This window comes from Pistacia vera, unplaced genomic scaffold (assembly GCF_008641045.1).
Source record: "Pistacia vera cultivar Batoury unplaced genomic scaffold, PisVer_v2 Contig290, whole genome shotgun sequence".
NCBI classification, from domain to species: Eukaryota; Viridiplantae; Streptophyta; class Magnoliopsida; order Sapindales; family Anacardiaceae; genus Pistacia; species Pistacia vera.
This window is the reverse complement of record NW_022196102.1, coordinates 528,713-633,709: the sequence shown is the minus strand read 5'-3', so window position 1 is coordinate 633,709 and position 104,997 is coordinate 528,713. Positions and strand designations below refer to the sequence as shown.

At 36.0% G+C, this 104,997-nt stretch overlaps 2 protein-coding genes and 1 non-coding gene across 14 annotated transcripts; 2 read left to right on the top strand and 1 right to left on the bottom strand.

Annotated features, from left to right (window-relative positions):
* Positions 1-44,108: 44,108 nt before the first annotated feature.
* On the bottom strand, positions 44,109-44,215 carry LOC116134710. The gene has a single exon (XR_004128793.1). It is a non-coding gene; the product is annotated as a small nucleolar RNA R71 (small nucleolar RNA).
* Positions 44,216-72,853: 28,638 nt separating this feature from the next.
* LOC116134691 (60 kDa chaperonin-like) lies at positions 72,854-77,069 on the top strand. Its single transcript, XM_031420361.1, has 9 exons — positions 72,854-73,155; positions 73,254-73,428; positions 74,235-74,330; positions 74,813-74,899; positions 75,025-75,114; positions 75,425-75,505; positions 75,589-75,657; positions 75,723-75,800; positions 76,971-77,069. The coding sequence occupies exons 1-9, from the start codon at positions 72,854-72,856 to the stop codon at positions 77,067-77,069; spliced, it is 1,077 nt and encodes a 358-aa protein (XP_031276221.1).
* LOC116134653 (chaperonin CPN60-like 2, mitochondrial) lies at positions 76,540-91,402 on the top strand. 12 transcript variants are annotated; one of them, XM_031420328.1, is made up of 11 exons: positions 76,540-76,867; positions 76,971-77,193; positions 77,486-77,649; positions 78,045-78,222; positions 78,444-78,546; positions 78,757-78,818; positions 78,958-79,057; positions 79,642-79,747; positions 79,932-80,065; positions 90,561-90,857; positions 91,013-91,402. In XM_031420328.1, the coding sequence occupies exons 2-7, from the start codon at positions 77,137-77,139 to the stop codon at positions 78,988-78,990; spliced, it is 597 nt and encodes a 198-aa protein (XP_031276188.1). In that variant the 5' UTR covers positions 76,540-76,867; positions 76,971-77,136; the 3' UTR covers positions 78,991-79,057; positions 79,642-79,747; positions 79,932-80,065; positions 90,561-90,857; positions 91,013-91,402. The 12 variants fall into 12 exon arrangements, with proteins under 12 accessions (XP_031276188.1, XP_031276183.1, XP_031276185.1 ...); XM_031420323.1 differs by having other exon boundaries at positions 78,033-78,222; XM_031420325.1 differs by lacking the exons at positions 90,561-90,857; positions 91,013-91,402 and adding exons at positions 81,182-81,208; positions 82,406-82,437 and having other exon boundaries at positions 78,033-78,222.
* Positions 91,403-104,997: the final 13,595 nt, after the last annotated feature.

Sequence of the window (104,997 nt, the reverse complement as noted above, 5' to 3'; positions counted from 1 at the left end):
AACACTTTTTAATTTGCATGGAGCCTACCATGATATTGACAAAAAATTGATGATCATTCAAAAGATTTAACCATTGAGATGATCATCAAACCTCCATTATCTTTCCCTGTGTCACTAGCTAGCAATATATAATCATTTGCGATCTCTCTTCTCCCTTTCTCTCACTTTATTCTTTCCTGGTTCTCTTCTTCATCTTCTCTCTCTGTCTTTGCCATAGCATAGCATCCCTGGTGGCTTGGGCTGCTGGTTTAGTCTTAGTTTTGTGCAAATAGTGCATCTTTTATAAGAAAAATTGAATGTTAAACCACATGCATGCTTCCACATATTAACAATTTATCGTTTCTCTCTACAGAATAATTTTGATTATGCATTTTTAATCACTCAAACTTTGCTTAATTTGGGTCATTTTTTCTTCTTTCCAGGGCTTGGGAGGAGTTTGCTCAAACACAGGTAAGTTTAAGTCAAACTGATCGCCTAGTTTCATACTATATGTTTTGCTATTTGGGCAAAAAGATCGACTAATTAGACCATCATTTTTTTTTTTATATGTTATTGGATTGCAATTTAAGAGATAATTATAAATAATTAAATGAATTATTCTATATCTATTAATTAAAAAAAAAATGTCTTTTTTCAATAACCTCTTTTTGAATTTATATAAAGTTTTTACTTGTATCCTTTTTATATTAAAATTATTTTTACTAACTTATTATTTTAAAAAAAGCATATATTTATCCAACCAACAATTAATTCATAAAAGTTTTATTTTCTAGATAAATTAAGAAAGTATACATGGAAATTGATTGATGGCATATAGGAAATTTTCTTCTCTTTTACAGTAACATCATCATGATTATCCACTAAAATTTATGATTAATTTTGTCTTTACTTACTACATTTTATATATCTCCTTTCCTTTATCTTCATATAACTCAAAATATATATATATATATTATACAATTATATATATATATATATATATATATATATATATATATATAGTATAATTAACACTATGTGTCCATGTCCTCATAGTTCGGCTTTGATGTTGTATGGGATAAAAATCATATTGGATTTTGTCAGGCCCAATAATGAAACACATACTAAATATGGCCCAATGTCTTGTCTAATTTTGATTGGGCATACTCTTAAATCCATCTTGTGGATTGATAATCCTATGAGATGGCTGAATTCGTAAGAAGGAAAATTCTATAGGTCAACCCATTCTACGAGTTGGACCACAATACGAGTTAGCCCTCTCAACGAGTTGGGCTACTTTATGAGTTGGACCTCTCTATATGCAAGGTCATCCTATGAATTGGGCCAACTTACGCTTTGGGCAACTCCGTGTGATGGACCTTCCTACAAGTTAAGCTAAAACGGGCTCCAACCCATTAGTCCACTTTCGTCCCAAAATAGGAATCATAATTCTATCAACTTCTTAATTCATTCAAGATCTATTATGGAATTAGTACTCTTGAACCAATAAAGGAAAGGAACAAGAGTTTCTTCTTAATTGAGACTATCATACCAATTAGGACTCAAAGTTCTATTAAGACTCTAACCTCTTTGGTTCATTATATAAACAAGAGTCAAACTTCTCATTATGCATTCATAAATAGCCTAAAGCTTTAACTCTACTAAATTCTTGCTCTCAATCACCATATTTTCTAGCCTTAAAGTTGGCCACTGCAAAGCTGTGCTTCAACCAGTTTATGTTAGTCTTGCTTGGCCATTTTGTGTTAGTCTTGCCCTAGAAACCTTACAGTAAATCATTTTCCACTCTCAACCCTTAATAAAATACCTTCCCTTGTGCTGACTTGAGCGTCGGAATGACACCACATCAATGTCACCCGAGCCTTCACATTCGTTCTCTCTTTTCGGGCAGGTTCATCTGATTGTCAATGGCTCGCTTCTCACAAGATATATACTAGATTTTACCATCCACTAATATTTAGGGGAGAGGGTAAGATTTAATGTAATCCAATGGCAATATTAGGCAGAAATATTTCTAGCCCTAATGGCTTCTAGAAAAAGGGTTTGACTCATATTAAGTCAGAATTGAAGTCTTCACACGGCATGACCAATGAGGCAATGACCATATGGTTAACTTTTACTTATATTTCCACGAAGAAATATTCAACGTGTTACACAAATTAATATTACACTTAAATTTCTCTTATTATAAATATATGAAAGAAAATTAACTAGAGGAAGAAAAAGAAGATTGTCACAGCCACCACATCCACTCTGCAACCAAGCCAACGGGTATAGACATGGCTGCTATGCCAATACAAGCACACCAATTTTCTATATTCAATCTCTCTCCATTACTGACAGCCGTGATTACCTCAATGATCCCTACCTGCAGAATAGCAATGGCTCCCACTGTTATTAAAAACCAACGACTCTCATGTAATGTCATACCTTGAAAAATATTTGGTTTCTCAATCTCCTTTGCATTCAGTAGAACAAAGGGCTGGCACAGAACTAANCAATTTTTTTTTTTTTTTTTAAGGTAGGCCTGGGCCTAGGTCCAACCTTGCTTCTCGTGCCTCCAAGAATTTTCTATGATTCAGGTAAAGGAGATTGAGCCTAAGTTTATGATGTTTTGAATAATGGGCGGTGGAGATGGCCTGATTTGATTAAGGAAAGGTTCCTCCATATTACTTACCAACTCCTTTCAATTTCAAGGGATTCTATGATGGACTTCACATACTGGAGAACAATGGAAGGTCGTATGGTCAATTACTCTTCATGTCAAACTTGGCGGGATTTGTCGCTCAAGAATAGCACGGTGAATTGGTGGTCTCTTGCTTGGAATAGTACTTGCATTCCAAGGCACTCTTTCATCTTTTGGCTCGCTATCAAAAGGAAATTATTGACACAAGATAGAATGCAAACTTGGAGGAGACACGAAGACTTATGTCGTGTTTTATGTGGTAATGTAATAGACTCCCATGATCATCTTTTCTTCGACCGCCTTTTTTCCCGTATCATCTAGAGGACTGCTCAAACCCAGGCCCGGCTTAACTCCTAGGCAGGTGAGGGCCTAGGGCCCCAAAAAAGGGGGTAAAAAAGAGGGCCTAAAATTATTTTTTAAAGTATTTTTAATATATTTATAATTTTTTAATTCTCATCAATCCCATCATGTACTTGCCTATGCCTATCTCTACCCAAAATTATTTTTCTAAGAGTTTTTTAATATATTTATAATTTCTCAATTCCCATCAATCCTATCATATGTCCAATCAGCCATGCCTATCTCTAAACTTAAAACACAATTGGCGGCTCATTTTTCCGTTGAAAATTGAAACACCTTCACGCAATTCTCCAACTCTCAAATGTCAAATCACATCTCCTCTCTCCCCCAAATCTCTTAGATAAACCTCATTTCACTTAAAGTTTTCTCATCTTTTACTCTTATTATTGTCAACTCCGTTTACTCTCTTGTCTCTCCTTTCTCGTCTCTTGTCTCTCATTTCTCATTTCTCATCTTTATTACGTAAATTTATCAAGTGAATGTGATTTACATTATTATTATTTTTATGCAAGGTAATATTAAGAACTTTAAATCATTTTACTCTTACTATTCTCAACTGATTTTACTTTATATTTGATCAAGTGAATAACTGATTTACATTATTATTTTTATGCAGGGTAATAATATAAGATATTTGAGTATCAGCACAGCAAAAAGCAAAATCAAGAGCATAAATCAGGTGCAAAAGTTCCTTCTTAATTTTTATAATTATTTTTATTTTAACAAAATAATATTAAGAGCTCTAAATTATTTATTCTTTGAAAATAGATGTCTACTAGGAAGTGTGAATCTGGATTTGAAAAATGTAAGGAAAAAAAAAAAGAATAGAAGAACTAATTCAATCCCCAAAAAGGTGCACTTGATAAATTTGTTATTAATACAAAACACCAAATGCTAGAAAAACCAAATGAAGATTTAAATGAAAAATCAATTGAAAATTGTGAAGAAAATTTTTAAAAATAACAATTCAAATTCATCAAATACTAGTGAAGAGTCTCATGAAAATTTAGAAGAATAAATTCCATTCAACAAAAATGAAAATATTAATGATAAAGATGAAACAACTATTAAAAATATTTATGACCCGGTACATTGGAATAATTTAGATACAAACTTATGTGATTTATTAGTTGAGAAAGGTCCAATTAGACAAGTTTTAGATTTTCCAAGAGATGAAAACTCTAGACGCTTTTCTACAATTCATTACATTTGAAAATTACCAAATGGAGAAAAACATGACAGAAAATGGCTAATATATTCAAAAGAATTAAATAAAGTATTTTGTTTTTGATGTAAATTATTTAGTTTAAAAGCAAATACAATTCAATTAGCAAATGAAGGGTGTGCAGATTGGAAAAATCTTAGTGCCAAGCTTAAAAGTCACAAAACAAGCAATGAACATGCTATAAATATGAACATTTGGATTGATGTTGAGATGAGATTGCTTAAAAACAAAACAATTGATAAATATTTACAAGAGAAAATAAATAAAGAGAAAGAGCATTGGAAGAATGTACTATTAAGAATTATAGCGGTTGTAAAAAATCTTTCAAAAAATAATTTGGCATTTCGTGGTACAAATGAGAAGATTTATCAAGAAAATAATGGAAATTTTTTGAGTTTAATTGAAATGATTGCTGAGTTTGATCCAATAATGCAAAAACACCTTAGACGTATTCAAAATGGAGAAATTCATACTCATTTTCTTGGTCATAATTTACAAAATGAGTTGATAAATATTTTAGCATTAGAAATAAGAAATACCATTATTAAAAAAATCAAAGAATCAAAATATTTTTCAGTTATACTTGATTGTACCCCAGATACAAGTCATCATAAACAAATGTCACTTATATTAAGATGTATAGATATTTCAATAAGTCCAATAAAAATAGAAGAGTTCTTTATAGATTTTATAAAAGTGGATGATATTTCTAGTCAATGCCTTTTTAATGTTCTCACAAGTATATTAAAAAATCTTGAACTTGATGTAAATAATGTGAGAGGACAAGGATATGATAATGGGTCTACTATGAAAGGTAAACATCAAGGTGTGCAAAAAAGATTATTAGATATAAATTCTAGAGCATTTTATACACCATATGGTTGTCACAGTCTTAATTTAGTTTTTGGTGATATGGCTAATTCATGTGCTAATGCTATTACATTTTTTGGAGTGACACAACGTATATACTCATTATTTTCTTCTTCTACAAAACGACGGAAAATTTTGCAAGATCATGTTTCTAATTTGACACTTAAGCCATTATCACAAACACATTGGGAAAGTTGTGTTGAAAGTGTTAAAGCAATAAAATTTCAAGCTCCAAAAATAAGAGATGCTTTATATCAATTAGCAGAAACTAGTGAAAATCCTAAAACAAAAAGTGAAGCTATTTCTTTAGTAACATATGAGATTGAAAATTTTGAATTTCTATTAGGCATGAATATTTGATATGAAATGTTATTTGCTGTTAATACGGTTAGTAAATATTTACAATATAAAAATATGGATATTGTTGTTGCAACAGGTAGTTGAAATGTCTTGTTTCATTTTTTGAAAAATATAGAGAAAATGGGTTTACATCTTCTATGATTTCTACTAAAGAGATTGCAGAGCAAATGAATATAGAACCAAATTTCATGAAAAACGTATAATAAAGAGAAAAAAACAATTTGATGAGAATGAAAACGAAGAGATGAAATTGTCTGCTGAAGAATCTTTTAGAATAAATTATTTCACATATTTAGTTGATCATGCCATTTTCTCACTTCAAAGTAGGTTTGAACAATTTGAAATATATAGTAATAATTTTGGTTTCATTTATAATATAGAAAAGTTAAAATTGCTTAATGATGATAGTTTGCAGAAACATTGTTTAAATCTTGAAAACTTTTTAAAACATGACATGCTCTCTGATATTGATGGTTTGGATTTATATTCAGAATTAAAAGTTTTAAAAGAAATTATAAACGTGGAAATTAAAAGACCACTTGAGATACTAGATTTTATAAAAAAGGTGAATTCTTTTCCAAATGTATGGATAGCTTATAGAATACTGTTAACTATTCATGTTATTGTAGCTTCAGCAGAAAGAAGTTTTTCAAAATTAAAGTTAATAAAATCTTATTTGTGTTCAACTATGTCACAAGAAAGATTAGGTAATTTGGTTATATTATCAATTGAAAAAAATTTAGTTTCTAAATTTGAATATAAAAAATTAATTAATGATTTTGCATCTCAAAAGGCAAGAAAAATAAATTTGAAATAATTTTTTAATATATGATTATATTATTAGAATACCCCTAAAGTAATTTTTTTATAGGATCACAAATGTTCTTGAGACGGCCTGCTGCACCAAGGGTAAATGAATAATACTTTGGGTACTAATGGATGGGTACTAATCTGTGTACTAACTAAAGCATAGTATCCGTACTATGCACATAGTATGGATACTATGCTTTAGTTAGTACACAGATTAGTACCCATCCATTAGTACCCATAGCATCACTCAGGGTAAATTCTTCACAAATGTGGCAGGATGGGATAATATAATAAGCTGATGTGTGAGCGCTTTTAAAGGTAAATCTATAAGGGCTGTGATAGGCCGCCTATTATTTGGCGCTACTGTGTATATTCTGTGGGAGGAGAGAAACTTACGTCTTTTTAAAGGTACTAGCAGAAATCTTGAGTTTGTTAAACGGCAAATTATTGATGTGGTTAGACTTAGGCTAAGTAGCCTTAAGTTTAAGAATTCTGTCAAATCCCGCAAAGTGATTGAAGAGTGGCACCTCCCTATGGAGTGTATTCGTAATGAAGTGACTAACCATTACTGTCCCTAAAATGTTATCTATAAATTGGCAAGATTTGAATGAGCCCATAGTTAGAAATTGTGAGAATTCTTTCTCCTTGGTGGTAATTACCATCTCTCAGTGGATTACTAGTTCAAAGGAACAAATTATGACACTGATGCAAACTACCCAGATTCATCCACTCAATCACACCCCAATATGGTAATCACAAGGAATAAACTCACAACAACTCAAGGAAATATCAGTATTTATATATATGTATTGAGATGAAGAACATTACACTCATTCAAGATAATTCAATCCCAACAATAAGAACAAACAAGGAATTAATCAAACAAGCTAACAATTGAATACGAGCTTGCTAGACTTCGAGGGCCAGCGACCTGCCCTTTGCTATATTCTCTTCTTAGATGCCTTCTCATTCTTCTTCTGCCCTTTTTATTCTATTCCTTTCTCCTAACAGAATTTCCCATCCACCATACTCCTATTGCCACCTGTTCACCCCACTTTCCCTCACACTCACACGTTGGTTGCCCATTTACCACAATTAATCCACTACTGCCCCTTCCTACGCTTCTTATTATAGACCAGCACCTCATGTGTTTCATCAGACACCTTTAATTTCTCGGGCATCTTGCTGCTATTATGAAGCCCCCTGGTTTTCTTTCCTATGTGCTTTTAACTTTTATGATTATTTTTGGGGAAAATTTGTTCATATAAGTGCTGGTTGGGCAGATTTTATCTTGTGTGCAGGTGTGAATGAGACTGTCCATTGTTTTAGCGAAATGTGTGTTAATGCTACCTGTGTTTGGTCTTGCACCAGCGTCCTACAGATGTACCAGATGAATATGCAACAACGTAGAAGTTCTATGGCTACGTTGATAAATGTTGTGACTGAGGCTGGTTGTGGTGGCTATGAAATTTGTGATGTTGTTGGGGTTTGGGATGTGTGGGTGATTTGTAGTGTAGTTTACTGGCCTTGGGTGAGTTTATCCGAGGTCGATGTGTTCTCTTTACTGGTTTTGTGGGTTTACAGATCCTCCTTGAAGCTGCTGAATAAAAACTTTGCAGCAAGACATTGGAAGAAGCTTTGTGGGTAGATTGGAAGAGTCTTATAAATGGTATAGGAGGTTGAAAGGCTAGTTCTTTAGGGCTGTTACATTAGCATTTTCTTCTATAAGGGATAGTTGTTATGTGCAGGATGTTAGGTGCTTGCTTTGGTATAGATTTGTAGATATTACAGCTTTTTGTTTGTTGCTTTTGGCGGGACAAGATGCTAGAGCCTTGTTTCTGAATGGCTTTTGCAGGCTCCTTTTGTTAACTAGACAGCTTAGTGTCCTTGGCTTAGCTTGTTTTTTGTATAGCCTTGTCCCTTGGGAATGCCCAAGGTTGTTTGTCTATAGAGGTGTCCCCTTTAGGCTGAAATTTTTTAATTCTTTCAATTCAATTATCGGGTTTACCGAATTTTCTTTTTTTAATTATTTATCAACTTGTGTAAATTTATTAAAATCAGCTGAAAAGTCGAAGGAGAAACTCGAGTGTTTCAAAATACGGACAGTGATTTTGGGAGGAGCTATAGAGGAGGAGGACAAAAACAAGAAATGATGGACAAGTTCAAGTCAGGCTCATCCTGTTTGTTTGAAGAATTGTACTTCCATTTCATTGATTTTTTACTAAGAGTTACAAGCTTTATATAGAGAGGATACAATCTATGAAATTTTCTAATTATGTTAATTATAATATACTGACATAAGTAGGAGATTATAAGATATCAAGAACATTATGAGTATCCTAAATTAACAAAATAAAGAGATTACGAAATATTCACGAAATATTCAAGAAATCTCAACATTGCCCCTCAAGTTAGTGCGTAGATGTCACACATGCCCAAGTTGTCTAAAACTTGTCAGAAAATACGTTTAAAGACAAGCTTTGTAAGAATATCGGCCAATTGATCCTCAGATCAAATCTTGGGCAATTTAATAATCTTTTCATCCGGTTTTTTTTTTTTTTTTTTTTTTAATGAAAAAGTTATCTATTTCAACATGTTTCGTACGATCATGTTGTAACGCCCACATGGAGGTACGTAATTTAATTTATGTTCTTATGCCTTTAGTTGATTTTTACTAAGGTTATTTCAAGGAAAATGTGAAGAAAATGCCTTAAACTTGCATTAAGGGTAAAATAGTATTTTCACTCAAAATTAGTTGAAATTGTGGGGAGTGAGAAAAGATAGAATTTCATGGAGAATGCAATAAAAATGAGGGCATTATGGTAATTGACTAAGGGACATAGATAGAATTTTAACAAAAGTACAAGGGCAAAATGGGAAACTAATATATAATTTTTATGTTATATCAAATTGAAGAGTGAAACCCTAGCCACTCTTACCCATATGCACGCCACTTTCACCTCCATATTCTCTCAAATTCTTCAATTCTTCTTCAAAGGAAATTCAAAGGTTTTGGGTGTTTTTCAGTGGATTTTCAATCTTAAGCTTCTATAGGTAAGATCCTTGCACTAAGAAGTGAATTTTAGTTTTTAAAGTGTTGATTTTGATGGTTTATGCTTATAGGATTTAAGAAGGAGAGAGTTTGATCAAAGGAGATTCTTAAAGGGTTGAATTTGCTCATATCAAAGGTAAGTAAATCATACCCTAAGTATGATTTAAGTTATGTTGTGTAGAGAACTTTCTTTATACATATATATGTGTTATATGTGGAATTGTTGATGGATTTGGTGTTGAATAATGATTAGAACCTATCCATGAGAAGTTGTGTTGGTGTAGTTGTTATTTGATGAATGTTTGGATGAAATTTGGAAGAATTGAAGTGAAAATTTTGAAGTGTGTATTTTGGGCAGATTTGGTGTTAATTATGGAGGAGTTTATTCCAAATTTCCAGTGGCCTAAAATAGAGATAAAAGTGTAGCCAAATTAGTGTTGATTTGTGCACATGAATTGTTTGATGAAATGCCAAGGAGAAGTACATGTATGAGTATGATTATGTGTTACCTTGGGATGTGTTTGTAGATGGTAGAGAATGATATGTTTGTATTCCATAATGCATAATTGCATTTAAATATGTGAAGTTAGAAAGAATTATAAGCATGAAATCATCTACATGCATACATATTCATAAGAGCATGAAAATGCCATAAAATATGTTAAAGAGAAAATAGAAAGAAATGAGAATATTAAAGATATTCAAATCTGAATTTTTCTTAAAGAAGTGTAAAAAGATAAAAAGAAGAGAAGGTTGTTGTGATGGGGAGCTCGTGAGTGACATAGTCCCACATGCACGCCGCGTTTAGTGAGTGGCCTCAGAATTCAGAAAAAAAGAGAATTGTATAGTCCGTTAGAAGTGCATGTGGATGAGGACTGTACCCAGAATTAGAGAATTTACTCACACGGCCAAGGCTCCAAATCCATGCCTCAACCGAGTCCGAATCAGCAAGAATAGAAAGAAAGAATAGAAAAGAAAGAAAGAATAGAAAAGAAAGACTAGAAAAGAAATAAAGAAACAGAATAAGAAAAACAGAATAAGAAAAATAGAAAAGAAAATGCATAATTTATGCATTTGTGCATTTGCATCATGAATATGCATAATACCATGCTCATTATCATGGGTAGTGAAAAATTTAGAAAACAGAGAAAGAATAGAAAAAGAACAGAGAAAGAACAGAGAGAAGAACAGGGAAAGAATAGAGAATAATCGGGAAATGTGATGTAAGGAAAGAAAATTCAGAATTTTAAGCAACGGAGAGAGAAGGGTAGCATAGCGGGTTTACTTACTGAGCAATTAGTACTCACTTCGTTGTTTTTAATGTTTTTGCAGGTAATAGGTGAGTTGCGATCGCACGGAACATTGGGCAATGGACAGGTTGGGCTACACTGTCACGTTGCTATTTTGTAAATATTTGTATATAAAGAAAAATTAACTATGGGCCCATACTTTGTTACTCGTATAAATGTGTATTTTCTTATATATATATTTAATGAGTTTTTTTAATTATTTTACAAGTATACTAGCTAGAAAGAAAGCATTGCACATGTTGAATTAGATTGTGAGCAATGTCACATGCTACTTCATTGTCACAATATAATTGGATTCATTGATTAGGTTGATAGCCCAAATATTGCAGGAGAAATCTTAGCCACAAACCTTCACAAATCCCAAGTATCATTCCCTTAAATTCTGCTTCAGTGCTTGAGCATGCCACAACATTATGTTTTTTGCTTCTCCACGTGACTAGATTGCCAACTAGAAAAGTGAAATAACCAGAACTAGATCGTTTGTCATCCACTGCTTCAACCCAATCAACATCAATATATGCATTCGTATTTTAATAATTCTTATTTTAAGTAAATAGGATTCCCTTTCCAAGAGCATGTTTTAAATATCTCAATATGCAAGTAACTATGTTCATATGTTTTTCTCCATGATTATGCGTGAACTAATTGACTATACTCAATGCAAAAGCAAGATCTAGCCTAGTGTGTGATAAGTACATCAATCTACCCACAAATCTCTGGTATCTCCCTTTGTCAACTGGTAATTGATCAGTCTTGACTCCTAATTTCAAACCTTCTACTATTAGTGTATCAGCTGGTTGACATGCTGACATACTAGTTTCCTGTAACACATCGAAGGCACACTTTTTTTGTGATATAAGAAGATACCTTTGTTAGATCAAGACAATTTGATTCCAAGAAAATATTTCGAAGAACCTAGGTCTTTCATCTCAAATTCTTCTGATAAGTACTTTTGTAGAGTCTTCCTTTCCTCTTAATCGTTTCCTATAACCATCATATCCTCCACATATACAATAAGTGCAGTGATCTTTCCTTGCTATTCTTTTTTTTAGAAATAGTGTGTGATCTGAATTGCTTTGGTGGTAGCCAAAAAAATTCATAGCTTTTGTGAACCTCCCAAACCATGCCCTCGGAGATTGCTTCAACCATATAGAGACTTTTTTAACTTACACACCTTTTGGTTGTGCTTTCCTGATAAAATACACATTGGTGGAGGATCGATATAGATCTCTTTAGACAATTCTCCATGTAAAAAAGCATTCTTAACATCAAATTGTTGTAATGGCCAACCTAGGTTTACAACTAAAGATAACAAAACAGAAACCGTGTTGATTTTAGCTACGACTATAAATGTCTTTTTATAGTCTATCCCATGAGTTTGGGTGTATTGCTACTAGTCTTGCTTTAAATCTTTCAATTGTACCATCAGCTTTATACTTCACATTGTAAACCCATCGACATCCAATGGTCTTCTTTCCTAGCGAACGATCAACAAGTTCCCAGGTTTCATTCTTCTGTAATGATTTCATCTCTTCATTCATAGCAACTTACCATCTGGGATTAGATAAGGCTTCCTACATATTGTTAGGAATAGATACAGTAGATAATTGATTCACAAATGATAGATTTAATTTAGCAGAAAATGGTTAGACACATAATGACTGGGTTATTTAACCTTACCAGATAGTTCAGGTTTGTATATTGGTTCAAGAATCCATCTAGTACTACGTGGTGGTAACTGTTTCCTAATTGGTTTAGGCTCAATTGGTTCAGACTCTAAATATCAAGAGCATTTTCAACAAGTGATGGTTGTGGCATATTAGGTATTAGAGACTTAGACTAATATGAAGTTTATTCAGACAAGTTTGAAACTACCTCCATATTTTCATCATCATTACATCTTCTTGTCGATCAACAAGCCTAGTTTTGTGACTCCTAGTCTTCCCCATCTTGAATAGCATAGTCAAGAGTCTGAATTTCTTCTTGACAACACTCTCCCTAAAGTTCAGACTCAGGAGAAAAATACATCAATTCTTCATGGAATACAACATCCATTGTCACAAACATTTGTTGTGCTGGAGGATGTAACATCGATACCCCCTTTTGATGAACACCACACCCAATGAAAACACATCTCAATGCCCGAGGAGACAACTTGTTGCGTTTATGTTTATGGAGGTTAACAAATGTGACACATCCAAAAACATGAGGTGGTAAGTTCGTGACCATTGGAGCATTCATTGCTTTACCAAGAGCTTGAAAAAGGTTTGGAACTCAATAGAACTAGAGGGTATCTAATTGATTACGTAGGCTGTAGAAGTGAGTGCTTCTCCCTAAAAAGATAACAGCATGTGAGCTTCTATTAATGAGGCTCGAACAACCTACAATAAGTGTTGATTTTTCTGCTTAGCAACACCATTTTGTTAGGGTGTGTTGGAACAAGTAGTTTAATGAACAATACAATCTGTTGCCAAGTACTGCTTAAGGTCTAAACTTTGATATTCTTTCTCATTGTCGCTTCAGATAACCTAAACCAGTGCACTATACTGCATATGAATCATTTTTTGAAATCTATGGAAAATCAAATTAACCTCCCCTTTGAATTTCATTAGACATACCCAAGTCATTCTTGTACAGTCATCAATAAAAGTAACAAACCAACAGGATCCACCTAAAGTGGTAACTTATGTGCCCCTAGAAATTCAAATGTATAAGCATAAAAAGACTTAGACTTTTGTTTAATGTTATTGGAAATGGGACTCAATGGTTTTTTGATAATTCACAAACGTCACAGCGGAAGTTACTATTATCATTTTTTTCAAACAAACATGGAAAAAGTTTCTTCAAGTAACCAAACGAAGCATGTCCGTGACATTGATACCATAACCAGATATCAGATATCTCTTTGTCCCTTTTTGAGTAATCTATTGTCAAAACCTGTTGTAACACATAAGGGTTTTTTTACTCTCAATCCAAGTAATATAATTGTCCCCGTCTAGTACACAACAAATCATCTGCTTTGTTTGAATGCTCTTAAACTCACAAAATTTAGACAAAAAAATCACCACCCAAGATAAGGCTTTGGTTATTTTGGAGACTGACTACAAGTTATAATTTAGGGATGGAACAACTAAAATAGAATCTAAGTGTAAAGTGTTTTCGACGGTGAATGATCCTTCCCCAATGACCCAAGTGGACTCACCATTGGCAATAGAAACAAATTTTTGTGAGGATGATTTAAGGTTAGAAACAATGCCTAGAAACAAATGTCATATGATTAGTAGCACCAGAATCAATTATCCATGTGCTATTAGAAACAGATGTATACATATGTAAAGACTTACCATCATCTCCAGCAGTGGCTACAAATGATGAGGATTGTTCGACATCTTCTTTCTTTCCCACAACAGCAGCAGTAGAATTTCTCTTCTTTTAGCATTGTGGGGCTTGTCGGGTTTAATCTGTGCATGTTGACTTTTATTATAAGCTACCATTGCTGAAATTTTAGCATTTCCTTATTCTTCTTTCAAGGTAGCATGTCGTACTGATTCCTCCGAGAAACTTTCTTCTAGATTTGGAATCGAGTCTTTCCATAGAATTTCTCCACAAATCATTTTTTTTACTTTTTTACTTTTAACTTTTTTTTTTTTTCCTTTTTTCCCTTTAAAAAAATAAAAAAGAAGAAGTTTGTGATAGGGTTAGAGTTAAACCTAATCACAATACACATAAAAGAACACGGCCACTCAAAACAAAAACAAAAACAAAAACAAAAAAAAAAAAAAGGGTAGCAGCTTTTGATAGCAAATCGGTGTGCTTGCCCTCTTCTCTGGTGATGGCAGCAACAAATCGACAAGTGGCATCAGATTGATGACAAACAGTAGCAAAAAAATCGGCAAGTGGTGTCAAATTTATGGTAGATAGCAGTAGTAGAAGACAGAGAGAACTGATCTCAATGTCGATTTCAAGATTGTCATCCTAATTTTTTGAAACACAAACTCTTTTCTAGATAAACTCGGTCCGCAGTGACAAAAGGAGACAATGGCAGCTGTAGATTGATGGCAAATCGGAGCCGTTGATGGTAGATCGGTGTCATAGACATTAGATCTGCAACATTTTGATTTCAGGCTCCTACCAACAACATTTGGAATTCAGCGACAGTGGTGGCATCGACTTGGATAATCAGCTTTGGATCATCATTGACGTTTGGACTTCGACGTCGGCTTCGACTTTAGGACTTTGGCTAGATTTTGCCAGAAAAACAGGTTTAATATTTTGAGTTTGATTTGTTTGCGTTGATTAGGTGGTTGATTATAGTCATTTTCTAGTGGTTGAAATGGGTTGCTTTGGCGATGGTTGGTTTGCAAGATTTGATTTTTTGATTGGGATAATTTGGTGGTATTGAGATGAAAATGGCAGTAGTGGTTTTGTTTGATTGGTTCTTGGTTGGTGTTTGGGTTGATTGGTTAAGGTCGTTTTCTTTTTCTCGGATTGATGACGACGTGATGAATGCTTACTAGCCGGTGAATTTTTCGACGGTTTCTCTACAATGAGCAATTTTTTGGATCAAAGAATGGCTCTGATATTTGTTTGAAGAATTGTATTTCCAATTCGTTGATTTATCACAAAGAGTTACAGGCTTTATATAGGGAGGATACAGATGATCCATTTACAAGTCCTAAAACACTTGTGAACTTGAGTGGAAATGGAATTGCAAGTCATAACGCACTTGCAAATTCGGTTGAATCAAAAATAGCTAATCTAACTCCTAAAACACTTCGTATATGGCATGTGGATCACAAGAATTGTAATTCAGCCCAAGCCCAAGGAAGGAAGCTAGCCCAAGTTGTCCAAGAATGCAAGTCAGATTCGACCCAAGCTCAAGGAGATGAATTAACCCAAATTATGCAAGGAAACAACTCAGCCCATATGCATAAAGGAGATATTTCGGCCCAAGCCCATTCAAGCAAAAATTCTTCAAGTGAAGTCCAAGTCCAACAAAGAAAAAGCCCCAACATTCAAGAGGTCCAAAACAGCCCATTATCCAAGCCCAAAGAGCATTCCCATGCTATTTCTTTTTGGGGCCCCTTCAATGAATTCCAAGGCCCAAACTCACGCACTCTTATTAGTAGGATTTAATTAAGTATTGTCATGTTTAGTTAATTGTCCTAGGTGGCACATTTATTTTACTTAAGTAGTTAATTACCCTTGTAATGTGACTATAAAAGAAAACACTCTCATTTTGTAAGGTTGAACAATGAAATAGAAATTAAACACTTGAGAGGAATGGTTTTCCTTTTACTTTGAAATCTTTATCCAAGTCTGGACAAGGGATTTGGTGGTGATTCAACTTCGAGTTGGTGGAGAGATCCTTTATGCTTGAAGATTCTTCTTGTCTCTATCCCTTTTTTTTATTCAAGTTAGTGCCCTTGTGTCTCATCCTCCCTTGGCTGAATTTCTAGTGGTAGTTAGAGTTGTTCAAATCTGGTTGTATGTGTTTTGTGTTATGTTTGCATTATTTTGGAGTTGAAATACCCTAGATAGTTGAAACGTGAATGAAGGTTGTGAAGAGTCTTGCTTTGGCCGATTCATGTATGTGATGTTGTGATGTTTTGTTGAGTTGTCATGGTGGTTTTGGATCATTTGGTATCAGAGCTTTAGGTTATGTATGTTTATGGTGGTTGTCTATTGAGTTTTGTGGAGTTTAGAAGTTTTTGGAGTTAGTCGATTTTGGGGTGATAAGTTGATTTGCTTTTGAGGAAGTTTTTAAGTTGTTTTGTGTTATTGTTGGGAAGAAGAAGTTTGGCCGGAATTCCCTTCACCATTTGGCTGGATTCTTCCTTATTCAAACCAGCCAATATTTCTTTGAACCCATTTCAAACTCACCTAACACCTACCACTCTTTGACCCATTGAACAATTCAACCCATCATCACACTAACCTAAACACTTCATACCTCTTTTGTCTATTTAATTCAAACACTCCATGCCATTTTAGCCCTCACAAAAACCTAAACACTCCATCCCATTTTTGTCTATTTAATATAAACACTCCATGCCATTTTTAGTCATCACAAAACCCTAAACATTCCATCCCACTTTTGTCCATTTAATTTAAACACTCCATGCCATTTTTAGCCAGCATAAAACCCTAAACACTCCAACCCATTTTTGTTTATTTCATTTAAACACTCCATGCCATTTTTAGCCATCACAAAACCCTAAACACTCCATCCCATTTTTGGAAATAACCTTTGTCCCAAAGCCATCCTTGTTCCACCAATTTTAGTAGAAGCATTTTTACAAAAAAGAGAAACACATCCACTACACACTTCTTTCTATTTTTAGTAAAATCACTTTTACTAAAAATAGGATTGCTTTAATTAACCCATTCCCATCCCCTTTTAGCAAAAGTATTTTTCCCACAAATAGAATTAGACTACACCACTATTAGCTAAATACCCTTGACCTTTTCACCCTCTCTTATACCACATTCATTGACCAAAACACCCTTGGCCTAAATTACATACAAAATCCATTAAAGACTTAAGCCCAAAAACTTAACCTAACCCGATTGCTTCCACCAACATTATCCATCACCAGAAAAGCTTCCCCACTATCTGATGTGTACTATTCCAACAAGGGCACTATTCATAAAAATTACAGTTTTGCCCTTTTTGCCCTAAAACACTTTTTTTACCTTTATTTCACCATAAACACTAGCCTAACCCATCCTACACCCAAATGGAAAATAGAAGTAGCTCTTCTTCACCTCCCCCACCATGGAAACTTGCCAACATGAGGATACAAGGGGAAGTTGATGACATTAAGCAAAACATGGACATCATGATGAAGATGATGGCTAACATGTCCAATGATATAGCCAAATTAACCCAATCACAACCCATAAACAACCAATCCGCACAGCACATACCCCCATCTCATGAAACCGTCAACCAAACAAAAACCCCCCAAAAACAAGATTATCAATTGAACCAAGGAAGAAGCCCACACTATCACCAAAGAATCGTCATTGGGATACCGCCCTGTGAAGAAGAATTTGAGGGCAGCCTTGATTCCTCTAGTGAGTCTGAAATGCATGGAAGAAGGAAGAGTAATTTTGATGATGATAGGGGTTTAAAAGTGGATTTGCCTGAATTCAATGGGAGTTTAGATCCTAATAATTTCATTGACTGGTTGCGTGAAATTGAGAGAGTATTTGAGTTTAAGGGCTTCAATGAAGAGAAGAAATGTAAGGTAGCCATACTGAAATTCAAAGATTATGCTTCTTTATGATGGAAAAACACAAAAAAGAACAGACCAAGGGAAGGAAAGGCTCCAATTCATTCTTGGGATAAGTTGAAGAGAGTGCTTAAGAAGAGGTTCTTGCCCGATCACCATAAACAAGACCTTTATCTGAAGTTACAAAATTTGAAGCAACGAGATAGGAAGGTTGAAGAGTACAATCGAGAGTTTGAAGGGTTAATGTTGAGGAGTGATATTCCCAAAGAGAAGGAGCACACAATTGCTAGATTTCTTGGCGGCTTGACTAGGGATATAGCACACAAGATTGAGTTGCAAACCTACCATTCCTTTTAAGATGTGTGTAAGCTGGCTATAAAGGTGGAAAAGCAATTGAACAGTATGAAATCGACATCCCCTAAGAAGTTCTTTAAGGAGAGTTCTTACCAAAAGCGATCATCTTCCTATACCAAGCCTTATGTTGCACCAACGGGTTATGGTAAAAATAAGGTGAATGAAGCACCAAAAGAGAAGATGAATTTTGTGAAGAATGAAGCTCCACAAGTTGATTTGAAAAATAAAAAGTGTTTCGAGTGTCAAGGCTATGGGCACTTTCAAGCAAATTGCCCAAATAGAAGAGTTATGACTCTTAGGGAGATTAAAGCTATTGATGAAGCTTTCCAAGGAGAATCCAATAAAGAAAATGAAGAAAGTGAGAGTGAAGATGAGGTCATTGAGGAGGTCGATTAGGGAGATTTATTGATGCTTAAGAGGTTGCTGCATACTCAAGTTAATTCCCAAGATAATCAAAGGGAGAATTTGTTTCACACTAGGTGCACTATGAAAGGAAAAGTATGTTCGGTAATTGAGGATAGTGGGAGTTGTACTAATGTAGCCTCTACCACACTTGTTGACAAGTTAGAACTCCCTACACTTAGTCATGCACATCCTTACAAGTTGCAATGGCTAAGTAATGGTGACACGGTTCAAGTTACTAAACAAATGGTTGTGCCATTTTCCATTGGTAAAAGGTATTCGAATGAGGTGACTTATGATGTTATTCCCATGGACGCATGTAATCTCCTACTTTGGTATACCATGGCAGTTTGATCGAGAGGTGAATCATAATGGTAGGAAGAACACTTACTCATTCAAGTTCAACAAGAAAACCATCACCCTAGCACCATTTTCTCCTACCCAAACGCCTTCCCAAACACCACCCAAAGAACCACCACATAAAAGCCTTCTCCTAAATAGTACACAACTAGAAAAAGCCTTCCAGAAATACAAAACCGTCATTGCACTCCTTATTGCCAAAGAGAACAAGGAAATTAAGGATTTCAACTTTGACCCAAAAATCCAACCCCTCTTGAGTGAGTATGCTGATGTGTTTCCCAATGAGTTACCCAAGGGATTGCCACCACTTCGAGGTATAGAACACCAGATTGATTTAGTGCCCGGTACCCCCATTTCTAATAGGCTAGCCTATAGGTGTAACCCCCAAGAGGCAAGAGAGCTACAAAGGCAAATTGATGAGCTGATTTCTATGGGATTTGTGAAAGAAAGTATAAGTCCTTGCTTAGTTCCAACCCTACTTGTACCCAAGAAAAATGGTATTTTTCGCATGTGTATAGATAGTCGAGTCATCAACTGGATAACCATTAAGTATAGGTACCCTATACCGAGATTGGATGACATGTTAGATGAGCTCCATGGTGCAACCATTTTCTCCTAGATTGACTTAAGGAGTGGGTACCACCAGATTAGAATGAAAGAAGGGGATGAATGGAAGACGGCTTTCAAAACAAAGGGAGGCTTGTATGAGTCGATGGTGATGCCTTTCGGCCTATCAAATGCTCCAAGCACCTTCATGAGATTGATGAATGAGGTATTAAAACCTTTCATAGGCAAATTTTTGGTTGTGTATTTTGATGATATACTTGTTTATAGTAGTTGTGAGCAGAGCCACATTAATCATCTTAGGTAGGTTCTTGAAGTGTTGAGGAGACAAAAGCTTTATGCCAAGCTTGAAAAATGTGAGTTGTTTATGAAGAAAGTTGTGTTTTTGGGATATGTAGTTTCGGGTGAGGGAATACAAGTGGATCAATCTAAGGTTGAAGCTATTAGGAGTTGGCCACAACTTGGTTCCATAATGGAAGTCCGGAGTTTCCATGGGTTGGCTTCTTTCTACCAATGGTTTGTGCCTAATTTTAGTACCATTATGACTCCCATAACCGAGTGTATGAAGAAGACTAAAGCAGCAAGTGAAGCATTTGAATTGATTAAGGGAAAGTTGTGTGAAGCCCCCATCCTTGCATTGTCGGATTTTAATCAAGTGTTCGAAGTTGAGTGTGATACGAGTGGTGTTGGCATTGGAGCAGTCCTTACTCAATCAAAACGGCCTATTGCATACTTTAGTGAGAAGCCTAATGAGTCAAGGAAGAAGTATAGCACTTATGATAAGGAGTTTTATGCTATAGTGAGAGCCTTAGATCATTGGAGCCATTATCTACGCCTAAGGCAGTTTGTACTCCATTCCAATCATCAAGCCTTGAAGTTCATCAATGGCCAACACAAACTCAATCCTAATCATGCCAAGTGGTTTGAATTCCTCCAATCCTTCTCCTTTGTTTCGAACTACAAGCAAGGAGTAAACAACGTGGTAGCCGATGCACTTTCAAGGAGGTATGCCTTGTTATCCTTACTAAATTCACGGGTACTTGGTTTTGAATTGATGAGATTGTGTTATGATGCGGATGATGAGATGAAAATGTGTATGGTTAAGTGTGGAAAACCTAGTTTTGAGGAGTATGTCATGCATGATGGTTATTTGTTTAAGGGGAATAAGTTGTGTGTGCCGAAAGGGAGTTTTAGTTCTTGATCATGAGGGAAGCACATAGTGGCGGTTTGTGTAATACTTTCTTTTTAGCTAGTATACTCGTAAAATAATCAATAAAACTCATTAAAAATATATATGTGAAAATACACATATAAACGAGTACTAAATATGGGCCCATATTAAATTTTTCTTTATATACAAATATTTACAAAATATACTCAAAAAAGCAACTTGACAGTGTAGCCCAACCTTCCTACTGCGTGACGTTCTGAGTGACGCAACTCACCTATTACCTGCAAAAACATTGAAAACAATGGGGTGAGCACTAATTGTTCAGTAAGTAAACCCGCTATGCTACCCTTCTCTCTTTGTTGCTTAAATCCTGAATTTTCTTTCCTTATAACTCATTTCCCGAGTATTCTCTATTCTTTCTCTGTTCTTCTCTCTGTTTTTTCTCTATTCTTTCTCATTCTTTCTCTATTTTGCTCACTGTTTTTCTCTCAATTTTATAATTGTTCACTACTCATGATAATGAGCATGGTATTATGCATATTCATGATGCAAATGCACAAATGCATAAATTATGCATTTTCTTTTCTATTTTTCTTATTCTGTTTTCGGTTTCTTTTTCTTTATTTCTTTCTTTCGTTTGTAGTCTTTCTTTCTATTCTTTCTTTCTTTCTTTTCCTTTCTTGCCGATCAGACTCGGTTGAGGCATGGATTTGGAGCCTTGGCCGTGTGAGTGAATTCTTTAATTATGGGTACAGTCCTCATCCACACGCACTTCTAACGGACCGTACAATTCTTCTTTCTGAATTCTGAGGCCGCTCACTAAAAGCGGTGTGCATGTAGGACTATGTCACTCACGGGCTCCCCATCGCAACAACCTTCTCTTCTTTCTATCTTTTTACACTTCTTTAACTAAAATTTCATATTTGAATATCTTTAATATTCTCATTTCTTTCCATTTTCTCTTTAACATATTTTAGTGCTTTAGCATGCTCTTATGAAGATGTATGTATGTAGATGGTTTCATGCTTATAATTCTTTCTAAATGCAAATGTTCAAATGCAAGGATGCCATGTAGCATAAAAATAAGTTTCTCTCTACCATCTACAAACATATATCAATTCATAAATGAATAAAACTCATGCATGCATTTCTCTTGGGCATTTCATCAAACATATTGCATGCATAATCAAACTCTAATTTGACTACAATTCTATCTTTTTCTCAAGCCACCAATATTTGGAGTAAAACTCCCTTAAACAATTACTAAACCTGTCCAAAACAATACACTCCCAAAAATTCTACTCATCTCTTTCTAACTTCAACCAAACTTCAATTAATCATCATACAACCAAAACCACTTCTCATGGCTAAATTCTATTCATCAAACTCATCAATAATTCATCAATTTCATTAACAATTCTCAAATCATAAGCATATACATGTATATAAAATCTCTACACACTTGATTTCTCAAATCATAACTTGGGTGGGATTTACTTACCTTTGATATGAGCAATCCAACCCCTTTTAGAATCTCCTTTGATCAAACTCTCTTCTTCTTAAATCCTATGAGCACAAACCATCAAAATTCAACACTTTAAAAATGAAAAGTTAGTTCTTAGTGCAAGGATCTTACCTAAAGTTGCTTGGGATTGAAAATCCACTCAAAAATACCCAAAATCTATGAATTTCTTTTGAAAAAAAAGTGAAGAAATTGAGAGGATTTGGAGGAGAAGTGGCGTGAAAATGGGTTGAAGAGTGGCTAGGGCTTCACTCTTCAATCCTTGATATAACATAAAATTATATATTAGTTTCCCATTTTGCCCTTGCACTTTCTTTAAAATTTCATCTATATCTCTTAGTCAATTACCATAATGCCCTCATTTTTATTGCATTCTCCATAAAAATCTATCTCTTTTCACTCCCCACTTTTTCAACTAATTTTGAGTGAAAAGACCATTTTACCCTTAATGCAAGTTTAAGGCATTTTCTTCACATTTTCTCAAAATAACTTTAGCAAAAATCAACTAAAGGTATAAGAGCATAAATTAAATTATGTATCTCCATGTGGGCGTTACAGTTTGGCAAGTCACTTTGGGGTTACTAAGACCCTAGAACTCATTAAGGAGTATTTTTATTGGCCTAAAATGTTGAGTGATGTTCAGGCCCTGATTAAAAGGTGCGGTTCATGTCAAAGATCAAAGAGCCAATTCAAGGCAGGCCCACACATGCCCTTGGCTATAGCTGAACATCCTTGGGAGGATCTTAGCATGGACTTTGTGGTTGCTTTACCAAGGCCACAACGAGGTAAAGATTCTATCATGGTAGTGGTTGATCGTTTTTCCAAAATGGCTCATTTCATACCATGTCATACCACATATGATGCATCTTGCATTTCCAATTTATTTTTCATGGAGATTGTGAGGCTACATGGCATTCCAAAGACAATTATGTCGAATCGGGATACAAAGTTCCTAAGTCAGTTTTAGAGGAGTCTATGGAGTAAATTGGGAACTAAGTTGCTGTTTAGTACATCCCATCACCCTCAAACCGATGGTCAAACCAAGGCAATCAATAAAGTGTTGGGCAATATCTTGAGGAGTTTGGTGAGTAAACATTTGAAGGATTAGAACTTGCAATTAGCACATGACGAATTCACATACAATAGGAGTCCAAGTTCCACCACGGGTCACACACCATTTGAGGTATTATATGGTGTAAACCCTCTTTCTCCACTTGATCTCACTTCATTACCCCTTGATTTCAAGCCAAGTGTGAATGCTAATGAGAAGGTAAAGCAAATGAAGAAGCTCCATGAGGCCGTGAGACTTCAGATTGTGAAAGCCAATGAGAAGATTAAAAGCAATGCAAACAAGAATCGAAAGTCTAAACTCTTTTAGTGGGGTGATTTGGTGTGGATCCATTTAAGAAAGGAGAGATTTTTGGGCAAGAGGAAGAGTAAATTGGCTCCTAGGGTAGATGACCCGTTTAAAATCATTGAAAGGGTGAATAACAATGCTTACAAGGTAGAATTACCTAGTGAGTATGGTGGTGTATCGGCAACTTTTAATGTGGGTGACCTTAGCCCAAACTTGGGGGACGATCTGGATTTGAGGGCAAATCCCCTTCAGCCCGGGGAGGATGATCTATTTACAAGTCCTAAAACACTTGTGAACTTGAGTGGAAATGGAATTGCAAGTCATAACACACTTGCAAATTCGGTTGAATCAAAAATGGCCAATCCAAGTCCTAAAACACTTGGTACATAACATGTGGATCACAAGAATTGTAATTCAGCCCAAGCCCAAGGAAGGAAGCTAGCCCAAGTTGTCCAAGAAGGCAAGTAAGATTTGGCCCAAGCTCAAGGAGATGAATTAGCCCAAATTATGCTAGGAAACAACTTAGCCCATGTGCATAAAGGAGACAATTCGGTCCAAGCCCATTCAAGCAGAAATTCTTCAAGTGAAATCCAAGTCCAACAAAGAAAAGGCCCCAGCATTCAAGAGGTGCAAAACAACCCATTATCCAAGCCCAATGAGCATTCCAATGCTATTTCTTTTTGGGGTCCCTTCAATGAATTCCAAGACCCAAACTCATGCACTCTTATTAGTAGGATTTAATTAAGTATTGTCATGTTTAGTTAATTGTCCTAGGTGGCACATTTATTTTACTTAAGTAGATAATTACCCTTGTAATGCTACTATAAAAGCAAACCCTCTCTGATTTTGTAAGGTTGAACAATGAAATAGAAATTAAACACTTGAGAGGAATGGTTTTCCTTTTACTTTGAAATTTTTATCCAAGTCTTGACAAAGGATTTGGTGGTGATTCAACTTCAAGTTGGTGGAGAGATCCTTTATGCTTGAACATTCTTCTTGTCGCTATCCCTTTTTTTTATTCAAGTAAGTTCCCTTCCGTCTCATCCTACCTTGGCCGAATTTCTAGAGGTAGTTAATGTTGTTCAAATCTGGTTGTATGTGTTTTGTGTTATGTTTGCATGATTTTGGCGTTGAAATACCCTAGATAGTTGAAACGTGAATGAAGGTTGTGAAGAGTCTTGCTTTGGCCGATTCATGTATGTGATGTTGTGATGTTTTGTTGAGTTGTCATGGTGGTTTTGGATCAAATACAATCTATGAATTTTTCTAATTATGTCAATCACAATATACATACATAATTAGGAGATTACAAGATATCAAGAACATTATGAGTATCATAAAACTGACAAAATAAGGAGATTACGAGATATTCAGGAAATATTCAAGAAATCTCAACACATCCGTCATCTATAAAATGAATTGTTAATAAGTGTAAGTTTTCAGTTTAAACATTAATTGCTAATAAGTTTACAATACAATGTATTCAGTTTCATAGCAATGAACTTGCAGAGCAAATATTAATTGCTCCAGTTGAACTGGGTTATCATACTTGAATTCTTTCATATCTTGAAGATCACTGGCAACTTCACAGTCAATGAAAATACATCACCGAACATTCAAAGTTGCCTTTAATTTGAATGAAACCAAACATTCTTGTAGTAGTTATATCATATAAATGCGGTAGATAGTGGGACAACTAGCTAATATTATATTTAATAGCATTTAAGTCATGTTCTATATATGGACAGGTTGATTAAAGAAAAGTGTTATTATTAGGAATTAAACATAGCATGTTTAGTTTGTTAAAATTTATTGTTATTCTATGTAGATTAGTATTAACTAAATAGATGAGTGTTAATGGTTGATTTAATTATTTAATATTAGGATTCTTAGTTTGAATAGAATTAGGGTTTGACTCTTATATAAAGGAGCGTATTTGTTAGTTTATGTGGAAGAATAAAATAATGTGAAGAAGGTTTTCTTCCACCCTCTTGTGTTGTTGTATGTTTGTGTTGTTTAAAAAAATTCTTACAGATACCGTACACAATAAAAAAATGTTTAATTAATTGGAAAGAACTGAAAATGACTACCAATTTGGTTTTGTTACCATTTCGATTTCTCTTTCGCTGATATATAAATTGATTGTTGTGGTTAATATTTTGTACGTTGACCATAATTTAGCCAAATATGAAGACTTCAATCAGTCGGATTCCGGAATATGGCGTAATCAGCATTAGGGCAAAAAAAAAAAAAGAAACAATCTAACATGTAAACTCATGGGATGAGTAGCAGAGTATATATCACATGTGAATAGTCTCCAAGTATTGTTCTGCCGATTGTTTGAATTGGTAGAAATTGAATGGCTGTGGATGATTCTTAATAGTTGGTTATATAGCTAGACTTTTAATTAACTTATTCCACACACTCTAAAGCTAGCCATCGGATGACGGCAGTTGCATTGTAAATAGTCAGGAGATAAGCTTTGTAACCAATGCATTCAGGAATGTTCTTCTCTTTATCTGTTTTTAGGGAAAGAAAAATTGTCCTTGATAATTTCCCAATTTTCAAAATATTAAATACTTACACACGTGTTCTTTCAAATAATTATATACTTAATTAAACTTTTAATTATAGGATTAAAAATTTAATAATTTAACATTTGAATGGAATTAAAAATGTTTATATATTTCATTATTTAAATAGGTTTCATATAAAATATTTTGATTAGCTTAATTATGGAAATTGACACTATTCGTTAAGCTTCAAATTCTTTTCGTAAACTTCAAACCTTCAAATCAAATCCTACTACGTAGTCATAGTTAATCTTTAAATCCTTTGCGTAATCTCCACTAGTTTCTTCCAAGACAAGGCTTTCTCTCCTTGAATTTTTGCAATGCTTTAGAGTGTGGAATAACTTAATCAAAAGTGTCGCTATAAAGCTAATTATAAAGAATCATAATCGATCAAGGCAGCAGAGAGTTTCCTTTTGGTCCTTATTCAATTTCTATGATTTAAACAATCGACAGTACACTATGTGGGAGAGAATATTCAAATGTCATATTCTTGTTAACAGTAGTTGTTTTACCGTTAGTTTGTATATAATGTAAATGTATAACATTAGTTAATGAGTTAGTTTACTGTTTTAGTTAGAGCTTAAGTTAGTTGTAAACTTGAGTTAGTTGTTGAGTTAATTACTGTAATATAAAACAGTGAGAGTTGTACTTAATACGATGATGAAAGTTTTCCCCAAATTTCTCTCTTTGCACCATTGTTCATTCACTTCAACATGGTATCAAAGCATGAAATCTTCCGCATTTTGTTCTAAAATCGAATTGATCAAACCCTTAATTTCATTCTAACCAAGCTCGAAGGAGCTCAGAACTCTTCGTCCTCTTCATTTTTAGCTCGAAGTTCTGAAATTCCAGTTTAGTCGATTATGGCAACTTCAACTAAAGAATCTGTTGTTCCCTCAATTGATTCTAATTCACCTCTCTATGTTCATCCCTCGAATACACCAGGTTATGTTCTAGTATCTGAGCAGCTTGTAGGTAGTAAAAATTATGGAATTTGGAGTAGGACAATGACTGTTTTTTTATATGCAAAGAACAAGTTAGGTTTTGTTAATGGAACTTGTTCAAAATCGTCTGTTCATCCTTTATTAGTTCCGCAGTGGAAAAGGTGCAATTCATTAGTTCTTGCTTGGATCTTTAACTTAATTTCAAAGGAAATCTTCAATGGAATTGTCTACTCAACTAATGCTTCTCCAGTATGGCAAGACTTGAAAAAACAATACCATAAAGTCAATGGGACTAGAGTCTTTGGTATCCACCGAGAAATTGTCAACCTCACGCAAGGAACAAACATAGTGGAGATTTACTATAACAAGCTCAAATCACTTTGGGATGAGCTGGATTCTTTGGTGAGTTTACCTACTCCAAATAGCCTCTCTGCAAAGGCATATCTCGAGCATCTCAATCAACAGAAGTTGTTACAATTTTTTATGGGTTTAAATTACTCATATTCTATGGTTATGAGTCAAATTTTGTTGATGAAACATACGCAGTGGTTAATCAGGATGAAAGTCAAAGAATTCTGACTGGTATGAACATTAATTTAGAGGTCACTACTGCTTTTTATACTCAAAATAATAGTAAGAATCAGAATCAAGGACAGAGGTATAAAGGAAAAATGCTTTATATTGAGTGTGACTACTGTCATTTGCCTGGCCATAAACGAGATAGTTGCTACAAGTTAAATGACTATCCTATGGATTACCAATTCACAAAAGGCAAGACAAATTCAAAAGCAAAAATTTCTACTAATCAAGTGCAAACATAGAACTCAACTTTAGAGGTTTCGGATGCTAATGCTAGTGCCTCAGTTGGTCCTGTTCTGACCTCTGAACAATATAATCAAATTCTCCAGCTGTTGGGAAAGGAAAACATTACTCCTCCAACTGCTAATCTTGCAGGTACTCTTAATGGTCCTTTTAATGCTTTCTTTTCTTGCTTGGATAATAATGCTTCGATCATAGATACAGGAGCCACTGGCCACATGACTTGTAATTACTCTATCTTGCAATCCCCCATTACCATAAAGCCTTCTCCAAAATCCCTTGTAGGGTTACCCAATGGCATTAAAACTCACGTTAAACATGTAGGTTCTGTTGTTTTGGATAATGGTATTCATCTTTCCAAAGTCTTACATATCCCGGATTTCAAACACAATTTATTCTCAATTTCAAGATTCATTGTTTCTAATAATTGTGCTATCACTTTTTATCTTGATTTTTGTCTAATTCAAGATCTTTACAGTGGAAAATTGAAGGGGATTGGTAAGCATAACCAAGGCCTATACTTTCTTTATCCAATATCATAAAACTCATCAATGTTGACAGATGTAGACATATTAAATAAGGTTGTTTGCAATGTTTCATGTTCAGAAAATATTGTACCTCTTGATTTTCAGTTGAATAAAAGTTTTGTTTCTCCTAGTTCTTTTATGTCTACCACTTTACCTACTAATCTTGAATTGTGACATAGATTAGATCACGTTCCTTATATAGTTTTGCAACTTATACATCATAAACTGAGTATGTCTAATCCTCCTCACTGTCCTATTTGTCCATTAGCCAAGCAAACTAGGATTCCTTTTCATCATAGTAGGTCCCAATCTAGCTGCATTTTTGACTTATTACATATGGATGTTTGGAGTCCATATAGAACACCAACTCATGGTAATGCTAGGTATTTTCTTACCATAGTTGATGACTATTCTAGAGTTACTTGGTTATTCCTTATGCAGTATAAATCTAATTCTTTTGTCACCATCAAACATTTTTTTTTTCAAATGGTGCAAACTCAATACTATTTCACTCCAAAATGTATTAGGACTGATAATGGTCTTGAATTTCTTAATAAAGATTGTCATGAAATGTTCATTAGCAAAGGAATTATGCATCAAAGTTCTTGTCCCTATTCTTTTCAACAAAATGGTATTGTTGAGAGGAAGCATAAACACATTCTTGAAGTAGCTAGAGCCTTGAAATTTCAGTCTAACATACCAAATCATCTTTGGGGTGATTGTGTGTAAATAGTTGTATATTCATTAATAGGTTCCCTTCTTTTGTTCTTAAAGGTTTTTCTCCTTCTGAAATTTTTTTTGGTAAACCTCCCTCATTGGATCATATTAAGGTGTTTGGTTCTTTGGCTTGTGCTACTATTCTCACTTCTAAGGACAAGTTGTCCCCAAGGTCCACTCCTTGTGTATTCTTGGGTTATTCTTTGATTTAGAAAGGTTATTTGCTTTATAACCTTTCCTCTTATTGTGTTACAGTAACTAGGGATGTCATTTTTTATGAAAACATATTCCCTTTTACCTAGTCCAAACCTTCACAACCACATTTTCCTCTTGACTTTGACTTTCTTTTTCTCGAGTCTGCTCCTTCTTTTGCAATTCCCCTTTCTGATGATGCAATACCTCTTGTCCACACTACAGAACCTACAACATCACATCCTACTTCATTGATTGACCAACCTATTATAGCCCCATATGTACTTTCACATCACCAGCATGTATCTCCTCTTGATAGGAAGTCCAACATATCTAAAAAACCTCCCATTTGGAAATCAGATTTTGTTTGTCCATCTATCTCCACCTCAACCTTAGCCAATTTTATCCCATATCCTATTTCCAATTTTGTTTCCTATGATCATATTTCCCCTTCTTACTAGGCTTACTTATCACATCTCAACCTAGTGGAACCTCCTTCCTTTTCTCTGGCCTCTCAAGATCCAAATTAGGTAGCTGTAATGTAGAACGAGATACAAGCTTTAGAACAAATTAAAACCTGGTCTTTAAGACTCCAATTGGTTGTAAGTGGGTGTATAAGCTTGAGTATAAAGCTGATGCTTCCTTGGAAAGGTACAATGTTAGATTAGTGGCTAAGGGATACACTCAACAAGCTGGAATAGATTACGCAGAAACATTTTCCCCTGTTGTCAAAATGGTCACTATCAGAACCATTTTGTCCTTAGCATCTATGCATGATTGGCCCTTTTACCAAATGGATGTAGATAATGCTTTTCTACAAGGGGATTTACAAGAGGAGATTTATATGATTTTGCCTTAGCGTTTTGCAAAGTAGGGGGGCCAGAATATTGTTTGTAGGCTTCACAAATCGCTTTATTGTCTAAAACAGGCTTCTAGAGCCTAGAATTACAAGCTTACACAAGCTCTTCTTGCTGGAGGTTTTTGCCAATCAAAATCAGACTATTCCTTGTTTATTAAGTGGGCTAATTCTCACATTGTGATGCTATTAGTGTACGTGGATGACATAGTCATCATAGGGAACAACATTGATATGATTCACCAAACAAAACCGATTCTACATTCTAACTTCAAGCTGGAGGATTTGGGGCTGCTAAGGTATTTTTTGGGTTTTAAAGTTGCTAGATCTTCAAAAGGGATCCATTTATGTCAAAGGAAATATGCACTTGAGCTTATATCAGAATCTGGTTTGTTTGGTTCTAAACCTTCTACAGTTCCTATGGATTCCACTTTAAAGCTCACATCCACTGCTTATGGTGATCTTTTTCCTACCAGCAATGATCCACTTCCTGCTGATCCAAGTGTTTATCAAAGATTAGTGGGAAAACTGCTATATTTATGCATGACTCGACCAGATTGGAGTTTTCCTGTCAATCTATTAAGCCAATTCATTCACAAACCTAGGCATTCACACATGAATGCAGCTGTTAAAGTAGTCAAATACATTAAATCTGCTCCAGGATTAGGCTTGTTCTTTCTAGCTGATAATCATATGGACTTATTGGCTTATTGTGATTGTGATTGGGCATCCTGTCTTATGACAAGGAAATCAATTACTGGATATTGTATTTTCCTTGGTAATTCCTTGATATCTTAGAAGTCTAAGATGCAGGCAACTATTTCTAAATCATCTTCAGAGGCAAAGTACAAGGCAATGGCCCCCACTGTATGCAAAATTATTTGGCTGGTGCAACTCTTCACTGAACTTAGCTTTCTTAAGCTACTTCCTATTCCTCTCCATTGTGACAACCAAGTTGTAAATCACATTGCATCTAATCTTATGTTTAATGAGAGGACAAAGCACATCGACATTAACTGCCACACTGTAAGGGAACAGCTCAAAGACTACCTACATTCCTTCTTTGAAACAACCAATTGATTTGCTGACTAAAGCTCTTGGTAGCAATCTTCACTCCAAGCTCTTGGTAGCAATTTTCGAGAACACTGCCGCTCCTTTCAACTGATCAAACAAATCATCTATACGAGGTAGCGGGTACTTATTCTTCACTATCACCTTATTCAACTCTCTGTAATCTATACACATCCGTAATGATCCATCTTTCTTCTTCACAAAAAGAATTGGAGCTCCCCAGGGAGAATGACTTGGTCGGATAAAACCTTTATCTAAAAGCTCTTGGAGTTGCTTCTTCAATTCCTGAAGCTTGGCTGGGGCCATTCGGTAAGGGGTTTTCAATATCGGTGTTGTCCCTAGTGCCAATTCACTATTAAACTCTAATTCTCTGTTCGGAGGTAAACCCGGTAAATCTTCCAGAAATACATCTAAAAATTCTAGGACTACTGGCACATTTTGAATCACTGTTTGTAAAATATCACTACTTTGCACCACATGAGCAATATACACAGCACACCCATTTCTTAACATCTTTCTAGCTTTCATGCTATTGATCAACATACTCAACTGATGGCCCTCTCCGAAACTAAACTTATATCCACTATCAAGATTAAATCTTGCTTTCTTCTTTCGACAGTCAATTTCTACTCCATACTTCCCTAGGAAGTCCATACCCAAAATCACATCGAAATCAGGCATATCAAACACTATTAAATCAACTAACAACTCTCTTCCATGAATCACAACGAACTCTCCTAGAAGCATCTTACGGGTCAAAACACTAACCCCATCAGGTAACTCTATCTTAATGGGTTGGTCTACCATAACAAATATCAAACCTAATCTTTCTATCATCCCATGAGATATAAAAGAATGTGTGGCTCCAGAATCAAGTAAAGCATAAAGAGGAACTGCATGAAATAATAACTGACCAGTTACAGCTGATGGACTGGCCTCCATTTCACCTTGTGCCACGGTAAACACCCTGGCATTCGTACCTCTAGAAGCATGTGCTGCAGGTGGAGGATGAGCTTTACAATCCTTCATTAAGTGCCCTAGCTGTCGACACCTATAGCAAACATTCAGACCAAACTCTTTCAGACACTCTCCCAAATGATTCTTCCCACACTTAGGGCATGGAGTGACTCCAGTAGTCCTAGGCCGCTTACTCTGCCAATCGCCCTTATTTTTCTTTGGCTGGAATCTCTTTTTGTTTCTCATGTCTCTACTTCTCACAACCTCAACTCTTTCTTTCTGTGGAACAGGGGACGGTTCATTATGTGCTCTCATGGATGGCCCTTCTGAACTCAGCTTATTCACATAAATCTCCGCTCTCAAAGCCCGCTCTAATGCTTCACTATAGGTATGAGGGGGCTCGGCTCCTGCTATAACATCACATGCTATTTATGGCTTCAACCCGTGAACAAACTTATCTCTTTTCAACTCGGGAGTACTCACTATCCTAGGTGCAAACCTCGCATGGGAGTTGAATCTAACTGAATACTCTTTCACTGTACTCGACCCTTGCTTCAGATTAATAAACTCTTGTATCTTCTCATGAATCCGGTCAATCGTTCGATACTCAGCCTTAAACACTCTTCTAAAGTCTCCCCAAGTCATAGTTGTAATATCATGAGTCTCTTCCATTAATTCCCACCAGATTCGGGCATCTTCTTGAAAACAGAAAACTTGCATACCGGATCTTCTCCCGGTCTATCACAGGAAACAAGGTCGTCACACGCTCAACAGACTTAAACCACTCCTCTGCCACTAAAGGGTCCGTTGTACCTTTAAATTCCAACGGCTGGTGTTGGCTCGGAAGTCCATAAATCGGCTCAATCCGATTCTGTACTGGGGGAGGTACATGCCTTTCTCTTTCGGCACTTGTGGTCGGTACTTGCACAGGGGTTTCAACTTTCCCTGACTCTCTACTAAAACTTGCTGTATGATACCCCGAATCCTAGCTTCATCTAAAGGAGGGGGAGTAGGATCTGGCAGATTAGAGGATTCCCCTCTACCCTTTGAACTCTGACCCCTTGATCGGGTTCCACGTCTCATCTACAAAACAATCATTCTCACATCAACTTTAATAACACGCTAGTAAGGAAACAATTTAACTTACAGTGGTCGGCTAAGGAACGTCGTGGCGGCGAGAATGACACACTGTCCATCCCAAAATCATTGCTCTGATACCAAAAATGTAATGAATTCTTTCTACTATCATGTTCATACAATATATTAATAAAAATACAAGTATACTTATCAAAATAGTTGGGCCCAAAAATTTTCTTTACTTAATATATACATTCTTTACATAGTACAATATCATTTGTACAAAAAGACTCTCAAAACAGTGGACAGTGTAGCCAAGTCTCCCCGCTTGCCAACGTCCATCCGACCACGTCCTCACCTATGTCCTGCAAAAACATAGAAAACAACGGGGTGAGCACAAAGATGCTCAGTAAGTAAATCCTCTACTCCACTATCCCCGTGTATCACTCTTCAATTCTTTCCTTACTCTTGTCACTTCCTCTTATTCAATCTCTCTTGTTCTTTCTCAGTTTCTAGTTCTCACTATTCTTTTCTTTCTTTCTATTCTTTCTTTCTCTCTATTCTCATCACCCATGAGGGATATCATGATAACATGCATGGATGAGATGCATATGCACTAATGCAAAGCAATGCATTTTCTCCATTTTCTTTTCTTTCTATTCTTTTCTCATGTTTTCTCATTCTTTCTCATTCTTATTCTTTCTTATTCTTATTCTTTATCTTAGTCATTGCCGATCGGTCTTGGTTGATGCATGGATTCAAAACCCTTGGCTATGTGAGTGTACTCTCTCTCGTGTATAGCCCTCATCCACATGTATTCTCACGGGCTATCTGAATTCTTTTTCTCATTCTCATTTCTCTCTCTCATTGCGGAGACTGCTCTCTCACGGCGGTTTACATGCGGGTAATTCTACACTCACGGGTTCCCCATCGCACAACCTATTTTCTTTTCTCTTCTTTAGCACTTTTTATTCATTTTATTCTCTAGTGCTAATTCTTTCTTTCTCTTTATTCTAAAAGAATTAGTTCTTTTCTTTATCTTTATTCTTAGAGTGTTTCTTTCTCATTACTCATATTTCTTTCTTTGATGATTACACATATAAACATATGCATATGGATGGCTCGTGCCTAGAATCTTTCTTATATGCACTCATGAAATGCAAATATGCTATGTTGCATAAAGTAAGGTTCTCTACTTCTACTCATGCTTCTCTTAGGCATTTCATCAAACAATATGTGTACATACATAAACTCTACTCTAACTATAATTCTACTTCTTTCTTTACCATCCAAAATTGGAGTTCAACTCCTTTAAATCATCACACATCCTGCAAAGAAAACACACTTCAAATATTCCTCTCAAATTCTTCTAAATCTATCCATACTTCTATCAAATTTTATCAATATAATCCACCCTTCTCATGGTGGAAATCTCTTCATAAATCAACATTGAACTCATTCATAAATCCATCAACTCATTTCAAACATAAAAATTCAAGCATTAATCATATACAACTCTCTATACATCATTCAATCATGTAAATCACAACTTAGGTGGATTTAATTGGAAAATGATAGAGTTACCGAAAAGTTTACACCGAATTTGTGCATCGAATGACGTGGTAAAATCCTGACCGTTGATTAATATTAACTGATAATAAATCAACGGTCAGGATTTTGCCACGTCATTTTGTGCACAAATTCGGTGCACACCCGTCGGTAACTGTAGCATTACTCGGATTTAATTACTTATACTCAAGTAGAATCCACTTAAGCTCTCTACTCTTGCTGGCTTGATGCTTTCTCTTAAACCTTTAAGTGCTTAGGATCAACTTGCATCAACTTCTAGTCAAAAGCCCTCCAAAAATCCTTGGAAAATTGAATGAAAGCTTGAGAGAATTGAAGGATGGAAGAGGCGGTGGAAAAGAAATAATGAAAGGATTTCTAAAGCTAAACCCTTAATATCTCATATTTTCTCCACTCTTTCCCATTTTACCCTTACTCTTTCTTAGGAATTCCAACTTTGCCCTTTAATTCTTTGCAAATGCACCCTCATTTAAACTATTCTCCATGTAATTTCCTTGTATTTCACTCCCCACTTTTCCTGCTAATAAGGGGTAAAATGGTCATTGTGCCCCAAAGAAAGAGTTCTCTAGAAACTCATAAGAATTTTCAGCCGAATCTTCACCGCGGCGAAAAATTCCAGGGCCTACGTCACCGCGGCAATGAGTCTTCTTCGCCGCGGCAAAGTCTGCCTTTCACAAATTGCAACAAGACTTCACCAATTTCAGGGAATTCAAGCAATTTTAACACATACACACTTAACTAAGGGCACAAAAACAACTTTAAGGGAAAAATGAGCAAATATGAGTTACGTACCTCAAGCGAGCGTTACAACATTATGCCAAATAACTAGGCTACAATATGTCAATTAACTAAACTGCAAATCTACAATGTGCTAAGTATCCGAGCTGCAACATGCCAATTTACACCAATTAAATGAGCTGCAAAAATGTCAAGTAACAGAGTTGCAATATGCCAATTAAAGAGCTGCAATGTGCCAATTAAAGAGCTGCAAAATGCCAATTAACTGAGTTGCAATATGCCAATCATCATAACTGCAAAATTTGAGCTGTAAAAAGATAATTAACTAAGTTGCAAGAAGCCAATCATCAGAACTACAAAATTTGAGCTACAAAATGGCAACTAACTAAGCTGCAAGATGCCAAACAACAGAGCTGCATTTGGTAACAAAGTTGCATTTGGTCAACATTACTTTTTAAAGAGCTAGAAGGACAAACAATCAAACAGCAACTTATCATAAAACAAATCAGATAGCAGATCCAAACTGAAGTTCTATATGCTTGTGATGATTGATGCGTGTTTTCTACAACATACAATATGTAGCAAGTATACTAATCGCACAAGTAATAGAGTGATGAGTAGAGTATCGTTCCCACGAGGATTGTTAGCTAAGCACTAGGTTTCCTAAAGTTATCAAGTTGGAGCAAACGATTGATTTTGGATTGATGGGAGCTAATACTAATTAAAACTGAACAAAACAAATTAAACTAAATTTAATCTATGAATGCGAAATGAAAACACGGATAAAAAATCAATTCAATTAAAACGGTTAGGGGTTTTGATTTCATTTGGACTTTATGGGTTGAACCTATACTTTTACTAAATTCATATTCATACGCAATGGTTGTAAATCGAACTCACTAAGGTGTTAAACATACCCTCTCGGGCTATGTTTTCCTATTCTTCCTTGTTAACCTCTCGCACTGTTAGACCAATCGTCACAGTCTAAACATTAAACCTAAATACTGTAGTAGCGGTAAGCAGGATCGAATCCACAGGGAGCAAGACTAACAACCTAATGTATTTTAAGTAGCGGAAATGAAATTGGCAAAATGATTGATGAAACTAAATAGACCAAATGCAAATAATGAAATAGTGAAATTAAAACAAATAAAGACTTTATAATAAAAATGTTGCCGTTACGGTTTTGGTTCGACACGAGACCGACTCACACAATTCTCCTCCACCCTCTACGATCCCCTAAACCTACAAGGAAAGGTAAAATATGAGTAGAGAACTTTGTGGATGCAACTACTCTAAGGGTAGAGAGAATGAGAAGTGCTAGAGTAGAGTGAATGAGAAGAGTATTAGAAATGGGCTGATGCTTTGTGATCATCACCCGACAGTTATGAGAATTGGGTCGATGCTTCGTGATCATCACCTGAATAGTTATTAGAAATGGGTTGATGCTTTGTGATCATCACCCGATAGTTATTAGAAACGGGTGGATGCTTTGTGATCATCACCCGGTTAGTTATTAGAAAGGGGTTGATGCTTTGTGATCATCACCCGGTTAGTTATTAGAAAGGGGTTGATGCTTTGTGATCATCACCCGATATTTATTAGAAATGGGTTGATGCTTTGTGATCATCACCCGACAGTGATTAGGAATTGGTTAATGCTTTGTGATCGTCACCCGAAAGTCATGAGGAACGGGTAAGTGCTTTGTGGTCTCCACCTGATAATTACGAAAATCGGGTAGGTGCTTCGTGATCCCTACTCGGTAGTCACTAAGAACGGGTTGGTGCTGTGTGAACTCCACCTGACAGTCATGAAGAGTGAGATGGTGCTATATGAACGCCATCCGGTCGTACCTCCGGTAAGATGAGGCCATGACGTTTAGTAGGAAACAACAGAAAGTGTGAGAAAAGAATTAAGAGAAATACATACGGGGATAAACAGATAGGAGGTTTACTTACTAAGCATTATTTTGTGCTCACCTCATTATTTTCCTTTGTGGATGCAGGATCTAGGTGATGATGCAGTCGAAGGGGCGTCGGCAAGCGAGGAGCAATAGCTACACTGTTTCCCCTGTTTTTGTCTTCTAAAATGGCTTTTTGTAAATGATGCTCTTTGTGTATAAAAGACTTATTATTTATAATAAAAAAGAACAGTTTTGGGCCCATTTTCTATTGTTATTATGCATGCATTGTACTAGTTTACAGCAATTGTTACAAAATGCAAATATGCTATGTTGCATAAAGTAAGGTTCTCCACTTCTACTCATGCTTCTTTTAGGCATTTCATCAAACAATATGTGTGCATACATAAACACTACTCTAACTATAATTCTACTTCTTTCTTAACCATCCAAAATTGGAGTTCAACTCCTTCAAATCATCACACATCCTGCAAAGAAAACACACTTCAAATATTCCTCTCAAATTCTTCTAATTCTATCCATACTTCTACCAAATTTTATCAACACAATCCACCCTTCTCATGGTGGAAATCTCTCCATAAATCAACATTGAACTCATTCATAAATCCATCAACTCATTTCAAACATAAAAATTTCAAGCATTAATCATATACAAATCTCTATACATCATTCAATCATGCAAATCACAATTTAGGTGGATTTACTTACCTTAGACTCAAGTAGAATCCACTTAAGCTCTCCACTCTTGATGGCTTGATGCTTTCTCTTAAACCTTAAACACAAACTTAGTAAGGATCCTACTCTTACACCAATAAAATTCACATCTAGAGTAAGGATTCTTACCTTTAAGTGCTTAGGATCAACTTGTATCAACTTATAGTCAAAAGCCCTCCAAAAATCCTTGGAAAATTGAATGAAAGCTTGAGAGAATTGAAGGATGGAAGAGGCAGTGGAAAAGAAAGAATGAAAGGGTTTCTAAAGCTAAACCCTTAATATCTCATATTTTCTCCACTCTTTCCCATTTTACCCTTACTCTTCCTTAGGAATTCCACCTTTGCCCTTTAATTCTTTGCAAATGCACCCCCATTTAAACTATTCTCCATGCAATTTCCTTGCATTTCACTCCACACTTTTCCTGCTAATTAGGGGTAGAATGGTCATTGTGCCCCAAAGGAAGAATTCTCTAGAAACTCATAAGGTTTTCAATCGAGTCTTCACCGCGGTGAAGATGAATTCTTCGCCTCGGCGAAGAATCCCAAGGCCAACGTCGCCGTGGCGACGAGTCTTCTTCGCCGCGGCGAAGTCTGCCTTTCACAAATTTGAACAAGACTCACCAATTTTAGGGCATTCAAGCAATTTCAACACATACACACTTAACTAAGGGCACAAAAACAATGAGTTACGTACCTCAAGCGGGTGTTACCATACCCATTGACAAATCTCCGATAATACCCTGTCAAGCCTAGGAACCCCCGGAGAGCTCTTAAATTTTTTGGAACTGGCCATTGCAGAATGCTATCAATTTTGGAAGAGTCAACTACTACTCCAGCTGACCAAATGATGTGTCCTAAATACTAGAGTTCTTGCTACCTAAAGAAGCATTTTTTGTGGTTGGCGACTAAACTATTCTCGTACAGTGTTTGCAAGGTGATTGTTAAGTGTCGCATGTGATCATCATATTCGCACTGTATACTAGAATATCATCAAAAAGCACCAGAATAAACTGCCGCAAGTATGGCCAAAAAATGTCATTCATTAGCGCTTGGAAAGTTGCCGGTGCGTTGGTTAGACCGAAAGGCATGACTAGGAATTCATAATGGCCTTCATGGGTTTGAAAGGCGGTCTTCGGAGTATCTTCTCCTCTCATTCTGATTTGGTGGTACCCCGATGTCAAATCTAATTTGGAGAAGATTGTAGCGCCCCCCCCCCCCCCCCAATTCATCAAATAACTCATCCACTACTGGAATTGGGAGTTTGTCCAGGACTGTGATTTTGTTTACCGCTCGATAATTGACACAGAATCTCCATCCACCATCTTTCTTCTTGACTAATAACACGGGACTAGAGAATGGGCTGATACTCGGTTTGATAATGCCGGAGGCTAACATTTCTCTAACAATTCTCTCAATCTCATTTTTTTGGTAGTAGGGATAGCGGTAAGGTCAGATGTTTGGTGGTTGTGCGTTGGGTAAAAGCCGAATGGTGTGTTCATGGTTCCTAATGGGAGGTAGACCTGTTAAAGGTTCAAAAACCCCTTGGAACTACTCCAAAATTTCCCTCAATCGATTGTCCACATCGTCCCCCTTTTCTGGCTGTTTTTGCAAAGATCTAAATTCTACTAAATAGCCTTGCCCTTCCTTCTGAATTGTCTTAAACATTGCCTTCAGAGAGACCAATGTCTTGCTCAGAGCTGGGTCCCCACAGAGTGTCACCGTCTTACTTTTCTCCTTGAATCTCATTACCTGATTTTTCCAATCTATCGTGGTTTCTCCCAATGTTTTTAATCAGGCCATTCCTAACACCACATCTGAACTGTTCATATCAAATGGGAAGAAATCCAACACTGTAGTCACTCCCTAAAGATCAATACAGACTCCTCGGCATTCACCTTCACTTCTCACCCGGTAACCATCCCTTACCCTCACTCTAAATGACTGTGTTCCAGTAATACGAATTTTTAATTTCTCCACCGCTCCTCTACTAATGAAATTATGAGACGCTCCACTATCAATCAAAACAATCAGCTCTGTATCCTGAATCTTCCCCTTCAATTTCATGGTTCTTGGCCCATTGATTCCCACGACAGAACTGAGTGACAACTCCACATCCTCTTGGTTAGCTTCCTCAGCTTCCTCGTTCATCTCTTCCCCTTTAACAAGTTGAGTTTCCTCTTCTTCTTCCACAAGGATGACTTGAAATTGTCTATCTCCGCAACGATGACCAGGAAAAAATTTTACATCACACCTAAAGCATAAGCGTCTCTCTCTTTTCTTCTGGATCTCGTTCTCAGTCATGTGTTTATTAGATCTGGGTATATTTGTGAAGGAGGGCTGGAAATTATTATTAAATTTGAATCCTTGGCTATTGGACCCAATATGACGACTTGACCCCACTCCACCAAAAGAGTTTTGACTTTTATTTGCCAAACTAATTCCCCCAAAACGTGTCACTCTATGCATTCCATTTTTAATATCCTCTAAGGCCCAATTTTTGTCTTCAATCCTTTGGGCTAATTCAATTAATTGGATCAATGTTTCAGGCCTCCTCAATCTTACTTCAGCTTTAATTTTGGGCATAAGCCCATTGATGAATGCAGCCCACAAAACATCTTCCCTAACCTCACAAAGAGGGGCAGAAAATTTTCTGCGATACTCCTCCACAGTTCCTGTCTATTTAATCGCCATTAACGCCTCATAAGGTCCTTCCTCTTGAGACCCACTAAACCTATGAATGAGGGCAAGTTTGAAAGTGGCCCACGACGTCACAAGAGCTCTAATTTCCATCCATTGAAACCAATTAACAACATCACCTTCCATGCAAACCGTAACAGTGTTTAATCGATCCTCTTCGTCCTAGATTCTATACACGCCAAAGTATCTCTTGATTCTAAAAAGCCTCCCATATGGATCGTCTCCTGTAAAGATTGGTATATCCAATTTTCGGCCACCATAATTCGGTCTTCCTCGCTCATGGCTGTTGTGATTGTCATCTGCCTCCCCTTGGTTTTGGTCATTTTCCCCATTAACTCCAGCTGATCCACTCCCTTCTCCCTTTCTAGCATCTTCTTCATCTTTTCGTCTCATCCACGCTTGCATCTCAACCAAATACTCTCTAATCGTACCCAGTTCACTTTCAATCTTATCAACCCTATTCTCCATTCTTGTACCAACCATAACCTTGCTCTGATACCACTTTGATAGAAACCTGGCCTACCTCTGTCACGCCCAACTCACTGACACTTCCTAGATTATTTCAATTCTGCTGGTTATCAACCTAGAATTTTCAGTCAACCAATTCTAACCAAAATACTACTCTTAATGGAACACAACAATGCTGGACAGATTTGATAATTGTACTCAATGACAGATCAAAGTAAATTCTATTAAGATAACAATTCTTTACAACTCAAATAAAGCAATAATCAATTAAATCAGAAAAACAGCTCATCCAGGATGATTCTACTAACAATAAGAACCCATTGGACTTCGAGAGCCAGCATCTCCCCAAATCCTTTCCCTCTACAAAATTCCCTGCTCCACAGATCCTTCCCGCTGCCTTTTATTCTTCGTGCTCTATTGTTGTAACTGAATTTAGCTCCCCAACCACTCAGCATTTGCCACTTTCCCATAAACCCAAAACAACCCTCCATCACGTTCAAAGCCTGACCTGAGTCCCTCAATCCTCTATTTGCGCCCTTATTGTTCCTCCTATATACCAAGGTATTGTTAGTCTCATCAAGATATCACAAAGGTAGCCTCATAATGTGGTTGGATCTTGTCCAACTCATAACTTTCAATCAGAATATCCTGTAGAATTAGGATAACTTAAAAAAGGAGCTAATGCACACCAAAAACATATTAACACTATTTAAATAAGAGGTACTTCTTTAAAAGGGCACTGATAATCCGAGGATTATACTAGTTTATTTAAGCTTTTAGGCCGGATTTTAGATACTTCTTAGTCTATGTTTGCCTAAATTGATACTTAACTCCTTACATTTCGTGTTTCAGGTTAAAAATGGAAATTTTGAGGAAGCTTTGCCGCGGAGAAGGTTATTCTTCGCCGCGGTGAAATGGGCCAGTGACGCACCAGATTCATATTCTTTCTTCGCCGCGGTGAAGTCTGCATACTCGACTTTTTATAAAACGCACTGTTTCGTTTTTAGGCTAAGTTGTAATATTTTGGGCGAGGTATAAAAGGGAGACTTAGTCTATTGGTCGGAGGCATTCATGGAGTAGGGTGAGAGCATTTTACATTTTTCTTAGATTCATTTTGAGCGAATTTAGATCAAAAGAGAGTGAAGATTCGGGATTAAACCAGTGGATTTGTCATGTTGGGAGATTTCTTGTCTTTTCTCTTATTTTCATTATGTTGAACTTTGGTATTTTCGTTTATTTCATTTGTTTTATTGATTTAGCCATGAACTAACCTATTTTGGGTTAGGGTTTTGATGTAGTTCGGATTCTAATGGGTTAGAAAGTTGATGGTCATTAATTTCATATGATTTTGCTTTGATTGTGTGATTATTCTGTTTTTATTGTTTGTATGTGATGAACATGATGAGATTGAGAGATAATTCATGTTAAGCTTCTTGGATAATCACCATTGTATTATTGGATGCTAGAGATAGATTCAAGAACCAATGAAATCAATCTAGGATTCTTGTGCTTAATGAACTTAGATTTATTAACTTTCATTTTGTTGGGTGCGGAAGGTTAATAGGGAAGAGTAGGACAACATAGCCTGAAAAGGTATGCTGGACACTTTAGAGAGTTCGATTTACAATCAATGCATGAGAATATGAATTTTAGTTTAGTTCTTAAAGTTTAACCCATAGAGCCCGAATGAAGTCAAAACCCTACCTGTTTGTTTGAATTGATTTTATCCCATTTCAAATCTTGCTTTCATAGTTTAATTTTAATTTAGTAAATTTTGTTTTAGTTTTAGTTTAAATTGTTCCCTTAAATCCAAAAGAATTCGATTGCTTCAACTTGAAAACGGTAGAAAACTTAGTGCTTAGCGACCAATCCTAATGGGAACGATACTCACTCATCATTTTATTACTTGTGTGACTAGTATACTTGCCTCATATTGCATGTTGTAGGAAACACGCATCAAGTTTTTGGCACCGTTACCGGGGATTGAGTTTAAGTTAACATTGAGTTTTTCTATAGTTAGCTAGATTGAAGTTTTAATTTTTGTTTTAAATTTTCAGTTGGTTTGTGATCTCACATTCTTTCGTTAATTATGTGAAGTTTATGCAAAGAGCGAGATGTCAGCCAGTGGTTCCTGTTGATCTTGAGATTGAGAGAACCGCTAGACGACTAAACAGAGAGAGAAGAGAAAGAGAGGATATCATGATGGAAACAGAAGAAATAGTTGTTGAAATGGCAGAACCAGAAAACAGGGCACTGAGGGAATTCTCAGTTCCCACGGTTAATGGCAGTGGGTTGAGTATTACTAGGCCTACAGTGCATGCCAACAACTTTGAGATTAAGTCGGCAATCATTCAGATGATCAAGCAGTCAGTAAGGTTTAATGGTGATTTGAAGGAAGATCCAAATCAGCATATTGCGAACTTCTTGGAAATTTGTGACACCTTCAAGTCGAATGAAGTATCAAATGACGCCATTAGGTTGAGGTTAATCCCATTCTCATTAGGGGATAAAGCTAAGGGTTGGTTAATGGCACTACCAACAGGGACTATCACAACTTGGAATGATCTAGCACAGAAGTTCCTAACTAAGTTCTTTCCTCCAGCAAAATTAGCAAAACTGAGAAATGATATCACATCATTTCTGTAAGATGAATCCGAGTCATTGTATAAGGCTTGGGAGAGGTACAAGGAATTGATGAGGAAATGTCCACACCATGGGTTGCCAGTTTGGCTTCAAGTCCAAACTTTCTACAATGGACTGATGGGTAACGTGCAAACCATGGTGGATGCAGCATCAAGAGGAGCCTTGCAGAATAAGACACAAGAGGAAGCTTATGAGTTGCTGGAGGTTTTGGCAAGCAACAACTATTAAAGACCAAATGAGAGAGTGATATCAAGAAAATCTACGGGTCTTCATGAAGTTGATGCCTTCACAGCCATCTCAGTCCAACTCACAGCACTTTAGAAGCAGTTGGGAAGTATGCAGGTAAACTCTATTCAAACACCTCAACTAACGTGTGATTTTTGTGCAGGAAACCATGTGAGCAGCGAGTGTCAAGTGGGGAATACATTTGCTTCGTCATCTTCATCAACGGAGCAAGTGAACTACTTGGCAGGAAATTAGAGGCAACCAAACAACCCGTATTCCAACACATACAATCCGGGGTGGAGAAATCATCCAAATCTGGCTTGGGGAAATCAGAATCAGCAAAATAATCAATGGAACCATAGGACAGCTCCAAATAACCAACCAGGGGTGAATAATCAACCGGGAGATCCAAGAGTGACAAAGTTGGAAGATATGTTTGGGAAATTTATGCAGGAGGCCACAGGATTTATGAATGAGACGAGGATGAATTTTAGAAATCAAGGGGCATCCATTCAGAATCTTGAGGTACAGATGGGCCAATTGGCCGAGAAGCTAAATGAGAGACCGCAGGGTTCCTTACCAAGCAATACAATCACTAACCCACATAACAAGCAAATGCCATAATTTTGAGGAGTGGACAGTTTTGGAAGAGGTGAACAAGCCAGAAGAAAGAATTGACAAGGAAGAATCTGAAGGAAGTTGATGAAGAGATTATAGTTGATGAGAAACCAAGCAGTTTGGAGGAAGAGAACAAGAAGAATGATGAGGAAACAAAAGAAGAAGGAGAAATTGCCAGTCCCCGAGATACCCCCAGAGTTGGCACATCACACTCCCCGTGCCTTTTCCCAGATTGAAGAAGAAAATAAGGATAAGCAGTTTTTAAAATTTATTGAAATTTTAAAAAATGCATATTAACATTCTTTTGCAGATTCATTGCAACAGATGCCAAGCTACGTGAAGTTCCTTAAGGAAAGCCGTTGAACAAAAGGAAGTTAGAAGATGAAGAAACGATGATGCTTATGGAGGAGTGCAGTGCCATTCTCCAGAAGAAGTTATCCCCGAAGCTCAAAGATCCAGGGAGTTTTACTATTCCTTGCATTATAGGAGATATTACGTTTGATCGTGTTTTATGTGATTTAGGTGCTAGTATTAATTTAATGCCCTTTTCTGTTTTCAGGAGATTGGGAATTGGTGAAGTGAAGCCAATGACCATGTCGTTGCAACTAGCGGATAGGTTCATAAAACACCCGAGGGGGATAGTGGAAGATGTGTTGGTGAAGGTGGATAAGATAATTTTTACAGCAGATTTTGTTGTGTCAGACATGGAAGAGGATAAGGAAATTCTTCGTATTTTCGGCCGACCATTCTTGGCCATGGGGAGAGCACTTATTGACGTGTAAAAAGGAAAGTTACTATTGAGAGTTCAAGATGAAACAGTGACTTTCAATGTCTTTGGGGCGATGAAGTTTCCATCTGAATCAGATTCATGCTTTAGTGTCGATGTGGTGGATAAATTAGTTGTAGAATCTATTGAAGAAAACACCTCACAATTACCTCTAGAAGAGTGTATAGCCAAATCAAAAACAGTAGAGGTAGATGAGTCGGCGAGTAATGAATGTGCTAGTTATTAGAAGCACTTCAACCGATTGATGAGAGTTAAGATTTAGAATTTAAGGAGTTTGATTTTGAAAAAGAGAAGGAAAAGGAAAAAAATGAAGAACCTCCAAAGCTTGAGTTGAAACCTTTACCTTCCCACCTCAAATATGTATATCTTGAGGACTTAGAAACCTTCCCAGTGATCATTAGTTCAGGTTTGAGTAAATTGGAGGAAGAGCGGTTGATTAGGGTGTTGAGGGAACATAGACTAGCAATTGGATGGACTATTTCGAACATTAGAGGCATCTCGCCATCATTTTCCTTGCATAAGATACTCATGGAGGATGATATTAAGCCAAGGGTGCAACCACAACGAAGATTGAATCCTTCGATGAAGGAAGTGGTGAGAAAGGAGGTGGTGAAACTCTTAGATGCGGGGATTATCTATCCTATTTCAGGCAGTCCATGGGTGAGCCCGGTACAAGTGGCTCCGAAGAAGGGAGGTATCACGGTAGTAAGGAATGAGAGTAAAGAATTGATACCAACTAGGACGGTGACGGGCTGGAGAGTGTGCATTGATTACCGGAAATTGAATGAGGCGACAAGGAAGGATCATTTTCCACTGCCTTTCATTGATCAGATGTTGGAGAGGTTGGCAGGACATGCCTATTATTGTTTCCTGGATGGGTATTCAGGATACAACCAGATTGCCATCGCTCCTGAGGATCAAGAGAAGACAACCTTTACTTGCCCTTATGACACATTTGCTTACCGAAGGTGCCTTTTGGGTTATGCAATGCACTAGTAACATTTCAGAGATGCATGATGTCGATCGTTGGAGACATGGTGGAACGGTTTATAGAAGTCTTCATGGATGACTTCTCAGTTTTTGGTTCGTTTTTTGATAGTTGTTTAACTAATCTTTCTTTTGTTTTGCAGCGATGTAAGGAGACAAACCTGGTGCTTAATTGGGAGAAGTGCCATTTCATGGTCCAGGAGGGAATAGTGCTCGATCATAGGATTTCAAAGGACGGAATAGAAGTCCATCGAGCAAAGATAGAAGTGATTGAGAAGCTGCCACCACCATCAAATGTCAAAGCGGTCTGAAATTTCTTGGGGCATGCGAGGTTTTATAGACGATTCATCAAGGATTTTTCTAAGATTTCTAAACCCCTTTGTAATTTGTTGAATAAAGATGTTGTGTTTGATTTTAATGATGATTGCATGCATGCCTTTCTAACTCTTAAAAAATTATTAGTATTTACAACTATTATTGCAGTTCCCGATTGGGGACTGCCATTTGAATTAATGTGTGATGCTAGTGATTTTGCTCGAGGGGTAGTGTTAGGACAGAGGAAAAACAAAGTGTTGCATATAATTCAGTATACTAGTAAAAACACTCACTGATGCATAATTGAATTACACCACCACTGAAAAAGAATTGTTGGCTGTGGTTTTTGCTTTTGACAAATTTCGTTCATATTTGATAGATGCAAAAGTAATAGTCTAAATGGACCATTAAACACTCAGGCACCTATTGGCAAAGCAAGAAGCAAAACCTCGGCTGATAAGATGGATCCTATTGCTTTAGGAGTTTGAGTTGGAAATTCGAGATAAGAAGTGGTCAAAAAATGTGGTGGCAGATCACTTGTCGAGAATTGAGAGACCACTCCAGGGAAATGCAGAGGAAATCCCAATTAGAGAAACCTTTCTGGATGAGACATTGATGAGAGTGGATGAAGCACCATGGTATGCAGATTTTGCAAATTATTTGTTATCAAGGGTGCTCCCAAGTGGTATGACGTTCTAACAAAAGAGAAAATTCTTCTCAGATTCGAATTACTACTTTTGGGAAGAGCCATTTCTATACAGACACTGTGCTGATCAAATGATACGAAGATGTGTCCCGGAGGAGGAGATGAAAAGCATTCTACGGCATTGTCACGAGAGGGAAGTAGGTGGCCATTTTGGAGGAACTAGGACAGCAGCCAAGGTTCTACAATCGGGGTTTTATTGGTCAACCCTCTTTAAAGATTGTTTCCGGATGATTCAGGAGTGCGACCAATGTCAACGGGTTGGTAATATTTAAAAAAGAGATGAGATGCCGTTGAACAACGTCTTGGTGGTTGAGCTTTTTGATGTGTGGGGGATTGATTTCATGGGTCCCTTCCCAAATTCTTTTGGGAACACATATATTTTGGTGGCCGTGGATTACTTGTCGAAGTAGGTAGAAGCAGTTGCATTGCCGACTAATGATGCTAGGGTAGTGGTTAAGTTTGTGAGAAAGAATATTTTCTCAAGGTTTGGGGTACCACGGGCAATTATTAGCGATGGAGGATCCCACTTTTGCAATAGGCAATTGGATGCACTGTTAGGTAAGTATGGAGTGACACATAGAGTTACAATGCCTTACCATCCACAAATGAGCGGGCCAGTGGAACTGTCTAACAGAGAACTTAAGGGAATTTTAGAAAAGACAGTTAATGCATCTAGAAAGGATTGGTCATGGAAATTAGATGATGCGTTATGGGCCTACAGAACTGCATTTAAGACTCCTATTGGTATGTCTCCATTTAAGATGGTTTATGGGAAAGCGTGTCACTTGCTGGTAGAACTCGAGCATAAAACATACTGGGCAATCAAGTAGCTAAACATCGACTTGAAAGCTGCTGGGGAAGAAATGATGTTGACTTTGAACGAACTTGATGAGTTCCGTCTCGAAGCATATGAGAATGCCCGGATTTACAAGGAGAAGACAAAAAGGTGGCATGACAAGCATATTCGGAAGAAAAACTTTGAAGTAGGACAGAAGGTGTTGTTGTTCAATTCTAGACTTAGGCTTTTTCCCAGAAAACTTAAGTCTAGATGGTCCGGACCATTCACAGTGACAAGAATTCACCCATACGGAGCGGTGGAAGTGTCACATGAAGAAAAGCGCACCTTTACAGTAAATGGACAAAGACTGAAGCCATATATAGATGGGATGCTGAGTTGCAAATCCATCCCAATACGGCTTGACATTTCGACTTGAAAGATTGAGAGAGTCGAGCTTACCGACTATAAACAAGCGCTTTTTGGGAGGCAACCCAAGTGTTTTAATTTTTTTTTTCTATTTTTCATGAGTGTTTGAATGTGTTTGATTTTCTTATGAGTTTGAATGATTTTAATTTGTGTGTTTTTGGGTGTTTCAGGTGAAGTTTTCAGCTAAGGCAAGGAAAGAAAATGCTCAGACTTCGCCGGGGCGAAGAAGTATCCTTCGCCGCGGCGAAGCACATTGTATGAAAATGAGTTTTGAAAAGTCCTAGAATTTGCCGCGGCGAAGATTGTTCTTCACCGGGGCAAAGCAACCTGAAAAATATGTTGCAGCTCCTGTAAGTTTTCGAATTCTTCGCCGCGGCGAAGAGTTTTCCTCACCGAGGCAAGTAGTCACTGTAAGTTTTCGCCTCGGCGAAGAATTTGTCTTCATCGTAGAGAGACCTGGGTTTTGAAATTAGGGTTTTTGAACGAAGAACTTCGCCGCGGTGAAGCTTGTTCTTCGTTGCGACGACAACGGTTTTATATTAATACCCACTTCCGTTTTTCGCTTATCACGCAGCTTTTCAAATCCAGTTCAGAGAAAAATTTTCCAACCTTCATTCTAGAGCTATTTCAGTGATTTCCAAACAAAATTTCTCACTCCTTAACCTTCCTAAACACCAAACCAACGCATTTCAACACCAATTTTTGCGAAAAGTTCACGAAATTTTTGAGTTCAACGAAATTGGGGGTTTTGCATTGTACGCTAATTTTGGCTCAATTGGTGACAAATACTCCTTAGTTTGGGTAAGATTTCAAATTCTCTTAGATTGTTTCTCAAAAATTTCGAGTTTTAATTAGTGGATTTGAAATTTGTGGATTGTTGGTGGATTTGCGAATTTTTGGTGATTGTGCCTTTGATTTTGTTTGAGGAAGGATTGTTTATGTGTTGTGTGATATTGAGGAGTGTGGGCTTTCAATTTTGAAGTGTTTGGGTGATTGTGGAAAAATTGTAGTTTGGGGATTGAAATGCAACTTTTTGGAAGTGTTGTCAATTTTTTTTTTTCAGGTTTGAATTGGTTGTTGTAGGGAACCTAGGTTTGAATTTTTGGGGTACATTGTGAGTTGAATTGGAGAGTTGGAGAAAATGGCACCCAAAGTTAAGCTACCAACCAAGGGCAAAGGGAAAGGAAAGAAAGTAGACGATCGGTTTGTAAGTGACAAAGCTCGGCAAAACTATGAGGCAATAGCAAAAAGGAAAGACAAAGGCTTTATCCCTAAGTGTGGACTGACTGCTACCGAAGCTGATGAGTGGAGTCAAGGGAGAAAGTGGGAGGATTTTATGGATGAACCCGAACATGTGGCTGTGGAACCACTGATTGCCCTAGATGACTATGAGGAGTTTAGGACACAGAAGAATGATGAGGTGATTCTTAGGACCATAGCAAAACCAGATGCCTCTTGGGATATTTCAAAGAAGGGCAAGAAAACCATTAAGGATACTAGTTTAACACCAGTGGCTCGGTTGTGGCAGTATTTTGTTTCAGCTAAGATGATGCCGGAGACGCACTATAGTACAGTGACATATGAGAAGGCACTTTTATTGTATTCTATTGCCACAGGAAAGAGAATGGACGTGGGGAACATCATACTGACGAGTATCCAACTTGCAACCAAACCAGGGCGAGGCAGTTTTCCGTTCCCACAACTCATTACAGAGTTGTGTACTAAAGCAAAAGTCGAGGTACAGGCTAATGAGCCACTGATCCATGTTGCCCCAGTCCTCGACACAGCCTACTTCCGCAAACATCTTGTGCATTAACCAGAAGCAAGGCCCAGATCAGGCACCAAGAGAAGGAGAACCACAAAAGCGGCCACCGAATCTGGTTCAACAGTCCCAATGACAGAAATGATGCAAAAAATGATAGGTCTGATGAAAAGAATGGATCGACGTCAGGATTGGCTAGCAGAGTAGGCCAGGAAGACACATGAGCTACAAATTCGCTGTTGCGACAACGTCGGGATTAATACTTCAGAACATCAGTGGGCTGAATGGGATTCAAATGAATGGTTAGGCTCCGATTCAGAAGAGGATGACACCGAGGAAGAGGAGGAAGCCGAAGATTGAGCACTTGAACACTTGTTTAGTTTTAGTTTTTATTTTTCTTTGTGTTTGGTTATTTTTGTATTTCATTTCGCACTTTGAACTAATTTGCTGCCTTTTGGTTTTGGTTTGTTTAGTTTTTGATTTAATTTCTAGTTGATGTAAAGACGAGATTAGGGTTGTAATATTTTCCTGTTAGTTCGTGAATTTTTTTAACACAGTGGATAACACAGTTTCAATTGTTTTTATAGATGTTTCGATAGAGGAAAAAGTCAAGGAACGGGGGTGCACACTGTTGAACAGAACTTTAATTGCACGGATTAATCAGGGAATTATCTCGCAACTTTTTCTATTTTGTTTTCTATTCCTAATTGTGTATAATGTGACATTGGGGACAATTTCATCTTTAGTTTGGGGGTAGGAAAAATTTTAACAATTTTTTGATTTTGTTTAAGTTATGTTTTTGTTTTTGTTGTGTTGCCAATGATGAATTGCATAATTCCATGATGAGACTAGGATTGTTGCGTCTTTATTGTGGAAAAATGTTGAACATTGCTTCAAGTTTTTGTCGATTGAATGAATTTTGATTGAGGTTTGTTGAGTGGTTCAACCACCATTTTCACTTTTTTGGCATGCTTAGATTCATTTTGTGCTTAGGTAAAGTCTTGATAATGTTTGTGGACTCTAGAACCTAGTTAGGAAATGCTTGAGGCGAAATTATAGGATTAGACATGGTTGAGGAAATTATTTAGGCATTCTTTTTGGAATGTTTGAGCCTTTCTAGCCAACCCATGAATGAAATTGTCCCTAGTCACCCATTTGAGCCTTATGAATTATCATTGCTGTATTTTTTCTTTGCAAACCAAAAATTGTCCGATCCTTATGCCCTAAACACTTTATCGTACCCTTAGGAGAATTTTGGGCCTAATGCAAACACAGAAAAAGTGAAAAGTTGTGCGAAATTACTAAAAGAATAGTTTGGGGTTTGTGAGAAGGGCAATAAAAACAAAAGGGATAGTTCACCTCAATTCAATTGATTTGTTTTTCTTTTCATATAAGAAAAAAAAGGAAAAACAAATATTTGGTTCAATTCAAAATCAGAAATAAGAAAGATACAAGTTTGAGGGTTGTAATTTGGTGGACACGTTGATTGGTGGTTGAGAAGAAGTGGAGATTGATGTGATTTTAGTGTTTGCATGAGGAAAACCGAGTTCTCTTACTTTGTTATTCCTATCCTTTTTCTTGGAACCCATTATCCGAGCTTAGCGTTACAAGCTTATAAAGACTTTTTGATTCTTATCTATGTCTAGTCCACATTAGTGTAGAGTAGTTTGATATTTAGGCTTATGGAGCCTGCCACCATTTGATAAACTTTGCATTCTGCATAAAATAATCTGAGAAGTTGGAATGTGGATTGAAGTGGGCATCACCTACTCGGTGGACCGATAAAGGAAGACAATCGATGTAGCTTATAACTTCTTGGAGTGTTGAACATTTTCTGATAATAATTTTTCAACAACCTTTGAGACTTGTGTAATTTCGAGGCAATTCGTATGTTGAGTTTGAGTCTTGTTTGTGTTTGTTCATTTTTCAGTTTTGTTGTGTTTGTGTTTTGTGTTTTGTTGGTTTGTTGTTTTTGTTTTTGTGAGTTTTGTACCTTATGCTCGGGGACGAGCATACCTTTAGTTTGGGGGTATTTGATAATCCATGGATTATACTGTTTTTATTAGACTTTTTAGTCGGATTTCAGATACTTTTTAGTTCATTTTGACCTGAATTGTTACTTAATTCTTTACATTTTGTGTTTCAAGCAAAAATGGATATTTTGAGCAAATAATAAGCGATTTGGAGTTTTTGGACTCAGAAGTAAGCGGATCTCAGATTTTGGAAGAGTTCTTAAGCAGAATGGAGCACTAGGAGGCTTGTGTCCATAGGAGAGCATCGAAGATCAAAGATTCAAGCAAAAAGGTAAGCGAAGGGCAATTCTGGAATTTCAGAATTCCACATGGAGCTTCGCCGCAGCGAAGAAAGTTACGCACGAAGTCTGCATTTACGACGTCTGTGAATTTCAAAACGCACAGTTTTACTTTTAAGCGTTTTCTGAGGATTTTGGGCGAGGTATAAAGAAAAAGTTAGTCTTTTTGTTTAGGGAGTTCGTTTTGAGAGAGAGCAGCTGTTTACATTTTCTTAGATTTATTCTGAGTGAACTGAGATTGAAAAAGGGTGAAGATTCGAGATTAAACCAGTGGATTCGTCATTTGGGGAGATTTCTTTTCTATTCTCTTGTTTACATTATGTTGAACTTTGGTATTTTCGTTTCTTTTATTTGTATTGTTGATTTAGCCATGAACTAGCCTATTTTGGGTTAGGGTTTTGATTGTAATTCGGAATTTCATGGGTTAAGTAATAGATTGTTTTTCTTTTCATATGATTTTTCTTTGATTGTGTGATTACTCTGAATTTACTGTTTTTATGTGATGAACATGATGAGATTGAGAAATGAATCATGTTAGACTTCTTGGGTAATCACCATTGTAGTATTGGATGCTAGAGATAGATTCAAGAACCAATGAAATCAATCTAGGATTCTTGTGCTTAATGAGCTTAGATTTATTAACCTTCAATTTGTTAGGTGCGGAAGGTTAATAGGGAAGAGTAGGAAAACATAGCCTGAGAAGGTATGTTTGACACTTTAGAGAGTTCGATTTACAATCAGTGCATGTGAATATGAATTTAGTTTAATTCTTTAGAAAGAACCCATAAAGTCCGAATGAAATCAAAACCCTACCCGTTTGTTTGAATTGATTTTATCCGTGTTTTACATCTTGTGTTCATAGTTAAATTTTAGTTTAGTGATTATTGTTTTAGTCTTAGTTTATGTTGCTCCCATTAATCCAAAAAATTCGATTGCTCCCACTTGAGAACAATAGGAAACTTATTGCTTAGTGAACAATCCTCGTGGGAAAGATACTCACTCATCACTCTATTACTTGAGCGACTAGTATTCTTGCTATTTATGCATGTTGTAATAATCACACATCAAAAACGTGTACCGGCCTACGTGTCCCGCTGACTCACACCGCGCGTAACTAAAAATATGGACGACTGTTCACTTACATGGACTCCCATCCATATTATATGGACGGGGCTCCATTTACTACGGACGGGCATCCCCATTTAAAGAACGCCCGTCCATAATTAAAATGGAATATTTTTTTTTTTAAAATTAGGGACGGTCGTTCATCCGTTATGGACGGTCTTCCCTTCATTTTGGAAAAAAATTCTAAACAAAAATAGTCTTCTTCTTCGTCTTCATTCCCCATCTCCTCTCTTTTTCTTTGTCTTCATTCCCCATTTGCTCTCTTCTTCTTCATCTTTGTTTCATAAGATAGGCGTGCTGTATATAAGCTTTCAATCGGCATGGTCTGTTTAAGAAACTGTTGCTGAAGAATTTGAATCAGGAGGTGAAACTTGCAGGTATTTGCTCTGAGAGATGCTGAGGACTTGGCTGAGAATGCTACAGCATATGTGAGCTTGGAACGGTGTAATCGCTATGGAAGAACTCCACCATGTACTGAAGCTATGATTAAAGCTAAAGTGAAAAGAGTGGTGGTTGGAATGGTGGATCCAAACCCAATTGTAGATTCAAAAGGGTTAGATAGGCTGAGAGAAGTTGGAATTGACGTGACTGTGGGCGTAGAAGAAGAATCATGTAAGCATCTTAATGAGGCGTTTATTCATCAAATGTTAATAGGGAAACCTTTTGTTACAGTAAGGTAAACATTTTTTTTTTTTTAATCATTAATCTGCCATATGTATTGACACATGTAGCAATTGCTTAATAAATTCTAAGTTTGTGGGTTCAAATTTACTTGCTCGCTTTAACATTTTAGGTATTCTCTCTCAGTCAATGGCCACCTTCTAGACCAACTTGGAGACGAAGAAGAAGAGAGGAGATGGGGAATGAGGACGAAGAAGAAGAGAGGAGATGGGAAATGAGGACGAAGAAAAAGAGAGGAGATGGGGAATGAAGACGAAGAAGAAGACTTTTTTTGTTTAGAGTTTTTTTTTTTTAAAAGTATGGATGGGCGTCTATTCCTAATGGACGGCCGTTCAAACGTAAGGGACAGTCGTCCCCAAAGTTTTTTATTTTTTTTATTTTCATATTTTTGTTAAGGACATGCGTCCCTTATTTGCGGGCGCCTGTCCAAAATGAAGGGACGACCGTCCATAACAGATGAACGGTCTTCCCTAATTTTTATAAAAAAAAATTATTCCATTTGAGTTATGAACATACGTCCTTTAAATGGGGACGCCTGTTCGTAGTAAATGGACCCCTGTCCATATAATATGGACGGGAGTCCATGTAAGTAAATGGACGGCCGTTCACTAGAAAAATATTTATAGTTTAATCACCGTGGTGTGAGTTAGTGGAACACATAGGCTGGTACACGTTTTCAGTGCAAAAACGCCAATGTCTGTAGCTTTATTGAAGTATGGACTATTGGAAGAATGCATCTTCTAGTGCATTTTCCCCTCTTAGGAAAGCATTGCTTTTAATTTTTCAAACCCATGGCGGGAGATGGGTCAGTTATAGAAACAAGATAGACTCACCAGTTAGGCTGTTGATACTAAAGTAGCTATAGACTTTAGAGGAGTTTACTTGATATAGAGAGGCCAATTATTTGTCACCAGAGTTTTAATTTTCTAAATTATTTTGCTTCAGTGGCTCACTCCTGTATTATTGAACTCTTGGCAGTCTTATGGTTTGAATTATCATTCTTCTAAACCTAAGATTGATATGAGTGCTAGGATGATAGCAGAACAATCGTTTAGAATGTAAGTTTCTACTTCTAAAAGCTTTCTTTGCTGTTGTGCTAAATTTCTTCACTTTGTATTGAATTTTTTTACATATCCCTTTCTACTTCTGGGAGGGCATACCTACAAGGACATATGGAATAGGATGCTTCAAGTTGGTTCACAGGAAGTTTTCATTGTAAGTTAATTATAGAAATGATTTGTATCCTCTTTTATTGCTTTTAATTAATTGGTAGTCTACTCTACTCTTGTCTGGTTATATTGGTTGAAATTTATACATTGATACATGTTTTATTTCCAAGAATTTTTTTCATCCTTATAAAATGGTTAATGTTGATTTCTTCATAAAAAATTGGGATTTTATACATATATAATTTACTTAACTTTGCTATTTAGATTTGTCTTTCATTGGTGATGATGGTGGATTGTGGTGCAAGGAGGTCTTTTTGGCTGTTGCACTAAGGGTTCTCCTAGAAAACTACCTTGGCAGTGATGTAAGATGAATCCCATTGTTGCGTTTCTGTGAGTGGCACTCATACAGTATAGGAACCATGTATCAAACTTTATTGTGTTGATAGGTGTGCTTGCTAGCTAACTGATATTATCTTGTGTCTCTTTTCATCATTCTCACTTAATGCATCTTGTTTCTCTTGTTTTTGGATATCAATGCCTTGATTTTTAATCTTTTGTCTTCTTTCTGTGTGAGGTAATACAACCATTCTTCCCCCTTTCCTAGTATTGAGCCTGAACCATTTAAAGAAGGTGAACGCCTAGTCATGTATCCTTTTCATCTCAGTTTGTACATAAAGGATGCGGATATCTAGAGTCTTATGTGTTCCTTTTGCCTAGAAAAGGAAAAACTTTTGCTGTTTCTGTATGCCTGCAATTTGTATATTCCTTACTGCCTTCTTACATTGTTTCCTTCTAACAAAAATGTTGTTTCAATTGACTTCTTGATCAGGCTAATGGTAAAGTTGTAATTTTGGGACTCACTAGTTAAGAAGTTGAATGTTTATAGGCATTGTGTTCTACTCTTTGCTCAGATGACCCATACTTGAAAACTTACAGGTTTGCTTTCCAAATACTAATGATGTTAAAATTTACATCTTCAGATGAGTGCTAAAGCTAGTTGATTTTGATAACTATGGTTACTACTTTTCACATGCAAAGTAGGAGTTTTTGCAGTTACGAAGATATTCCAAGGAGTGTCCTTACTATGCACCGCACTTGATTAATAACTGATGATGATTTGTTTTGAATGATTTGTGGCTTATTGTTTGGTGCTGATAATAAATATGTTTCAATTGAAACTTAAATGAAGTAAAAATCATCCACTTTTAGAAAGTTATCTTTGTGATCATGTGTTAGCCTTATGTACTCAAGCCTTATGTACTCAAGCCTTATGTACTCAGGCCTTATATCTTCAAAGACTTAATTTAGATAATACGTTATTTGGCCATTTGGCTATTACATATGTATCAATTACTATTTGTTAGGTGTTAGTTTAATAAAATTTGAGTATAACTTACTTCTCTTTTATTTATTTCTGAATTAACAATAGTATAGTGGTAAACATTTTGTTATAGGTTTTGCATATAGTAGTTGAACTGTTTTTTTGTGTTAAGTAGTTGTCATGCATTCCCATTCTAGATGCAGTGAAGTTTATATAAGAGCATCTTCAAAAGGGCAGCCATTTACTATTAGGGAGGTCATTGCTTCATACATTGGCCAACCTTTAAGGATATCAAGCATTATAACTTCGTTGTTCACTATTAGGGAGATCATTGCTTATACATTGGCCAACCCTTAAGGATATCAGGCATTATAACTTTGTTGTTCAGATGTTATGCCACTTATGCACGTAGCAGTATATACATGTGAAGATTTTGGTTGAAATCTACTATGTAACTGAGTTCAAGAAATCTCACTAGACTTGGATATGATTTGTCTTTTCTTCTAAACTTCACTTTTTTTTTTCATTTAACATATGTCAAATAGGAAGTAACTTCCCATGATTGAGTGCCCATCCAAATGTTGACAGGTAAATATAACAAAGGGGAAGCTGATTTGAGCATGAGGCTAAGAAAAAGGTGGCTAAGTATGTTCCAAAAGGTCATATCTCTCGGACTATAGGTGGTCATTTAAGTGGAGAATCACAGGAAAGATTAGTGATTGTGTCGTATTTTACGAAAACTTTGGAGGCTACATCTTGTATTTCATTTGTGTATGAGAAGAGCCCCTTAATTTTTGTAGCTAATGTTTATATGCACCAAATTTTTATTAATCAATTTAACTTTAGTTTGATTCTTATGAAAAACTTTGGATAAAGCCATAACTCAAGTTTGGTGAAGAAAGGGCATAACAAAACTAATTGACTCCCTCTCCTTATAAACATGTCTCAGCTAAAAGAGTCTAGAAAAAGAATGTTGTCGTGTTTAAAGCGAATTGCTGAGTGGTGTTGATAATTGCAGCTTGCAACTGGTTCTTACGGTGTATATTCTTTGTTTCAAAAATTGCATTCTTGTTGATAGTTCATCGTCTTTGCCTACTACATACTAGACTTGTAAATCTTCATCTTAGCTTTTACTCTCTGTTTTCGTGTGTTCATAGGTACCTTCAAGTGATGTTGTTGAATTACCAGGAATCTTTCTTCCTATTCCTTACTCTCGTTAGAGCAATTTTTGCCAGCTTTATTGCAGATGAATACTTGGAGGCCATTCGGTCACTTCTTTCAAGAAAATTATGATGAGTAACCCATCTTCAGTACTCAATTACCATTAGTAAGCAATTTCATGCATCACAAAATAGTTTTGTTGTTTTCAATTGTGAATAGTTTGTGAAAAAAAAAGCTTATTTCCTAAATTTAATTTTGGAGAAACATGAAAGCTTGTATTGTGATAAAGTATCTAACAAGGAATTGCTTTTTTATTGGTGAGCAGTTGGGATTCTCAAAAGAAGTAAAGAATGGTTCGGTTGATTTGCTAAATTGTATTGTAGGTATGAAGTCAAAGGAGATGAGAAAGAACAGATTGCTTGTTTAGCATAGGATGGTGATCTACAGTAAGTTGGCACAGTCATTGGCTCCTGAAATTTATGGACATGAAGATAATAAAAAGCTCTACTTCACCTGGGGGTGTTCTTTCAGGGAAGTTGAAGCATGGGGATGTAGTGAAAGTAATCTAGTGTTATAAGAACACCTGGGGGAGATTGATTTTGCCTGTCATTATAGCAGCTGGTAAAGTCCAACTAGAACTCTGGAATGATTTGGGATACTTAGTAATACATATTTCATTTTTTTTCATAAGAAGATATGGAATTATAGTAGTAAATTAAATAGGATGAAGTTACATAAGTAGACCATTAAGGCATAATGAAAGCCAAAATCCAATGGGGAGTGAAGTATCCCATGCAGTAATAAAATGTCTTCAGCTTGATATCTGAAGCTATTTGATTTTGACAATTATAGTTACTGCTTCTCATATGAAATGAAGGATTGTCTAGAGTTATGACAAGATTCCTTTGAGTGTCTTCGTGATTCAATTAAGGTTGAGAAGCATTTTGCTCCTATAAGAAATTTTAGTGCACCATCAACTATAGGGAGGTTCAATTTTTAAGCTGATGGAAATGATGCTTTTTGAAAGCAAATTTTTCGTTTTTGGGCTCCAATGTTGTAGGAAACATAATCTTCTCTCCTTTTTAATTTTAAATGACAATTTACTAATTCTAATTTTTGCTTTAGGTCATTTTCTATGAGCAAGACTAGACTCCCCAGGTAGACAGACAAGCTTTATAGTGGGCACATCAGACTTATCTCTTTTGACACTTGCAGAGGAGACAATTCTATTTCTAAGAAGTTGGGTGGGCTCATCCTAATCTTGTTTTCTCTTTCTTGAAGAGGTTTGTGTATAGATTTATGTGCTTGATGACCTTCATTCTAAATGCTTCCTCTTAACTATCTAGTTCCAAATGGGAATTTGGAGAATTCAGATGACTATTTAATGGCAATTTGCTCATTTTGAACTTCAAAGTTCCAACCGAAAGATCAATATGATGTGGTAAACACAAGTAATCAATTGCATACAGTTTTAAGTTTTTAATCATTAAATCAGTAAAGACTAATTGACTAAAATTTTGAACAACATGCAGATATTGTATCGTGTCTTTTTTCACTGTTCTCACTTAATGCACTTGTTCCTCTCCTTTTTGAATATTTGTGCTCTTGATTTTTTAATCTTTATATTTTGTTTGAATGTCTAGGTAATAGAACCATTTTTACCCCTATCCTAGTATTGAGTCCGAACCATTTGAAGAAGGTGAATACCTGGTTTAGGTATTTTTTCCATCCAAGTTTAGTAGACAAAGGATGTGGGTGTTTGGAGTCTATTTGTGTCGTTTGCCTGGAATAAGAAAAACTTTTGCTGCTTCTATGTCTGCAACTTGTATTTGCCTTACTTTCTTGTTACATTGTTTACTTCCAACCAAATTGTTGTTTCAATTGACTTCCTGATCAAGCTAATGGTGAAGCTGAAATTTTGGACCAATTATTTCAAAAGTTGTATGTTTCCAGGCATCGTGTTCTCGTTGCCTGGATGACCCATATGCTTTATATTTTACAGGTTTGCGTTCCAATCTAAATGATGTAAAATTTACTTGTTTAGCTTGAGTGCTAAATTTAGTTGATTTTGACAACTATAGTTACTGCTTTTCACATGCAAATAGAAGTTTTTGGAGTTACGAAAGTATTCCAACGAGCATCTTGATGGATGAATTTCAGCTGAGGAGCATTTTGCTTCTATAAAAAATTTCAATGCTTCATCATTTACCAGGACACTTAATTCTGAAGTTTGTGGAAATATTGCTTTTACTTTCATGATCAATACAAGAGCTGGGGAAGTGCTTTTGATTTTTATGGCTGTTGATACTATGAGCTTTATGAAATTATCTACCAACTAATTTTTCACTCTTCACACTAGTGGAAGTTTTACTTTTGGGCTTCAAATGTATTTCTTAATCTAACATTGTGAAAAGATCTTGATCTTTTACTTTTAATCTTATATGGGTTTTTTTAATCTTATATGGGTTCTTACTAATTTCAAACTTCAGGCTGTAGGAAAGAAGGCAGAAGAGTAGAAATTGGTTAATTAGGACGATTATGGATACCATTCGTGGTCTGTTAAAGATTCTAGATGCTCAGAATATGGTGATACAATGTCAGAATCATGTTTTGTTGGTTTTGTTTATGGAGATTGTTCATATCCCTCATAAATTTTTCCTTCATCACTTGCTATCATATTCGTGTTATTTTTTCGCGTTTCTGAGAAGTTTAGTGTTAGTATTTCTTTTTGTCTTGTATTCTGCTCTTGTAATTATTTTCTACACTTGTTTATGCTTCTTTCTCTAGATGCTTTAGTATCATTTTTGTTTAAAATATAAGCATGAAGCCATTTATTAAGCAATGTTGAAAGCTAAAGATTTGGTGTGTGTTCTTTTTCTTCCTATAATGCTTAGAATATCTTATTGGCAAGTGATTTGGCTCATTACTATATTTTACCTTGTAGATTTTCAATGTAAATTTTATTTGGGAAGCTGTAGGAGGACAACAATTCTTAGATAGTATGAAAGCTGACTTGAAAATTTTAAATTAAAACTTCATAACTAGGGGTTACCACTATCTTACTTATTTGTCTTTCTATTTGAAATTGTCAAGCAATAAATTTGGTGTCATTAAGAATATTATGAATTTTTAGAATGCCAATTTTCCAGTTGCATTGATAACTCTAGAAACTGGGGGCATGGAGGGATGTTTGATGCATTGAGAAAACTTTATGTAAACATTGCTAATTCATATCATAGGGCTTTTGAATTAAGGGACAATAATTTTGGTGATCTGCATTGTTTACGAATTAATGGTTTGCTTTTATGTTCTTTCTAACCTTGTGTTCCTAGCTAAATTGCTTCCTAGGGCACACACAAACACTTATGAATTATTTGAATAAAAGATTGTTGTTTATATTCCTATTTTGTATATGTTCTATTTATTACCATATTTTTATCTTTCGATACCAATGGCAGTACCGTGATTACTTCTGTTTGTTCTGAGGACATTTTTGTTAATTGTTCTCTCATTTTTCTTTATGCGAATCTTTGTTCTTCTTATTTTTGTTTGCCTCTAGAGATTCTCAAAGGGAAGTTGACAATATAATTATTTATCTTAACAAATGAGTGGTTGGACTTGGACTTTGGCTGAAATTAAATGTTATTGCTAGTCAAAGTCATATCAAAGTATTTGCCGGATGTCACAAAAATTCACTTGCTGTTGGTAAACTAAGAGTAAGGCAACTTGGTTGGATGAAGATACTCTAGTTGGTCTTTCATAACTCTTTGGATTTTGTTTGAAAAATTCTTAGAATTAACCAACTTCCTGCTATCAAAATATTATCTTTAGAGAGAATTTTTTTAAGTCTCTTTAGGGAAAGCTAAGCTTCATTTTGAAGCATACGAATCCTTCAACTCATATTTATCCATAAGACATCTGCTCTTATTTTTTTGAACAGCTGAAACTGGAAATTTGCATTATGACATTATGCACTTTATGTGCCAGTTTGTTGCTCTCCTAAACATTTTATCACTAATTATCAACCATTTTGTCGCTGTGCATTGAGGATTGTGTTGAAGGTAGTATAAATAATGCTCCTTGGTGGGTGGCTTTGGTTGTTGTACAATATGTAGTCAAAGGCATAAAGTCCCTCAGAGTGATATATCTATTCCTGACCTAGAATGTTGATTCTTGGCAAACCTATTCAAAATAATGTTTATAACCTTTGGGCTTTGATGCAGTTTTGTATGCCTTCAGCGTTTGGGACACTAGAAGAGTTCCTTTCTACTTTCAATGTAGTAGGATATTGTTTATAAGGTTATTTTCTTATTTCTTGAATAGGCCATGCAACATTGATGAAAAATGTCTGTACTTTTTTTTTTCGATTGTAGTTCCATTATGGGTTATTTCACAAGTTGTGTTTCGAAAAAGAAAAAAAAAACTCTATGACCCCATGATGCAATTACAATCAGAAACAAGACATCTCAGACATGAACTCATTGACACAAAAGTAAAATTAGGTATTGGGTACTGAAATAAGGGTTCTAGTGTATTTCTGCACCTTCATTTTGAAGCTCAAATATGATTTTTAATTAATCTTCTTTCCTAAATTAGATCACCGAACCTACCATGTACTTTTGCCTTTTTATTCTGCTTCTTCTCGGGAAGTTGGGCGTTTACTCCTTCTTGGTGCAACAAAAGCTATGAATTATATTGTTACGTTATTTATGCAAGGACAAGATCTGTGCTTGTGTTCTTTACTGGGTATTTATTTGTATAATTACTAAATCTTCATTTTTATCTCCCTATTATACACTTCTACAAAAATTGTCATCTTTGTAATAATCGAATAAATTTAAACCAACCAAGGAAAATTTTAGGAGTTTGAAATGTATCTTGCTTGCCTTCATGCTTCGGTGAACAAAATTTAAACTAATTTGAGTCTGGAAGTTGAAGGATGCCACCTTTTATTGAGATAACAGTGTAAGCTTACTATTATTTTTTGAATTTATGTTCAAGTGTTTCCTCTTGGTTCCTGTTGTAACTACTTCTATACAAATTTGTCAAGTCATAAGAGATTATTGGACTTGGTCATGACAGGATGGCTCCAATGGTCTCGTTGCAAAAGAAATTGTAAACTTCAATATGGCGAAAGGAGTTACCGAAACTTCTTGCATTGTCTTCTGGTGTTTCTAACCATTAGTCTTTACAAAATATTGTACGTGTTTATTTCTCGAATTTACTCCTTGATGCCTTGTTCTTCATTGTCCCACGTATACTGTAGTAAGACTAAATGCTTCATTCTTTTGGAAACATAAAGAGCAAACTATTATATTTGTAAGGAGAAGTTAGGTCGACTCATGACTCATGATAATCTTATTTTTCTCATTTTGAAAGAGGCTTGTGTGGAGATTTATGCACTTGATGACCTTCATCCAAGATTCTTCCTCTGAAGTATTTAGTTCCATATGGACTTTGATGTAATTTAGATGACTATTCAATAGAAAATTTGCTGAGTTGGGCCTTTGATCAACTTGAAGATAAATCTGCTTGTTGAATTCATGTCCTTGTTTCTCTACTTATTGGATATCAAATCTCATAATGTTTTAATCATTAATTCTTCTTTCCTTTTCTAGGTAATACGACTGCGAAAGGCATGTAGCCATCCACACCTCTTTCCTGGTATTGAGCCCGAACCATTTGTAGAAGGTGAACACCTGGTTTAGGTAGCCTACTCATCTAGGTTTTGTAGACAAAGGATGATGAATGTGAAATTGTAATCAATTTACTGCTTCTAAGTCTGCAATTTGTATCTTCCTTCAGCCATATCATATTGTTTCCTTTTAACCAAAATGTTTTTCTTATGACTTCTTGATCAGGCTAGCAGCAAACTTGTAATTTTGGACCCACTACTTCGAAAGTTGTATGCTTCTAGGCATTGTGTTCTTCTCTTTGCTTAGATGACCCATGCGCTTGATATTTTACAGGTTTGCTTTTCGAATCTTAATAATGTTAAAAGTTTATGCCTTCATCTTGAGTGCTGGAGCTAGTTGATTTTGACAACTATAGGCACTGCTTTCTACATGCAATGTAGGATTTTTTAGAGTTATGAAAATATTCCTTTGAGCATGTTGTTGGATCAGTTCAGGCTGAGGAGCGTTTAGCTGCTACTATAAGAAATTTCAGTGCTTCATCATCTACGGGGAGACTCAATTATGAAGCTGATGGAGATAATGCTTTTGTTTTTCTGATCTCTGTAAGAGCCGGGGGTGTTGGTTAAAATCTTGTTTTTTAGTCTCTTTATGAGAAGCTAAGCTTTAGTTGGAAGCATAAGAGTCCTTCAAGTCATATATATCCATGAGACATCTGGTCTTATTTTTTTATCAACTGAAATTGAAAATCTATATTATGGTATTATGTACATTATGTGCCACATTTTTTATTTCTAGTATTTAGAAATAGTTTGTTTCTTCCTGTCCTAAACACATTATCACTAAATATCAACCATTTTGTTGCTATGCATAAAGGATGGTGATGAGGGTAGTATAAACAATGCTTGTCAATCAATGGCTTTTGCTTTTGTGCAATCATATGATCCTAGGAATTAAGTGCCTTGGAGTCGTATATCTATTCCTAAACTGAAATGTTGTTTATCAAAGACGCCATTCTCAGAATTCTGGTTAGTCATTGCAAACCTGGTTAAGTTTGACTTGAATTGAATATGTTCTAATTTATCTTGATGACTGAGTAGGAGGCCTAGTTGCTTCATGTTTGAAGAATTAAACTACAGTCTTTCTTTTAATATTTTGTCTGTCTTCTGAATTTTACAGATAGGTAGATTCTCACTAGATGTCATTGCTTCATTGTGGACATTATATTTAGGGCTATTTTAGTGATTTTATGACTACTTTTAATCCCTTTTTTTTATATCAACAGGTAATTGAGTACAGGATCTCTTATCTCACTAGATGCGATATGTGATTTGTCTTTTCTTCTACACTAAATTTTTTATTTAATGTTTGTAAGAGGGCTTCTTTTACCATCTCAGGCTGTGGTAAAAGTATGGACTATTGGAAACATGCATCTTCTGGTGCATTTTCCTTTCTTAGTAAAGCACAACTTTTATTTTTTCAAACATAGGGCAAGAGACGGATCAGTTATAGAAACAAGATAGACTCAGACTGTTGATATTGAAGTAGCTATAAACTTAAGAGAAGTTTACTTGATTTAGAGAGTCCAATTATTTGTCACCAAAATTTTTATTTGCTAAATTATTTTGCTTAAGTGGCTCACTCCTTAAATATTAATCTCTTGGTAGTCTTATGTTTTGAATTATCATCCTTTTAAACCTAGGATTGATATGAGCGATGGGATGATAGCAGAACAATAGTTTAGAATGTAAGTTTCTACTTCCAAAAGCTCTCTTTGCTGTGGAGGGATTTTATTGGAACAAAACGCAGAATATTTAAAAAATTTATTCAATAAAAACCCAATCCCAAGATCAGGATTCATATTTGCGACCACAATATTAACATGCTAGGTTAGAATGTGTTTAATACTTTCGTTGGTGGCTCTTTCTCTAGATTAAAACTCTAACTTCGCTATCGATTCAAAGTAGAATCGAACACTGTAGTATCCACACAAAAGCAGGATGGGATCACAATCGAATTGACTGCTAGATCAATTCAATTGCTTAAGGGAGGCCACAAAAAATTGAGAGAACAAAATCTCTATCTCACTAAAAGGGGTTGGCGGATTAAGGTTTTTTGGGAGGAGGCTATTTTAGTTTTTCTTAACTCTTTTTCCTTTATATAGTGTAACCCTAATTACACTTCCACTAGGAATTGGAATACCCCAATTCCTATTTTGGATTAGGATACACTCCCACTAGGATTGGAATATCTCAATTCCTATTTTAGAATAGGATATTCCCTAATTAAATATATAATATTAATTAAATAAATATTACTATTTATTTAATTAATATATATATATAATTAATGGGTTTTAATATATTTAATTAATTAAATATATTTATTTCATATTAATATTAATGTTTTATTTAATATTAATATAGATACAATTTTGCTAAATTAACTTCAATATAAATATTGAATATTGGTAACGACCTTTCAACGAATTTAATTGCACAAAAAAATTATCCAAATACCCTTTTTGTCCAAAGACGAATTAGCCTTCACTTCATTTTTCTCTTCTTAAACTGCTTTTAATGTGTGTGACTTGAAGGCTCTTTATTTTGTTGGCAATGTCCTAATAACTAATTGAGCATCAACTAATTAGTGTTCCGTACACCAATCAAGATTAGCCTCTAGCATAACATCATAATTACTCAGCAAATAAAGATTCAGCGAAGTTGCTACCTTTTCTATAGTATGGTTACCGTGCAATTCAATTCGTTCATCATCTCTTATCTCATCAATGTTTGAAGTCTAGAAATAGTGTAAACTTCAAACAATATACCTTGATATGCATATATTTAGTTGTCGAATCTACAACTATGTGAAATTGGATTCAGGCATGAACTCGATTCCACTGTGACCACAGATTTGCGGTCGTAGTTACTAACCAAATATCTTACCGAAATAATATCTCCTGCAACCATGAGTGATGAATCATTTGTTGATCCACCATAGCCATAAAACAGGTTTGTTAATTCACACTTTTTTCTTCCTTGGATAGGCATACCATGAGTTTTAAATAAGAAAAGTTGTTGATTGTGTTTTTGTCTCCTCTGGTTGTTTGGGTTTGAGGGATAGGCATAGAATAAGTTTATGTGATTTTGTTACTTAATCTGTTAGAAATGGTAAGAGTTCTAAAATTTAGTTCTTGACATGTAATTTCCCTAGTTTCTATGATGAATGGTGTTTAAGGTTCTTAATTGATGCCTCTCCCCTCTGCATATTGTACCACTATTTCCATTATCATGATTGTGATATTGTTATCACCATGATACATGTTTTGACTATGGAAACTTTTTTCCAAAAAAGAATGAGTGATTTACCAAAAAATAATCGATATTTTCTTTTGACCAAAACCTAAATGCAATTGACAGTAATGTATCTGATAATTTCTTTTTTCCCTCCAAATTCCACAGGGCTGCTATATATAAATTAAATGACTCCTTAAGAGCATGTTGCAATCTCTTGGTAACTACCAATATATTGCTGATGATTTGTGGTTTAATTTTGGCTTTACTTAAAAGATTTAACTACACATGGATCAGTCCACAGAATTGGTTGTAAAGTCATGTCATTTTGGAAACAGATAAATGCATATTCTGCCCCAAAGAAGATTCCAGATTATTGGTTGAATTGTACATCCTCATTTAGTTTGTTTAGATTTTTAGGTGACCCACTGAAGGCATTAGATTTGATATCTTATTAACCCTGGTGTTGTGTGTCATCCTTGGGAGATGAATAACTTACGTAATTTTCTATATTGGAATGACGATGCCTCTAGTATTTTGTGTGTGATAGGTTTTTTTATCTTGCCAACACCTTGAGAGTGATGGAAAAGTAAAAAATGACCAAATATTTCTATGTGATGAATTGCTGAAGGAAAAAAATAAGTATTGCACTTGAAATGCTAATGTTTTGTTTGTTGAGAAGAGAAGAATGGGAACTTGGAATATTCTTCTTCATCATACTAATGTATTACATTCTGATGAGTTTTTAATGAATTTTTATCTTAAGTGATATATCAACCCTATGTGGCATTATGATGTACTTACCTTATCAACTCATCGTACACATTATTTTGAATAGGAATTTCGGGATGCTACTTGTGATGTCTAGTATTTCTCTCTTCAATAGGACCATTTTTTGAATTGATTTGTTTTATCTATAGTTTAAGAATTCATAAATTATTGCTGTTAGAGTATAAAATATCACTCTGACGTAAATGGGTGCTTTTGGCTTCTCTTTAGTGATGCGTTCAAGACTTCAGAGCTCTCCTAGCTGAAGTCATAACTACAAAAGCAGCTGCCCAAGAAACAGAAGACGGAAAAATAGTATTTAATTCATGGTTAACAGCTAAACGTCTTCTGAAGCCTGATCCTAGGTATAACAAGATGCCAAGAAAGGAAAGGGAGGCTTTGTGGCGCCGATATGCTGCACAAGCAAAAGTCAACACTAAAGCAAGATGAAGATAGGTATAAAGATGCAAAATCTAGAAGCTCTGGGAGGTCAACATCAGGTTCAAGGAGAAACCATGAGCGGAGATAGCTTTCCTTTTGCACGGCAAGCTTGACTCTTTGTAGAGTTTTTTGAATGCTTATTGTTTGGAACCAGTTTCTAATTTACATATTCAGTGTTGTATTATATAAGCTCAATTAAATAGTTTTTTCTATAATGAATTTATTGGATGGCAACATTGATATTATCATGTAATGTAGTGAACAACAATGTCACAAGTCTTGTCCTAGCCAAAGGCTTCTCAACATCACATTTAGTTTCTGCTCCTTTTAAGAGTAATTGGAAATAGTAATGGGTTTAAATGACTAAATCTGTGTATATGCGTGTTCTCTGTCTCTCTCTCTTTTATATCCTTTTTTAATGCTTCCTGTTTATTCATCCATCCAATTTAGATAAGTTAAAAAACAAAACACGGAAAAGGCATCTAGGTACACCTTCTTGACTCAGTAGGTTTAAAAATCTTTATGGATGCTACAATGATAGAGCAGAGTTGATGTTCTGCCTTATATGAGTTAGATATGGAACAGTATATAGCAAATAGTGGATGACTAGTATCTTTATGTCCTTGGATGACTTTGTTGAAGGTTGGTGCTGTGTTGGAAGTAAGATTTGCTGGAAGTTTGAAGTTGTTTTGCTGCTGTGGATGGACGTGCATGGTGCTGTTCTAGAGTTCAGTAGCTTAAGTCCTTTTGTATATTTTAGTGTTAATTTTGAATTTGTTGACTCAGCTTATTTTGTAATGAAGTTGGTAGACGTGAGTGGTTTAGCTGAGATTAAGTGAAAGTTCTGATAGTAGTTGAAACAGTAAGCAACAACATGTTATATTCAGACTTTTGTCTAATGAAATGGTAGTCCAGTTTTTTCATTCTTTCTCTCTCTTTTCTTTGCACAACCGACATTAGCAAAACACTAACATGGTATCAGAGCTCCATTAACCAACTATCATCTATCAAATTTACTCAAAAAAACTCATTCAAAATCACCATCAAACTTCAATCTTCTACAAGAACAAAATTCTCCAGAAAACAGCAACCAGTTTCAGCATGGCTACTCAATCAGCTTCTCTCTCACCTCCAGTGTTCAATGGAGACCAGTATCACATATGGGCTGTTAGAATGAGAGCCTACCTAAGAGGGCAAGGGCTATGGCAGTATGTGGAAGAGGAGAAACAGCCACCGCAGCTTGGTCCAAACCCAACCTTGAATCAAATGAGGATGTATGAGGAGGAAATGTCCAAAGCTCCAAGAGCTCTTTCTCACATACATTCTGCAGTAACAGACCTTGTATTTACAAGGATAATGGCATGTGAAACTGCAAAGGAAGCTTGAGATAGATTGAGAAAGGAGTTCATGGGAAGTGATACAACCCGAAACATGCAAGTCATGAACCTACGCAAAAAGTTTGAAATGCTGAGAATGCAGGAGGTAGATAAGGTTAAAAAGTATCTAGACAGACTCATGAGTGTGGTGAACAAAATCAGATTATTGGGAGTTGAGATGAGTGACAAGATGATAGTTGAGAAAATGTTAGTCAGCCTTCTGGAAAGATTTGAATCCAAGATATCTTCCTTAGAAGATTCAAAGGATCTCTCCTAAATCAGCCTCACTGAATTGGTTCATGCTCTGCAAGCCCAAGAACAAAGAAGGTTAATGAGACAAGATGATTCAAATGAAGGTGCTATGCTGGCTGCTCAAAAAGGAGTGAATATGTAGGGAAGTAATAGAAAATATGCTGGAGATAAGAGAGGAAAAGAGAAGGCTGGTGGTTAGTGGGGAAGGTAGAGTGGAGGAAGAAATTATCCACCATGTTCCCACTGCAAAAAGAAGGGACATCCGAACAGCAAGTGCTAGTTCAGGCCTGGGATTCAATGCAGGGGATGCAAGCAGTTCGGTCACATTGAAAAAGTGTGCAGGAACAAGGCTGCACAGCCACCACAGCAAGCACAAAGTGCAGATGACCAGCAGCAGACCAGTGAACCAGAACAGCTATTTGTAGCTTCATGCTACTTAATGCAGACCAGTAGAGATGTTTGCCTGATAGACAGCGGATGCACTAACCATATGGCAGCGAATGTGGAGAATTTTGTTAGACTGGACAGGACCTACAGCTCCAAGGTTAAGGTTGGAAATGGGGACTATGTGGAAGCAAGAGGAATTGGAGATGTGGCAGTCCAAACTCAGGCAGGGACTAAGGTTATTTCTAATGTTCTATTTGTACCTGAAATTGCACAAAATATGTTAAGTGTAGGTCAAATGTTAGAGAGAAATTATATCTTGCATTTCCAAAACCATTCTTGCATTATAAAGGATAGTGAGGGAAATGAGTTGTTGAGTGTAAGGATGCTTGGTAAAAGTTTTCCTCTAGACTAGAAAAAACCAGAAAACTCAGCATTAATCACCAAGGTTGAAGAGTCTGAGTTATGGCATAGAAGACTTGGACATTTTCACTACCCTGGAGTTAAAGAGCTCAAGTCAAGGGACATGGTATTAGACCTGCCCGAGATAGAAGAGAATAGGACTTTGTACACAGCCTGCCAGTTTGGCAAACTCAGCAGGCCATCATTCCCTTCGGATCAAGCCTGGAGAGCAAGTCACAAGCTGCAATTGATCCACTCGGATGTATGTGGTCTAATGAAGACAGAATCTTTAAATGGCAGCAGGTACTTTGTACTCTTCATTGATGATTTCTCAAGGGTGGCTTGGGTTTATTTCTTGAAGCAGAAAAATGAAGTGGCTGCTGTGTTCAAACAATTTAAGTTGCTGGTGGAGAATGAAGTTGGAACCTTGATCAAAACAGTAAGGACTGACAATGGAACAGAGTACACTTCAAATGAGTTCAAGACAATCTGCAGCCTAGCTGGAATTCAGCAGCAGTTCACAGCACCATACACCCCTCAACAGAATGGTGTTTGTGAAAGAAGAAACCGAACCATTATGGAAATGGCCAAGTGTATGATGGTTGGAAAAAACCTCCCTAAAGTTTTCTTGACAGAAGCTATTAATACAGCAGTTTTCCTACTGAATAGGCTGCCCACCAAGGCAGTCAAACATCAAACACCAATTGAGGCATGGAGTGGAGTCAAGCCAGCAGTAGGGAACCTGAAAGAATTTGGAAGCATAGCCTATGTGATGATCCCAGCTAGCAAAAGGTCCAAATTGGATGACAAGGCAGAAATTGGGATATTTATAGGCTACAGCAGTAGCTCTAAAGCTTATAGAGTTTATGTTCCTGAGTCGAAAAGGATTGTAATCACAAGGGACATAAAGGTTGATGAATGTGGAGTCTAGAACTGGGAAGAAAAAGGGGTTGATATGCAAGCTGAATCAAGTCAGAATGAGAGAAATGAGGGACTGATTCAAGAGGTAGATTCAGATGAGGAAGAAGAACATGCTGTTAGAGGAACTAGAACTTTGGCTGATGTGTATGAAAGGCGTAATATGGCAGTGGTGGAACCAAGATGCTACCTTGATGCTGGAAAATCTGAATTGTGGAGGCTGCAATGTAGGAAGAACTGAGTATGATTGATAAAAATCAAACCTGGAAATTGGTACCAAGACCTGAAAAAAGGAAAGTCATTCAGGTGAAATGGATTTTCAAACTGAAAATCAACCCTGATGGCTCAATCTACAAGCACAAAGCAAGGCTGGTGGTGAAGGGTTTTGCACAGCAACCAGGCATTGATTTTTCAAAAACTTTTGCCTCGGTTGCTAAGCAAGACACAATCAGGCTACTCTTGGCACTTGCAGCTCAGTTCAACTAGAAAATTTTCCAGCTGGATGTCAAGTCAACATTCCTAAATGGATGGATTTCAGAGGAGCTGTATGTAGAGCAACCCGAAGGTTACAAGGTTGAAGGAAAGGAGGCCTATGTGTACCTACTGAGGAAGGCCTTGTATGGCTTGAAGCAGGCCCCTAGAGCCTGGTACAGCCGAATAAATGACCATTTATGCAGCCTTGGATACACTAGAAGTCCTAATGAACACGCTCTCTACATTAGGAAAACTGAGAAAGGAGTAGCTATAGTTTCTCTTTATGTTGATGACTTGTTGGTGACAGGGAGTAATCCTGATGAATTGGACCAGTTTAAGTTAGATATGGAAGCTGAATTTGAAATGACAGATTTGTGATTGATGAAGTACTTCCTTGGCATGGAGATAAATCAGGCTGCTAGTGAGATTTTTGTGTGTCAACAAAGGTATGCAACCGAGCTTCTCTTGAGGTTTGGTATGGAGAATTGCAAACCAGTGAATACTCCACTGGTTCCTAACCTGAAATTAAGCAAAATAGATGGTGCAGAGAGGGTTGATGAAGGGAAATACAGAAGCTTAGTAGGAAGTTTGCTGTATTATACAGCCACCAGACCTGACCTTATGTTCACAGCAAGTTATCTCTCAAGGTTCATGAGCAACCCAAGTGAACTGCACTTTAAGGCTGCAAAACCTGTGCTGAGGTATGTAAAGGGGACCATCATGTTTGGCATCTATTTTACGAAGGCTGAAAGTCTGAAATTGTTGGGGTACACTGACAGTGATTGGGCTGGATCCCTAGTGATGCAAGAAGCACCTCTGGTTATGTGTTTTACCTGAATAAGGGTGCAATCAGTTGGCTGTCAAGGAAGCAAGAGACTGTGGCACAGTCTACTGCTGAAGCTAAATATGTCTCTGCTGCAGTAGCAGTAAACCAGGCTGTGTGGCTGAGAAAAATGTTGGATGACTTGCACCAAGTGCAGGGTGGTCCTACGCTGATCCTATGTGATAACTAGTCAGCTGTGGCAATGGCAAAGAATCCTATACTCCACGGCAGAACTAAGCATATTAAGATCAAGTATCATGCTGTTAGGGAAGCTGAATAGTGTGGGGAAGTAACTTTAGTGCACTGCAGAGGGGAAGATCAGGTTGCTGACATTATGACAAAGGCATTGTGCAAATCCAAGTTTGAAGCCTTTAGGCTAAAACTTGGTGTTTCCAGTCAAAGCACCAAGGTGGAGTGTTGAAGGTTGGTGCTGTGCTGGAAGTAAGATTTGCTGGAAGTTTGAAGCTGTTTTGCTGCTGTGGATGGACGTGCATGGTGCTGTTCTAGAGTTCAGTAGCTTAAGTCCTTCTGTATATTTTATTGTTAATTTTGAATTTGTTGACTCAGCTTATTTTGTAATGAAGTTGTTAGACGTGAGTGGTTTAGCTGAGATTAAGTGAAAGTTCTGATAGTAGTTGAAACAGTAAGCAATAGCATGTTATATTCAGACTTTTGTCTAATGAAATGGTAGTCCAATTTTTTCATTCTTTCTCTCTCTTTTCTTTGCACAACCGGCATTAACAAAACACTAACAGACTCAATCTTTCAGATCATATTCTCTAAGGTGTCCTTAATTGGGAATGCGAATACCATTACCTAAAGTTAATAGCATCTAGATACACCTTTCTGAATCATTGTTTCAGAAGGGTCACTTACTTGATGCCATAGTAAAAAGCCAAGCTGATAACTTTTGTCTTTGTCAATAGCAATTCAAAGAAATTGGTATGTTATGAATAGGTAGCCACTATCTCTGCAAATGGTGAACATGAGATTGCAGAATTGATAGCAAGAGTAATAGAAAAGGTTGGAAAGGAAGGAGTGATTACTGTTGCTGTAAGAATTTTATTCCTTAAACTGTATTACTGCCATTTAACTTTTACAAATAGGTCAAGCTTATGCATTAATATGCAAATTTTATAGGATGGAAATACTTTGGATAACGAGTTGGAAATGGTGGAAGGAATGAAGCTCGGAAGAGGCTATATATCTCCATATTTTATTACTAATCAAAAGACACATAAATGAGTAAGTTTCAGATCTTTGTCACTCTAAACGATGATTTTTTACTTTCATCAATGGATTTCTCGCTGTATTGTGGTAAAATGAGGTTTCCATTATAAGTATGTGCTGACAATTTCTTGTTACATTGTTCCTTTTCTTTTCAAGTTTATAAGATTGCTACTTCCACCCTTGGTTTCATTTGAGGTTTTACTAGTTATGACTACTAAATGAAGAATTCCATTTAACACCATGAAATTTTCCTTTACATGAAAGTAAAAGCTGAAATATTAAATGTTGTTATTCAAATGTTGCAGGAACTTGAAAATCCTTACATTCTCATTCATGACAAGAAGATATCAGACATGAACTCACTTGTGAGAATATTGGAGCTGGCTCTAAATGTAATTAACTTTTTTTTGTATCTTTTTTTTTTTTTTTTTTTTCTTGATGAATGGTAGGTAAATTATCAAGATATTCATGGAAGAATTCTCATTCCTTTCTTCTTTTGCTGTTTGATAAAAAACAGAAAAACAGAGAACTCCTTGTTGTAGTTGAGGATGTGGAAAGTGATGCACTAGCTATGCTCATTCTCAACAAGCATCATACTGGTGTTAAGGTGATTAATTGACTCTCCTTTGAAGTTACTTATATAGGCATACAATATTAGATGGTGGAAAATGTTATTGTTTGAAGATTTTGACAGATTGAAATGTTGTCAACGTGTTTGTATATGTACACACTCATAGCCACAAACAGATGATGTTATTTTGTGTTCAAGAATATTTTTGTCAACCTACACAGGATTGTTATCAAGGTTTTAATAAATTGCATATGTGAATACTAAAAATCACAAACAATCTCTTGCCTAATGTTGGTAATGCCAATTGAAGGGCGTTTACTATTATATTGATGAGTTTATTAATTAGGTCTGTGCTATTAAAGCTCATGGATTTGGGGAGAATAGACGAGCAAATCTAGATAATCTCGCTATTCTAACTGGTGGAGAGGTGATAGAGTTTTCCAATTTTTAATTTGTGTTTCCCCCTTCTAATAGTGTTTATGATGACATGATTAACAATTTAATATGTAGGTTATCTTTGAAGATCGTGGTCTAACTCTTGATAAAGTCAAAATAGAAATGCTTGGCACTGCAAAAAAGGTTGGTATATAGGCTTATGGTGTGCTACAAGTGTTTTTTGTAACACAGCTGACAGTTTATACTAGGTCACTATCTCTGTTGATGACACTATCATTCTACATGGTGGTGGGGATAAGAAGTTGATTGAAGAGAGATGTGAGCAGGTACGTTGGTGGTTGCTTATGTTCCCTTTGTAGATTTTTTCCTTAAAAGCTTTTTCTTCAGTCAAATAAATAGAACCTTTTATTCTTCACTCAATTAGCAAATATAGATTGTATGAAAGAAACAAATATCTTTATGGAAGTTACACTTGCTTTATAATATTTTACAGCTGGTGGTTGCTATGCCATTATTGTTGCTGCTAATAAAGCATTATTCTAAATACTGGGCATATTATTTTGTCATTATGTTTTCCTCTTGTTAATTACTAATTGTGCAAGCCTTACTAGCATAACAGTAAAGGGTTACATTTGTTGTATACTTTGCTCTTTTAATTGTAATACATTGACCAATGCACTTTTTCTCAATTACTTAATATACACGGGTGACTATTGTTTTATCTGCTGTAATATTTCTCATAAAAGGTTGAGGGTCCTCTTACTCTTTACCTAGGAATTTTTTCTTTTTTGGGATTTGCAGCCCTTCATCACTCAATTCAAGTGACAATTCTGCTTATCATAAAAATATATGTGAATTTAAACTACATATACAATAAATTATTATATAATGTAATTCACACTAATATTACACTCTTCAATTTCCTTGCGCATTTGTGATAAACAGTCCAGGATTCCGGATTGGTTTCTTTTAAGTTTCAATAGTCCATAAAAAAGTATTACAATATATATAATTCTTCAGAAGAGAAACGACTTTTTAAAAATTTATTTTGGAAAAAATTTATAAGCCTAAAACGACTTTTAAAGAGAAATGGAGGAATATGTATATATTCTTTTGATTCTTTTGAAATCATAGGAATTAGGGTATTGTAATTCTATAAAAAAAAAAAAAAAAAAAGCAAACAATAAGAGAAAAAGAATTAGGATATATGAACTAGTCATTCACACCCAATATCTCAATGAAGAATTAGGATCCTCTCTCTCTCTCTAGAACTAAAGAGCTGTTAGAATGAAAAAAATGCAGACATGACAACTAATATCAGCATGATGGATTTGGCTTACTTCGTTGGTAGATCGGAGTTTCTCTCTTGGATCAACTCTCCAAAGTCGAAGAGGTTTTTCTTCTTTATTTTATCTTCAATTTATAAAACTAATTTCTTTTCTATTGTTTTATGTTATTGAGAAAAGTTTGTTTGGATCTTTGAATTGAAATTGCAGGCATGTTTCGGTGCGGTTCATTGCCAACTGATGGATGTGGTTCATCCGGGGATGGTCCCATGCACAAAGTCAACTTTGATGCCAAGAACGAGTACGTGATTAATTTAAACTACAAGGTCCTTCAAGATCACCAAGGTTTAGTTTAATTCTCGTTCTTGGGCCTTTCATGGGAGAGAGATACTTCTGCTTTTTGTGGGCTTCAGTTACAAAGCATTTAATGGAGGTTCCTTTTTCCTTGATCAATGGGATTGGGGTGCTGTTGTTCCTTAAATTTTATGAAATACAAATTTGTGTTGTGGACTACTGGTACACCTTTTTGTGATTTACTCTTTCTTTAATAACATTTTCATGTTAATTATAGTCCTGGAAGAAAGTAAAAGGTGAATTTTGTCTTTCAAATCTACCCCCCATATACTTATATTTTCTTGCCTGAGTCAGGTGTATCAGGTTATATGTTTTCTGCTAAATGTGGGTTTTACTAACTTGTTTTCCCTGTCTCTTTGATAAATATTTAGCAAAATCTGGCAAAAAGAGAGGGAGGAACCATAGATAGAAGCCAGGATATTGCTCGTTTAGCAGAGTTCTGCAAGCTGTATAGAGCACAGAACAATGTAGATCAGATATGTCAAGAAGAAATGGAGATGAGAGAGTTGGGAGCTTTCCCTGGAAATCTTGGCGAGTAAGTATCTTTAGTAGGGGATAGAAGATATCGATCCTTTGAGTTTTAAATTTATTCATTTTGTTCTTTTGGATAAGTAAGAACTGCATAAATGCCAACAAAGAAAAAAGAGGAACAAGTTGGGGAGCATTTGATTTTCCTTTATACATTGCTATCCTTATGTTTCTTGTACTGTATTGTCTTCTCTGCTCTAACACACACACACTCTCTCTATTCAGTACATGTGTTTATCATTTGATTATGTTGTGTATGTGAGTTAAGCTGTGGCATCTGGAAAATTTGATTGTGGCATCTATCGCCTAAGATATTGTTCTTTGGTGTAAGTACTTGAAAATATGCCGTGAGATTTATTTTGTTTTTAGTATTCATTGTGGTTTTCCTAGAATTTGTACCAGGAATGTTTGGAATGCCTCCACCACCACGAAGTCCATCGACTACCATATTCTGCCCCAAGCTGGAGTTCCCTGGGTAGGGAAATCAAAGGTTGATTCTACTCAAATTCCAAGGCCCGATACAAGTTCCTCAGTTATCATGTATGAAACCCGTCATGGCAATCAGGCTAATCCTCCTCCAGTATATTATCTTCCAATTCTGAAAAAGAGTGAAAATTTTACTTGATTTAATTTGCTATTTGGGTATACGTTCTGAAATTTAATCTTTGACTTAGCTCTTCCTTTTTTTTTTCTTTTCACCTGGTTTCTTTGCTGCTGTAATATAATTAATTTGCTTTTGTGTGAGATCCATAGTGCTTTTCTTCCATTGGACATTCTGATTCCTTATTTATTTGTTTAAAGCCTGCTACTAGTGACTTCATTGCCATGGACACTGAGAATTGCAGTCCGCATTACGTAAGGTGCACAATCAATCAGGTGTTGATCAAATACTTAATATACACAGGTGAATGTTGTTTTATGTGCAGCAATTTTTCTTTTAAATGATCTCATATATTGAAGATAATAAAAGAGATATGATAGGTTCCACGTACAGCTGACCTTTAATAATAGTGTCAATTTCCCTTTAATATGGGTGACTGTTATTTGTGTGCTGTAATTAGTTTCATTGAATTCATTAATAATATTCTCATGTTTGACCTTTTGGCAACATCAGGGATGCAGCTGGCTTTGTTGGTCCAACCATTGGCCCTTCGTTGTCCATCTGAGCCTGTACAGGTAATGCATGAATGCTGCCTGAGTATAACTTTTGTTCAGATTAAAATCTCAGTGATTACTGCATTTGTTTGTTAATGAAATAACAGTTACCTCTACCAATGCATTTCGTCTCTTTAATACAACTTTTCTTGTTTCATAGATTGTGGACGTTGGAGAAAGTGGTCCAATTTGATGCTCTCGTTGCAAGGGCTACATAAATCCTTTCATGAAGTTCACCGACTTCATCTGTAACTTATGTGGTCAGTTTAAATATTACCGTATTTCTATGTTGAAGTATTAAGTAATTTGCTTCAAAGTTATATGTTGTTGGTCTATGAATTCTGTGCTGCATTTGGGTTTCATTTTTCTCTTCACAAATGCTTCCAATCTTGTTTTGGGAATGTTAACCCTGCTTTGTTCCTTAGTTACTGCTATTTTTCTCTTGAAAGTCGTTTAATTGCCACCTATGAGATGGGTGAAATAGCTTAGTTATTTGCTATCAAGTATCATATATCATGATGTCTTATACTTATCCTACATTAGTGTTGTAATTCCTGATGTCCAGATAGTAACTACTCTTTAGGATTTATTTGTTATTCCTTAAGTCAATGATATTTAGTGTTTGCTGAACATATATCATATAGCTAAAATGTTTTTCCTTAGCAAAACTTGGGTTTGGGCATTTGACTTGCCATCAATGATATAAGTGTTGATATGGGTGCAATAGCTTAGTTGTTTACTTTGAGTTTTTATAGAAGATAATGTTGTATGCTTATCATACATTCTTGTTGCTTTGTTAATGGTTTGAATGGAAAAAGGTATATAACAAGGTTATATCCAATAGGAACTATGTGGCTAAGGACATAAATTTTGGAGTTGGAGTTCGGGCCGCAATGTTGCAAGGTGTATCCGAGGTTGCAGAAGCTGTGAAAGTTACGATGGGACCTAAGGTATCCATTCTTTCTTATGTTTCTTGACAAATTATATTTTGATTACTATAGTATAGTTTTGATCCATTATAGTAAGATAAGTAGAGGCTCAATATATATTGAGAATTTTCGTGTTTTCTTCTTAGCTAGTGTTCTTCATTCCTAATTTATTGATTCAGAGTCATAATGTGATTATTGAGAAAAGGAGAGGGGATCCGAAGGTCACAAAGGATGGTGTCACTATGGCAAAAAGCATTAAATTCAAAGACAAGGCCAAGAATGTTGGTACAGATCTTGTAAAGCAGGTCGCGAGTGCAACTAAAACAGCTGCTGGAGATGGTAATTTCTTCTTACTGTTTCTTGACTTTATTTTGGTAACCTGCTATAATTTTTCATGGATTCATATGATTCCAGATGATGAGTTGGGTTGAGTTATTTTTGGTTGGCAGATTGGAAAAGCAAAGCAACTTAAGAAAAAACATTACAAATCCTCAAGAAATCCTCAATTTTAAGTTGCTTGGGTTTTGCTTTCTTTTTTGAATTGAGTCATTGAGTAATGTCCTGATTTTAACCTTCTTGAAGTTTACATGCACGAGTCAACTTGGAATGGCAGTCATTTCTCTGGCTCTGATGACAGTCGTACTCTAATAGATTCTACGCATGCATGACTAGAAGAAAACCAGTATTTGTACAGCTAGCCATCAACTTTAAATGTTGGAAGCACAAACTTGAGTATTGTTTGGTCCTATCAATTTCAGTGGTTATATGATGATACTATGAAAGCCTTAGTGTCTAGACTCTAGTATGAACTAACAGCCTTCAGAGGAGACGTAATCTTTTTCAATATGGGTTCTTTCACATCACTTAAGTAGTTCTTATCGCTGGAGATTTGCTACTTATCTCTTTTGCAGCTACAACTTGTGCAACTGTCCTGACTCAGGCAATACTAACAGAAGGCTGCAAATCTGTAGCTGCTGGTGTAAATGTGATGGATTTATGCAGTGGTATTAACATGGCAGTTGATGTAGTCATATCTGACTTAAAAGGCAAAGCGCAAATGATTAGTACCCTAGAAGAGATTACACAGGTAGTGGAATTTCTTTAAAAAAGTTACGTATAAGTTGTGTATGGTGGGCAGCATTGAGCTATGATATAATTATAAGAAGTCTTACCTAGTCTAGAGTAGGAGACATTGATGATTTTTTAGTGTCCCAAAATCTCTAACATCTTCTTGTAAATGTGGTAAATGGTTATAGCATGGCTATGATTCTATTATCTTGTGTTTCATGTAGATAATTATAGCAAGATGAAGTGAACATAGGAGCAAATAGAGTTTTTAGAAACTATGCTAAAGATATATCTATCCTGATAAATTGAAAAATGTTAATTATTCATATTTGCTTCTAGGTTTCAAAACTTGAATTTCAATACCAATACTGCTTTGTTTTGTTGTAGAAATTGGATGAGGCTGCTGTGCAGAAGGTATTCCTAAAGTCGCTTGATCGTATTTCTGAATTTCAATAACATTAAACAGTGTAGCTCTACTTGAATGTTCAACCTTTTTGGAGCTGGTTTGTATTTGTTTATGCTTTCCTTTCATTTTTATGGTTGTTTAGCAAGTGTGTATATTGTTAATGGCATATAAAAATTGTGGAAAAGCTTTTGTTTTTTTATTTGTGCTGCATATTAGTTGGTCCTTCTTGTATCAACTGGTTTTGCCTTCTTTGCACATGCTGTTAGAATTTCCTAAATTAAACTTAATGCACAGATGACAAGGGAAATGGATGAAATTTATGGTAGCCAGATTGGATAACCAGCTTGTAGTTGCAGTTCCGAGGAAGGTGTTGAATTATCATCGTTATAACCCTAGGATTGATATGAGTGCTGGGATGATTGAAGAACAGTAGTCTAGAAAGTAAACTTCTAATTTTAAAAGCTCCCTTTGCTGCTGTGCTAAATTTCTTAACATTGTATCTAATTTTTCACATATCCCTTTGTAGATATGGGAGGACACACGTACGAGAACATATGAAATAGGATGCTTCAAGTTGGTTGACAGAAAGTTTTCAATTTAAATTAACCATTGAAATGATTCGTCTCCCCTTTTCTTGCTTTTAATTATTTGGTAGTCTACTCTTTTTTGGTTATATTGGTTGAAATTTATAAATTGATACTTGTTTCATTTCCAACAATTTCTTTCATCCTTATAGAAAGGTTAATGTTGATTTCTTCATAAAAAGTGGAGATTCTTATTCATTTAAAATTTACTTAACTTTGCTAGTCGGACTTCTCTTCCCTTGGTGATGATGTGGATTGTGGAGCAAAGAGGTCTATTTGGCTGTTGCATTAAGGGTTATCCTAGAAAACTACCTTGGTAGGGATGTAAGATGAATTCTGTTGTTGGCTTCCTGTGAGTGGAACTCATACAGTGCAGGAATCACGCACAAGATTTTATTGTGCTAGATATGTGTGTTTGCTTTTGGACTGGAATTAAAGATAATGAGTGATTTTTCAATATTTAGTTAAAGTAAGGTATGCGGATTATATTTTGTGTTCTGCATAATTAGTTTTTTCATTCTGTCATATTTTATGCCAGATGATCTTGTTAAATTTCTTCTCTTCTTTTGCCTTGAATTTGTTATTTTGAAATGCTTCACCAAATATACTATCTCATGCAAGAATTATATGGACGGATGTGTTGCTGATGGATGAAGCGTTACCTAAAGATGTTCTCTTTTAGTTTTCACTGCAGGTATTGCTTGAAATTAGCCTATAAGTGCTTTTCTTGTTGAATAATGGAGTTTGATATGCTCATTAATCATATATGCTTTCAGGCTATCCTAATTACTGTCAAACATTATGATTCCAGCATATTTTCTGATCTTCTATAGGTTATATCAGGTTATTTTTTGCTGATTTGTTAATGTTTTCTCATATTTCATTTTATTGATTTCTACTGTTTGACTTATAAATTTTTTAGACCTGAGTTCGACTCCCAGTAGTGACCTTTTTTTTTTTCATTTTATAAAATTTTCCTTTTTGGCTTCTAACTTTCGATTTTATTCTTAATTTTACATCTTTGCTTTTAATTTTTAATTTTTCTAATTAATTTGTCTTTTGGCTTCTAATTTTTCTTTTTATTCTAAATTTTTCTTTTCATTCAGCTTTTAGATTTTCATTTTTAGATTAATATTACTTCTTTATTTATTTTAAAATTTTTCAAATTTATTGGCTGCGGTAACACCTATATTTTCCTTATTAATTTTACTTCGTGATTGATTTTTTATTCACTTGTCAATTTTATTCTTGGATACATTAACCACTATCTATTGACTTTATTTTTTATTTTCTTGTTATGTAGTGTGATGTATTTTTCCTTTTAATTTCACTTCATGATTTTTTTTTCTTATTAGTTATACCATCACTTTTATAGTTTATGCAAATCTAAAGCAAACTAGTTACCGTAATAACAAGTTGTTTGTGCTCTTAGGAGTGATTTTTGTGTTGATATTTTTATCATTTATGATCATGGATTGATTGAGTGGTGTGGATAGTTTGTTTTGTTTATATACTCTTCTCCTATACCATTATTTGGCACTGGTTCCCTCCTCCCCCTCTTTTCCTCTCTTACTTTTTTGTTTCACTTTGACGTAGATAAAGGTATTCTCCTTTCTTTCTTTGATTATTTGATTTTAATTCATCTTCTTTATTTCTTTTTTCAGGTGTCAGTTTAATAAAATTTGAGTATTACTCAGTTGTCTTTGATTTATTTCTACATGAACAATAGTATAATAGTAAACATTTTGTTATAACTTTGGCATACAGTAGTTGAACTGATTTTTGTGTTAATTAGTTGTAATGCATTATCCATGAAGAATGTCTTATATGCTTGAGATCAGAATATATGGGATGGTTCACCATGAAATATTTGATACATTTGTTGGGCTAATGAATTCCCATTCTTGATTCTTTGAAGTTTATATAAGATAACCTTCAAAGAGGCAGCCATTTACTATTAGGAGGTCAAGGCTTCACATACTGGTCAGCCCTTAAGGATATCAAGCATTATAACTTGGTTCAGATGTTAAGCCACTTATGTAGGTTGCAATATATACATGTGAAGATTTTGGTTTTGAAATCTACCAGGTAACTGATTACAGGACCTCTAATGTCACTGAACTTGGATATAATTTGTCTGTTCTTCTACACCTATTTGTCTTTCATTTAATATCTGTCAAATATAAAGTAACTGCTTGCGTTTGAGTGCCCGTCTATACATTGTTGGATAAATATAAAAAATGGGAAGTTGATCCTTAAACTCAGAGCATCAAAGTTTCAAGAAGTTTTCAATTTAGTTTGGTTTCAGTCTTAGAATGGATTAATAGCAAGCATGATTATGTAATATTAGATAATGTTTCTGGCTAAGAAAGAGTTGGTTGTACATATTCCAAAAGGTCATGTCTCTCAGACTATGGCTTGTCATTTGAGTGGAGAACTTACATGAAAAGTTAGCGGTTGTGTTTGATTTCCAAGAAACTTTGGAGGCTACATCTTGTATTTCATTTTGGGTGTGAGAAGAGCACCTAAATCTTAGTAGCTAATGTTAATATTCACCAAATTTTTATTAATCAATTTTACTGTAGTCTGATTCGTATAAAAACTTTGGATAAAGCCATGAACCCAAGTTTGATGAAAAAAGGGCATTACAAAACTAATTCACCCCTTTTGCTTATAAATCTTTCTCAGCTAAAAGAGAACTGGAAGAGAATGTCATTACATGGGTTTAAAGTAATTGCTGAGTGGTGTGAATAATTGTAACTTGCAACTGGTTCTTACGATGTTCTTTGTTTAAAAAATTGCCTTCTTTCATATAATTTATCATCCTGTCCTTACCAGAGTTGTAACTCTTCATCGTAGCTTTTACCTCTCTGTTTTTCTGTTCACATGTAGCGCCAGGTGATGTTGAATTAGCAGGAATCCTTCTTCCTTATCCTTACGTTGGTTTTACAGCACTTTGTGCCTGCTTAGTTGCAAATACATACTTGGAGGCCATGTTTGTCACTCATTTCTAAAAAAATATGATGAGTAAGTGATACAACACGTGAGGTGTTGGTATATAATAAGAGGCGTGGGAAGAAGCACTAGAGGATCAATTGTGAGAAAGGAAGCAACTAAAGTGTGAAGAGAAGAAAAAGGTGGAGTGGACAGGTGGTGAAAGATGAATGGTGGAGGGTTGAATTCTGTTAGGAAAGGAAATGAATAAAAGGGAGCAGCAGATGATGAAAAAGGGATCTGAAAAGAATATAGTGAAGGGGAGGTAGCTGGCCCTCGAAGTCCAGCGTATTAGTTTTCCATTATTTTGTTGATTCAATTCTTGTTAAACTTGTGTTGGGATATAATCCATCGGACGAGTGTAATTCTAAACTTCTTAATGCAATATAGATATATTTGTGATTCTGGATGTTTACATTGAATTGTTTGAGTATATCTGGTGTTTAGTATATTGTGTGTGGTTGAGTAAGGAATCTGGTTAGGTTCGCAACAATTTGGTATCAGAGCAGGCATGTGGGTAATGGTTGCAACGAGAATGGAATCTAGACTAGAAAATGTGGAAATGGAAGTAACGAAATTAGGGGTTGATATGGGAACTATTCGCGAATTCATGGTCGAGATACAAAGCTGGATGAGGAGAAAAGATGAAGAAGAAGCTGGACGAGGTGAACAAACGTCATCCAGGAACGTGAGAAATCAGGATAGGGAAAACCAAAATGGAGCCAGTGGATCAGGGAGTTCGAGACAAAACCAGAGTGAGGTAGGAGGACGTAAACTAGAGTTACCCATTTTTGTAGGTGAGGATCCGTACAGGTGGATTTTTAGAATTGAGAGATACTTCAGTCTGAATGGGATTCCTAACAAGGAGAAACTAACAGCTGCAGTAGTTTGTATGGAAGGGGAAGCCATTAATTGGTATCAATGGATGGAGGTCAGAGCACCTGTGAATTCGTGGCCATCGTTCAAACTCACCTTAATTCAGAGATTTAGTGGATCTCAAGATAGCAATCCTTACGAGACACACATGGCCATGAAACAAACCAGCACAGTCGCAGAGTATAGACATAGGTTTGAAGTTGTGGCTACTTTGTTGGTAGAGGAGAAGGAAGAAATATTGAACGCTGCGTTTTTTAACGGACTTAAGGCAGATATTCGGGTTGAATTAAGGCTGATCCAACCCAATTCACTTCTGCAAACAATAGAGTGAGCCCATAGAGTGAAGGAACGTAATTGGGCTTTAGAAGAGGTAAAGACTGGTCTAGCAAGAGCTAATAAGTGGAATGGGTCTAGATATAATGTTGGGTCAAGTACCTTTGGATCCAGGAGCTTCAACTCGATTTCGACCCAACCCAACCTGGCCCGACCCGACCTAGAGATTCACTAAAATTCCCAAATTCGACTAAATCCCTAAAATCCAATTTACATTCAAATTTTGGGGCAACGAAATGCAGAAGGATCTGCCATGGGTTCATCGATGAGTTCTTCTCCTCGCTTATACTCACCTACCACCTTCCGATCATTCGACAGAGCTCCTCCATCGCAACGAGATTTTCTGTTTTAAAAAATGACTGAGGCCGAGATCCAGCGAAAGAGAGAGAAAGGGTTGTGCTTCAAGTGTGATGGGAAATATTTCTTTGGCCATAAGTATGGTGAAAAGCAATTTCAGGTCATCCTCGTTGACGAAGAAGAGGAAGATTTGGATCCAAGTGAAGTGGAAGTCAGTGAGGGAGCGACGGAAGAACAAACCCAAGGTAATGTTGAACTTTCTCTTAGCTCTGTGATTGGGATAAATGGCCCAAAAACGATGAAGTTGAAGGGAAGTATTAAGGGTTAGGAGGTTATCATTTTGATTGACAGTGGGGCTTCCCACAATTTCATTAGCAGAGAGACTGTAGGGAAGTTAGGTATTGCTGTTGAACGAACACAAGCATTTGGGGTGCGAGTTGGAGATGGGTATAAGGTACGGAGTGAGGGAGAGTGTAAGGTAGTGTGTTTACAAGTCCAGAAGGTACAGATAATCCAAGATTTCTTCCCATTTGACATGAGTAGTGCAGATGTAGTCCTAGGCATAGCTTGGTTGGAAACGTTCGGTGAGACTACGATGGATTGGAGGAAGCAGGTAATGAAATTTAAGTTGAGTGGAGAAACGGTGACACTTGTAGGGGACCTAGCACTTAGTAAAACAATGGTCTCCTTAAAAGCCATGATCAGAACGTTGAAGAGTGAAGGAATTGGATACATGGTTGAATTTGGGCAGTTGCAAAAACAGTCAGAGGAGGAAACAATCATCAATAGTAGGTTGATTCCGATGTTAGAAAAATTCCAGACTGTATTTGAGCCACTACCGGGATTACCCCCAAGTAGGCCCCAGGATCATGCAATTCGACTAACTCCAGATGCCCAACCCCCAAACTTTAGGCCTTATAGATATCCGTATTACTAGAAAAACGAGATTGAGAAGATCATTGGTGAAATGTTAGCTTCGGGGATTATTAAGCCTAGTATTAGCCGATTTTCCAGCCCGGTTCTGTTGGTTAAGAAGAATGATGGTGGGTGGAGGTTCTGTGTAGATTATAGGGCACTCAACAAACTGACAGTTCCCGATAGATTTCCCATTCCAGCCATTGATGAGTTATTTGACGAACTTGGGGAAGCCGAGGTATTTTCCAAGCTGGATTTAATGTCAGGCTACCACCAAATCAGAGTGCGATATGAGGATACCCACAAGATGGCTTTCCGAACTCACAAAAGGCATTACGAATTCCTAGTTATGTCATTCGGATTGACCAATGCCCTATCCATATTCCAAGCTTTGATGAACAAGGTTTTTAGGCCCTACCTTCGGAAGTTTATCCTGGTTTTTTTTTATGATATACTTGTGTACAGCAAATCAATGGATGACCCCACATAACACCTCAGTCTCACATTTCAGAAACTGCTGGAACATCAACTAGTAGCCAACCGAAAAAAAATGTTTCTTTGGGCAACCGCAATTAGAATATTTGGGCCATTTAATTTCAGCGAAGGGGTTGGTTGTGAATCCCTCTAAAATTGAGAGTATTGTCGAATGTCCCTGCCCGAGATATGTTAAAACACTCAAAGGATTCCTAGGACTGACCGGGTACTATAGAAGATTCGTTAAAGGGAATGGTAAGATAGCACTTCCCATGACTAATCTGTTAAGAAAAGATTCATTCATGTGGGGTGAGAAACCTGAGGAAGCATTTAAGGCATTGAAAGCTGCCCTGGCCAGTGTTCTTGTGTTAATGATGCCCAATTTTTCTAAACAGTTCGTCATTGAAACTGATGCATTGGGGTGTGGTTTAGGAGCTGTTTTAATGCAGGAAGGGAGGCCTCTTGCTTTTCTCAGTAAAGGACTGTCAGCGAATTCAAAGCTCAAGTCTGTTTATGAAAGAGAACTGATGACTATTGTGATGGCAGTACAGAAATGGAGACATTATTTGCTCAGCCGACGCTTTATCATCAGAACCGACTAGAAGAGCCTCTATTTTCTTACTGAATAGAGGTTGTCGAATGAAGACCAGCAGAAATGGGTGTTGAAATTGCTCGAGTTACATTTTGATATACAGTATCGACCAGGGCCAGAGAACAAGGCTACTGATGCATTATCCTGGAGGCTTGAGAATGTTGAGAATAACGCCATTTCAATAGGTTGTTTCAGCGGGTTAGATAAACTGGAAGATGCCATTCAAAAGGATGACAAGTTGCGGTAGCTCACCCAACAGCTTATGGTTGATCCTCATTGCCACCCTCTTTTCAAATTAATGGGCAGACACCTCCTGTATCAAAACATGTTGGTAGTACCGAAACAGGGCCCTCATATTCAAAAACTCTTGCATGAATTTCACTCATCTCTGATTGGAGGTCACTCTGGATTTTTCAGAACTTACAAGCGCTTGATGAATGTGTTTTATTGGGATGGAATGAAGAAGGACATCCAAACTTATGTTAACTCATGCAGCGTGTGTCAACAAAGTAAATATGAAGCATTGAGGCCAACTGGATTATTTCAACCTTTTCCTATTCTAGTTTAGGTTTGGGAAGAAATTTCCATGGATTTTATAATGGGACTTCCAAAAGTGCACAATGTGGATACTATCTTGGTGGTAGTTGACCCGCTCACTAAATATAGCCATTTCCTCACACTCAAGCATCCTTATAAAGTAAAAGAGGTGGCAGCGGCATTCATTAAAGATGTAGTAAGGCTCCACGGCTTTCCACGGACAATTGTTTTAGATTGCGATCAAGTGTTCATGAGCCATTTTTGGGTAGAATTGTTCAAGCAGGCTAGAACTAGCTTCATATGAGCTCGGCCTACCATCCACAGACGGATGGACAAACGGAGGTTGTTAATAGGTGTTTGGAAACTGACCTCCGTTGTTTTGTAGGGAATCAGCCTCCGCAGTGGCCTCACCGGATTCTGTGGGCTGAATTCTGGTTCAATACTACATATAGCAGTTCCACGGGCACGAGTCCTTTCAAAGCCTTATACGAAAGAGATCCTCCAGCCTTGCTAAAATACACAGATCACAGTTCTCCGGTGGATGAAGTCAATCAGCAAATTCAAACCCGTAACGGTATCTTACTTGAACTTAAGGAGAATTTGCACAAAGCTCAAAACCGCATGAAAAGTTATGCCAATGAGAAGAGGAGAGATGTCCAGTTTGAGCTGGGCGAATCTGCCTATCTTAAGCTACAGCCCTACCGTCTAAAATCCCTAGCTTCCCGCTGCAATGAAAAGCTAAGTCCAAGGTTTTATGGCCCTTTCCGAGTCCTTGAGAAAATTGGACCAGCAGCTTACAGGTTAGAACTACCAGATAATGCCCGTATCCATAATGTGTTTCATGTGTCCCAACTCAAGAAAGCCATTTTTCCACCTCCAAACATCCAGCCTCTTCCAGATTCATTGACTGACGACCTGGTCTTAGTAGTCGAACCAGAGGAGGTGCTTAAGATCCGCAGGTTACTCAATGGTCAAAGGGAAGTTCTAGTTAAGTGGAAGGGGTTGCCTCACCATGAGAATACTTGGGAAGAGTATAATGAACTGAATTTGCAATTTCCTTCATTCCACCTTGAGGACAAGGTGGCTCTTCTTCGGGAGGGTATTGATACAACACGTGAGGTGTTGGTATATAATAAGAGGTGTGGGAAGAAGCACTAAAGGATCAATCGTGATAAAGGAAGCAACTAAAGTGTGAAGAGAAGAAAAAGGTAGAGTGGACAGGTGGCGAAAGATGAATGGTGGAGGGTTGAATTCTGTTAGGAAAGGAAATGAATAAAAGGGAGCAGCAGATGATAAAAAAGCGATCTGAAAAGAATATAGTGAAGGGGAGGTACCTGGCCCTCGAAGTCCAGCGTATTAGTTTTCTATTATTTTATTGATTCAATTCTTGTTAATATGTGTTGGGATATAATCCATCAGATGAGTGTAATTCTGAACTTCTCAATGCAATATAGATATATTTGTGATTCTGGATGTTTACATTGAATTGTCTGAGTATATCTGGTGTTTAGTATTTTGTGTGTGGTTGAGTAAGGAATCTGGGTAGGTTCGCAACAGTAAGCCATCTCCAGTACTTAGTTACCGTTAGCGAGCAATTTCATGCATCAAAATACCATTTCATTGTTTTTAAATGTGAACAGTTTGAGAAATAATGCTTGTTTCTTGAATTTAGTTTGAAGAAACATGTACACTTTTTAATTGGTTAGTTGTTGGAAATTTTTAACTAAGTAAATCATGATTTGGTTGATTTGCCTGTAGGTATGAACTCAGAGGAGATGAAGAAGAATACATAGCTTGTTTAATAAGCAGAGGAGGGTGATATCTACAAGAATTTGGCAGTCATTGGCTTTCTTCACTCACTCCCATTATGTATGATTTGAATTTCTTTATTCTTATTTAATGAAAAAATATATGGTGTTGCACTAATAATTTTCGGTGTACAAGAATTTTTCTGCAATCCAAGTAATGAAACTTTTCTACAACAATCGCAATTTTCGTTAAATGATACCATCAGCTTCAGCTATTGCATCGTTCTAGCGTTCTCAACTTTACCAGGTGATTACTATTGAGTATTTTGAGTAAATTTTTGCTAGTTGTCTAATATAAGACTAGATTTGAGTAGGTGAAAATTAATATTTTAATGGAAACATTTTTCTTGATTTTCTTATGATTTTCTCATTTGAAAGACTTTAATGATTGAACCACAACAGGTTGTATATAAAGTCCTCAGAGAGTGATTTGTCATGCCCAGAAGATTGTTAATGAATGGCACACCTATCCAAAATAATCTTTATGAAACTTGGGCTTTGATGCGGTTTTGTATGCCTTCAGCATTTGGGACACTGGAAGAGTTCATTTCTTCTTATTTAATGAAAAAATATATGATGTTACACTAATAATTTTTGTTGTACAAGGATTTTTCTACAATCCAAATAATGGAACTTTTCTACCGCAACCGCAAGGTTCGTTGAAGAATACCATAAGCTTTAGCTGCTGCATCGCTTTAGCATTCCAGGATTGTTGTTGTATGTTGAGTATAACTTGATATACCAATGTAGTGGGGATGGATAGCCATTAATAAATGGTTGTGTTTGGGATTATGAATTTCCTAAAGCCAGAAATAGCGATGGAAGAATCCAGATCCAGAAGATGTTTCATCTTTGATTATAACGAAGAGCAAGGTGAACCAATCCCCAAAACATTGGAATTTTGAAATCTCATACATGGCCTATAGCTCAAGGTAATTGTTAATTCTTCTTTTAAATTGTCTGTATGATTTCATTTTGTTGTCGAATTGTATCACTTATATGTTCATATAACTCATAAGAAATCTAAGTTTTATTTTTAAAAAAAATCAAACTAGACTTTATTCGTGATTAATATTTAAAATTAATGAAAATAAAATAAAAATATCAAATCAAATATTACTATTGTGATGACCATTTGTCAAAATATTATAAAAAGCTTAGATAGTTTGTTAAAGTTAACTTAAGAGAAAATCTAATTCTTTATGAAGATATTTTTGAGATTTCCATTTTGATTGAAGTAAACTAAGATTAAGAAGAATACATTGAATTTAAGTAATAATACTAAATTATGAATGTTTTGTGATTATTATATACTATGAGAGATAAATCATTTTTTTATCATATTCAAATAACATGAATTTCAAGCTATTTATCATATAATAATTTCAATTTATATGCAAATTATTTATCATATAATAATTTCAATTTATATGCAAATTAGTTTTAAGCATTGTTTTAAAAGCCGGATTGGACTGGTCGGTCCAACCGGTTGGACCAGGACTCGGTCACGTGTCCAGTTCGAGTCAACATAAAACCCAGCATTAATAAATGAACCGTTATAAACTGTCAGTAAACCGTGTAAATAGTGTAAACTTTCGGTCGGACCGGATTGATTGAAAAACCGGTCCAGCATCTGAAAAGGGGAAAAAATCCCTAATTTCTCAGTTTCTCTGATTTCTTCTTTCTCTACGCAAAATCCTTTGAAAAAATGTTAACACAAATATGAAAATCTGAAATCCCACACAAACCGCCACTCAATCTCAATGAAATCCACTCTTTGAGCCTGAAATTGTTTCTGAAATCGATCGTAACTCAAGCCTCTGAAATCGTGACGACGCCTTCCTCCCTCACCAGAAATCGATCAACACAATACACAAACGATTTTAAGATTTCTCTTACCTAGGACAGTTGAATCGGTGATCGACTGGACTGAAGTGGAGTTGTGCTTAGTTATTACATAATATTGAATCGAAAATGAATAGGGAATTGGAGAGTAGAGACAGAGGATTTAAACAGAATTTGAAATGTCATGGTGGTGATTAGGCCAAAAAATGGAGTTATGGAGATGCTAAGACAGATCAGACGGTGTCACGGTGGTGGTTCAACCTTTGGGAGTTTGAGATAGATAGAGGATTCAAAGCAAATGGCATTTGAAATTTCGATAGATTTTACGTTTAGGATCAGATGGTGTCACGGTGGTGGTTCGATTTTTTATTTTACTTTTGGGGCTGCTATTTGGGTTTTATTGCGTTTTGAATTTGTATTGAAGTGGTTAAGTTCTTGGTTTCCATATGGGTTTTATTTATTCTTTTGGGTTGAATGATGTTTGTTGTTTCTAGGGTTTAGCAATTTGTGGGGTTAATTGAGTTTATGATTTGTGGGGTTTAGAATAAGTTTCAATCCTATTGATTATGAAAGTATCGACAAAACTGAAGGTTGGATAGTTGACAATAAAGAGGAGGTTAGTGAACTTAATTATAAGGAGTTGGAACAAATGTTATATAGAGAAGGATTTATTCCTACTGGAGTTGTTGATCACCCTTATTTTTATGATTCAACCGATGGTTCAGAAGGTTGGTTTCAAATATTTAAGTAATTTGTATCTATTTAAATTAAATTACAAGTTTTAACTTATGATTTCTATTTTTTAATGAAATTTACGTAGATGATGGTGATGGTTACGATGATGATGATGGTGGTCATGGTGATGAATTTTGATGCTAGTGTATGAAGCTCAATCAACATGGAGACGGATCAAAGAAAAAACACTTGCATCAAATGTTTTGTTATTAATTATTATGTATTTTATCATTTAATATGTAATGGATGAATACAACATCATGTTTGGATTTGGACTTTGGATTGTTGTTAAATACTTAAATTATGTTGGGATTGTTATTGAATTTAAACTTTGAATTATGTTAGATAGTAATTAAGTTGTTATTGTCTTATTAAAAAATGAAAATCTAAAAATAAAAATAAAAAAAAAATTTTTTAATGTGCTGACGTCATCATGTTGTGTGATGACATCATCGGTCCAACCAGCAGTCCAACTGGTTGGACCGGTTGAACCGTGACCCGGGCAGCAGAGCGGATTGTCCTCCGGTCTGGGTTTTAAAAAAGTGGTTTTAAGTCGATCTACCTAATTGATAATATTGGATCCGTATATTATCATATACACTGGGTCACATATGCTATGCATGTAGCATAAAATAGTATAGTACATATGTTCAGTTAATTTTTTACAATATATTAACTAGTATTGCACTATTAATCTTATTTTTCCTATCTTCTAAATTAACTATATAATATTCAATTTAGTCGATGGTGTTAGGTGAAAAAAGGTTACATGAATGCCTAAAATACAAAAAGATAAATTGTGAGGGTAAGGAACATTATTTTTATTTTTTGAAAAATATTTGTTAAATTTTATTTGATTTATATAAATCAATTAATAATATCTTGTAATTACAACATATTTATATCTTGTAATTTACAATAAAGAAATAAATCTCGTGAAACAAATATATATCATGGATTCAAAATAATTTTCCTTTTAGTGGAAGAAAAATTATTGGGTCCGTTTGTTTTGTTATTTTGGATAGGATTTTGGGAAAAATATTGAGTAGTTGAATATAGTGAGTATTACGAGGTAAAATTAAAAAATTCACAAAAAAACCTCTTAAGTTTGCTAATTTAACTAAACACCCCAATATATAAAAATTTTGTAAAATGGCAAAAACACCCCCACCCCAATATATAATAAGTCATGCATATTAAGTAACAATTAATCTCTTATGTATAAAACCTAAAGTTTTTCATTTCTATTTTTTATCCAAAAATATGTTGCTTTGTTTTCTTTAGAATTTGATTAAAATTAGAATGAAATGATTAAAAATAGGTACTTAGTAGAGAATTAGAAAAGAATAAAGATGGATGATGAATTTTTTTTTTCTTTTTCTTGTAAAAAATCAAAACATGCAAAGAATCCTAAACTATACATGAAATGATAAAAAAATTGAAATCCATTAATTATAAATTTTGAAATTCATTAATAGTTATTTTTATTAATAACTGTAAATGTAAAAATAATCATTTAAGTAAGGAATTAGAATCAATAAATTTTATTTATAAATTTATAAAGAATTAATTGAATTTGTATGAATTACTAAGGAGCCACCCATGGGCAGAGACGTAATCAGAGTTTTTAGTCAATGTGGTCAAAACATCTAAATTGATAAATTTATAATAAAATATATATTGAAGTAATAAACATATAATAATATAATTTAAAAAATTAATTTAAAATTTATATATACCAAATTATCAATTATATTGTTGTATAATACCCTAAATTCCCCAACAAGGGTTTATGAATGTAGTGACACAAAAAGATTCCTCAAAAAAGTATAAAACGACAGCAAAAGAAAACTTGGAAAAACGATTGTATTGTAATACGCAAATAATACTTACGTAAGTGGCAGTGATCTATTTGTGGTGATTTCTATGGTGCTTGGAGGCCTGTTACGTGGATATAATGTTTAAGATATGGGCTCCGTTTGGTTCACAATTTTGTGTTTTTGGGAAAAGTTTTTTGAAAAAAGTTAAAAAAAAAGTTGAACTGGGCGGGTATTACGATGTAGGATTTATAAATTAAAAATACCCCCTATGTTTATATTTTTACAAAACACCCCTTATAATAAAATATTAAAAGTTAACAAAAACACCCCCAATCTACCCTCAAATACGGACAGTCGGCCACCACCGCCGGAGGGTGGCCGGAGTCGCCGTAACAAAAACATTAAAAATATTTAGGGGTATTTAATTGAATTAACAAATTTAGGGGGTTTAAAAAATGTTGAATAAAGTTGAATAATATTGTGAGTTTTTGGGTATTTTACTGTTTAACTTTTTTGGGAATACTAAAAGTAGTATTCCCAAAATCCAACCAAACGAAGCCATGGTATCTGAATAGCTCAATTGATGCAGAGAAAATGAAAATCGGCTATGGCTTTGGTGTTTGGTGTTTTTTGGAGAAAAAAATGCCATAACTTCTATTTTAGACAGTGAATGACTTGAGTGATTGAATGCCTGAATGATGAGTGACAGGTGAATTAATGATGCCTTGAATGAGAGAACTCCAACCTTAATGTAGAGTCTTGAAGATAAGTGATAAATATATTGATAAAGGCAAATAATAAAAGATAAATTAATAAATTTGAGATAAATAGGAGAGTGATAAATAAATATAAAAAGGGATAAATACATATAATAATCTTTTATTAAGTATAAATACTTAAAATAAAAAAAATTTCAGGATTTTCATAAATTAATTGGCAAGATGGGAGATAATCTTGTAAATGATTTAGCTCTTGATAAAAATGAAAAAGAAGGATTTACTAAAAAGATAATTGGAAATGACCAAAATGCCCTTACATATTTTATATAAGAATTTGAGTAAGCTGAAGTGGCTTAGTGCAAATAAAGCCTTTCAGAGAATTTTTGGGCAGTTTTGAAGACTTTTTCATACTAGAGAAACTCTAAAATTGGAACTTTGAATAATGCTCAAATGTTGTAAAAGTGGGAATTTTGCAAAATTCGTAGAAAATAAAATATGCGTGATAAAACTATGAAATTTGAACCTTTGGCTATTCATATATTTTAATATATGGGAAAAGTGAAAAAAAAAAAAAATTCTAAGAGGTTGAAACGTGCCTAGGGGTATTTTGGTAATTTTGGCCTTAGGAGGGTAAAACTATCATTTTGCTGCCCAGGTCAGTAAATATTAGTGCTAGGACTAATATGATTTTTGGGAGATTTTTTGGAGTTAAAATTTATTTTTCCATTGGGTTTTTTTAGAAATGGGCTTTCACACTTATTGATCCAAGATATCTAATTAGATGACCCCAAGCAGGCCTAATTCAAAGAAACATCTAAACCTCTTTGGATGCTCTAATATTACCACACTATAACCCACAAAAATTTCCCCATTGAAGTGCCGTGGCTCCACCGTCCTTCAAAAAGAGAAAACAATATTTACTCTTCGTTTACCTTGTTGTTCATTGTAGGTCATTGAGCTGTGAAGCATGCTAAATTTTGCGTTGAGGTGGATTTGGGCCTCGCGTTATAGAAGCAGTTGTGAAAGGATATGGATTGGATGCTTAGGTCAAAATGATCCTGAAATAAGAAATTATCATCTCTTGATGGGCTTTAACAATCATGTCATTTCCTGATAAGCTTTTATGGGACAATCATGCCATTTCTTGATGAGCTTTTAGCAATAGTGTTCCCGTGTGATGGGCTTTTATGGGACAATCGATGCCATCATGTGATGGGCATTTAGCAACGAATGCCATGGGTTTATCTATGAGTGCACCATGGGCTTGTATGAAAGAATCGTATTGGGTTTTACATGTCAAAGAATGCCAAAGTCCCTTGGGCTTACATGTCAGCAAATGCCAGAGGCTTTTAGAATCATATTAGACTTACGTGTCAAAATGTCTTGGGCTTACATGTCAGCAAATACAAAGGGCTTTTAGAATCATATTGGGCTTACATGTCGAAGAACACCAAAGTGCCTTAGGGCTTACATGTCAACAAATGTCAAGGACTTTTAGGATCGTATTGGGCTAATATGTTAGAGAATGCCAAAGTGCCTTGGGCTTACATGTCAGGCAATGCCAGGAGCTTATCGTTTTGATGATGTCATGGGCCTATATTTGGAAAATGCCATGGGCTTTATTTAGGATCCAAGAAGTGGTGACTTGGGCCCAAAATTTAATTTTGAAACTGAGTTGTAGATTTCTACCCTAATTAGAGCCTTAATTGCAAGATTGGCCCTTGATTATGTGATTGAGCTTCCTGTGACAAAATAGCCATTAACACCAGTCATGGCGACACAAATTGTGGCACCTTACGCACGCTACCGAAAGTCACTGGTAGTAGTTAACCATTGTTACTAGTAGTGGTTCCTATCATTATAACAATCTATTTTTTATTTATTTATTTATGATTTTAAGTTTTTATGAATTATAAATTAATGAATTATTTTATTTTTTAATGTATAAACGATTTTAATATATATATAATTTATCAAATACTTATATAATACAACTTTATAATTATAAAATTATTTTAAAATATAACATATGTCCTTTTTGGTCAATATACATGTAACAATAATTTTAAAAATTTAATTTATCAAACACAAACCTGGAGCTTTTAAAACTCATGGTAACTTTTGAAATAAAATATGTCAAACACACTGTAAATTATTTTCAAAGCTGATTATTTAAAAACTTGAGTCAAGGCTCATTAAGTTTAAAGCTACATCAATCTCAAGTTAGTCTTAAATCCAATATTAGCCTATAACTATTGCATGCCTTTTATATATTTTTTTTGGGTAAGTAATAATTTCATAAAAAAGAAAAGGAAACTTTACAACGGCCTTTGGAAAAAAACCAGCCAGCCTACCATTAAACAAGCCCTAGGTTAGGCACAAAATAATCCAGTAATCCTAAGACAACAAGCATACCAATCCATGGTACCTCTTTAACAGAACAAACGTAAGCAACTCTTGTTAGGCAATCTTTAACAAGAGATTGAGAACAAGAGGCAAAGAACAAACATTCACACTGCCCAAAACCAATATAGCACATCTCCCAACCTCATGGAATGCCACGGAGGAGGGCAACAAAAAAGAAGGGGTACAACCCAAAGAACAAAAACAAAGAACGGCTCCTCTTGTAGGACAATCCCCTAGGTGAGGACCAAAAACCAACCAAGAACAAGAAATACAAAGACAACAACTCGACATTAATTTCCATCTTCAACCACAAGCGAAACAAAACTACACCACGGGGAACAACAATCAATTGGATCATGGGGGTAAGATTTGAAAACCGACCTTAGAAGGCCCCAAACATCCATCAAGGCGTATCATTGAAAGTAGCATTAAATTTAAGATCCATGGCTTTTTCTCTAACCACTCACTTAATAGAGTACATAATAGAACTAATATCTCTACATTCAGCCCCAAACATCCTACTATTTCTCTCCCTCCAAATCCAATAAACCGTGGCTCCCAAGAAAAGTTTGCCAATTACACATTTAAGTTTTTTCCGTTTCCATCTCCAGCTAAGTAACAAAATATAATTCTTCTAAGGTCTAACAAGATAACCCAAATGAGAGATCTCAAGAATTCTACCCCAAATCGCATAAGAGAAAGGCCAAGCAAAGAAAAGGTGATCAAGAGATTCTTGCCCCCCCTTACAAAAACAACAATTAGCATTAGGGACAATATCATACCTCATAAGCTTGTCTTTGGTCAGGAGCCTACCTTTCATAGCCATCCACAAGATCATAGCAGCAGAGGGATAGAATTTTGGAATCAAACCAGATCACTCCAAGCAACTTTCAGCCTTTTTCCTCTAGTAATCTCCCTAGCCAATTTAATAGAAAAACACTCCGACGAAGAGGAGCCCTAAATAACTTTATCTTCTCCAAGTGAGGGATTAAATTAATGGAATTTTTCATGTCCATGAGAGCCCAAGAGTAAGCCACCGGCCATTTCCAACAATAACTGTCAATAACATCACTCACCATATCATCCTTAGTCAAACCCGAATCATAAATAATCTGCTCACCATATTTGTGAATCAACGGACCATTTGGATGCCAATCGTCAAACCAAAGGGAGGTCATCTTGCCATTGCCAACCATATTCCTAATCATTTCCCTAACCAACACCCTAAATTTAAGAATGTGTCTCCAAATCCAAGTACAAACTAGGAATGTTGATTTCCCACAAATTCCTATTCCTAATGAGGTAGACCCGAACCCAGTTCACCCAAATAGATTTTGTCCTATGGTTACATAAGTTCCAAAGGTGTTTGAGGTGGTGGCTATGTTCCACCCTTTGGATTTGACAAACCCCAGCCCACCTTCATTCTTAGGAACACAAACAACATCCCAAGCAATCCTTGCCATATGTCTTTTCTTATCCATACCAGACCAAAAGAAAGCTCTTAGAGAAGCATCAATATCATTATGGGTTCTAGAGGGGAGGGTAAAAAGTGAGGCCCAATATACTTGGACACTCCAAAGAATAGATTTGATTAGAACCATTCTCCCCCCATAAGAAAGAAATATACTTCTCCAAGAAGACACCCTAGCCAAAATTCTATCCAAAAGGGGTTGACAGTCCCCATAAGATAACTTAGAAGTAATGAGGGGAACTCCTAAGTATCTTATGGGAATTTTTCCCTCGGCATACTCAATCAAACTCAAAAGCTCCCTCTTTTCCTCACTAGAAACTTTGGATAAGAAAATGTTACGTTTATCAAGGTTGGCTCTCAACCCCGACCATAATTCAAATTTCGAAAGAGCATGTTTAAAGAGAGATAGGGAAGTATCTTCGGCTTGGCTAAAAAGAATAAGGTCATCAGCAAAGCATAAGTGAGTAATCCCCAATTTCTTGCATCTCCAATGGAATTTAAAGTTCAAATTGTTTGCCACTTGATTAAGCAATTGGGATAAGACCTCCATACCAATAAAAAATAGATAAGGTGACAAAGGATCCCCTTGCCGTATCCCTCTCAAACTTCTAAAGAAACCCACCAACTCACTTGAGAACTTAGGAGAAGTGATACAACATTCAATCCAAGAAACCAAGATGATGGGGAAGCCAAAAAGGTTAAGAGTTTCAAGAAGAAAACTCCAATTGATCGAATCATACGCTTTTATCAAGTCAATCTTGAGAGTGCATCTTTTCTCCTCGGCCGAAGGCCTATTATAATTATGGACAAGCTCTTGGCAAAGGAGGATAATATCCCTAATTTTCCTCTCCCCCACAAAGGCTGCTTGTGCATGATCAATAAACAAAGGGAGACAACTTTTCATTCTATTTGCAATGATTTTAGTAATGCCCTTGTAAATTGTATTGCAACAAGAAATAGGTCTGAAATCTTTACAAGAGGAAGGGTTATCACACTTAGGAATAAGTGCGATAAAAGTGCAATTAACCTCCTTAAGGAAATACCCCTCTCGAAAGAAACTCTTGAATGCACAAAGCGCATTATCCCCAACAATATCCCAAGCTTGTTTGAAAAAGAAAGCTCCAAAGTCGTCTGGACCAGGAGCTTTATTATTGCCCAAGCTAAAGAAAGTAGTCTTGATTTCCTCCGTAACTTCAGCCACCATACCCTTAGCCCAAGTCATTAGGAATACATTGCTCAATCAAGTTCTTAAGCTTCCAAAAGTCTCTTCCCACACAAGGTTCTTCAAACAAATTCTTGAAACGGTTCACCAACGCTTCCTTGATACCCAAAGGCTCATCCACAACCATACTATCCTCAAGGAGGAGTTTAACAATCTTGTTTTTATTATTGCGGCCGTTAACACACTTGAAGAAATATCTAGTATTTTGGTCTCCTTCCTTAAGCCAATGCACTCTAGATTTTTGCTTAGCTAGAGATTCTTCAACCAAACTAAGAGATTTGAATTTCCTAGCTTTATCATTTTCATCAATAATAAGCTCATCAAGGAGAGGATTTAGAGAAAGAGCATTTTGAGCTAAGTGTAAATTCTCCCTAGCCTCCTTTACCCTTTCCAAAATTTTCCAAAATTCCTTATTCTTAAGAGACTTAACTCCAATTTCACCCTTTTCAACTTGGAAACTAAACGGTACACGGGGCTGTCGGCCTCACAATGCTAGAGAAACTATCACGGTTAGCCCAAAAATTAAAGAACCGAAAGGGAATTCTTGAAGGAATACCACAATCAACAATGCATGGGAATCCGAAATACTAGGGCTGAGAAAGTGAGCCACAGAGTTCTTAAAAACATTATTCCACTCCTCATTAACAAAGATTTTATCAATTTTGCAAGTGATTCTAGTTTCTCCTTCTCTCATATTACCTCAAGTGTAAAAATTACCCATATAACAAAGATCATCTAACCTGGCCTCGCTACAAAGTTTATCCAAATCCAAAGCAAAATTCTTCATTTTATAAGAACCACCCAATTTCTCATAGCTAAATCTCATGGCATTAAAGTCTCCTGTAATAACCCAAGGTTCATCCTATTTAACGTGAGCAACCATGGCTAATCAACCCAAAGATCTCTCCTTTCCAAGGGACCATTAGACCCCTAAACAAAAGAGCAATATAAGGATAGATTGGATTCAAGTAAGAAAACCATACCATGAATGGCTTGAGTCGAAGACTAAGTGGTTACAAACACTACCAAGTTCGGATCCGAAGCAATCCAAATTCTTCCATAGGGACAACAAGAGTGATTATGAACAAGATCCCAACTACCAAAGGATTTCATTTTGATCCTCTCAAAAGTCTTCTCACGAACACGAGTTTCCAAAATACCACACACCGCAACTTTATTAAAGGAGATTAAATGTTTAACCTCCTTTTGTTTCAAAGGGGAATTCAAATCCCTTATATTCCTTGAGGCGATTTTAATCATGGGGAGGGATACAGAAAGGTGTCCCTCTCGCCTTTTTGGCTAGCTTCCTCTTTTGACTCTTAGAGAGGCCTTCAATTCCCCTCTCAACGCTTCTTTCTCATCAACACTTTTAAGGTTACCAAATCGAACAATGGTCGGCGATTTAGATCCCATATCTATTTGCACCGTACTAAGCAACACACACGGTTCCTTAGAAGGTGTTGAAACCTGCTGATCATACACCATCTCACTTTCCCTATTAGAATTATCTTCCATATTCCCCACTCCATTAACCAGGGCCATATCCTCCATCATCCCTTTAGAAGTTTCCTCACTCTTATCAATACCAACCTGCTCATTATCAACCAAATCATCGCTAGAACTACCATCTTTCAAAATAGCAAAACGATTACTATTACCCATACTTTTGCTCACATTAATCGCTTCCTTCAAAGGGTTGCTTTCTTTGTCAAAGGTAGGATTCTCTTCCGGCTTGATGTTACCCTCGGTTTCAAGAGACACTTCGACCCCCCTCTTCCCATCTTTTCTTCTATTAACAACACTCCAAATTTGAGATTGCTTACGTTTGGAATCGTGAGCTCTCACTCTATTTTCCAAAGCAGTCGAAGGACAATCCTTAAGCTCATGGCCAAAAATTTTACACCAAGAACGTGCCCTTGGTTTCCAAGTATACTCAACCCTCACATCCATAATCTCACTATTAGGAAGGGCAAATTCAATTTTCTCCGAAAATGTTGAAGAGGCATCAATTTCCGCACACACTTTTCAAAGTCAAGTTTATCCCCAACAAGATTAATGTTATCCATGTAGAGAGGCTTGCCCATAGCACTACCAACATAACTCAATCCCTTAGGAATCCAAAATTCAAGGAGAATAGCAAAAAGTTTGATCCAAATAGGTACCAAGTTAATCCCATCTCCGGCCATTTTCAAGTTCCATTTGCCATTGCCTTTTATATATGTTTTCAAACGAACATGTCAAACGCATTTTTCGTTTTTTTCATTTTTCAATCAATTCAATATTTAAAAAATAAAATAAAAGGTGGAATCACAAAAGTCATAAACGAACACACCTTTTTCTTGATTCCAAATCCATTATTGTTCTTGCCTCTGTCAAATGTAACTGGAAATCTTTAACATCTATAAACAACAAAGAGTTTTGTGTATTATTGATACTTGAATGGTTTTTCAGGTTTGACCATACCATAGTGGTTTAAACCAATGTTTTGAAACCCGACCCAAGGTATCACCTGGCTAAGGGGCCAGGTCCCGAGTTGACCGGTCCGACCACTTAAACTCACAGTCTTACCAGTGATCCAGCAAGTTTAAAATATTGCAAACACATCCCTGATAAATACATATCAGTCCTTGAAAGTTTGAAATCCAACAAATACACTCTTATGATTTGATAATACAGTTAGGGTTTTGATTTTTCCGGCTTATTATAGTAACCAAAATTCAATCCGACACCACTACTTGAACCACCAGCCTCCATTTTGCAAAACCCTTCTAACCCCAGCACTTGGTAGCTCCCTGTTCGCCAATCGTGACTCACGTATACCACCGCGATTGGTTTGATTGTTCTGGCTAAATTCCTATTGATTTCGACGACCAAAATTCAATCCGACACCACCACCTAAACCAATGACCTCCACTTTACAAAACCTCTTGAACCCCAGCACTTGGTAGCATTTTGTGCACTGGATGTGACTTGCGCATACCACCGCAATTGGGTGTCTCCAAAATTCAATTTGACACCACCCCTTGAACTACCTGTCTTTGCTCTACAAAACCCATCTAACCTAGACACTTGGTGACTCCTCGTTTGCTAACGGCCAGGTTAGGACTTTGGGAACAATTGAAAGTGGTAACCCGACTTGAAGAAGGCCCTGGGTCCCGGTCTAATCGGCTAAACTGGTTAGGCCAGGTTTTAGAACAAAGGTTTAAATAATCATCTCTAATATTCAACCTCCACGTATTTTAACAGTGAACCCCATTTCAATTTAAAATGAGTTACATATGTGATTTCAAGTTTATATCTTAATATATTTCTCAATAGCTACCATACTTTTGCAAAAAGTAAAGTAAAGTGAGGGATTCAGTAATAAAATAGTCTTTAGTATGTAAAATAATAATTTATAGTAGAATTAACAGAATGTCATAGAAAATTTTAGTATACGAGGGATTTAGTTTTTTTTTTTCAAACAAAAATGGCTTAATTTGAAAAACTTAAAATATAGGGTTTATTTTATACAGTCCCTAAACGTTAAGCGCCATAGCAATTTTCATAAGGCATAAAAAGCAATGTTCTAAAAATCGGACCAGAAAATCGGACTAATTCGACCGTCAACCAGCCCCTTATCTGGTTTGAGATGTGTTTAAACCTGTAAATACCTTTTGACCCGGATTGGGCCAGATTTGGACCGGCACAATAGTAGTGAATAGTCGGTCCAACCAGCTCGATAAAAAATCTGGGTCACCTAGAAAAAACCAATCTTCATCTTCATCTTCACTCCTAAACCTCTCTAATTCTCAGAACTTCTCAATTTCAGTCTTTCCCTGAAAATTTTCACCAAATCTGTAAAATGACCCCCAACTTGCCCCTCACCTTTTTATCCACATGCCTCCCCTAGCTTCCTTCTCTCATGGATTCAATTTTCATCTCTTCCTCACTTCTCTCTCCTTTCGCTTACCAGTTCCCACTTCTCTTCACTGCAGCCAACCCCACATTTTGCCAACTCTCATCGAAACTAAGCTCCAAAGTCTGATTTTTTTCATCCAAAACCCCCAAGAAAACCCCTCAATTCTTTCTATTTGCTTGTAGTTTCTTCAAATTCAGCTCTCTGGAGATGAACATGGGGTTTTCATTTGCCCGTAGTTTTCTTGGGGGTTTTCATCCAAAGAATGTGG

Bases quoted from the DNA above. Each gene is read 5' to 3' on its own strand.
- LOC116134691 (XM_031420361.1), top strand. From the start codon at position 72,854: ATGGAGATAAATCAGGCTGCTAGTGAGATTTTTGTGTGTCAACAAAGG. The intron at 75,658-75,722 runs GTTGGTATATAG...AGTTTATACTAG, and splicing joins TGCTTGGCACTGCAAAAAAG to GTCACTATCTCTGTTGATGA. The intron at 75,801-76,970 runs GTACGTTGGTGG...TTGAAATTGCAG, and splicing joins TTGAAGAGAGATGTGAGCAG to GCATGTTTCGGTGCGGTTCA.
- LOC116134653 (XM_031420323.1), top strand. From the start codon at position 77,137: ATGGGAGAGAGATACTTCTGCTTTTTGTGGGCTTCAGTTACAAAGCAT. The intron at 77,650-78,032 runs GTAAGTATCTTT...TGGTTTTCCTAG, and splicing joins TTCCCTGGAAATCTTGGCGA to AATTTGTACCAGGAATGTTT. The intron at 78,223-78,443 runs GTATATTATCTT...ATTTGTTTAAAG, and splicing joins ATCAGGCTAATCCTCCTCCA to CCTGCTACTAGTGACTTCAT.